The 141,021-nt window shown below is 45.7% G+C and overlaps 7 protein-coding genes across 20 annotated transcripts in view; 4 read left to right on the top strand and 3 right to left on the bottom strand.

The window, feature by feature from the left end:
* The window catches only part of SLC8A1 (solute carrier family 8 member A1), a 101,008-nt gene extending 91,565 nt beyond the window's left edge, over nt 1–9,443 (top strand). For all 7 annotated transcript variants that reach the window (XM_035322915.1, XM_035322909.1, XM_035322911.1 and 4 more), the window contains 4 exons: nt 375–505; nt 1,282–1,381; nt 4,468–4,743; nt 6,336–9,443. In XM_035322915.1, the coding sequence (XP_035178806.1) occupies nt 375–505; nt 1,282–1,381; nt 4,468–4,743; nt 6,336–6,712 (884 nt within the window). In that variant the 3' untranslated portion in view covers nt 6,713–9,443. The remainder of the gene's footprint in view (nt 1–374; nt 506–1,281; nt 1,382–4,467; nt 4,744–6,335) is intronic.
* Nucleotides 9,444–16,194: 6,751 nt separating this feature from the next.
* On the top strand, nt 16,195–19,304 carry GINS1 (GINS complex subunit 1). Its single transcript, XM_035322928.1, has 7 exons — nt 16,195–16,300; nt 16,393–16,457; nt 16,538–16,633; nt 16,943–17,033; nt 17,535–17,651; nt 18,561–18,635; nt 18,774–19,304. The coding sequence occupies exons 1-7, from the start codon at nt 16,226–16,228 to the stop codon at nt 18,840–18,842; spliced, it is 588 nt and encodes a 195-aa protein (XP_035178819.1). The 5' UTR covers nt 16,195–16,225; the 3' UTR covers nt 18,843–19,304.
* Nucleotides 18,466–33,824, bottom strand: NINL (ninein like). Of its 3 annotated transcripts, none has more exons than XM_035322925.1 (19): nt 33,686–33,824; nt 33,376–33,523; nt 32,056–32,284; nt 31,739–31,875; nt 31,521–31,658; nt 31,104–31,242; nt 30,312–30,422; nt 29,575–29,664; nt 29,075–29,083; nt 27,704–27,803; nt 26,978–27,045; nt 26,337–26,473; nt 24,015–24,084; nt 22,969–23,220; nt 22,387–22,599; nt 21,401–21,517; nt 21,062–21,302; nt 20,498–20,707; nt 18,466–18,614 (listed from the first exon to the last, which is right to left on the bottom strand). In XM_035322925.1, exons 4-17 carry the CDS (start codon nt 31,804–31,806, stop codon nt 21,114–21,116), a joined length of 1,701 nt encoding a protein of 566 aa, XP_035178816.1. In that variant the 5' UTR covers nt 31,807–31,875; nt 32,056–32,284; nt 33,376–33,523; nt 33,686–33,824; the 3' UTR covers nt 18,466–18,614; nt 20,498–20,707; nt 21,062–21,113. The 3 variants fall into 3 exon arrangements, with proteins under 3 accessions (XP_035178816.1, XP_035178814.1, XP_035178815.1); XM_035322923.1 differs by having other exon boundaries at nt 26,148–26,473; XM_035322924.1 differs by lacking the exon at nt 29,075–29,083 and having other exon boundaries at nt 26,148–26,473.
* Nucleotides 33,817–41,394, top strand: EIF4A3 (eukaryotic translation initiation factor 4A3). The gene is made up of 12 exons (XM_035322927.1): nt 33,817–34,111; nt 34,258–34,330; nt 35,191–35,257; nt 36,261–36,323; nt 36,790–36,922; nt 38,014–38,094; nt 38,497–38,638; nt 39,347–39,485; nt 40,016–40,131; nt 40,623–40,730; nt 40,817–40,944; nt 41,191–41,394. Exons 1-12 carry the CDS (start codon nt 33,832–33,834, stop codon nt 41,205–41,207), a joined length of 1,347 nt encoding a protein of 448 aa, XP_035178818.1. The 5' UTR covers nt 33,817–33,831; the 3' UTR covers nt 41,208–41,394.
* A 1,675-nt stretch (nt 41,395–43,069) lies between these two features.
* ATL2 (atlastin GTPase 2) lies at nt 43,070–85,296 on the bottom strand. 6 transcript variants are annotated; one of them, XM_035322917.1, is made up of 15 exons: nt 85,051–85,296; nt 84,128–84,267; nt 65,982–66,262; nt 60,859–60,993; nt 59,337–59,441; nt 58,183–58,233; nt 56,123–56,179; nt 55,032–55,124; nt 54,630–54,768; nt 53,750–53,877; nt 51,400–51,456; nt 50,083–50,154; nt 47,051–47,482; nt 45,666–45,680; nt 43,070–45,565 (listed from the first exon to the last, which is right to left on the bottom strand). In XM_035322917.1, exons 1-15 carry the CDS (start codon nt 85,158–85,160, stop codon nt 45,458–45,460), a joined length of 1,923 nt encoding a protein of 640 aa, XP_035178808.1. In that variant the 5' UTR covers nt 85,161–85,296; the 3' UTR covers nt 43,070–45,457. The 6 variants fall into 6 exon arrangements, with proteins under 6 accessions (XP_035178808.1, XP_035178812.1, XP_035178810.1 ...); XM_035322921.1 differs by having other exon boundaries at nt 43,070–45,051; nt 84,242–84,337; nt 85,051–85,069; XM_035322919.1 differs by lacking the exon at nt 85,051–85,296 and having other exon boundaries at nt 43,070–45,051; nt 84,128–84,454.
* Nucleotides 85,297–98,536: 13,240 nt separating this feature from the next.
* Nucleotides 98,537–128,330, bottom strand: HNRNPLL (heterogeneous nuclear ribonucleoprotein L like). Its single transcript, XM_035321268.1, has 13 exons — nt 127,987–128,330; nt 120,066–120,184; nt 118,619–118,856; nt 113,862–113,947; nt 111,402–111,498; nt 111,240–111,312; nt 107,228–107,299; nt 105,613–105,830; nt 105,326–105,447; nt 104,709–104,910; nt 103,758–103,815; nt 103,542–103,640; nt 98,537–101,938 (listed from the first exon to the last, which is right to left on the bottom strand). Exons 1-13 carry the CDS (start codon nt 128,185–128,187, stop codon nt 101,883–101,885), a joined length of 1,641 nt encoding a protein of 546 aa, XP_035177159.1. The 5' UTR covers nt 128,188–128,330; the 3' UTR covers nt 98,537–101,882.
* Nucleotides 128,331–140,184: 11,854 nt separating this feature from the next.
* GALM (galactose mutarotase) overlaps nt 140,185–141,021 on the top strand; it is an 8,448-nt gene continuing 7,611 nt past the window's right edge. The window contains exon 1 of the mRNA XM_035320448.1: nt 140,185–140,657. Coding sequence (XP_035176339.1) covers nt 140,201–140,657 — 457 coding nt within the window. The 5' untranslated portion in view covers nt 140,185–140,200. The remainder of the gene's footprint in view (nt 140,658–141,021) is intronic.

The raw sequence follows: 141,021 nt of genomic DNA on the forward strand, positions 1-141,021 counted from the left end.
CTGCTTGTTATGTGGATGGAAATGTCCTAACCACACCTGGATGCAGAACTGGAGGGCTGGGAATTGGAGCAGCCTTAGTGGTGATCTGTTCCCCCCAGCAAATGTGTGGGAGAGGCAGCAGATACCAGGGGATACTCCCCAGCCCTGAGGGTGAATTAGACTCTTCCTGAGGTTGGACAAGTTGCAAACCTCTTTTGCCAGCATTCCCCAGCAAAACCACCTTGTCTGTCGCTCCATGACCTCCTTCTTCTTCTCCTCTGCTCTGTCGCTCATGCTCCTGCCTGGAGGCTTCCTGACCTCCCCCTCCGATGGGAAGCCAACTCCAGAGAGTGACCGGCCGGACCTGGCTCACAGGTGGGCTCTTTGCTTTACAGAGGAGAACGAGGAGAAGCAGCCATTGACCAGCAAGGAGGAGGAAGAGAGACGAATTGCAGAGATGGGGCGCCCAGTCCTGGGGGAGCACACCAAGCTTGAAGTCATCATTGAGGAATCCTATGAGTTCAAGGTACCACCACATCCCCATCCTTCTACTCCTCTGGTTTTGCACAACATTGGCCAACACACACTAACGGCATCACAGCAAAGTGAGGCAGCTACTGGCATCACAAGGCCTCAGACCATTGCCTGTGGTTATTACACAAGCACATCAACCAGGTGAGCCTGAGAGCTCACTGGGCTCCAAAATGCTACACGATAATTTCACATATAATCTTGCTATCACAGCGATGCTTTATAGCCTATATAAAGGCAGTTCTGAGTGAGCCCTGACCCTTGGACTCCTATGGCAAAGCTCTTATACCCTAAATGCAAGAAATCATTGTGGCTTTGTGGTGAAGCCTGCCCAGGAGCATCCCCTGCCCGCTGCAGCCACAGTGCCTTCCCCACTAGCACTGAGCTTCAACGCCTGAGCAGTGCACAGAGGCAGAGCCTCGCTCAAGTCCCAATTATTTACAAAGCTTTGAAACAGCTCAGTAAAAATTCCTCCCAAGGCATTGTGAACAACAGGAGCTGTGGCACCTCGGTGCTATTTGCTGTTAAACCTCCACCGAGACCACTCAAACTCCCATCGTGAGCAGGTTTCAAAAGGCCTTTTTGAGTGGCAATGAGGGGAATTGGAAATACTTACATTTGCTTTCACTGCTGGGACACTTGACCTCAGCTTAGTATTTGCCACGCTTTTTCCATAAGCGTATGGCTGTAAGAACCAGTGCCAGTGGGTTTTAGCCCAGCACCTCCAGTCCAATTATCCCCTAATTCTCTCTTCTGCATCTCCATCTGCAGAACACAGTGGACAAGCTCATTAAGAAGACAAACCTGGCCCTGGTGGTTGGCACAAACAGCTGGAGGGAGCAGTTTATTGAGGCTATTACTGTCAGTGCGGGTGAGTTTAGACTGCTGCTCCAGGTGAATTACGATCAACCTTGCTTGTGTCTCGGCTTGGCCGTACCAGTAATACAGATCGTAGTGAGGTGGCAGGAGGCAAAACAGGTGGTGGAGTTATTTACAGCATCTGCATAAATAAGACAGCTGGTCAAATCTTTTCATGAGATCACCTTGTCTGATGTGTGGGAAACCTCCTGCAGTAAGTGTGTAGCACCCGGCAGAGAAACGCTCTGGGTGCTACCAGATGGCAGAGGGGAAAATTCATTTTAGTGGCAGAGATCTGGGGGGAAATCACAGTGTTTCAACTCAGAACAGCATGGAGGGTCCTGGTGGGAAGTGGCAGTGCTCGCCCTCTCTGGTGCTCCCTGCAGTGGGGACAGTGCTAGGGTGAGGGCGCCCAACCCTGAAGACAGTCACTGCGTCCCCCCTCTGACAGCCAAAATTTGCCCTTGACCCCTTGCATCAATGCAATGACGAAATGCTCCTGCTCCTCCAGCCCCTGTGGTTATGGTTCAGCAGTAGATTATGGCTCAGCTACCCAGCAGCAGCACATCCTATCCGTGTTCATATCAGATCATATTTGATCTTATCTCCCTTCCCCTGGAGAACTGCCTCTCCCTCACAAACACCTTCCTGTACTGCTCTCACAGGGACCAGTGCCACATTTACCAGTATGCGCAGTATAGGATGTATTAGCACTCCCACTTCTGTTGTAGGTAGAATAAGGTCTCTCACAGATGTGGTTTTAACAGCTGGAGATGTTATAACTCACTGGCTGAATGTTATAGCCTTACAGCTCAGCCTGGGCCCTTCATCTGCAAGCATTAGGGCAAAATAAACCATCCTAGATTAAATCACTGGAGAAGGCAATCAGAGCCCACCCAGCTAATTTTGTATCGAAATGCATGAGGGAACACTCACACTTCCTACCTCAAGCTCCTCTGTACATGGCAACCCCTACCCAGAACAAGTTAATTAAAAGTGATGGCTGTACCATTTACCCTTTGCATCTGAAAACGAGGACAGGACATCGCGCAGCAGCTATGCCCTCAAATTGCCATCCCTCTCTTTGTAGCATAGTTATTCTTAGAGCCTCCAGCCAAGAGCCTCCCATTATTTCGGATACAGCATGAACATATCAAGCAAGACAATCCTCGCTGCAGGTTTTATAGCTAATATGGCTAAAATAATCTATGCCAGAATCAATTATTTAATTGGATCCCATATTAAAGTAAAACTAATCACTGGTACTTGGATCTCATCTCTGTGAAGTATGTAAAAGACTGCAGTTACATGAAAGCCCCATCACCGCTACTCCTTAAATATACAACTACCATCAGTGCTAATAGGATGATTAACAGACATTTAATAGATGTGGCATAATTCGGTGGGCGTGAGCTGTCCCTTGCAGCTGGGGAAGATGAGTTTGTCTCTGAGCTCTGAACCTAAGTTTTTGCTAGGATTTAGCTCCTCAAGCAAAAACTTGCTGCAGTTTGTGAGCTTGTACCTGAATGGGTCACTGTCCAACTTTGCTCTGCATTTTAATTCACCTTAACAGTATCTGGCCAGCTCTTGGAAAGAGGGCCATTATTCCTGCTTATCGAAATGATAGACAGATGTGGATGAGCGTTATGACAGTGGCACTCATGTTCATTTTTCAGTCTGTTTTATCACCTCCATAAAGATCTAGATCCACAACAGTCCTGCTGCCAAGTAGCTTGGGAAGAGGATTAAAATACCTGCCTCAAAATTACAGTGTCAGCACAGTGGTTTCCTGCCAGTACCAGCCTTTGTGCAAAAAGCAAAAGTCCAGCCTAGGTTTCCCAGGCTGAAAAAAAAAATGTTCCTTATCTCCACCACAATGCACAGGAACAGGGCATTTATATCTGCCAAAATAATAACACCATGCTTCCGATTAGCTACTGGTTCTGCCATAATGAGTGCAATGCCTTAAAGCCAACCAACACATCATTTTCCATCAAGTTATTGTACAGACACCAAGTTTCCCACATGTTGGTCTTGATCTGCAAAGGCTCTTCAAAGGCAAACGATACGTGTGCAACACTGCACCCCAGCAGGGTGCTCAGTAGGACTTTCCCAAGGTTTATTCCCATAGATTTATTTAGCCAAATGTTGAAAACACACAAAGATGGAAATATCCACCACCCAGGGTAGGTGTCCCAAGGCCTCACCACCCTCCCAGAGGAGACATTTTCTCTGGCTCCATACCCTCTCCCTTGCAGCTGGATCTCTGCTGAAAGCCCCCAGGATGCCAGCAAAGTTTACATGCGCTGGAGCTGGACCAAACCTAGAGCAGGTTGGCTCCCTTTACAGGTTACCAACACCCTCGTGAAGGACTGAACTATTTGGGGGATCCCTGGGCTTTTTCCTTTCCTTCCTCCCACATGCTGTGTGCGCTCTCCTGGGGGGGGGCACAAAGTGCTGAAGCTTCAGTGCTCAGGGTTTGGCCAACTTCTTAGGACATATGCCATGTCTTGGTCCCCCATTTGGCTTTTCATAGCCACCTTTGCATCAAGGCAGAAAGCAGTTGTTATGAGCAGTAACAAAGCAAGCAGCACTCAAGAAGCTTTCCCCAGCAGCTCCATTGTCATGGCATGGAGCCCCCATTTAAACGTGGAGTTAATTGACACCTATGGATTGGTACACAGCATACAGCATGACCACTTGTTTGCCCTGAGGGAGACTTTATACGTTTTGTTATCCAATTAAACATCTGCGTGGTGGGGGAGGATGTGAAAAGGAAAGTACTGAGCAGGGGCCGAGACTCAGAAAGCATCTGGTGGTCAAACCCAGGCAGAGGTGCTGGCATGAGGCCCTGTGTTTTCTGACGTGCAGGTCTTTTTTCAAGACTGATGCCTCTGGAGGGTCTCTGTACAACAGAGAGGAGCCAGGAAAGGTCCTCGTGTCCCCTGTTCTTTTCCCAGAAAATGAGATATCTGGAAGTCAAGGTTTTCCAGGGCCCAAGCCATGAGAGGTGGTGTTTGGGGGCTGCAGTAAGCACAAAAGCTTTGCCAAATTTCCCTTGGAATGAGCAGCTAACCAGGCACTGGTGGTTTTCTCCAGGGGAAGACGATGACGACGATGAATGTGGGGAGGAGAAGCTGCCCTCCTGCTTTGACTACGTGATGCACTTTCTGACCGTCTTCTGGAAGGTCCTTTTTGCCTTCGTGCCCCCGACAGACTACTGGAATGGCTGGGCTTGCTTCGTTGTCTCCATCCTCATGATCGGCATCCTGACAGCTTTCATCGGCGACCTGGCGTCCCACTTTGGCTGCACCATTGGCTTGAAGGACTCGGTCACCGCCGTCGTGTTTGTCGCGCTGGGGACATCGGTGCCAGGTAAGGGCAATGGCAGTTTGTTGTAAAGGTCCATCTCTGCCCAGACTATGTTGTATCTATTTCTATGGACAGCCTCCATGGCATTTCCTCTCAGAGTAGGAAATGAGTCTTTGATTAAAATGCTACCTGTGTTGGCACTTTCTGAAAGTCTTCTCCTTGGATATTGTCTCCCAGGTGAGGCAGGTGCTTGTTCGTACTCAGGGTGCTCTACCCAGAACAGGCACCTCTGTATGAATTCAGATTCAGCTTTGGTTCAGGTGGATTGAGATGCTGTTGAGCCAGGGAAGCTGCTAGAAATGCCACTTGTGAAGCTACTAGAAGGCTGTGACCCCGCAGATACTTGGAGATGTGTCTATGAACAAACGGCCACTGAGCTTCAGAAGACAGCAGAGACTGCAGACTGACCAGGGAGAGAAAAAACATGAGTTTCCATTGCCACATACTACTGTGCTGACCAGGCACAGTCTAGATCCTGGAGACGGGCTGTAACCCAACCTGACCACCTCCTGCTTCAGTCACACGTTTTCTCACCAGTCCCAAAACTCCAGTGGTCAGCACTTGGATGCACAAAGACCTTGAAACTGGCCTAATGCTATCAGAGCCCCAAAAGGAAGCAACAGAACCAAAAGGGAGAACAGGTTCGGGCAAAAGAAGGAGCATTTTTTAGATTTCTGGCACTAGAACTTTTAGGTGCAAGTTTTGTAGCACTGTCTCATACCCTTGACAGCCAAAGTCTTCCCTTCTGTTTTTGTTGACAAAAGTTGACATGTCAGGAAACATTTAAGAGAAAAAGAGAAAATCTTTTGGGATATATTTGGCTACTCCTGTTTCAACTGGGAGACACTCACAGATGGTGTGGTGTTATCTGGGCATTATCTGAGCTGCTGGGCTTGGATGTAAAGCCAACATTTCCCTATGGCAGAGGACAGCATCGTGCTGGTCAGCTAGCCACAAGATCTGCAGCGTAAAAGGCCAGGCATGTTTTATCAGAGAGTTTTATCTTTTGTTGCTGGTCTTGAAGCTGATGAAGCACTTGGGCAAGTGTGCATGGACCTACCTGTTTTTTCTCCCCTGTTAAATGGGCGAAAGTTGTGCGCTTCTCTCCCAAATTGTCAGGGTCTTCAAAGGACACTGGACTTTACTGAGGCAAAAAGCACTGGTGAGAAATCATTAAAACAAACAGAAATTAAAATACAAAACTTGAACAGACCTGGTAGATGGAGACAGACCATTCCAGATCCCACAAAACTCTCCCAATCTTTTCACTTCTTGTACAAGTCAGCATATTAGTGGATGTGGGGAAGGGGCCAGTACACTGTACTACTGGGAAGAGCTGTCTCTGGCTTGAAGCACTGTAGGGAATCTGCAAGCCATACTGGGAAGCCCCATAATTCTGGACTTTGAGATTTCCCTCCTGGGCATTTCTGGACCTTGACTGTCCTTCCTCGGGAGCGCCTGTAGGCAGGGCCATATATTTACCCAATGTCTTCATTCCCCCAGTGATGCTTTTGACTTCTGTCCCCACGTTGCCCGCCACCATCCCTCCCTAGTTGCCTGTTTCCTGAGGGCTTCTCTCTGCCTTCCCCTTGCAGACACGTTTGCCAGCAAAGTAGCAGCGACACAGGACCAGTACGCGGACGCCTCCATTGGGAACGTCACTGGGAGCAATGCTGTGAACGTTTTCTTGGGCATCGGGGTGGCCTGGTCCATCGCGGCCATCTACCACGCGGCACACGGACAAGCCTTCGAAGTCTCGCCCGGCACCCTGGCCTTCTCTGTCACCCTCTTCACCATTTTTGCTTTTATCAGTGTGGGTGTGCTGCTCTATCGGCGGAGACCCGAAATTGGAGGTGAGCTGGGCGGGCCGCGGACTTCCAAGCTGCTCACATCCTCACTCTTTATCCTTCTGTGGCTGTTGTACATATTCTTCTCATCTCTGGAAGCCTACTGCCACATAAAGGGCTTCTAAAGGAACAATCAGAGATAGTAAATATATGTATATCTATATGTATCTATATAGAGCAATATATAGGTATAGATATAGATATAACGCTGTGTATAATGAACAGAGAAAGAATAAAAGAGATTTGCCATGTTCACACACCTGCTGACGGAAAGCGGCTTTGGAGCGTCCTTTGAACTAGGAGGGACCCCAAAGCCGGCCGGACCCCCTTCCCAGGGGTCCCCTCTTTGCAACTCTACCAGCGAGAGCAGCCGGCAGCGACCGAGCCCTGTCCCATCGCTCTCACCGCCCCCCAGGAGGATGGATGCGAAGGCGACCGGGGCGCGTTGGCACAGGGAAGCCCGGAGTGGCTGGTGAGAAACGGAGCCGGTGGGCAAGGGAAGGAGAGGCGAGCGAGGGTCCTGACCTCCGAGCATCCTCCATCCGCCTTCGCCACTTGGGAACGTCCCCTCTGGCCCTGTCAGAAAGAAACGAGAGACCAGACTGAAGGAAAAGGGGAAACTGGGAGCTTTCTAAGGATAGAACACAACCATTTTCGTCATTCGATTTTTTTTTTCATTTTGATGTGTGTATAATTAGCATTTCCCCTCCCTTCCCCCCCCATTTTCCCCTTTTCCCCCCACCCTCCGTGCTTTGGGGACGCGGCCTCGTGTCCGGTGTCCTACGCTGAGGTCCCACAGTGCCCGTCCTCTGCCCAGCCCATCTCCCCCGCCTCGTCCACCCCCCGGGCATGCTGTCGTGGTACTAGTAACATTTTGCATGAATGAAACGAACCCTACCTGTATATAGCATCCTATAGCGATAGTCCTTCCAGCCATGTGGGTTGAGCATTGCAGATACAAGTGTTTTCTTTTCACCTGGTTTTATTTATTTGAGGTAGTTTAGTTTCTCCCATAGTTCTTTTTGTTTTTGTTTTTTTGGTTGTTTGTTTCCTCTTCACGGGGAGGGGGGGGAAAGGAGGGAAAGCTTTCACCGTTCACTGCTCCGCGCAGGGGTCCCTGAGAAGCAATAACAGCCACACGGGTGTTTCTGTGTCCTCGGGGGCCAAGAGACAGCCCCTGTTTCTGAGTGCTAAGCCATCGGGATCAGTCCTCAGGGCTGCTCCTTCCCCACAGCCAGCTGGAGGCAGAACAATTCGGTGTGAGAGCTGAAGGGCCGTAACGAGGTCTCCCACACCTCTGAAGGCAGCCGTGACGCATTCCTGGAGGAAAAGGGACACGTTTGCCAGCAGCACTTAGCACTAGGCATTGCCTCTGGGACTGATCATTTAGCACGCAGCGAGGGTGAGCTCGGTGCTGAGCAGGGCACAGCCCTGGCACGGAGGTGAGGTGGGGACCGGTGGCCTTGGCCAGGGTGACAGAGAGGAGTCAGAGACAAAGGGGATGCATCCAGCAGGGCATCTCCCCTCCGAAACAGATGGAAAGGATGAGACGGGGCAGGTGTCGCTCAGCACCACCCCGTCTCTCCAAGATAAGGTTGTGCATGGTGTTGATGGGTGTCTCCTCACCCCACACCACCCACCTTGGTGGCCCAGCCAGGCAAACCCCCAGCCTGCACGTCACTGGCAAGCTCCTCCGACCTGGCTGAGAAGCACCTCTGTACCACAACCGGTTGGCTGGGGTATCTGTACTTATTTTGAACAAGCTGTGGAAACTTCAATTAACCTGTTGTAAGATTTTCTCCAAGAGTCTAAAGATATATTTTTTTTTCCTTGTCAAAGCTTTTTTTCTTTTCTTTTCTTTTTTGAAGGGTTCTTGGGGTTTTCTTTTCGGTTTCTCATTGTTTTGGGGGAGGAATTGAACACAAATGCAGGTTGTTCAGGTCTGCGATTACCTTTATGTACAATGATTTCATTTTTGTTTGTTTGGCTTCATTGATTTTTCTTTGTGTGTATTGCCCACCACTATAGGCAGTGAGTCCACTAATTGTGATGATCCTTATCAATGGTACACGATGCACAGACAAATAAAGTTTGTAATGATTCCTCATGGATCCAGTAGTGCTCCTGCATATTCTCTATGGAAATCCCCACCCGTCCCGCTCCTTGTCTCCCTTTACGATGCACCCATCTCTTATTTATTCATCGCTTTGCCTTCGTTGTGCTTCTGCTGCTGATGGGGGCGTCGGGACCTCCAGGCACACCTTCCTGCCCCACCTCACCACTTTCCTCTTGCTCCATTGCCGTCACGCCTCGGGCTCAGCGTGCTGGGGTGCAGCGGCGGCTCTCAGAGGGACGCAGGAAACCGCCCAAGGACAAAACTTGCAAGTGAAGCCCTTTTGGGGCCAGATGCTGCTCCTGTGCTGAGCGCCCCGTCAGTGCTGGTTTGCCCCAGACTCAGGGAGAGTCATGCAGCTGCCGGCAAGGAACTTAGCTGCCCTTTTTGCCCGTGCTCCCCAGCTACACAGAACTGCTCCTGCTCTTGATCCAGCCTCGTGGTTCGGCTGGCAGGGCCCCTCCGGGCAGCGCACACGTGCGGAGGGCTCCGCAGAGGGACGCTCAGAGCTGCAAAGGGCCCGGGTCCCCTCAGCACCTTTAAAATGTGTCCCTTTGGAGGGGACCAGGCTCAGGTCTGCAGCTCCTGGGGTTCCGGCAGGCTCAGGATGGGGCTGCACAGACAGTGAGGCCGGCATCAGCAGCAGCGCCTGGCTTTGGAGCTCCAAAGCAGGTCAATGATGTTCCCCCACAGCTTGAGGATTTAATGCAATTGTTGGGCTGCACAAGCCTGGTCTTTTCCCCCCCAAAAAATAAGCTGCTTTTTGCCATCCGTGCCACTGACCCTCTCCCTGCCAGCGTTCAGCATCCTGCAGGATGAGTGCAGCTCAGCCGCCAGCCTTTGTCAAGCCCCAGCCAAGCGCAGTCGGTCACGCCCGTGTGCTTCTCCCAGGCAGTGAATCATGAGAGCGAAGCAGTTCTCCTGATCCGGTAATTACATCTTCCGAAAGGTGATGCTGGTATTTCACTCTCATCATCCTTTTGCTTCTCTGGGATGAATCACAGCCAGCAAAGTTATTAACAAGTCAAACGGGATGCGTGTAGCGGCGTGGTTTAACAGGCAGTAAATAAGCGTTCTGCTCAGAGAGCTTTCCAGCGGGAGTGATGGAGCACTGCTTGCTTAGGACGAGGCCTAAATCACATGGTTAACACCAGCCTTGTTTGTGCAATTACTCTCTGCCAGCCCCGTGCTTTTGGCACCTGCAACGAGCTTATACAAGGAGTGACACCCGTTTGCCCGTAAACTGCACACCTCCTCGAGACGCACGGACTCTGGAGGTCTCCGGTGCCAGCATTTGTGGGTTTTTCTCCCTGTTTTCATCGCTTTCTTCAAGGACAAGAGGGCAGAGGCAGGCTTTGGACCCTTTCTGATAGCCACGTGCCTCAGATATGTCAGAAGTCTGGATGCGGTCTGTAAACTTGCCGTGCTATTTCTGCCGTGGGCGGGGAGGAGAGGAGCCGAGGCTGTGTGTTATTGTTAGGGTTATTTTTAAGTGTTCGGGTAAGAACTGCGCACAGCGGTGCTGGGGACCGTATCCATACCTAGGAAGAAATATATCGTATCCATACCCAGGGGAAACAGCCAGAAAGTGTCAGCATGCCAGGGGCAGAGAGAAGAGGGAAAACGTCATGCCAGAGGGTGTTACTCCAGGAGAAGCCTTTGCATTGTTTTTCCAAAGGCTTTGGCACCCGCACCATCTGGGGAAGCGTTTGCAGAGCACCAGGAACCCCTCCGGCCTCTCCCGATGACCGACTAAACACACACATGCACAGCTGCAGGAAAGCCTGTTTATCTTGTAAAAACTTGACTTGCGCAGGAAAGCATCCAGAGGCATCTGTATTCTTGCAAAATGCCCCGGGGGACAATAAATACAACCGGATTCCTCACCTTTTAAGGACTTGAGCCTCCCTCCTTCTGGAAGCCGAGGTGCCGAGAGCCTCTCGTCAGCCAGCGACAGCCCTCGTGCGGAGGGACGGGAAAGCTGCCAAGGCGGGCGCTGCCAGTGGGATGTCCAGCATCGAGGTGCATGGGGATGGAGGGAGAACCAGGGGGTCTCGCCCAGAACTGGAAACCCCATTTTAGGTGCTGCATCCCCGCCACGACTGCTGTGGCTATGGGTCTTGGTGCTTGGTGGTAGGAAGCAGCATCGTCACCGCACTCCCGGCATCTCGGACTCAAGGCCATGCAAGCAAAGGAACCTGCAAGTTTCCAGGTCAAGGAGGAGAGAGGGTGGGCATGCCGAGCCCTTCCTGCTCATTCTTATTGCCCTGCTGTCCCTTGTTCACAGAATATGGAAGATTAAACATTTCTGCTGAATTTCCACCATTATCAAGGCCTGCAGATGCTCTAGTTCCCCCAAACCCAAGCCTGGCTCTACAGTTCAGAGCAAACTGCTTTAACGGGGGGGTTCAAGGTCCCCCAGTAAAGTGGGCAGAGTTTAAGACCCTGCCCAGCTGTGTAGTGATGGCGTGAGGATGTTCAAAGGAGGGTACAGGCAGGAGACAATGCCCTTCTTGCTGTGAAGCCTTCAGATGCAAGGACTTGGGATGCTTAGCCACACTTAGAGCTCCTAAACCCTACCAAGGCATGGAGGACAACCACTGGGCACCTCTCCCTGCACCTCTTGACCTCTCTGTAAAGGCTGGATTTATTTCCCCTCTATTTCTAGTTCAGAGCTGGTGTCCCAGGCTGCTATTGGTCATATTCAGGGGTGATAATGAAAGCCTTTGGAAACTGGTGGCTGTGACTCCTAAGGATCCAGGGAGGTGCACGACTGGATCGCTCATTGCCTTCAGCTCTAGCCATGTGTGCTGGCTTGGTCTTGCTGAGCAATGAGAGCCGCAATTAGATGCCCCGTGGCTGGACTCCCCCCGAGCAGAAGGAAATGAACGGGCACCCGTTGTGCCTTTGTTTGTTGGCTCCGTGTGGCTCCCCTTGTCTGCCCAGCTCGTGAACAAATGTGCTTGTGCAGCGAGCCGGGCAGGAGCACTGCCCACCCTGCTTCCAGCAGCTCCAGAGAGCAAAAGGCTGTGATAACACTTTGACATGATAGCCACTGCGTTAGTGAGAAAGAAAACTCTCTGTATTTTTTCCCTGATGACAACTCTGCTTCTGACAAGGCTTCTTCAGCTCTTCTTTTTTTATTTATTTTATTTTTTTTCCACAATGCATTAAGCCCTCAGCTGTTAAGCAGGAGGCTCAGCTCTGCAGATAACTCAAGACTGCCCATCAAGGGCATGGCGCAGCAATCTGGCAAAACAGTTTTGTTTGTGGATGGATGGGAGAAGTCGCCGAATTCTCCTGTGTCCTAGCTCTAGCGTGCTGCTACGTGGTGGTGAAAGCCACAAAATGCTGGGTTTGGTAGGACACAGTCCTCTGCTTCCTGGGTCTTTGTGATGAAGAAATGTGGTATGAGGTGTGCTGTCAAGACCAGGACTTCCCAAAGACTGTTCGGCAGTGATGGGCACCTTCATACCTCCTATGGGTTACCTGGAGAGGCCCCTGGTGCACCTGGTGTTCACCAGGCCCAAATCTGCGCTTAGCCAAGCAAGAAGAGGGTACGGAGTTTTGCTGTCTCCAGACAGAGACACCTGCAGACAGAGCCAAGAGTGAGGCCTGGGCTCCCCGTGTGAGCATCAGCCCTGATTTCAGCTAGAGAGGCCTGGAGGGAATGATTGTAATATTCTGACAAAGTGGAAAAGGAGACGGGAACTAGGCAAAAAGCAGCTGTAGGAGGAATTTAGGAGTGATTTTCCCCTGTAATGGAGTGGCCTGGTTATCTCAATGCTCGAGCGACCACTCCAGCTCTCAAAAGCCATTCCGCACACTCAAAACACGGGGAAAGCAAAGCAACGTCTCCTCCTTCTGGAGCAGAAAACAGCCTCTTGCCACGAGCCTGCAGAGGACACAGAGGCGCAGCCCTCGAGGCCGAGGCCCAGCCAAGCCAGCAGCTTCTCCCTCCCGCTCTCCGTTCCACCAGCGAGGTGGGCTCGGGCCTCATGTCAGGGCAGGAGAAACAGCTCAGAGAGACGTTGTGGCCCTAAAAAGCCAGGGGAAGGGCTGACGCACCCTGCGAGGTGGGCGCTTTCCTGCTCTCCCGTGACAGCCGCCCGGCACCCCCGGAGCTCCCCGCTGTCCCTGGGGGCCGACGGCTCCCCCCAGGCTCGCGCTTCCAGCCTCCCTCCCCACCATCTCTCTTCCTCTTCCTTGTGAGCTCAACGGCACAATGCAGCTACACTCTTTGAAAAGCCATACTATTTGTTGGTACGACTCTTTTATGACTGTCGATTTATATATATTTGTTGATAAAAGAGGCCATCTTGGGAGACGCTCGTAGTCGACTGGGAAATAATCACCCGGTGCTGTATATTCTGTACATGCTGTATAAACAAAAAAAGCAAAGTATTTAAGCCTAAATGTTCGTGGAGAAGGGGTGGGGGGGAAGGTCGGGACCGGGCCACCCGGCATCCCAGGGGGTGAGCGGGGACGTGGGGACGGGGACCTGGCATCAAAACCGGGGCAGGGCCTGACTTGGGGCCTCCAGCACCGCTGCCAGCCCCGCTCACGACCGGTGCTCGGCCACCCGGAGGCGTGAGCTCCGAAAACCCGCTCCGTGCTGCCTTCGAGACCATCGGAGGCGGCCGTGGTAGCCCGAAAAGTCGTGCTAAGCTCATCTATTTTTATATATTCGTGGTGTTTTCCTATTGATAGAGAGTAGTGAACGAGTAACCCCGTAGCTGAAAGTGAAATGTTCCAAGTAACTATACGACTGCAGAAAATGTTTGTAATAATAATTTATTTGAAATATTCTGCCAAAGATAGCTCTCTAATGACCTGTACAATGTCGTTTCCCTCTTTTTGCTCTGAATGTCATTGTGAAAGCACCTTTCTCCCCGCTCTCTTTTGGAGATTTGCTTTTTTTTGTATGTTTAAGGACAACGAAATACGCCAATGATTTTTTTTTTTAAATTATTTTATGTTAACCGGAGCAGTAAATGGAGTAGCAGGGAGGCGTGGGATCACTTTTTAGCAGTCAGGTGATGAACGGGACCCAGTGGAGGAGAGCGAGGTCAGGGCCCCCCAAAAGCCATTCCCCGGGGATCCCGAAATCAGCCCCAAAATCCCAGGAGGGGATTCCCAGGGGAGCCCCAGCCACTGCAGGGTACGGGCAGGTGGTCTTTACCAGGGAGAAGCTGCCCAGATGGGTCTGTTCAGAAATTACATTTTTTTTATTATTATTTTTGTGTAGGGAAAAGTCTTATTTCCCTTCTTCATAGTTTCCTCTTGAAAGAACTTTTTAACACTGGGAAAAAAAAATAAAATAAAAAAGGCATTATCTTTAGTGATCCCTACACCTGTTGCACTGGAAATCCCTCATCAGCCATATCCTTTAGGCTCCACCACATCAGAGAGACTTTGGGCTCAGGTTTCTGTTGTTTGGTCATTTGGGTGTGGTTTTCTTTTTTTGTTGTTGTTTTATTTTATTATTTTTGCTTCTGAGCAGATCCATGGTTTCTTATATTTCTTGGTGGTAAAGAGCCAGAGGAATTGATTGGTAATAAGGAAACGGGATACAGGCTGTGGGCACCGGGAGGCAGGGATGTTGTGGGAGCTGAAGCGCAGGATAAAGCCCTGGGCACAGCCTGCAGCCCTGGGAGCAGTGAGATTTTGGCTCTTGTGTGCAAGGAGCTCCCCTGAAGCCAGGGTTATGCAGCCACGGTGCCGCGGAGACGGGCAAGCGAGGCAGGGATGGCAACCTTGAGAAGAATTGGGTTTCTTATCACTGTGCATTTTGTTAATTAGTGAATTCAAATAGTTTTATTTTTACCAAAAAAAAAAAGAAAAAAAAAAGAAAAAAAAAGAAAAAAAAAAGAAACCAGATAATCTTTATTCCAGTACAGACAACTGTTGACATATATATATTATTTGAATGGTTTATATCCTGTTGCTCTAACTGCATAAAATGGGAACCTGTTGCAAGGTGTGTCATTCCGATGTACAAAATAAATGACTTTTCCCTGCATGCTGCCTGGGTATGTTGTGATTTGACTTACAAGTTACATTTGAATTGCCTTATTCAAGAGGTTGTATGTTACCTAACTGGGGAATGACCTGGCACTGTTCATCACATTACGTGTGTACTTGATGCTGTGTTGTGTCGAATCCAGATGAGCTGTCTGTCATCCGTGTACTTCGTGGGAGACCTTTTATCTTGTTAAACTGTGCTATGTAAACCTCTCATTGCCTGAAATAGTCAGAGTTGTATAAATCAGTGTCCTCAGCTGTTTTCCTAATTTTATCACATTTCCTAACACAAAATATAGATGTTTGTAAATTCTTCATTCATTTTGTCTATTTTTATGTACAAGGCCTGTTTAATCTGGCAGAGCAGCGAGGCGAGGCAGAGCCTGATGCTTTCATTTGGGGCTCAGCTATGTTTCCACCCGCCGGCAAACCCCAGCAGCCGATTTGCAGCAACTGCAGCTGGAATTAGGGACAGACGCTTCCTGCCCTTAACACTTCCAGCTCAGATGGGCTGCCGGGTTTTTGTCTCCCTTTCCTGGGTGCTGGGGGCTAAAAGTTTCCCTGCCCCAACTGGAAAAGGGCCTCACATCATTTCTTCCCCCATACACCCTGCAGCTGGGGCAAGCTTCGGGTCTGGAGGATGCTGGAGATGGAGCAGGATGGGATGGGGTGGCATGGGGAGGAGGTCATCAGAGAGACAACCATGCATAGCATCCTGGAGAAGACCCCTGGAGTGATGGAAACGGGCATGCCTTTATTTAAAAAAAAAAAAAAAAAAAAAGTATATTTTTAATTGCATTGCTTCAAAATGTGATTTTAAAACACAATTTTTAAAATGTGGTTTTAAAAATGCAATTTTAAAAAACAATTTAAAATGCCATTTAAAAACGCAATTTAAGAAGTGCAATTTTAAAAACGGACTTTTAAAAAAAGCAATTAAAATCCAATTTTAATAAGCAATTAAAAATTCAATTTAAAAAGCGATTAAAAATGTAATTAAAAACAAAAAATGCGATTTAAAAATGCTATTAAAAACCAACAATGCAATTTTAAAGATGCAATTTAAAAAACTGAAAAGGTAACTTTTAAAATGCAATTTAAAAATACGACTTTAAAAAGCAGAAGAATGCGATTTTAAAAATGCAATTAGAAAAGAAAATGCAATTTAAAAACGCAGTTTAAAAACAAGAGAACGCAATTTTCAAAATGCAATTAAAATGCAATTTAAAAAAACTGCACTTGAAAAATGCAATTAAAATGGAATTTTAAAATGCAATTAAAAAAAACGATCAACACACACCACGATGCCATGTCCCCCCCCCCCCCCCCCCCCCGCTCGGGGTTAACGCGGGAACCCCCTGCGCGCTCTCAGGACGACCCAGGCGCGCGCGCGCGCCTGGGCGGTCCCCCTAGGAGGCGTGGCCCCTATGGCCCCGCCCCTTCTCCCGCCTCCCATTGGCTGCGGGGCGGCGCGGCTTTCCCGCGCGCGCGCCGCGGAAGCATGGCGGGGGAGCGGGCGGTGGGGCTGGTGCGGGAGCTGCAGCGCGCCGCGGGCGGGCACCTGCCGCCGTTCCGGGTGAGCGGGGACGGGGGGGGACCGGGAGGGGACCGAGGCCGGGACGGGCCCCTCCTGGGGCTTTTCCTCACCGCGTGCCTCCCGTGCCGCAGGCGGAGGAGCTGCGGCAGACGCTGGAGGAGATGCGGACGCTGTACGAGCGGAACCAGGCGGACGTGTGAGTGCCGCGGGGGGGTTCAGGGGGTCCCATCCTGTCCTGCCCCGTCCCGTCCAGGTGTAACGCGGCTCTACTCCCAGGTCCGAAGCGAAGTCGGGCCGGACCGACCTGATTTTCCTCATTCGGTTTCGCCACTGCTGCCTGCTGCGGAACCAGCGCTGCATCGTGGCCTACCTGTGAGTGCCCTGGGGGACACGGGGGGGGGGGGTGCTGGGGACCCCAAAAAGAGCGACCTGCTTGCGGTTCTTCAGTCCAGCCAACGGGGCCGCCTCTGTTTACTGCTGGCACCACCAAAAACCAAAAGGAAGACCGCTTGCTCCTGTGCTTTGTAATTAAGTAGTTTTAATTAACAAAGAGGCCCAAAATCCCAGCCTTTAAAGGGACTGGGGGGGGGGGGGGGGTTTACCACAGCCTTTGCCCTCTGCTCTGAAGGCAGACCGGGGTATCGCCAAGGTGCTGGTTGTGCCCCTTGTTTCTTGCCCCAGGTACGACCGGTTGCTGCGGATCCGAGCGCTCAGGTGGGAGTACGGCAGCATCCTGCCGAACGCCATCCAGTTCCACATGTCTGCTGAGGAAGTGAGTCTGCCTCGTCTTGCACTGTTCCCCTCCTTCCACTTATTCTACCCAGTGGATTATTTTAGTACTGTCAAAAATGGATGGCCTTCCCCCCTCCCTACTAAAACCATAAAACACTTCTTGTGTTTTTCTGTAAACGTCAATCTGTTTCTTCATGTTCTAAGGGTACAATCTTGAACGTGCAATGAGTGCAGGTAATGCCTGGCAACGTAAAGGATCGGGTGGCCTTCATTAGATCCCACTCACAGCCAGCAGAACTCTGGTCTCTACATGCTGTTCTCAAATTCTCTCTCTGGACTGAAGCACAGAGCTGCTAATGGTGTTCTCTGCATGTGTGCTAGCCTGAATCCAGATTGCTCTTTGTCCAGAACTTGCCTTCACCAGTGGCTGCCATGAAGAGAGGTCTGACAGCACAAACAAACTGCATCTCTCTCATCAGGCACCTGTCTTTCAGCATGAGCTGTGTGGCTTTGCCTGAGGGACTGCTGTTGGTGTCTGCAGGTGGAGTGGTTCAATCGGTACAAAAAGTCCCTGGCTACCTACATGAGGTCAGTAGGAGGAGAGGAGGGGCTGGACCTTACGCAGGACATAAAACCTCCTAAAAGCCTGTACATCGAAGTAAGTGGAAAGAGTGGCGATTTCTGTCTGTGAACAAACATTTTTTGCCCAGCTGTCTCTTCTTTTTCAGAGAATTTTACCTCCCTCCCCATTAGGAAGCTCTTTGAGTAAAGCCTTCCAGAGCACCAAAGCTTCCACAAGCTCTTATAGCTTTCCTGTTTAAACTCTCCCTGCCAGTGTTTTATTTCCTCTCCTACTGAGGGCTCAAATTATGTTGAAACACAAATTACCGGTCTGCAGGGAAGTGGTGTGGTAGTGGTGAGGGGTCTGAACCACAGTAAAAAGTTTTTAAGTATTTATTTTGCAGAAACTTAACTCTTCCTTTCAAAAAACTCTTTGATTAAAAAGCTTGTTCCCACGTTATGGGTTGTTAACGAGGTGATGTTTATTGTTATTTTAAATGGACTTTGGTAGATGAGACTATAAATAATCTTACACAGTTGATGCAACCATCCAAGAGCACGTGAAAAATTAGATCAGTCAGTAGCTGAAGTGCTCTGTTCTTTTACTGTCTTAGAAAGAACGTGTGGTGGCAATCAGCCTGCTCTTTAAGACTGTTTCAGTGTTAACAGACTGGCATTTCCTGCTGTGCGTGGGGGGAGGTTCTCCTGGAAATGCTGCTGCTGTTCTGCAGGGCTGGTCTTCCTCTAGTCAGTGGAGGGCCGTGTCTGCTCACTGGTGCTTCTTGCTCTGGGCAAAGGCAGGAAGAGAACATCAGGTAGAGCCCCCAGGCCACGGCATCAGTCTGGTTCTGCATTTCCAGGTTGGCTCTATATGAGGCTCCAGCAGATGGGCAGGAACGTGTCCATACTTGGACTTCTGGAGCATGGTTTTTAAGTCAGCAGTACTGTCTGGTATTTTCTAAGATAAGTCTTTTGATCCAGAGACTGCTGCCCTTCTCCTTCGCAGGTGCGGTGTTTAAGGGACTACGGAGAATTTGAGATCGAAGATGGAACCACGGTCCTGTTGAAGAAGAACAGCCAGGTACTTGTAACAAGAGCATGCAGTCCTAACCCCTTTCCTGTTCTTTTCCTTCCCTTTCACTCCCAGGACTGTGGTTCAGCCCTGCCTGATCTGGCACCCCTGGATTTCAGGGAAAAACTTGTCTGTGTTTCCGTGCAGCACTTTTTGCCCCGCTGGAAATGCGAGCAGTTAATCAGACAAGGAGTCTTGGAGCACATCCTGTCGTAAGTGTGCAGGACGGGAGGGACGGCCTTTGCCTGATGCCCTGTGCATAATGGGGAGCGAACCCTGGTGCGTGCAGGACTTCAGCCACCTCAGCACCTCTGCACGGAGCCCCCTGCAGCTCCGTGTAACAGCTGTTACTGCCTGACGTGAAGACCAACCCCAAGTTTATAAAGTGTGCAAGCCATATTGGCCATGGCTGCGTGACCAAAGGGTGCACGCTGGTAATGTAGCAAGCCTGGGAATCCTGCTGTTGTATCCAAGCCCCACAGCTACGTGCAGGTTCTGTGAATGCTGTTGGGCTTGGAGCAGCTTTGTTCACACCGTGCCTTCGGGAGAAAGAGACTGACCAGCTGGGCTGTGGAAGCTGGGAGAATACCACAGCTGCAAAATAAATAACTGCTTCAGCCTTCAGTTTTCATAGTTCAAGAGTCAATGCTCTGTTCATTAAACACTCTCTGACCTGGATCTCTGGTCCAACCCATCTCGTCCCTGCAGGGTGATGCTTCACTGGTTATTTAAGTGTCTCTGAACTCTTCCACGTGTCAGGTCAGGCTGAAAGAGCTTTCCAGGACTAGACACAGCTTTGTCTCCCAGAGGCCTATAAATGCACTTTCTGAAGGTGCTGAGTGAATGAGCACTGCTGACTGCCTCTTTCTCTACTGAGTCACCTTCCCCAGCACCCTGGTGTGGTAGGGCCTAGGGGCTGTTTGCAGGAGGGGTGGGCGAGGGAGCAGAAGGTTTTAAGGATTTTAAGCACAAAACAGTAAGATGGCAGAGCTGCTCTCCCTGTAGTTTTCATAGTGGAACTGCTCGGTTTTGAGTAGTGGCTGAGAAAATATTTCTAAAACATAAGCTCTGTGCAAGATCACAGGTTTCCCTAGCCTGCTGCCCCATCTCTGACAGAACCCAAAACCCAATCTAAAGGAAGAGTGCAGGTAGAGGATCAAGTGTTCAGGCCATTTTTGCACTGCTTTCCCAGCCTCAGCCAAGGAACGTCCCTGAGCTAACTCTGTCTTGTTCTGCTGCCCTGCATGGACTTACCTCCTTGCCAGTTTCCCTGGGAGCTCCTAGAATCACAGCTGCCCCCAAGGCAAAGCAAGATGAATCTCAGTTGTCCTCCACCACAGCAGAAAGAGCACCCCTAGACCAGAGGCCTCAGTCAGCCTCCAGACCTCTCCTGCCATTGTCCCTGTCCCATGGCAGGGGGCTGCCCTGCCCAACTGGGAATTACAGGCCATAGCTGAGTTTTAGCTCATGGCCAATTTATCCCCTTTTGGTCTTATGCCAACAACAACCTGGTATTTAAGCCTTCTTACTGGTAGTCACAGCCTCTGCCTTACTACCCTGATGCAGTCAGGCTTGTCTCTCTCCTGCAGTAGTCACCACAGCCCAGAGCCCCAGGACTCCTTTCACAGCAGCAAGGACTCCTTTCACAGCCCCCACCTAAACACCCTCGGCCCTGTGCAGAGCAAGGCAGGGATGTAATGGCAATGATGCCTCCTCCACGCAGAGGGTAACACCCCAGGCAGATCAATAAAGCTGGTACTTGCTCATGTGAGAGTTGGCTTTGTGGCCTTTTTGACAGTTTGTTTTGGCAAGAGCAGTACTCAGTGCTAGTGTGGGAAGACTAACGAAGCAAGATGCTGCACCACACTTACCCTGCCTTCTAGTCTCCTTTGCCAAAGCACGGTAAGGACGGCTTGCTGAAGCACAGTGCTGCACAGGGAACACCAGCACCACCCCCAGCCTTGGAGGCTCAGATCAAGAGGAGCCCCCCTGGCCTGCTCACCACAGAGGCAATGTTGGTTTGGATCCTAGGCTCAGGCTTTAGGAAGCTTCAGGCTCCGTCTCCTAGAGCCCAAGAGTAACTGTAGGGAATAAAAGAGTTCAGCATCAGTTATAAGAGGTTCCTGAAATTCAGAGCAGACTGGGGATGGCAGGAGCTGCTGCTAGTATTGCACACATTTTAGTGCCACGATGCAGCTTTCCTCCTCAGAGCGAGCCAGATGCAGGAACCTGCAGCTCTCCTGCCCTGGCTTTCCACCTGTAACAGGATAGCCCCAGCAGCAACCCTCTGCAAAGGAACAATCCAGCTACCACAGGACCAATTTCCTTGAAGGACTCTGGTCTCTCAATTTTCTACTTTCTACCCGGGAAAATTCTGGCAAGATCAGGGAGGACAAAGCTGATTTCCCAACCCCGCCAGATCTCTCCTTCCACACCTGCTAAGTCCCAGCCAGGTCCAGCAGCACGGCTGCCACAGCAGGCACCCCACTACACACTCAAAGATGCCGGTGTAATTTTTCCAATGAGCTGCTTCAGGGCCGAGGCCTGCTCCTCCAACACCTGGTTCTTCTCCTCGGTGCTTTTCTGCTTCAGCTCTGCCGCCTGCAGGGCCATTGCAAACCCCCTGTTCTCCTTACGAAGGTCTTCGATCAGCAGTTTGTTCCTGGAGAGCTGGGCCTGCAGCGAGGACAGGAAGGAAGGTTTAAGGCTCAGTGTGCCCTCAGAGGGCTCCCAGCCCAGCAGGGACACACAGCACCAGCCCTTCCTGCACCCACCTGTGCGTCCTTGAGGTGAGCTGCCCTGTCTGCCAGCATGGCCTCAGCGCTCCTCAGCTCACGCTCCAGCCCCTCCGCCTGCTCCATGGCTGCCTGCAGCAGACGCTCGTGTTCCTCCTGCAGCGGGCAACGAAGCCTAACGTCAAGCTGTCCCAGCACCCACCTGGCCCCCAGCATCCCCAGACCACACAGATCTTCACACTCTTCTCTTCTAGGTTGGAACTGGATGATCTTTAAGGTCCCTTCCAACCCAAGCCATTCTATGATTCTATGAAGTGTGAATGGGGGATCAGCAGGATGCAAGAGCAGTGGGGGAGTGCCTAGAGCTCACAACCTTCCCTAGGTCATCACCAACCTATTTTAAGACAAGACACAGCTTTCCCAGCAACGTTTTCTATTAAAAATAAAAAAAAATAAGCCAATGGTCTTCCTTCTCACAGCTGTGCCCAGAAAAACCCAAGGAGAGAGAAAATTAAATTTCCCTGGATGCAGTTTCTGTGTCCACAGGTTTTAATCCCTTAGGTTATGATTTGTTCCATCTGTGCCCAGGTCAGTTTGACTGAATCACAGTGTCCTGAAACAGAGGATGAACACGCAAAACCCCAACACCTTGTTGATGCAATGCCCTACAGATAAAGCCACCCCACTGTGCAATCTACATCTCTACGTAGAGGGCTCAAGTGCTCTTTCCCAGGCCTGAGCCAGCACAGTGTCTCCCTGGCTGGCTTCTGCCCCACTAAGGGGCAAGGTATCTGGCCTGGGGTAGGTGGATTGGAGTGGGGAAGGCTCCTCTTCAAGCACAGGCTGGTGACTGGGTTCATGAGGATTAAAAACTGCAGCTTGAATCTGAAGATCAAGCGCATTACCTATGGGGGATATTGATGTGCTGCATCTTCCACCCAAACCTCTGCTGACCCCAACGACCTTCCAGGCTGGCAGTGCTTCCTCTGGCACCCTTGACTGAGCTCCTGCAAGTCCCTGCTTACCTGTGTCCTGGCCAGCTGCCTGTGTGCCTGCTCAGCCTGCCGATGGAGGTTTTCCTGGAGCCGCTGAGCCCTGCACTGTTCCTCCCTCAAGCTGGCCTGCAGCTGCTCGAACTGTTTCTTTGGCACCATGTTGTTCATCTGGGCCTTGGCCTGCTGCAGCTGCAACGCATGCCGAGTCTGGGCCAGGCTCAGGCTCGCTTTGGCTTCTAAAAGCTGCAACACAGAAAGGCGGAGAGAGAGCTGGTTACAGCTTTGTGCCAGCAGTGGGGCAGCCCCAGGGTGTGCTGCAGGTGAGAAGAGAGGTCAGGCAGCACGCTCAGCCCCTACCCCAGCTGTCACCTCAGCACACCCACAGCAGAGCAGCAGGACCATGGCAGAGGTGCTTGCCAGGCAGCCTGCAAAGCCAGGGATGGAGACTGCTGGGAGTTGCAGGAGGGAGAGTCCTTTATCTACCCCAAAGAGGAAGAGGACAGTCCTTTCTACCTGGGGAAGGTGCCCAGCATGGCCCTGAGCAGGGCCACACCAACACCACAGGGCCCTCTCAGCAGCCTGCCACCCTGTCACTGACCGAGCAGCACCCACCTTCTCCTGCGAGGCCCTGAGCTGCTGCCGAAGCAGTTCCATCTCCGTCCAACACATGGCATGCTGCCCGTGGTGCTCTGGCCTCACGGCCATCTGTGCTCCTTGCAGCTGCTCAGCTTCCACCAGCCTCTGGCTCTGCAGCTGGGTGGTGGCAGGGCCGGCGCTGCGGCTGGCCTCTTGCTTGGGGAGCTCACGGCTCAGCTGACTCAGCTTGGTGTTCAGCTGAGAGGCCTCCCTTTTGCTCTTCTCACTCTGGAAAACATTCAGGAAAAGAAACGCACAGAGGTTTAGAGTGAGATGAGCGGTAACAGAGACTTCACCTGTCCCCACTGGGTCCTTAACCAAGAACACTGCTGACACTGCAGGACCTCGCGTACACCTAGGACGTGTGCCCTCATTTCCCAGCCTGACCAAATCCCAGCAGCCTTGTTGAGGAACAGCATGCATGGTTAAGAAAGCCCACGCAGCTGATAACCCTGGAGGAGGCTCCCGGGAAAAGCAGCAAGGGGGACTAGGGTCTGACCGTAGAGATGCATAACAGAAATATTAAGGTTGGTGTGAACGCAGCACGAATGGAAATGTAGGCAACAAGAACGCTGTCCCATGGTCTGACCAGGGTACAAAAGATATTTCCACAAAGCAGTCTGCGGTTCTGAGTCACAAGGAATCCCAGGAACGGAACGAACTTGACAGCAGACACCACGCATCCATGTTACACACACGCAATCCTGGTCAGGCCAGGATTGCACACACATGTTCAAGGGCTTGTGAGTACGTGGGTTTGAGACTGGGAGTGATCAAAGTTTCTGGGGGAATAAGTAAAAAAGACCTCTCTAGAGGCTTTGTAGTAAATATGACCTTTCTCTTCTGTGAAGGCCTTCACAGGCCTTTGCCACACATCTTTTCGCTAGTTGAGAAGCTGGTTCTAACAGCAGGTTTGGATGTTTGAAGCAAGCACTCCCATTCTCCTCCATAGGCAGATGCAGATTTTGTCCTCCTAAACCCTCCAGCCAAGAGTCTGTCAGTCGGTGTTAATGGCTTCTTACCAACTCCATCACCTCTGGTATTTCAGTCAGCTCTTGTACCTCCTCTCGGCCCAACTTGCTCACGTGTTTCCTGTCAGGATATGATCAGGATATGATCAGGATATGGATATGATCAGCTTCAAGTCAGACAGCAACAAACACGGCCCCCGTTTCTGGGAGCCACACATCCAGTCTTGGCCTTCAAAACCAAGCAAAACCAGGCCGAAACAGTCATGGTCCTAAACTGACTCTGGAGTGGATCAGGTGCCTCTGCCCCAACAGAGGTCTCAGCCTAGTTCAGGGAAAACAACTGCTTCCTAAGGCAGCAGCAGGCTACCGACCAAGAAGTTCATGTAACTGAGGATCCCACCCTCTCCTCCCTCACCATACCTCTGTCCCCAGTGCCTTCCCCAAACCCAGCTCTGAACCCCATCCTCTGCCCTGCCTGAGCCTTTGGCCAGGCCTGGCCCAGCACTGGCAGCTTTCACATGGAATAAAGTAGGTGAGAGTTCTGGCTTCTGGAAACGAGTAATCAAAAGGCAGGCTGAGGCAGCAGAAACCTAGTAAATGCACCTGAGTGGCAGTCCCTGTTACAAGCATTAGCTATCCACCCATTTGCCTTCCACTCCTATGGGTACCCCCAGTCTCCCCTGAGGCCACAAATGCTGGCACCTGCTGGAAGGCAGCTTGGCCCTGTGTTAAGCTGTACAGCCCTATCCAACAGCTGCTGCTAACCTCCAGGCCCCCACAGGACCCCAATTCCTCGAGGGAGAGCACAGAACAGCCTCTCTGCCCCAGCAGCACTGCAGGTTTTGGCACTGCGTGTGGGAGGCAGAGGAGCTGAGTGGGGAAGTTCTCACTCCCTTCTCCAAGCGAGAAGACGAGTGTGCTGCATGGCGTTTGCTCCCGCCCGATGCTTGGCAGGACGCTCCACACGGCAGCTGCTCTGTGAATCGGTTTCACATCAGGATTCACGTGCTGTTTTCCCTCTGGCACCTCCACCACCCACGTCCAGCTGCGCAAGGCAGAGGAGACGAGCACAGCCAGCCACAGCCACGTGAGCACATCCCAGCTCTCCGACCACACTCCTGCGGGTAGGAAAGGACACGTGGGGGACAGCAAGACAGAACAAAGCTGCTGTCAGAGCACCAGGACGGAACAGAGCTGCTGTTGGAGGCTCTTGGACCAACACATTGTTGAGCAGCCCTGTGTTACACATGGAATCTGCTTTTTGCAGCAGCAGCAGCACGAGGTTAGTTGTGCAAACTGCCTTAGCACTCAAACCTGCCACTCTCTTGAGCTTCGGGTTCATTTTCCAGCTAGTACATGACATTTTCAAGCTGTAGCAGCTCCAGCTTCAGCCTGTTCCTCTCCAGCTCCATTCTGACTGTCATATTTTCCCCTGTGCTGCTCTGTCTCCCAGAGTTTCTTCCTCTTTTTGCCCTCCAGATCACATCTATGTTCTGACACACTGCTGTGCCTGCTGGGTGAAGGCAAACCTAACTTTGTGCTCTCTGCTTCCTTCCCAAACACAGCCCCTTGTGTACCAAGCTTTTGCTTCTCCATGACAAATGCCTTCAGCTTTGGTTCCAGCTTCTGTTATTGGGGTTTGTCCTCTGCTCTGCCACAAAGCCTAGTTGAGTCACTTCCCTTCTCCTATACCTACCCCATATCTCAGCTCCTCTTGCCCTAAAACTGGGTTGGCAACCTAGCAAAATCCTCCTCTTGCATACTGCCGAAGCAGATTCCGGTCCTGACAAGAGGCCACGAAGTATACAAAGGGACAGTGAGGAAAATGGGGCAAGAGGAAAGGTCAGGGGCAGTCACGGGGTGTGCTGAGAAGCAAGAGGGGACAGGCATGAGCATTCCTGTCCAATTCCTCTGCAGTCTCCTCCACGAACCCATTCTGTCCCCTGGGGAGGCTGCAGAATCAGAACCAGAAGCACAGAAAGGAAGATGATTATCCACTCAGCAACTACCTTACTCTTGTGCAAGCCAATCTACTTTGGCCAAATAAAGAAAATTAAGCCATTTTTTGCTGCTTTTAAGACAGCAGATGGCAATGATTTAGGAAGTAGAGGCAAGTTTGCTAAAGAACAAAGAAAGAGAAAGATCATAAGAAAACACTGATGAAAAAAAAGAACAATACCAGACCTCAGGCCCTCTCTGTCCCTGCACTGCATCCTCAGTTCTTCTCCTTCCTGGTGCAGCTGCTGCCTTGGATGGTGTACATCTTTAGGGAGCTGTGTTCCTACCCTGGCCTGCTCCATCTCAAGCTCCTCCTCCAGCTCCAGGCTCTGCACACACTTTTGTGCTTTCAGACCATCAATTACAGCCTCGTACTTTGCAACCTTTTCTTCCAGGTCTCTTTTCTGGCCTTCCACCTTGCTCATCTCAGCCTTGAAGCTTTTTTTGCTGCCCTTCTTCTCTCTTTCAAAGTTTTTCCTCATTAATTCAATTTCCTTCTCATAGTAGTTTACCTGTTGGAGAGAGACAAAATCTGGGGTAATAGCATCATCCTCCTGAGAGTCCCCCCCCCCCATCCAATAGCTCTAACTCAGACAGATCTAGTGGTTCCTGGTCCCTGCTGAACTTCGCACGATAACCAGCCTCATACAGCAGCCTCTAACAAGCAGATATCAGCAGGTCCCAGCCTCCCCAGCAGCCAGCACTGCTCCCCTTTCTCCTTGTTTGCAGCACTGGGACCCTGGAGGGAAGGGAGAGGCGGGGGCATCATCATTTGCAACTCCTCCGTCCTTCCTCCACCCTGCAGAGCAGTTCTTTGCCCAAGAGGTGGCAGTGAGGAGCTGCTGCTTCCACAGCTCCCAGCTGGATGCAAGGTGACAGAGGAGACATCCACAGAGCCTTTGCCAGGGCTCGACATCCTCCTACCAGCTGAAATGGGCAGGGGAAGACAGGTGCCCCCCCTCCACTCATCGAGCAGTTGTGCTGAGAAGTCAGACGTCTGCTCCCAGAGCTCTCACCTTGGTTTCCAGCTGCACCTTCAGGTCCTGCAGCTGCTCTTGGAGCTGCTCCGCTGTGAGCGATGTCTCTGTGCACACAGAATTGGGGACCAGAGGGCCAGGAGAGAGGCACACTGGGAGAGAGAAGCCCTATGAGGACAGGATCCACTGCCCCTGGGCTTGAGACTTGGGATGGCCACAGACCCTGGGAAGTGCTGGGGTCTGGACCTCTGGCTCTAGTCCAACCTCCTGCTCAGAGAAGGACTATCACCAAAGCTAGATCAGGATGGCTGCAACTTCATCCAGACAAATCGCAACATCCCCAAATGACACAGGTCCCCCTTCAATGTGGCAACCAGTCCCAGTCCCACGAGGGCTGCATCACCCCTCTGCACAAGAAGCTTTTTCCTAATGCTCAACCTGAACCTCCCAACCCCCCGTTAATTTCCCCTTTACTATATTACCTCCTCACCATCCTCCACAGTGAAAATCTGCCTCTTCACACCCAGCTGCCTAGTCCACAAGGCACCATCACCAGCTCGCGTGTTGGGAGAGCCTCCTTCCCTCCACCCCTCTCCTTCTTCACCATCCATCGCTCCCTTCTTTCCTCCCACGGCTGCCCAGTGCCAAAGACAGGAGTAGCAGCAGCTCTGGCATAACCAACCACTCCACGCTCCCGTGAAAGTCCCGCCACCAGGAAACATCTCTTGTCAAGATGGAAAGGCAACAAACCCTCCTGCGTTTTACCTGCAGCGGGCAGCCCTCTCTCGGCCCTGCTGTCCTGCTGCAGCTGAAGACGCAGCGCTTCCAGCTCCCTCCGCAGCACGCCGTTCTGGTCCCACAGCACCTGAGGCAGAGACTGGTTATGGTACAACTGTGAAGCTTTCCAAGGCTGCGAGTGGCCAAAAGGCCACAGCTCCCAGCAGCTGGGAGCACTCAGGATCTCTCACAGCCTGAAGGGCAGAGCCACTTCCTTGTCACCATGGTCAGAGAATGAGGCAGGAGGATTTTCTTCCTCTCCAAATGGGCAGAGATGAGAGATTTTGGAAGAGCCAGAGAAGAAATGAAAGCCAACGCAGGGCCCACAAGGGAATGTTTCCTGGTTGCAGCAGGAACAAAATGAGGTGAGGGGGTGCTGATCTCATGAGAAGCACGGCATGGGGGAGGTCCCACCGCCTGCTTAGGGCAGAGAGTTCTCCAATTCCTGTGCTGGCCTATATCCAGTCTCAGTGCCAATACTGCCCCACAGCAATGAGTCCCAGAGCTGAACACCACGCTGTGCAATGAGCCACTTCCACGTGGATATCTGGAGCTGGGCACCTGCTTGAAGTAACAGCATGCGAGGGATCCTGCTTCCCTCTGCACCATCCACTTTGGGTGGGCGTCAAATTATATCCCATGTGCTGCCCCATCCAGAAAACTGATGGGCTGCAAGAGACTGAGGGACTTCCACGGATCCCGATTTAAAAATAAATAACCAAGTAGATCTAGATAAAAGCAGAGCCAGTTTGCTTAACCTCCATTCTAAACAAGAGCAGACAGAGGAGGAGGAGGAAGAAGGCTGCCAGCATTCACCAAAGGGAAAGGAGAGACCCAAGTGGGTGCTTTCACATGGGCAGATGAAGCCCAAAGGCTTCATCTCCATCCAGCAGCACCTGCATGAACCACCCTGGGGCAGCTCAGCTGCAGGAACAATTCCAGCACCAAGCATCTCCAACCCTCTAGTGCCACCTGGAGCACTGCTGCGTTTGATAGTGCTCCAGCGTGTCTGCCTTTAATTACAGCTCCAGGAGGGGCTGTCTGCTGAATCCATCACGGGGCTTTGCTGCAAATGCACAGGTCTCAGCCCCTGCTGCAGTGACTTGATAAGGCACCATCTCTGCTTGGTGGCGGTCCCCAGTCACACATAGCGCTTGGAAGCAAGGACAACGCAGTAAGAGCTGGACTCTGCACGCTCAGGAGCCAACGCAGAGAGCACCCAGCAACTCACAACATGCAGAAGGCTGTGCTCACATCCCAGAGTGCCAAAAGCTCTGGGCACAGCGCCATGCAGGAGGTGCAAGGAGCACAACACCGATGCCAGAACCACGCACACACCAGGTACCTGGACAGGCTCACCTTGACTCTCTAGCAGAGTCCAGCAGCAAGGAATTGTGCAGGGGTTGTGAAGTGGGGAGCAGAAAGAGGAAGGGGAAAAACAAAAAAAGAATTTAGCTGCCAGCATGCCTTCAGAGGAGCACAGCCTGCTCCCTGTATTCAAGAGGAAACGCCTTGCAGCAGAGCACAGAGTGGTCTGGAGCTACACAGTCCCCAGACAAAACAGCCCATGGCTATAGAAAAGTGGGAACTCACAGCCCATCCCCACTCCCCTCTCCCAGTGCCCCAGCAGGGAAACCAATCCACAGAGCATCACAAGCTGTGGGGCAAGGCATCAGCCTTCTTTACCAGGGGCACGGCTGTATCGTGCCTCCTGCCAAAAGGTGCTGAGCAAGGCGAGAGGGACACCCTGCCTCCACACTCTGATCAGAGCTGCCCCACTCCTCTGCCCCAGCCCCACAGACGTGCAGATGGCAGCTGTACTTCCACAGCAGCTCTGCCGGAGAGCTGCCCACTCGTACCTGGCACTGCCGTTCGTATTCCAGCACAATCTCCGCAAAGCGCTCGCTCTGGGTCAGGAGCTCTGGGCTGCGGGGCTCCACCTGCTCCAGCTACACAAGCACAAGGGAACACTTCTCATCAAGGAAAGTAGCATCTCTACAAATGGAGAGCCAAAAGCTCTACAAGAAATCATTGGAGTGACGGTGCTAAACCTTTAGATTCAGAAGGGTTCCTACTGAAACCCGTGGGATGGGTCAAATACAGAAGGAAGGGGAAAAAGCATCTTTCTTCATGTCAGAGATACCAAACTGCAGGCAGGCTGACTTCCCCAAACTGGCTCCTGAGAGCACAGACTCATTTTTTTCCCCAAATCCATTTCATCAGGTTCCTCACTGCAGTGGAACCTTTTACTACTAATTCTAACTAACAACTAACCCTTTACTTCAATACTTGTGAAAAACAAAGCTTTTATCTACTTCAAACCCAACTGTGAATTTCTCAATTGAAAAATTCAGCTTCGTCTCATTTTCTACACTTGCAAACTTTCTTCCTTCTTTTTCTTTTAGACCTTGTAAGGCGTACATTAAAAGCCAGTACTCTTTTCTTTCCAGGCTGTCATTAATGTGCAAAATGAATTCAAGGGGAGAGGGGAACCCACAACTGAGCTGTAGTATACAAAATTTCAAAGGAAAGGGTCAATCTTTTGACGAGTTCCTAAAAAGATCCTACTTAACCACAGTAGAGAAAGAAAGGCTACCTTGTCCTTCACAACGAGGTTGAGCTCTTTCTGCAGCTCCAGCACCAGCTTCTCAGAGGCCACCAGTTTCTCAGTCATCTCCGTGACCTTGTTTTGCAGCTGTGTGTTTTCCTGCAGACAGAAGGGAGAAGATTCTCTTGATGTTGTGGGTGCTCACATCACAGAATGGGTTTATCAGTCATGGGCCCGCAACATGGAGCTGTAAAACACTGACACATCAGCAGGCTGAACACAGCACAGCTCGCAGGAGACCCTGCTTTGGACAGCACGGTGCTGATACACGCCATGTGTGCTGGGGTTTGGCTCGTCTCTCCAAAGGACAGATGCGGGAGTAGGTTTTGCAGAATAATAGCTAGACGGCCCTGTAGGCTTGTCTCTGCCTTTGCTTCACAAACCTACGGCTTTCCTCGCAGCCAACAAGTGTCAAGTCTTGAGTTATCTCTGTCTGTATGAGTATGTTGAACTGCACTGGGAACATCCCAAGCACAGGGACACGTTTGTCTCTGTTCCTGTCATGGTCCCCAGCACAATTTTAGCCTTAGCCAGCAGCTGTTCAGGTGCTACTACGGGCCAAACCATTGCCAACAGAAAACATGAGGCTTCAATAATGTTACGGTAAGGGAACAAGCTCTGTATTTTAATTCAATGGGATGTATGTGCCTGATTATTTTTTCTCCACAAAACTCATGCCATTCCCACCAGAAGCACGACAAACTATCTGTCTTAATCTCCATCTCTACTTTGCCTCCTGCTCTAGAGTGAGGACATTTATTCCAGGGTAGTTTTACTTACCTTCATCATGAGGTTCAGTCTTCCATGCAGGCTGGCCTCTTTGCCCTGGAGGAACTGCGTATCAGCCTCCAGCTTTGCTTGATGGTTGACTGCCTGCTGCAAAAGCAGCTCCTTTGCCTCCATTTCAGTTTGAACATCCCTGGAACAGAAAAGCAACATGACAGAAGCACATTCACAGATTACCACGAGGTCCAGGCATCCCCACTCACCCCACAAAAAGCAGAAGACGAGAACATGTTTGGGGAGGGATGTTGGAACCATAAATGACACACACATAGCATAAGGGGTCTTCAGGGACTTATCTGCCGCTGATACAACAGCCAAGCAAGTGAAGTATTCAGAAAGGAAAACTGGGACAGGAGGAAGAGACTGTGGGCACCCACATCTTCCCTGCCCAAACAAAAGAGCCCCTCCTACTTGAGCTTGCTCTGGCTGTGCTCGAGGGCGACGTACTGCTCATCCAACTCCCTGCCAAGCTGCAGGCAGCGTCTCTCCGCTTTCTCCAAATCCAGCCTTGCCTTGTCCCTCTCCCTGCAGATCTGCTTCACCTGGATCCTGCAGGCACAGCGAGCGACGCATTCAGAGACACCCCACACACCTCACACAAGAGCCCTCCTCACAGCAGCCTTCCTTACCTGAGGCACTGGAGTTTGTATGCGTAGGAGGTGACGGCCGCATGCTGAAGCCCACTCCTGGGGACCATGAGTGCGCTGCCCAAGGCCGCAGGCCCCTCTGCCAGGCTCCCCTGCTCCTCTGGGCTGCTGCTTGGCCTCTGAAAGAAACATACAGACTGGAGTTGTTCTCCCCGCTTCCAACACTTTCACTATTACACCAGCTCATTGCCCTCCTGTCTAAGACATACGCCACACCATATCACAAACAAGTTTCAATCATATCCACTGCAGACTTTTCCCAGCCCTGGGGTGACCAAAGCCAGCCCCTCATCACAAACCTGCTTGCAAGCGCTTCTTCCACCCCAGATGGATGCTTGCTGGAAGGCCTGGTGGCCCACTTCACTTGCCACCACCAGAAAAGCCAGTGCCAGGGACCTTGAGGATCTCCTTGAAGTTCTTTCAGGGATAAGACAGAAATGACAAATTCAGGTTTGGTGAATCTAGTGCTGATGATGATGCTGGAGAGATGTGGGCTCACACAGCTTGGCAGGAAGGATGCTCACTCTCCTGTGATGCCAGGTAAAAAAGCAACACAGGAAAGTCAGTGGGACAAAAAAGGCAGAGAAAAACTGATGGCTTTCAATACTGAAGCTCCAGGGACCCCATCAATATTGGTGAAAGTTCTAAAAAAAAAAAAAAAAAAAAAAAAAGCTGCCAGGAGGGAGATGTTATGAGCCACCTCTAAGGCGGCAAGGAGCAAGTTGGAAGCATGCAATGGTCTTTTGAAAACTGTCAGACAGGGACTGCCAGACAACATTTTGTTTGGCCTAGAAGTTAAAACTGGGCTGAGGTCAGCTTGGCCCTCCCTGACTCAAGGGTGAGATTCAGCCACGTTGACTTGAAGAGCAGAACCTGATAGCCAGAAAGCCAAAACAGGGCTAGTAACATCTCCAAGAGCAACAATTTCATTCCAGCTTTGGAGACAGCCTTTCCTCTTCCACCTTAGCGCATTAAAGCAGCTACTTCAAAAGCATTTGCAACTGTACTGTCGAACCTTGGGATTAAAAGCACTAAGAAGAAAAAGTATATTACATCAAATAGGGAAAGTATGGATGAAAAATAACTCCATGTGCTACAAGGGTGACAACCTCAGTCACAAGTGGCACAGAGATGTCAGAGCTTCTGAAGCCAATGTTAGCACTGGGGTGACTTTTCAGTTCTGCTGGGATATGCATCCCTCTCCCCCCTGTGGAAACACCAGAGTTAAGAGCTCTGTTGTTCAGCATTACTGCCCCACTCCACCTGCGCAGGGTGTGCTCCTACCCAAGCAGCTCCAAGGGGGCCATTCAGTCACCACGCAGCGGGTGAAGTCCAGACCATCCCCCAGAAAACGACCAACTCATGGAAAACTCCCCAAATCTCCACCCTCAGCTAACATCTGTCAGATCACTCCCTTGTGAAACGAAACGTCTCGGCCTGAACTGCTCTCAGCAGGACCCGTTCTTTAGCGCTGTATTTTGTGGGGAAACAGAGAAACCCTTCTGGGTGCGATGGCTGGATCTGTGTCCGTGAGACGTTGTACGGATGCGAAACAGGAACGAAGCGCCCTGTGCAAGGAACTGGGCGCGACTTACAGATCCAGGGCTACGGGGAAGCACCTGGGGGGAGCTGCAGGTGAAGGCGACCGGTGGGATCCCTGACGGATGGAACCTTCCTGCCTTCCTTCAGCCCACAGAGCACCAACAGCCTCGATGCTGGCGTGTCATGGGGATGGGCCACCTGTGCTGCCTTGGAGCCTCCAATTTCCTAAAAAACGAGGGTGGGAGAAGAGGCACAGGAGGGTGAAGCACCCCCTTTAAACGCCAACACCCCCATTATTGTCCTTTTTTACACCACAAACAGAACACGATTTCAAAACCTCCCCTGACACGGCTTCCCCCCGCTCCCTCGCGCCCTACCACCGCTCACCAGACGGATCGGCGCCCAATCCTGGCGGAAAAAGGACAAAAAAAAGATGCGGGGGAGGGCAGAAAATGTCCGACGGGAGCGGAGACCGAGGAGCAGCATCCACCTCCCTGCCACACCACCACCCGCCCTCACTTCCCTCACCGCGCATGCGCGTTCCCCCCTCTGGCTCCCTCAACCCCGCCTCTGCGCATGCGCACTGCGCGCAGCGGCCTGGTCTCTCGTGTGAGGCGGCGGCGGCAGGAGAGGCCGCGGCCATGTCGGGCTCGGCGGGCTCCGGCGGCGGCAGCGGCTCGGCGAGGAAGCGGCTGATGAAGGAGGAGGACATGACCAAGGTGGAGTTCGAGACGAGCGAGGAGGTGGACGTGACGCCCACCTTCGACACCATGGGGCTGCGGGAGGACCTGCTGCGGGGCATCTACGCCTACGGTGAGGGGGGAGGGGAAGGGGGAAAGGGGAGGGGAAGGGGGAGAGGGGGGGGGGGGGGGGGGGGACGGGGCGGGGGGGGAACGTGGGGGTGTTTGTGTGCGTGTGGTGGGGCCGTGAGCACGCGCACTTAACGGCTGTTCCCGCAGGGTTTGAGAAGCCGTCGGCCATCCAGCAGCGAGCCATCAAGCAGATCATCAAGGGCCGGGACGTGATCGCACAGTACGGGGCTGTTCGTTGTCTGCAGGGCCGGAGGAGTGCCCGCCGAGGGGATGGATATGCAGGGGGAAAGCTGGTGGTTCTTTCTGGTGGCCAAAAAGGATGTGATTCCCGTTGGGAAAAAACGTTTCCGGGTCGCTAGTGGGAATTGGCAGCCTTCTGGGTTGTGTTGGCTTAACTGATCCCAGGGAAACCCCTTACAGCGGTCTTCCAGTACCTAAACGGGGCTATGGGAAAGTTGGGAGGGATGCTTTGTCAGGGAGTGGAGTGATAGGACAAGGGGAAATGGCTTTAAACTAAAAGAGGATAGGTTTAGATTGGATGTTAGGAAGAAATTCTTCACTGTGAGGGTGCTGAGGCACAGCAACACCTCACCAGAGCAGCTCTGGATGCCCCACCCCTGGAGGTGTTCGAGGCCAGCCTGGATGGAATTTTGGGCAACCTTGTTTGGTGGGAGGTGTCCCTGCCCATGGCAGGGGGGTTGGAACCAGATAATCTTCAATGTCCCGACCAACTCAAGCCACTGTTGGATTATTTGATCTAAAATTTCCTTTAAAAAAATAAAAATCTTCCAAGACAGATTGCAGAAAGCTGAAGTACTGATCTGGTAAAAGAGTAACCATGCCAGAGCCAGGGACCCTGCAACAGACAGTGCTTTGTCCCTGATACTACGGTCTTTAAAGCTGCGTGTCTGCAAACCACGCTGTGATCATAACAAAGCTTTGTGGGATAGGCCGTTGGCAATATTCACTTGTTTTCAACAAATGAATGGCAGTTGTTTACGCAGAGAACTGGAATATATTGAAAGTGCCTGTGTTGATGATCTAGAAATGGAGAGCGTTCACCAAATATCTGTTTCTCAGGTCACAGTCCGGAACAGGAAAAACAGCAACGTTCTCCATCTCCGTTCTGCAGTGCTTGGATATACAGGTAACTTCACAGCACGTGCTGAAAGTTTGTTAGTTGTTTTTTAATCAATAGATTCATCCATCGTCATAAAAGCCTCTTTGTTAGAGTGAACAAATGAAGCTTTACGTTGAGCTCTTAATTATGGGCAGTGAAACTGAGGCAAAATTCTGACTGAAGATTTCATCAGTTTAGCTGTTAAACCCACCTTGACAAAATACAGTCAGAAAAAAATCTTACAAAGTTGGTTTTAATAGCTGACCTCATTCATACAGTGTTATTTTTGTCATTAGAGGGCTAAGTTAATCTCTTAGCAGGCAGATTTGCCCTCAGCAGTCCTAACAGCATCATCGACCCATCTGAACACCTGCATACATTGCACAAAATCAGATGCAGCCTTGTGACTGACACGTTTACTTGTGCCCTACTCGGGGGTACCACGTCCATCTAATTGTTTTTGAAATATCCACTCGAGCGTGTAGATGAGTAAAATGATTTTCTGTGGGCTGTTACTCCTTTAAGTAAAGCCTTGATTGCCATCTACCTGTCACTGCCTGGGGTTGTGAAAATAAATGCTGCATGTTCTGAATGAAAAGGTCAGCTTTTTGCTTTGTTTCTGTAAAGTACTCACGGTAATTTTCAAATCCAATACTTCAAAACATTGTTTTTGTGCAATGCAAGGTTTTTATCTGAACTGGAAATAGGAAATTTTGGTCATCTAAATTTCTTTCTAGTCTTCTGTAAGACGAATACACACTTCTATAACTATTTTCAGAAATCAGGTAAAAAAGCAAGCTGTCAAATGAAGAACCACACAAAAACGGACTTGTCAAAAGCAACTTAATCTAAGAGGCTGTTACGGTGTGGGAGCAGCTTTCTAGCTGCACTGACGGTTGCAAACACTAGGCTGTAGCACAGAACGTTGCGATTAATCCTTCAAATGTGACGTTTCATAAGATCTGTTGAATGTTCTGCTTGGATGCTATCTGCCACGTGACTAACTGCCACCATTGCCTGTTCTTGTCAGGTTCGTGAGACCCAGGCCCTGATCTTAGCACCAACTCGGGAGCTGGCTGTACAGATTCAGAAGGTAGGAGCATCTGAACCACCATCTGTAAAGCACTTGCAAGGCCTGCTGCCGATTTCCCAGCTGTCTCCCAGCAGAGCTAGAAGTGCAGCTTCTGCTTTTTCTTTCTGGAAGTGTTTACGTGTTTTCCTGAAAGGAATAAGAAATTCTGACACAGGGCTATTTTTCCCACCTGCATTATATCCATTCTTGGTTCCATGGCCATGTTGTCTAAGGTTTTACACGTTCCTACCTGAATTTCTAAGGACAGTACTTTTTTAAAGCAGTTACAATCCCTGGAGACTGAATCCTCAGTGTTTGAAAGCCTGCCATTGAGGAGGCTTGGGTAACAACTAAAAAAAAGTCTATTTTTATTGAGCTTATATCTTCTTAAAAAAATACCGTATGGCCATGCAGACCTACAGCTCTTCACAGATAAGACATTTTGTGAGAGCTCGGTTGCTTAATCCGCTCTTTTGTGTCAAAACAGGGTCTTCTTGCTCTGGGAGACTACATGAACGTCCAGTGTCACGCCTGCATTGGAGGCACCAACGTGGGGGAAGACATTCGAAAGCTGGATTACGGGCAGCACGTTGTGGCTGGCACTCCAGGCCGGGTGTTCGGTAAGGAGCTCGGCGAGACTGCATCCCTCTGGGTTCAGACAATTGGAGCCATGGGAACATTGTGCAGATCTTGTGTGCTTAGATTTAAGATAGCATGAGGATCGCATTTATTGTGACACCATTAATTTCAAGCGTGCTGAATTACAACAAGGTGTGAATTTACTGGAGTAATATCTGAAATTCGATAAATCAGTGGGGAGAATATTGAGATTTTCTCTGTTTATATTTTGCATTTCATTGTTAAATTGGTTCTTTACTCCTCTTTTTCATGCTACCAAGTAATTTTTAACAAGGAAGATACTGCAGTCCCAGGAAATAGTTCAAAGTCTTAGAGGAGAGAGGAGCTGGGGCTGTTTGAATGTCAGAACTAGACCCATATTTTCTGTGTGCTGGCCACCTCTAGCTCTTCCTTAAAGCAGGTGTACACATGATTGTACTTTGTAGTTTCACAACATAAAGATTTTTATATTTACTGTTAATGGTGATTACCACAGGGATAGTGTTAGCCTTCAAGCTCCCATCTTCTGGATCTCTGAGAAACAGGCAACACTTTATGTGAATACCTGTCACTGGGAGAACAGAGCTAGTCTCCAGAAGTGCAAGGAAAAAAAGGCAAAAAACAATTTGGTGGCTGCCAAACTGTTGGCTTCAAACAGCAGACTTTAGAGCAGATACTTTTTTATGACAGTATTAAGGACTTACACGAAGCCATGCAACTTCTTCAAGCAGGAGGCAGATTTGCCCACTGTTGACGCAAAGTTCAGGTAGCACTTTGCATGTCTCACATCCAGCTGCAGTTGCTGTGGGAGAGTGGTTTGCCTGCGTGCAGTTACCAAATAGCTTCCCACAGGTCAGGTTCTGAGAGCTTCCCTACGATCCGTGCTCCTTTAACTGAGTGGCAGAGACATGCCCCTGGTTGCAGGGCGTACGGGGGCCCTTGGGTGCGCTTTTTTCCATCACCAAACACCAGCTTCTGTTGGCAGCAGGGGAAGTGCCTGTCCTTCCTCCAGCAAAAGGCACTGACAGGCTGGGAGCAGTGTAGGCTCGCTCGCTTTCACAGCCTTTTCGCATTACAAAGTGAAATCTTACAGATATGATTCGGCGTCGAAGTTTAAGGACTCGAGCCATCAAAATGCTGGTTTTGGATGAAGCAGACGAAATGCTCAATAAAGGTAAAGCACTTCTTTCTACTCAGCTCTCTGAGATTCCATTATGTCCCAGTTGTTAGTTCTGCTTCTTAAATGGTTTTGCCAAAGCTAGGCAAATAGTTATATTACAGGCTGTAACAAGCTAATTAATGTGCTTTGTCTAATTCAGTTGTCCTGTCCTTTTCAGTAGTTACAAACTCTTGAGTGCTGCTTTTTGTGCTGTACTGCGCAACGCAGCCATGTCTGGGTGGGTGTGGGGAGAACGGGAGAGGTGAGTGAGGGGTGATGCTGGCTGAGAGTTACCACTTCATTCGCTGTTCTCATAGCACAGGCCCAGTGCTGAATTCCAGCTCAAACTGGGAAAAAAGAGGATATTCAGGAGAAAGAGATGCTAAGTGGCCTGTGCTACTTGATTTGCTTTTGCAGGTTTTAAGGAACAGATTTATGATGTGTACAGATATTTGCCTCCAGCTACGCAGGTGGTTCTGATCAGTGCCACTTTGCCTCATGAAATTCTGGAGATGACCAACAAATTCATGACCGACCCCATTCGCATCTTGGTCAAACGGTGAGTTTTCTTGGAACGTGAGAAAGACAGCTGTTCCTTCTCACCAGTGCAGTTTGACTAGGTATTTGCAGACATCCTCATGTCCCACTTTCAAGCAGCAGCAGAAATATCTGACTTAATCTTCATCCAATTGTTTGGTCTGTGTGGAGGAGCCGGGGGGTAAGGTTGAGCAGCAGCCTGTTCTGGAAATCCACCTCTCAGGCCTCCTTGATTCCTGCGCTCCTCCAGAGGCATCTTCCATTAATTTGTTATTATATAGCATGGCTGGAAAGCCTAAAGCTGACTAATCCAGATGCCACAGACCTTTCGTTATGCACTGGAACTCACCAGGAATCAAGAGGAGTAAGTAGGCAGCCTGGCTGGGAGGGCCTCCCTCATCTGGTCTCTTCCATTAGCCCGGTTACCTTTCTTCAGTCTCTTTTGCTAAGATGTTTGAATGTAAAAACAATGACAACAGAAGTGTTTCCCTTGGAAGCTGTCTAAAGCAGAGACACTGCCCAAGTTCAAGTCTCTGTTGCACAGGTAATGTTTGAGGCCTTTCTTAGAGCAGACTTCTCTAGGGACTTTGTAGAATAGCGTGGACTTTGGTGCAACCCGCTACACGCAGAGCAGAGATCTGAGCTCTGCTGAACCACAGCCACCCCTTCTACCTGCATTGGCTGTATTCACCTACTTGTGGTGTGTTACAGCTCCTCTTCTTCCCTACAGTGATGAGTTGACCCTTGAAGGAATCAAGCAGTTTTTCGTGGCTGTGGAGAGGGAGGAATGGAAGTTTGACACCTTGTGCGATCTCTACGACACGCTCACCATCACCCAGGCTGTCATCTTCTGTAACACCAAGAGAAAGGTACAGTAGCCACCAGATGGACATGGTGCATATGTTATTTCACTCACAAAGAGAGTCTCTTCTGAGAGAAGGACTCCGAGGAGAACACTGGGACAAACCCAGCTACAAGGCCTAGTTGTTTCCCGTGTTGGGAATTGTTTGGTAAGATCAGAGGTTAAACATGTCTTTAGGATGTGCCTAACATAAACAGCAGGTTACAGGCAGACCTGATGTAGTTGGAGCTGCCTTTTTGGATTAGTAGAACTGATTGGGTAAAAGTACGCTTATTATAATTGTAATCCCTAAACCAAAACCACCCTTTTTGAATAAACGTTCTTAATTCCTTTCCTTTGGGAGTTCATGGAACCCTGTCATGCAGCTGATGCTCTGTAAGGACTATTTACTTCCTTTAGCTCCATAATGCTTGTTGAAGCGTCTCAATCGTTACCAACTTAAACACTTAACAGTGGTCAAACATTCTCCAAGCCCAGCTCATGTATTTGGCTGCCAGGAGCAAATAACTAAGCCAGGCTGCTTGGCTGTACCCACAGGTCGACTGGCTCACGGAGAAGATGAGAGAAGCCAACTTCACAGTTTCATCCATGCATGGGGACATGCCGCAGAAGGAGAGAGAGTCCATCATGAAAGAGTTCAGATCTGGTGCAAGGTAAATTCCTTAAACAGTATTTACATTGCCACTACCTCGGGTCAGGATTTCTTCTACTGTCTCATAGGCTTCTAAGACTAGTTCCTTTAAAACCTCTCTCTCTCTCTCAAGGCCTTGTTCCTGGTCTAGCTTAAAATCAGAAGAACTCTGATTCCCATCCATCTTCTTATGGTATCTCAGAGGTGGGAGATCATCACCCTCCAAGGAGGAATGCTCCTATTTGTAGGCATAGAATTTACCTCTTCAGCAAAAGAGAACAGGCTGGGAGTTGCTGCATTTAAAATAAATCAGGGAAGAAAGATAGGAAGCTGGCTCTGCACTATCTGTCTCTCCCCTGTAGGCTGGCAATTCTGCATGGGACAACAGGCTTGTGGACGGTGCCATTGTGCTGTGGGGAGGATAGGGGAGGCCCAATGCTGGAAAGACAACTCACCTCACACACACACCTTCAGAGGGGTGGAACAGCAGTAATTGTCCCCTTCTCTTTGCAGCCGAGTCCTTATCTCAACAGATGTTTGGGCTAGAGGCCTGGATGTGCCTCAGGTGTCCCTGATCATTAACTACGACTTGCCCAACAACAGAGAACTCTACATACACAGGTAAGCCTGGTGTTCACATCAGGGAATGCAGCTGGGCTACTCTTCCCCACAGTGGCTCCAGTCTCTCTTTCCTTCCACCTCCACAGAATTGGCCGCTCGGGCAGATACGGGCGAAAAGGTGTAGCTATCAACTTTGTGAAGAACGACGACATCCGCATCCTGCGGGACATCGAGCAGTACTACTCCACCCAGATCGACGAGATGCCCATGAACGGTGAGCGTGGGCCTGCCCCAGGGAGGCTGCTGCCACCCTTCTCTGCTGGGGAGCTGGTGTGCTGCAGCTGGAAGAAGGGACAGAGGCTTTGTTTTGCCATGTCCCTCATTCCCAACTACACCCCCTTGCCTCCCTCTAGAGAATCTGGGAAAAAATCTGGGAAAATCTGGGCACATTTTACTGCTGGGCTGTTGCTTTCAGCCCACTCGGTGCATACTTATATTTTCTTATTCTGTCTCTTTTCAGTTGCTGATCTTATCTGAAGGTCCACGTTCATCAGGGAGCGGTACTCAAACAGTTTGTTAGCCTTCATAATTATGTTTTAGACCCACCTCCTTTCCTCATACTGCTGGTCATGTGTTCCCAAGTTGGGTTGCAGTCAGGACCTTGTGTAAATAATGTCTTTACTCCCACCCATGTTTTTCAATAAAAAAAGGAAGTTTTACCATAGTCTGTGCCTGATTAGTTTAACTTAAGACAGTAACAGGCAGGAAGCTTTAAGATACTGCCACAATAAACGAGCACAAATCAAAAGAAGCACTGGACACCAAGAATATCTAGATTCATAAAATACAGGGCTTCTGTTCAACCTCTTACACTTGCTGTGCTAGCTGATAAGACTTTCTAGATTTTAACTTATTCTTGCCTCTCAGGGGATCAGCCTTACACAGGAAAAGCTTACAGCAAGCTACTTGTTCCTAAGCTGCTTTAAGAAAAAAGAGTTACAAGATAGAAGGTTCCTGTCATTTATGACCTGAGTTGTTGTTTTTTTAATACATTATTCTGGATGAGAATTTTCCCCTCACAAGGAACCTGGGGACTTTGGCAGAAGTCTGTAAAGTTGAGTTCCTGTTTAACTTTATGCCAGCTGGGAGAACACTTGTAACCACATGAGAATGCCCACTAACATTCATACTTTCCCTGAAGTAACAAAATATCTTGACACCTTTCCCACAACACCCACGCACTCACCAGCACTGTCCTTTAAGGCCCCATCATCTCCAGTAACCAGCCTTCAGGGTCTCTTCTGTCTCCAGTTGCTTCCCCCAGAGGGCAGCACCCACACTACAACTGTGTCTCAGTGGGCCCTGCACCTCCCAAGGACCTTCCAGTCCCTCTAAGAGGAGCTCTGCTCCCTGGTTGCCTAACAGAACTGTAAGTGCATCCAGCCTGGACTGCAGGCTGCTTCACTAGCTGGCTCCCAGGCCACTTACTTACCTACCTGCTGGCTGATCTGGACCCATATTCTACACTAAGGCACGCCCTGGCTTTACGGCTGCTGGCACTTGCTTGCCATTTACTCCCATCTCCCCACACAGCCCCCATGACCCGAGGTCCCACACCAGTTGGCACTCAGGTGTCTCCTCACCCAGGAAGCAGATTGGGGTAAGAAATAGAGGAGAGAACAGGTCAGAAGGCAGCAATCACATGCAGACCCAGGACAGACAAGCACACTCACCAGGAACCTGTTGACACACAACCAGTACCTTTTATGCCCTTGACCTTCTATTTCCCACACTTGTTCCTCCCCAAAATCGCTTTGATCTTTCTTCCTGGCTTTGGTTCCTCCCACGAACATCTCACAGCAAGTTCTGCAGTCTTCAGGTCCCCTTCCCCGCACCACTAAGCTCCCTCACTCTGAAGTGAGCCCCTACTGTTAACACCACGATAGGTTTCACATCTCTCTGGCCACAACAGCAGGAGAATCCTGTGCTGTGTATGCATGTGTGCAGACAAGTCCCCTAACATTAATAAGTAATATAATCCTTCAAAATGGGAACTTGGGGCAGCGGGGGAAGGATGACAATTCTCCCTACTGTTCTCTGTGCCCTCAAGCATTCGTTTCATAGCTTCCTGACACAGGGTTCAGAATTCTCCCCTACCCCACTCCCTTATACCATCAGTCCTCTGATGCTAACAGGGTAGAGCCTGGATCAAGTATTCCAGCCTCACCCCCTGGGCAGGGTTCTGCTCTCACCATCACCGCAGGGCACAGCACCACCTCACAGCTGACAAACTTCTTGCATTCTCCAGGAAGGTACAGGGCAAGCACGGCACTCCAAGGCACCTACACGACTCCTCGGTCTTTAGACTAACAAGGAAAAAGAGATTCAGCACCAAAGCATTAGATTGTTTAAATAACAGTATTTAATCTGTACAGTTTTAAAGATACCATAAAATGCAACATTCCTACCTCATCTTCAGCATCATTCACCTGGAGCTGAGCCCTAATCTCTGGAAAACAGGTAACAACCACCACTCCCTAGAAGCTCCTTAGGGTACAAAAGTCACAGTGCAATTGCTTTAGTTCTACACAGATGGTTTCCCCCCCGATGAGAAGGGAGCCTGATGAAGCTCAAACATTGATGGAAATTTTTACTACTTAGGAATGAAGAAAAAAATGAAATACAAGCTATTGCACACAGTCATTTCCAGCTGAAACTACAGCAGTTAACTCTTTAGCTGCCCTTGTACTCCACACATCTGAGAACACCTTAGTAGATGCTTAGTCAAGAGTGAAAACAGATCCTGTAACAAGATTTCAGAATGATACAATTGTCGGAGGGCAGAAGCTGACAGAACTCCACAAGTCAAGAAGCGTGCTTCAGAAGAGCAGAAAGTTTTCCTAAACGGGGGGGGATATGAGCTAGACAAATGTCATCTTTCAGAGACAAGCATGAGAGAAACATCAGCTTCAATAGAAAGCTATGAAGTACAATAGACAATTTGTTTACATAATTGTCAGGATAAGTATTTGACATAGTTTATGTAGTAGAATACATACTTAAACATCTTTTAAAAATAAGCACGAATTTAATTTCATATATACACAACTGATTTTAATCATGTACTGAAAATAAATTACAGGAAATAACTTTAAAATGCAACAGAGGACAAGAGTTTCACAACAAACATTCCCACTGATTTTCCCAAGGGGGTGAGAGATTGCAGTGCTCAAGGCAGGTAAATATCACAAATATATCAAAAAACTTCAAATTGTTGATGCATTCACACATTTACATGAGCCACAAACATTCCTTTACAGGGACTGCACTTAGCTACCACAGAACCAGGTTTTGCCATAAACTACAAAACTTTGATACAAAATCGTATTTATATATTTATATTTCATATACATGCCCTATCTGTGATTTCTTAAAAAATAAAAACTAAACACACTGTACAGACAATCCTAACTCATTGCTTGGTAGCTGTAGGCAACGTTTTTGGATGGAATTTCTCCCCCAGTAGAATTAATGGCAATATTATATACATGAAGGCTAAACTGCAGAAAAAGACAGCTCAGTTCTGATATGCACCTCCCTCAGGACCAGGTCTGCAAGTTCAAGGCAAGACACCGTATGCTCTGACCCACCGCCTCCCTTACCAGGTATTTCTGCCATCCGCGGTGTGAGGAACCAATACATGCATTTGTGTAACACTGGTACAAAAGGCAGTAAAGCAAGATACATACTGCAACGGAGTGGCTCTAACGGCTTCACCAACTCGATACACAGAAAAACTCCTGCCTTAGAGGTGGCAGGGGGATGTCGCAGAGCTAGGTACATCTGGTGACAGCACCCTTTAGGCGGGTCTGATTGCTACTTCCCTGAAATTACCTCCTGCAGAGGACAGGCTCCCCACTGTAAGCCAGAAACTGCATCAACTCAAACACCGGGGGAAAAACGCCTCCCCCACACACTCCCCAAAACGCACACATGCACAGTTCACCAGGACTATACTTAAAAACACGCACCCCTCCCTCCCACCCCAGCGGTCTCCATGGCACCAGTTTGTCTCAGAAGCAGAGCACTGACAAACTTACTCTCCCCAGGTGATGGCAGCAATCTGTGAAGCCAGTCACACTAAACTACTTCTACAGTTGATTGTAAACTTTGGTTTATTTTTTATTTTTTTTTATTGAGTTCTCATGGTACAGCAAGCATGTCTAAGATGAGAGGGCAGAGTTGAAGAGGAGATGAACTGTCAGTCTGTCTTTAGTCTGGCATGGTGAGACACCTGCTCGGTCAGGCCTGCTTTGATAGAGTTTTTAACAGACTGTCTCATATGATCCTCCACCAAATTATCACTCATGGGCTTCAACACCTGTGAAATGAGAAACGTGCAAAGAAACAAAAAAATGAGGTAACCAAGGAAAAGAAAATATAAACGCATACAAAAAGATGAGACTTGAAATAATGAAAAAAACTCAATGCTGAAGTCTGAAACAAACTGGCATGAACTGAAAGACGAGTTTTGCTGCTATAGTAATGAGGTTAAATCAGCCACATGCTATAAACACAAGTGATATCCCTCCTATACAGCAGTATTTCTCTGAATTCAAACCACTTTATAGTTCCTAGAAGATGGATGTGCAATTCCATACCCTATATGCAGCATCAGTCTGGTATGGTTACAGCATTTATGCAGACCGGCCCAGACGGTCCAGCTTATTGTCCTATATGTTTAAGTGTGAACACTTCAGATACAGAAAGAAAGTTAAAAATACTGGCTAGTTTTTCTTCTTGTTATTGTTGGATGAGAGTCGCTGTCGCGGCACTGATGTAAGAGCACGGCGAATCGTTCGGCATCTAAGGACTTCAAAGAGTTTGGAAAACACCTAAAACATGAATTGAGCTGTTAGGGAAACTGGCTCTTAGAAAGCAGCCTAAAAAGTCTATTAAGTTCAGAAAAAGGGGAGATCGCCAGTAGCTTCTTACCTTCCTGGGATTCCTCTGAAGCATGGAGGGAAAAGAAAGAAAAATCAATAGCAAGAACAACAATACAAGAGACTTGGACCAGAATCTGTAGCTGCTTTGCCCATTATCAGTGTTGTGCAACTGTAACAATACCATCAGCAAGCTCTTTTGGAAACCACCTTCCTCTGGCCCATAAGAAGCAAGCTCTTGATGCCATAAACCAAGTTCTCCTCCTTCTCAGGGAAGGCCAGAAATCAAATGAAACCCTACATGCTCCAGGTATCTTACGGCAGTAGTGCTATCCCAGTGAGCACTACGCATCCAGCTGACACCTTCCACTTTTCTTGCAGTGCTCTTCAACCCCGAGCTGCAAAGCGGGAAGCTACAGTGGTAAAGAAGAGCCTCAATTTTATCCACTAGTCAAGGGCTGCAACTCAAAATTTAGTACCTGACGCTCAATTTCTTATTATGAAATCCACTTTTTCTCTCCAGTTACTCTACGTGGCAATTCAGAACCTTACACAGCCATTCATAGACAGGTTTAGTGTACCACTGCCCACAATTCGCCTGGAACACCGTCACTTTTCAGATGTAGAAGAATGCAATAGTATAGAAATCTCCAGTTAGTTATTTGCTTATGCCTTGTAGAACCTATTTTAGTGAAAAAAATGAAAAGCTACTCAGAAGAGTTGGTCAGAAGTTCTCCGCACTGGCTGTACTAGGACAGCTACATCAACTGGATTCAGGCAAAATCTTTGTACAGAGGCCTTTGGTTCTCTCACACTCAAGTCTTCTTGTTCTTTCAGGGATTAGTCTGTCTGGCATGTATTTCTTGTAACAGCAGCTGCACCAACTGTGCTACCGGAAGGGTCACAGACTACACAAGTCTTCCTGGAGGAAGGAACCTGCTGTACATCCTCTTGTAGTAGTTACTGCACATTAGTCTGGTTACTCATCAGCCAGTTTTCCTTGAGGTCTAATTAGTCCTCCAGTGTCACACCATCAGGTGAGGTGAGGGAGGGCACTGTTTTTACCTTCCACATTTCTTGGAATATTTTACACACCACATCCATAGTGCAAGTTTGCCGCTTTAAACTTACCTTTAAAAGCGGAATTCTCTGCTCCAAAAAGCAGTAAGATTTTTAAAAAGTCCCTCCACTCTTACCATCCAAGCACCTAGTAAAGCCGTTATGTAACACATACATACATATTTAAATAACATTCCTGCTTTAACGTTCCTTGTGTGGGGCAACACTGCAGTGGTCATACTTCTGACCTGATTTTCCCTACAGCAGAACTAGTATTCTCCCTTCAGTCTAGACCAGCTTTTTTTACTCACAACACTGAGCAGAAACTATTCGATATGTTTGCTCAAGGAAACATTTGTCATGAAAACAAATACCAACCTGTTCCCATATAGCTTCAGCGATCTGATCAATGGCTGTTCCAACTTCTCTGAATTCCCCAGAGTACTTAACGTATGCCCAAGTACAAAAGGATATAAGAGCTATCCCCAGCACGAGATTACACAGGGTAGCTATGGAGTTCATACCAAGGAACCCAGTCAGTCCTGAGGTTATATACATGGCAAACATGACTGCAAATAGAGTGGCAGGGGTACGAGCAGCGTAAAAGATGTTTTTGCCATCGTTGTGCTTCACAAAGTTTGCATAGATCTCGTCAATCTCCGTCTCGAGTTGCTCCTGGTAGCGGCGACAGAACTCCTCCCCTCCCATCTTCTTCACCGAGCAGAACTGCCTGACAGCCGACTCTCTGTAATCCTGGTGCTTCCGCTCAAGGTCCGCTGGGGCAATGTAAGGCTTATCTCCTCCACAAATCTGTAGGAACAATCAGAGGTGGTGTCAGCGCATCCCAAATATCTTGCACTGTACTAAAAACAAACCTGCCCACCTCTCAAGCCAGCAGACTACCTCCTGCACCTTTCTTGGCTCTCTAAGGTCTGGAGTCCCATCCCAAGCGAAGCAGCCAAAGGTTCTGTTCATCATGGCCCAGCAAGAGCCTTATCTGTCTGCTCATATACAAAGCCATAGCATATGACAGAACTAATACTTTCAGTCCTTCCCTTTGGGCAAGCCCAGGAGAGGACATCAGCCACAACATATTTTTCCTGTTATGAAAAGGTGAAATAAGGAACGCCAGAAGGCAGACAAAGCTTGGCCTGAGGAAGGTTAGATAGCACTCTGAAGCCCTCCCCTCAGCTTTTCACACCACGTCACCCACCTCAGTGAGAGGTTCACTGCTCAACTTGGACACCAGTGAAGTAGATTTTGCACACTCAGCAACTTCCTGCTTATTGCTGCCACTCGCAGGTCCCAGGGAACTTACCAGGTGATATGAATAAACAAGAACTAGCTGCTGACATCTTTAGCCTGTTCTTCCCTAGACTGTCCTCTAGGCTTGATTCAGATCAACTTGTGAGAGAATGTTTCTGCTGAAGGGAAGAGACCATGGACTCAGATACCTGTGACGTGGACACCCACCGTCTTCCTCTCCCTAAATCAGCATGAGTATGAAAATGGTTAGACTCCAATGACGACTTCTCTGTAACACTGATGTCTGACCTCTTACGGACTATGCTTGGTGATTACCTAGGCCAAAGGTCCAAACTGCTCAGATCAGCTCCAACTCTGAGTCGGACTGTAAGGGTTTATGTCTAAAGACTGAAGATTCTTTCCATATGATGTCACATTACAGCCTTTTCTCTCCTGCCACAAGGCAGTGCTTGTCATCTTGTGTCTTGAGCACACCTTTAACCTCCTCCTGCTGCTTTCCCTTCAGCAGGGCACAGAACAGATCACTTTCTTAGAGTACAGCATACCCTTTCTATCTCACAAGATGCATGGCTTCACTAAGTAGCTTCTTCAAAGCAACAGGATCCTGACACCGTCACCCCATCTCCTGCCCCTTGATCAAGTTTAACAGGCACCTGCCTGATTTTTTTTTCCTTATTACAGTTCTCTGTACCTGGCAAAACTCCCCAGAAAACAGGTCTCTCCACCTCCAAAACTGTTTTTGCACATTGCCCAGAGTACTGAAACACTAGGAGCTCCTGATGTATCAAGGCCACCGCTTGCCATACAAATACTACCACTGTTCTCATGCTCTGTGCACCTGCACCTGTTGTTCCTTACATTTAAGGTCATCAGGGGAACAGTATTTTGTTTATGCACACTCAGCAGAAGAGGGCTTTTGTTCACGAGTAGAACTCGGTCAGTACAGTAAGAAATATCCATATATAATCCAGTCTTAAGTGCTGTTCCTAAAACAGAACTTTCAAAGTCGTGTCACATTGAGAACATTGAGACATCTGGATAAAAGTTGATTTAAGACATTTGTATTTTTATCTACACTACACTCTACAGTGACACAAAGATATACACAATACTGGGGAAAATTACTAGGGAAACGAAGTCTGTTTGAGAGTACATCTTTTTCTGTTTATTCCTCACCCCGAGTAAGAAGCCTTGTGAGTACAGTATCAACAGCCAGTAAAGAGTCAGCATAGGAAAAGATTTGGCTTTTTTTTTTTTTAATATAAGCAACCCATTAGTTATTTCAAGAGATTTTCCAAAAAATGGAAACAAAGGAAGGAATCCCTCTTCGCCAGCACTCTCAAGTCAGCCTGCTAACAACTGAAGCTGGCTAGCCTGCCACTAGCATTAGGTGCTAATCTAACTTCAAAACTGAAAGCCACTTCAGTGATTAAGACCAGAATTAGCCCAGTTAATGGGGAACTCTGCAGCATGTTATCACCCATGTGATCACACATTTAAAAACACTGGTCCTGTTGTAGAGTTTCTAAATAAGTATAGTCTTGTTAAGCTTTGCAAGACATGCAACTGTTTCCAGAATTTGCCATGATAAAACGTTGCTAACACCATGAAGTTGAAGTATGAAGTCCATCCAGACATTTAGCTTGATGGCAGTGACTTACACCACCCTAAGGGAAGAAGCAAGTAGGAAACTGCGTACTTTTTTTCCAGACAAGATAGGTTTTGGATTAAAGGTTTGTTTTTTTAAAAGGGGATGATCTTAATCCACACATTTGACAGCTAATGAATAACCGCTATTCAAAAGTGTGAAACCATCCTAGAACTCTACCCCTGGGTCCACACTGACCCACCACACATCTCACCTGTCTGCACATTTCACATTATAGGATTTTTAAGAGCAGCAGAAGGAATTAGCAGGTGGTATATTAAACTTCCATTCCCACACCTCCCCACCAATTCCCATCGCAAAGAATCCTGGATTTGCTGCATCAGACATCTAACTTCAGCGCAGGGCACAGAAAACACAAGTCCTGGACCCTAAGCTACTTTTCCCCGTCAATATGCTAACAGCCAACACCAAACATAACACTAGAACTGAAGGCCCGTATTCCCATGTAGACAGTTAGAAAGTTGTGTTATCATACCTGCTCCATGCCTTTACTGTACAAGTCTTTTGCTCCTGCCACAGCAGCAAGATTGTTCGCCTCAGCTGTTGCCTGGAAAACATTGAGCACCACGCATCACTGCGGCATCACCAGCAAGTTACAAACATGCAGTTACACTGCCCAACATACCCCACTACCACCACGGACTGCGATTGCCAAGAAAATGCCCCACATGAACAAGAGAAGGTTAATGATATATACTAAAACAGAGTGACTAGAAGAAAGGTTTTTTTCAGCTTTCTAGTACAGCTGCAGACAAAATCCCATGTGCTTGTGCAGGCTTGTCATCATGAGCAATCTCTTCTGAATGTTCTACTGTTAAAAAACAAGCAAGGATCTCTGAACTACTAAATGTTAATCCTGATACGTCACTACCTGTGAAGACAGAAGCAAGCCAATATTCCTGCATTATGTGCAGTTTTGGTGTCAAGATTTGTAAGGACTTGAGACTACTTTCAACCTGTGTTGTGTCAAGGACAGTTATTCTAGCTCATCCTGCAAGATGGCATCTGCTGTATCTCACAGCCACATCTATGGCATCTTAATTAGAAGAAATGATAGCAGCCTTTGTTTCACTGAAAAGTTTTCTCAACCATCCCTCCTGCCAACATCTAAAGAATTGGTTCATTGACTCTGTTCTGGGTGTTTATTTGTCCTTCTTATCTTAATGAAGTGACACAGGAATCTTAATTTTAAAAACTTTTGTAGATATGAAATGGTTAAAACTAGCCCTGGAGTCCACAGTTGGATGAAAACTCTTCAAACAATTTAAGGATTCAACACAGAGCTTTACATAATCAGTTTGTGTTCAGATCATTTTAAAGCTGATTTCTGGGTTGATCCAGAGAAGATGTAAAGAAGATACAGGCCTTAACTCTGCACAGTTATCCAACCTAACAACCCACATGTGATCAAGGAGCCCAACACTGAGACAGTGATATTAGCTGCATGACTTTAAGCTTTCTCCTTTCTGTTTGCTGCATCTGATACTAAAAGCCCTGTGAATAAAGTCTGAAAGATATGGACAAAAGAGCAAGTTAGAGGAAACATGCTTGAAATTGAAGCACTTAAGAATAAAGCAATCAGTTATACCCCCAGCTCCATTTGGTAGATGGGACTGAGGAAAGAAATGTGTGCCCAGGCTACACAGTTCAATGTGCTTTCAAAGCACACAGCTCCTTCAAGAGCTACAGCTTTGCGTGGGAGCTGCAGACTCCCAGCATTCATGACCTTCAACTCCACAGGACTTATGAAATACACATTTTCTATCAGGTTATTTGAAAGAAAAGAAAATACCTGCAGCATAGACTTCGGATGAGGTAGCTCCTCTCCTTGATAGATTTTAATGTAAGCCTAAATGGAATAAATAAAAAAGAGGTTTCTTTTTCCTAAGCATTTAGGATTGAGGTGAGGGAGAGAAAAGGGATAACACAGAGCTCGTAAGTCATTACTTTGTAATAATGGTAAGTATTCAGTGAAGCAAGTTTCTCCACACATAGAGGTCTGGCATTCACCCATTTCCCCCGTGCTTTAACTCCTTTACTTTCTCAAAGCCTAACATGAAGTCCCTATTAATCACCAGTTTTAGTAAACTGGAGCAATACTTTAACAAAGCATTTCAATTAACGTGCTTTTATCAGTATTAAAATAAGTAGTTCGTCCCTCTATCAAAGTGGTTCTTTTTCAACAGCTGCTGACAGGTTTTCTTTCTGTGCAAGCACCAATAAGCCACTGAGAGTGGTCTGTGCATGTTTTTACTTTTAGACTTTGTTCCACTTCAAAATACAAGTTCCCATGCCTTCCATAAATAAGGTCTGGGCACTTAAGGCTGGGACCTGTCAAAGTTGCGGAGTACCTTGAGGAGACACAGCCACTATCTCAAAAAGTGACTGGTTTGGCAACAGGCTTCTGCTCCCTCAAATGCATTAGGTCTTTGCTAGACAGGGAGCCCTCTTCCAAATCCATGAAGACAACTAACTTGCACAGACTTTCTAGCAAGAGGTCTGTCCAAACAGCCCCAAACCATAATTTATTTCCCCATGCCTTGTTCCCTTGGAATTCCCTTGGAATGCGTACAGTGCTGAACTGCCAAAATACCACTGGAAGCCAAGTAGGAAGGCTGTCCCTCTGTTCCCCAATCCTCGGGTGCTTGCTTTCACCGTGATTTCACAAGGCTGGAGAAGAACATCCTTCATATATCTCCTCCAGCCCACAAGATGGCCCATGCCATAGAGCACAGTTCTTGGGACAGATTAAACCAACAAAGCCATGCCATGAACAGCCCCATAGAGGCTGGCAGTTATTTTTCTCCATGCTGTTACTGCTCTCCCCCCAGCTTGTCTACAAGCCTCTGTCCTGAAGATTTTCTCCCTAAAGGAGAAGAGAACAAGGTCATCAGGGTCCCTACGTACCTTCTGCTCTAGGTGGTAGGACAACCTACAAAAACAGTTATACAGGACTTTGCTCCCAGGACACCCTCCTTGCCTCTGTAGCTATTTCCTCTGAGTATAAACCCTCCAGTTTCCAACTCAGGCTTCACGATCTCAGCTTTAGATCCACAGTCACAAGGGAGCAGTTCTCTTCAGTTATGCAACTACTGAGTTCCCACAGCACCCTGCTTAGCAGATCCCAGACTGGCTACTGCAACGTCAATCAGGCAGCTTTTCAATAGCTGAGACGTCACACTCAGTTTTAGGGTGCACTCCTTTCCAAACTGCTGTTGAACGTGCACTCCCTGCACCATATGGGATCGAGTCTTACTACAGAAGAAAATGGAACAAGAAGTGATATACAGCCATGTAAATACAGAGACTGAGCATATGAGCTCCAGACATGATTTTATCCCAGTCAGAGCAGCCACGACTTCCGCATCCCACATCACGTCTTTCATTTGCAAAATAAAGTAACCTTTTATAAGCGTTAGAGTTCTGGTCTCAGATTCACCCCTTGCATAACTACTTTCATAACATCAGCTCTGTCCTGCCTTCAACATGCATGCTCAAAAGTAGCAATGCAAAATTAATGCCTTGAGGAATGCTACTTTCTCATACAGAGCCAACTGTTTAAGCCATTCCAGTTCAAAAAAAAAAAAAGGCTACACATCAGACCAAATCCGGGTGATGTAGGGATTATGTTATCATGTTACTGCTGGTGTCACCATGATACCAAAACAGCTCAGGAGTTTAACAGCTGCAGGTATCTACAAATATTTTATAGCATAAAATGTTGTTACACATACAAGTGTAATGAAGATGCTTTTTAAACAAGTTAAAAAAATCTGGAGGGGAAGAAAAAAAATATCTGAAGTTTTTACTGCATACCTAGAAGCTTAAGAGCTGATTTACTATCTGTATACAAGAACCTCTTAAAAAAAAAGAAACCAGAATTTCAAAACAGTATAAAAGTCTCTATTAGAGCTTGAAGTATTTTTAGCTAATTTACAAATGAAAACAGAGCACTATTTTGCCAATGGTAGTCTGTTAAGAAGCTGTGTGCCAGTTCTGGAAACAGTAATGAAATGAACATAAGTGAGCTGATCAGTGAATGTCAGCCTAGATACTTTTATCGTCTCTGAAAGAACATGCCCTAAAATTAGAATACTTTCTTTTAAGCCATTAACAAAAATAATTAGCATAAGTTTGCTTACCTTGAAGTATTCTACAAGATCTCTACAGGTCACCTTGGATCCACTAATCTCTTTTTCTACCAAGTTTTCAGGGGCAAGCAGTAATGGTACCAAATTCCGCAGTTCTTTCTTAAAATCCTCATCTATATCTAGTAAAATTCAATCCATTTCAGAAAACAGTGGTCAGTATTCAGTCTTATGTTTCCCAAAGGAACACTGATAACCCATAACCCCTCAAAATACCATTGCAAGTCTTAACTGCATTTTAAAAATATTTAAAAGCTTAAATACATACTATAGCTTCAGTAGTACTCGAAGTGTGTTTTCCCTAGTACACCAACATCTTACACAAACCCACAGATCCGTCCCACAGAACTTGTCAGTGGGAGAACTACTAGTGCAAAAATCTTGTTTTCAGCCTTTGCCATTCTGATATATTCCCTCTGTTGGGGGAAAAGCAGTAATTGGAAGAATCCTAACTGCTTCTCAATTTGCAGTGGCAGAAGCCTACAGCTATTTTATAGTCATTCTAGTTTTTGACCTTTGCTTTTGAGAGTTCCTACTGAAAAGCCTTTCAATAACAAGAAAGTAAAGTCTACATTTTATGAACGCTCACCTCTGAAACCTTTATTTTTCTTTAGAATCCCTATTATATGACCTTTAGGGATGTCTCAAGTTAATCAAGATTACAATCAACATCCAGATAAAGATATCCATTCCATTTTACCTTTAAACCAAGAACATACAATACGCATTTCTAGATTCTATCATTTCACCTTTTAGCCCTACACTTTTCTCATCAAGCATTTCAATGGCCAACTATTTCAGTGCTTAACTTCCATGATAAAAAGAAAATGAATTCAGCGATCTGAATCAAGAAACACAATGGAAAGCTTCCTACCATTCAACCTCCCATCGAAATTTGGATTTGTTGCAACTTTAAGACCAGGGTGGGGCAACAGGAAACAGCCAAGGTTACTGAAACAGGAGTGAATATGCTTCCTTACATTCTGTAACTCTTCGTGTTGGTTTTGCTTTACCTGATAAAAAAAAAGGTGTAAAAGCAGCTAATACAGATTTGCAGTACCTCAAGTTTAAATACCAGCTTAAAAGCAGTACGGGCCCAACTGTGTTTAGACTTATTTCTGAACCTAAAGATGTTAAAAACGCAGAGTTGTAAAGCCAAGAACCCTGCATAAGTGGAACACCACAAATTTTAAGAGCTAGATCACTGTGCATCACTATCTTAACAATGAGGTGTCACTTAAGTTAGATCAGAGTAGGACTACTAGAAATAACGTACCTGCAATCTTTTCTCTAGGAACTTTTTTCCTCCTTCCAAACCATATGCATGTTCATACGGGTAACTCCAATCTCTAATTAAGAACATTAGTGTCTGTAAAAGGAAGAACGACAATGATGAATGGTTTTCTAGACCTTAGGAATGATGCACTATCATACATGGTTATTTGAAGTTTTAAAAGATTCTAAACTTGTCTATTCTAAATTAAGCGGCCTTGTAGTTTTATGGTGCAAGTGGCTGCTAATTTAAGAGAAGACATACACCTATATATGCACAACCACAACTCGCTCCTTATCTGAAAGGAAGTACTTCAGCATCTCAAAAAGAGAGCTTCCCTGTTCCATGGGTTTGCCTTTTACTACCCCAGAAGGATTACATGGTTGTTTCCTCCTGTCAGCTGAAGATAGAGAACAAACTTTGACATTAATCTTACGAGATGAGGTGGTCAATGAAGACAACATCTTGCCTGGGCCAATCACAAGAACATAAGGGACTCACATTTGCAGGCTGAATATTCTAGAGACACAAGAGTCTTAAAGACTCACTGCTGGTAGCATTATAGGTTAAGAAGGATCATCTGATAATTCAGGTTTGGAGAGGTCTCAGTCCTTGTCTCCGCTTAGTGGAAGAAGCCTCAAACACTCCTCTAGCCTAGGAAATAGTCAGGAGATGCTAGCAATTTTGGAAAATTTAAATACTGAAGCCATTAATGCTTCAAATAATGAAAATGCAATGTCCCTCAATTTCTTCAAGGTTGTATGACCTATATTCAGAACCATACAACAGCAAAGACCAACCACACCTCAAGAAGAAATGAGTAGGAAGGAAACATGAAATTTGTTTCTCCTTAAGGTCAGTGCATCCCTTGACACTTACTTTATGCTTAAACTCCAGGTACAAAGCTGTACTTGCCTAAAATATAATCATCTTCAGCATTCTTCCACTGTTTTTGCCAAGAAACATGGTGACAGGGAAGGAAAACCAGTCTTCTAAAGAATAGACTGACTTCAGCCCAAGTTCTCTTTGTAAATTATCCTGAGATAATTTTCTACATGTTCAATTGCTTAGAAAAATGTAACACGCATAGTTACCTGAAACGGCTTTTGGTATATTTCTTCCATAGCTAGTCTTCCATATTCTGTAAACAACTGAGAGAAAGAAGAGTGTAAGGGTGACAAACTGAAAACAGTTTTCTACTGTAACAATCCTTTGTGTCACTAGAAAACAATGCATTCAATTTTAAGTTGTATTATGGATCCAGAATGGTCAGTGCAGCTCAAGAACGAGTACACCAATCTTCAGTAAAATTCAGGGAGGAGACAATTTCCACTGGTTTCACATTGCCACTCCAAAACTGTCACTACACCTTGGCTCTAAGTGGGTGGCCTATGGGCTATTCTCAGAGGACAGCTGACTGTGCCTCTCAGCCAGGCAGTTTCCAACACTCGTCACCTAGGCTAAGGAGGTACGCCTGTCTAACACTTGCCCCCTTACTTCCCACAAAAAAAATATTCCCGGAAATCTCGAGGAACTTGGCTAGCATTTGAATGCCTAGTACCTCAGCTCTAGCCAAGTTCAGCAGCTTCCCAGATCTCTGCTTCAGCCTGTGACCTTAACCCATAATTGTTCTTTCTTTTCAGCATAGAAAAGCACTAGCTGTTTTTGCTTGCTTGCTTTCACCATCTTTAATGCTAAAAGCAGCATTCTTCCTCACTGGATTAAGTGGGCCAGCAAACCCATGAGAACAAAAAATCACATGCTGGCTGTTTCAGACAAGTTTAACACTGTCAGGTAAGGATACCTCACTAGCCCCTTTATAACCATGGAGTGAGACGAAGGAAGCCCTCTAGAACAAGGCAACTGTTCTTTTGCATTAAAGCTAATTCCTCAGACACCTCAGAAAAAAAGTCTGTGGCTGAAAGGACCATTTCCCCTGTGTCAGTCACAAAAGTATCTGAAAACTTACAAGACTAATTTGACACAAATGAACTTCCAAGCCCTTGTCACCCTGAGCATAAACAAGCTCTGAAGAGGTCAAGCACCCACAGGAGTGGCTTGTTTCTGAGATCCTAAATTACCACACCGCTCCACTCCTTCCTACACAAAAAAAAATGCAGCCAAAGAGTATTTTCGAATAACATCTCCTTCCCTCAGCCCATGATTCCTTGTCCCCATCTTCAATGGGCAGGGGACACAGGCATTTACTTATATTTATTGCCCTTCTCCTCCCTTTCTTCCCTGAAACCTCATCTCCTGTAAAAGAAAGGGAACACTATTCAGACTGCACTGAGACTGTCAAAGGACCAGAGTGATCAGCAAGCTCTAGCTTTCAAATAATTTACTAAACCTTTTTTTTTGGTGTTTGTTTTTCCTGTGGGTTTTGTTTGGTTTTGGTCCAGCAATACTGTTTCTGTTAACTGATACAGTAATTCTGTTAACTGAGAACAGCATCACAAGATTATGTTGAGTTTCTGTATTTCTACTTTCCATGTTGGCAGCCAGTCTTTTGCAGCACTGAACAAGACAGAAGTCCTTTTGATCAGAAGACATGTAAAACAGTTTTAAGCTGTGACGAGGTCATGGTCTGAGCACAGGCAGGTATTTGTTAATACACAAGCTAACCTTTGAAGCTACAGATTTTAACTTAAGGAGATAAGGCTCTTACACCATTCATATGAAGCCAGAATTCAGTGGCCTTTGATCACAATGTTCCATTAGAGGATGAAAACTCCACAGTAGTGAGAGGACAACTCTTACCTCCTTTTGTTTCTAGGCAAAAATGAGACTGTAGAGAAGTTTTTCAGATGAAAAACTATAGAAGGTTTCTGAGTGGAAGATATTCTTCTCCCTGCTTTTATGTAGAGACCAGACTTCATGTACAGGCCAAACTTTAGAAAGTTAGGATTTCACCAAACTAGGAGCTTATGCTATTTTACGTCTACACTGGCACAGAGGAAGCATCACAGCATTATGGAGTTGATGCAAATAACGTTTTAATAGGCAGAACCAGTTTTAGTATCACGTCAGCTTTCATGTTTTATATAAAGTAGGAAGCTGCTCTCAAATCACAATTACATTAGTAGTAAAATCAAGAATGATTTCCAGACAGTTAGTTCAGAAACAGCTTAATATAAATTCAGCATATTCTTACCTGCAAGTGTTGAAGGTCATCTTCCTGAATATTCTGGGACAAGTTGTATACCTGTAAGAAACAGTAAAGGAATTAAAATGTAACTTGAAACCATTACCTTCGTGCAGCCTTTGTTAGACATCTTGGGTATTTTCTACCACCTTCAGTAATATCTAACTACCTGAAAGCCAGCCTCTAGAACAGTATCAAAGAATGCATCTCAAAAAAGTCACTCCCTGTACCAAGCAGTAGGGACAAAAAATCACTGCCGACCACCCTAATCCTTCCCAGATCATCTTTCCAAGGAATCAAGCCATAAAGAAATCCACTAAGAATGCTGGATGCTTCAAATCATCACATGGGTGTGAGAGGGGAGGACTGAGAAGGGCATACCCATCTGTCATCCTCAAATCTAAATGCTCCAGGACTCAGTGATCTAGCAGTATCGCCTCTGACACAAAAACAGCTGAGCAGTTAGTTCACTAGTTTTTTGCTTCCAAATCTTCCTGGAGAAGGCGAGCTTTCACCAGGGTGCTCATCACAACTGCTTCAGTAAGTTCAGCCAATACTGAACAGCAGTCAATTCAAAGATGTATCAATAATCCACAACTTGTCCTAACCACAGGAACAATGGGGGCAGGGGGACAGGGACAAGGCAGAGGCAGTGTTCTACATACTAAAACATCAAAAGTTAAAAGGAGTACGTCTGAACAAGGTCACTTGACATCCCTTAAAAACCTGCTTACTTCTGGCACATTAAGACAAAAGCCTAAAAGTAGTTCTAGGCACAGCACAACAGAATTGTCAGAAATTTAACCGTAGCAGCAGATGTACATTTAACAGATCAGTGTAGTTTCACCCTGAGTTGTGTGATCTAAAGTCCTAAAGCTTCTGTACTACATTAGTATAGAAGCAGTTGCTACTTTCAAATTTTTGTTTGGAATTCCCCAGTTCAGTCAACAATTCAATGCAGCTTGGCCTTGAATGACCTTGATTCCAGAGAGAAACTTACCTGTGTAACACTGAAACTGGGACATAAAATACGAAATCTTCAGTAATAGCTGGAGGAAAATATGCAGGCGAACTTTCTAAGCATGGCTAGAGAGAGACTCTTTGCATACTTGGGCAAGAGGGTTCCTATAGCTGTCATTGTTTGTCAGCACAGGTATTCTCACCTGGACAGAACTCGTCATGGTGCTCAGAGCAAAAACCGTTGCACAGTCTTTGATAGTGGATTGGCTATCAAAGGCACCTTGGGTATCCATGAGTAGTACAGCAACCTAGAGATTTTTGAAGAGCAGCAATAGTTAACCAAATTGTTACACTTTCAAACTCCAGGTCATTGGGTTAAATTCTGCTTTAAGTAGAGCATCTCTCTGCTTCCATACCTATTTATTAAACCTCAGCCAGGTCCCTGCACACACATTTATGCACATCTACAGATTAGTAAGTTGCAATACAAAGCCATATCAGCCTTATGTCGTTGGCCTTGCTACACTAGTTACCCTCTCCCACAGGAATATGCATCCCTCAGCTCAATGAAGGCATGCAGCAGAGTAGAAGGTAGCTCTTACTGGAAGAACTTCAGTCTCAGCTCTAATAAGCTATACTGGATTGCTTTAAAATGTGTCTTAAATAATTATTTCCAAAAAAGCAACGACACTGACCATCTGCTAGAATGACACAGCAATGAAGTGCTCTTCATGATATAAATTTATCTGTCCAATTGACATCTTTGGAATCTAATACAATTCCCTTCTCTTTCAGTTAGGGATAACTGATAAGCATGAACAAATGAGTGATTTTATTTTCTCAAAAGCACAAACAGATCCTCACAACTTAACTGCTGGTTTTTAGCCAGAGAACTGTTTGGTTAGGTATAAAATTTGATAAAACCTTCTGCACATCTCTAAACCCCTAGCTGGTTAAGATCAGGTGTCCCATATTAACCACCAGATGTTCCCTTTTCACCTCAGCAATGCAAAGGCTATGAACATCAAATAATCAAGAGCTTACGGTTCAGGAGAACACAAATAGCTGAGAATACAGCACTGGTATTATAGAGCAAATGTTTACTGACAACATTAGAAGTTGTTACAGAATGAAAACAAACACCCAAAACCAAACTATGCAGTTATATTGACTTAGAGTTAAAAGGTGTAATAAGTTTTGATAAGCATAGCGTTTGTGCTATTTACCCCACTGTTAGACGTGCTTTTTCTTTTTGGGGACTACCTGTTAAACTACATAGAAGGACCAGCTTAAAGACACTAAAACTGTTTGTAATACTTACAGCCACGTGCTGCATTTCACTAGAACAAAATTACAAGCTAGAGCACATACTCAATCCCAAAACCAACAGTGTTTGTTAGAACTGTTCTTATCACAACATTTGTCTATACATGGTATTTATAGCCAACGCAGTTCTAAAACATCCACAGGAAAACCCACCCAAAAGCCTAGACAAAGTAGACTTTGCCAAAATAATCTCAGAATGGGACTATTGTTGGAGACTGAGTCTTTTAAATCAGGAGGAAGACTCACACCTGCACTGATATAAGGTTTCCAAACATATTACATAGCTACTGAACGCACAGGAAAGCATCTTTAAACTGCTTCCATTAAAACCATGGCATTAAAGCTATTCACCCAATGGTAAAAAATCACCACATACGCCTATTTAAATCAAGCACTTACCTTTGTTCCATTGGGTTTATCAATTACAAACACTTCGCTCCAAATCTGAATGCCAGTGGTTTCCCGTTCACATCCACCTCTCCATGTAAACCCAGTTAAAGGCTCAGTGTTTCCACCTATCCAGCAAGGAGAAGTCTACAAAACAAGAAGAAAAACTTACTAAATACCAAGGAGGAGATTTTCTATGCTATGTTTTCACAGACTTCCATGGCATTCCCTCATTTTCCTCCAAGCTAATTGACAACACTACATGAAGTATTAAAAGCACCATGCTGCTCTGCTGTATGTTGTTGATGAGCCACAGGGAAGTTTGGTGTTGGAGTCTACTGTATTTCAGTAGCTGCACAACTCTTTAGCCTCTGAAGAGCACATGTGAACAGCATTCATGTCTCAAGCACTCAGGGAAAACAGCTCAGTTTTGTCCATCGTTTCTACTCCATGTGACCCCTGCACTTCTCTTCAAAACAGTGTAAGGAGCATAATTTCACAGAATCAGAATTGTAGGGGTTGGAAGGGACCTCGAGAGATCATTGGGTCCAACCCTCCTGCCAAAGCCTCCTGCCTTCCCTAAAGCAAATTGCACAGGTAGGCGTCCAGGCAGGCCTTGAATATCTGCAGAGAAGGTGACTCCACAACCTCCCTGGGCAGCCTGTCCCAGTGCTTCATCACCCTCACCGTGAAGAAGTTTAAGTTTATTTATTTATATGAAGTTTATTTATTATTTAGTTGGTTTTGTAGTTAAAACTCCACAGGGAACAAAAAGCTAATATTGACTTAATCCCTTCCCTCTCACAAATGGGTCAACTGCTGAAACTAAGCAAGCATGTAAGCCCCCACACTAACAGAGACCAGCACAGGACTCACACTGCCAGCCTGCAGAAGCCAAAGAGAATAGGCAAGGACCAGACAATCCATAATCTGTACTTCAGTCACAGACAAAATACTTTTTCTAAGTGATTAGGATTCAAGGAAGAAGATCAAGTTGAGAGTTTGGTACACATTAGTCAGCACACCGTACACGTTACAAGTTTATGGGCAAGTCACCCACTTTGGGAAAGGCTGTCAGAGCCAAGTACAGCCTGCAGCTAACAGTTCCAGCCAGCAGTACTGGAACAAGGTCTTCAGTCCTCAAGGACAGGCAGTGGCTCACACAGAGCCACTTCAGTCCTCATGGAGGACTCACACAGAGGCTCACGCAGAAGATCCCAGACACTATATGAACAGATATAACCAAGAAATGCAGTTTATGTGCTGTGGAAGTAAGGAACATGAACAGGCACTCTGAGGAACTTTCACTGTGATGTGTCTATATACACACATACACTGAAATCCTAGAAGAGAGAAGTGGTAGATGGACAAAAGTAAAGAGGGGGCTTAGGGAAAAGCCTTTATTTTACAGGCTAGAGCACAGCACTCCAACACAGGAACAGAAACACTCTTAAAGAATTTGCCCCTGACCACCCACAGAAGATGATCAGCCAGGAAAGTGTGCTTTAAAAGAAGGTCAAAGAGGAGACTTCCCCATGCACTAGGCTGTAATATCTAACTTGCTAACTCAACATTGGAAGTTTTCAGAAGAGCTGAAAACAGACCTCTTCGTATCTTGGAGAGCAGTGTGTGGCACCCAGGGGCTGCAGAGAATAGAAATACTTACTGTGAATAAGTGAAACTGCTTATTTCCAAAATGGAAGGGGGGAGGAATGATAACTGCATCCACTCTTCATGCCCAGCATCACTACTTCCTGCAGAGCAAGCCTATGCTAAGGGGAGAAAGTCAATTAAGCAGTTCTGCATCAGCATTCTCCCAGACTAAGTGCACACCATTCTGCTTTGCTACTTGGATGAAACACAGCAGAGGTGAAAAATAAGATGAGCAAATACAAAATACAAAAGATGGGCATAGGCATCCAAGTGAAGAGAAGCACGGCTACCTACAGGTAGTTTTTCTGTTTTACGCACACCATTGAAAATAAGCACATCCTGAACAATGTTCCCTTGAAGCAGTTTCGTGGTTTTTTTTGGAGGGGGGGGGGGGGGGGGGGGTTGTTTGTTGTTGGTTTTGGTGTTTAGATCATCCAAAGAGATGTTTACTTATCCATTGACCACTGCAGAAATTGAAGCTCCAAGACTGCTTTGGGCTTCAGAACACTCCAAGATAGAGTTCTGCAATGATGAATCAGATCTCACAAGCATATGGTAGTGGACTGTTTTTCACTTTTTCAGAAGAAACTGTTAAAGTATTCAACAATATGATCCATTCTTAATTCATACAAGAGGAAGAATACTTTCGGAAGAATACTTTTTCCCAAATTTAGTCCAGAAATGTATTACTCTTACTTGAAGGAGCTCAGACCAAAACTAATTAAATCAAGTACCTCAATAATCACTGCAAATTATCACATTTATTTCCATGTGTGATGCATGTCACAGGAAACTTCGGTGTCTTAATAAGCACAAGTTCAGCTCAAGCTGCTTCATTCTGTGGATTACACAGTTAAGCCTGTCTCTGACTCTGAGCTTTGCATCACACTGAAGTATTCCTAGCCTGTTACACTCTTTCCTTCCCAGGGTACTCAGTGTTTTAAAATCCATCCATTAAGTTGGCTTAAAAGACATTCAAGAGATGGGAGACGTGAAACAGAAGGCTTTGTTCCTAAAGGAAATCAAGCTTTAAGTTGCACTCTAATTCTGTATCATAGCCCCTTTAAGTATTCCATATTAATAAAGTGACCAACGCAGCTTTATTTGCATAGTGCCATCAATATGCAGTGCATCTAGAAGGGTCACACCCCTGTAAGAAAAAGCTTTCAAATCTAAATTTACTAGTGTCTCCGCATCTAACTCTTAATAAGGTTCACAACACAGAGATCACAGGATCCTTGCAGCAGCTTCCTTGAACACGTAACTGTTGCTATTTTGTGGCAGATTATTCTGTCCCATTTCAAATAATGAATCTTAACACTAATTATCAGTGCTTGAAAACTGACCAGCTTCAGCCATTTCAAAATCCTGCTTTTGACTTCAACTGGCACAAGAACAGTAACTTTTCACGTGACCCCTAGTTTTTGAGGTTAAGACAAGAAAACAGGATTCTGACATATCCTGGCATGTTTTTCACCAAAGACTTTAACATCAACAGGACAAGATAGCCCAGAATTGCTTGATCAGTGTTATGATATGAACATAGATGTATTGGTATTTTATGTAAGGGCCAACATTTAGTACAGAATAAATACATACTTGAATTAAGCCTGAAGAAAAGAGATCAGACTTAAAAAATACAAAACCAATGCCTCCCCTCCTGTATTCAAACTTGCATAAACATAGAGGACACCATTCAACTTGAAAAAAAATCCGGCAGGGCTCAAAAGAAGTGTTGCACTCATCTTCTCTCATGCTTAACTCCTATCACTCAGTTTACAGTGGCTCTGATGTTTGTCACACTTTCCCCAAGCCAGTTCATGTCACTGAGCTGGCAGGAAAACAATTCAGCAAAGTACAGCGTCTCTGAGGCATCAGCAAGTACGATCAACTCAGCCAAGGGCCTGAAAGCACTGTAGCTTGAGAACACAAACGCCTGGCCACAAGCAGCAGATGGAGAGCAAGAAGCAGAAGTAGAGCCTTTTAGGCAAATGATGTTGTTACGCTAGATAGCCGAGCTTGTCTTCTTCCTCGGATAGTGAAACAAATAGTATTTTGAAGGACGTACAGAGAACTGCGAAATGTGACTGTACAGTGCAATGAACAGAGGCACAATATTAAACAAGGCTGAAAGTGTCCCAATCCGTTTTGCTCTCTGAACTTGTTTCATTTTGCAATCTGTAAGTCAGTGCTTGCTTAAAGACCAAGCCTATTTTTGGAAAGAACTAGCACTGCTCTACCTAGTACCCGTTTAGCTCAAATTGCTATACTTCTCAGAAGTTTTTGTTTGGTTTTGTTTTTGCTGTAATATAAACAGGACATTACAGAGGATTTATACACACAAAAGGTGATCCACTGAATAGCCATATCAATGAAATGTTTATTTCTCCCTAATCTCAAGAAGTTGGGAGCACCAGCTTGCTACTCTGTATTCCTCCTACCAACATCCTCAGTGTCTTTCTTACAGAGTTCTTGGCAAACCAGTGAGAAGAATTCAATAGCAAGCACTACTTGGAGTGAGAGAAAGGAAGTCTTCATCTGCCAACTACCAGCGGCTTCTTTACAATATTCCCATATTTCCTGTAACTGCAGGGTTCATCTTGATTTCTCCTCAAGCCAGCTAGCTCAAAAGCAAAATAGATGCAATCATGCTTAATTTCTGCTACCATGAATTCCAACTCCAAACAACCATGACCAAAGGAACAGAATTGATTCCTGTTAAGAGTTGCAAAAACAGTAAAATACTGAACTGTTAACATTCACTGTGCAGATTAAAAGAAACGCAGCACAACCCATGACAGGAAGATGCGTACAATCACAGGAAGTCCTATGCCATCTTCTCCATAACAGCCAATAATTCAAAGTATAGTAGAGAGAAAACTACAGCAGCCAAAAGCTACAGACTAAGCAGGAATTAAATTTCAGATGAGCCATTCATTAAACCATGACTTAAAAGGATCTAAGAAATTCTTGGACTATGTTCAGAGACACATTCCAAGCAGGAAATAGGAGACTTTCTCCTTTTGTCGTATTTCAGTATCTCAGTAAACAGAATTAGTCCTCCAGGAGCTACCTGACAAGATTCTTTTTACAGCAATCGGTAAGCTAACACTACAACTTGACTGCAGGATGCCAAGTCGAAGCAAGATCCTTCCAAGCCGCCACCTGGATAAGGCCTTACACAACCCTCAACTAAAAGGCTCTCCTTGAAAGCTGTCCTTATTCAAGTTCTTCTCAAATCCACTTATCAGGACACCAAAAATTTACTTTTTACTTCATAGCTGCAGCAAATGTATGTTATACAATTGTCACTTAAGTACATTTCTTCACAGAGTAGTAGTATGCTTAGAGAGAGGGAGAGGAAGCCAGCTGCTGTAAGAAAAAAAAGGAAATTGACCTGCTATTTGTGCTCAAGTCAACAAATACAAAGGTGAACAACTAAAACTATTTTGTTCCTGCAGGGAGAAGTTCAAGTTACTCACCCTGTTATACATGTATCTAAGCATGAAGTCCAGCAGAAAAGATTTTCCTTTGCGGAAAGCTCCAGCTACAGACACAACTACTATGTTAAGATCTTTGATGTGCTCCTGAAGCAAGATTTTTTCCAACGCTTCTTCATCTAATTCAAAGTTATGGTCATCTTCATGAGCAAGAACAATCTGGATGGGGCGTGGCTTCTCCAAATCCACCTCGTCATCCGAGTCTGGCAGGGCATCTGAGTCAGGTAGGGCATCCTCCTCTTCCTCCTCCTCATAATGCTTACCTGCAAATTGACAGGTTACAGTACATTAGTAAGTCAGAGATTAGGACACTAGACATTTTTGTGAAGTGAAAACTCAAGCTGGGCTTGATGACATTGTTAGGAATGCATGTGTGCAGACAAGATCAACAGCCCTGTCCATTTTCAAACCTGGCACATAGTCTACATTTCAGATTTCAGCATTCCCCAAGTTGTAACAAATCACAAAAGAAAACTGGTTTTACAGCATCAAAACCCATTTAAGGCTTCTTAAGCATAGCTTGCATTAAAAACCTACAGGCCTTTTCTCTCATCTGGGAAAAAATAGATGAAGTAGGTTTTTTGGCCTCTTTGGAGCCATGTATAGGAAGGTGGTCATCTATAATTGTGAAAAAAACAATGTTTTCTGTCAGCTTTGGTAGCCAGTATATACAAACAGGACCACTGATCTAATATATTACCCCAGCAATTACACCAGCAGAAGACTAAATTCTTTTCTAATTCCAACTCATTACACCTGTTTCAGTTCTCAAATACAACACCGTCTTCAGAGCGCCTGTTCACTGCATGAAGGGAAAAAAAAGCTTGTTTGCACATGTAAGGCCTAACATTTTGGGGATTAATAAAAAACAAGCACTGAAGCAGTTTCTGGCTTCATACTTTTTCTATGACACATTATTAAGCACGATCCAGTAAGAGTAAGTACCAACTGTTCCAAAAAAGAGTTGAGAATATTAGGAGCTCCTCTTTTAGTCCTTCAGGTCAACCCTTCAGGATCCATTCTTTCAGTAGCTGAAAGAACTACAACTCAGGTCAGATACCATTACTGATGAATGATAAACTCAAAACATTGCAGCCCTACAGACATATATCACAATAGTAACAGTATTTTAATCTGACTTCCGGAAATCAGGAATTACTAGGTTAGAGGCCTTTAAAAAGCACGACCACACAGAAGTGTAACCTAGTCTCTCCTCCTGTCCAAGTACCACAGTAACAAAGTTCATCCCTGACAAAAAAGAAACTCCACCACTGGCCTGATCCCAGTTTTCCTGCCGAGCTTCTGCAACAGTTTGTGTGTACAGAATTGCCTCAAAACTCAGATTTATAGTTTGCCATATTCTGTGAGAAGTCCACGTGCACAAACCTGACTGAGGCATCTTCCTAACAGTTACTCATCTGGGAACATCAGCCTGAGTTTCAGTCCATTGGACTGCTCGGCATGCCTACGTTTCCAAGCATTACTTCTGCCAAGAGAATGAAGCAGCCATCTCCAGTCACACAATGTACACAGGTACATTACACGGCTCCATTCTTCCTTCAGGAGCAGTCCAGGAGCAGCGTTCTCTTGCACTACGTGCCATGAGGTACCACAGAGCCCACCACGGTTGTATTCATCCATGGCACAGACCCTGCCATTGCCCACAGGACCTGCACCAAATCATTCCTGCCAGATTTTGCATCCCAGATCCCATTCTCAGCAAGACTTAGGAACAGTACTCTAACACACCCTGTTTTGTGGATGTAATGAGACATTTAAGTCACTATCAGGGACTTGAAAGATTGGTAACATGGTGACCCTGGAGTTTTTCCAGAAGCTGTCTCTTTAGACAGTTCTGATAGCATTTCACTTTCTTGCAAATCAGAGGGGACACTTCCAATCATCACGTTTGTGCTGCTTCAAAGGCCAGCGGCACTGAACCTTTTTTAAAAATATGTATGTATTGGTTTGAATACTTAAAGCTAGTGGAGAGCTTGGTTTGAACAAGAAGTAACTGGAGTGTAAACCTTAAGTAGCTAAAGCCACACTCTAGCATTATCCAAGTGGGTGTACAAAACGGGTCCTAGCATCACCCTCTCTCAGTCTGGTTGACGAAGCAGGCCAAAAAAATTACACCAGCATATCTGACAAACGGAAGGAGTAACTTTAAGAGCAGCTGTCAGCAGGACATCACGCTACACAAACCACACTGATAGAGTACGGGTTGCCATTTCAGAAGAAGAAAGACTTCACCTTCAGCTATCATTTTTGTATTCTCAGAAACTAAAGAAGTCCTCTTTTGAAAAGAAGTTTACAAAGCAGGATTTGCCCCAAATAGAAAGCATCCTTTGTGAGCCAGAAAACATAGGAGGCCCCAGTGAGGCACAAAGATTTTGACAGTGAAGAAAGCCTTTGGCATCACAGCTTAGAAACAAAGGGAATAATTCTATTAATAAAAACATTAAATAGCTCCAAGAAGAGACTTTTGAATTGTAGCAAAGTACACCCACCTCTGCTTCTATGTATTCCCCAGACAAGCTCAACTTGGTTACTTAAAACAGCCTTATATTCTTTTGTTTAAGTGTGTATTTCAGTGATAGCACTAAGGCATCAAGTTTGTAAGCTAAGGTAAACTGTAAAATAATTCAAAGCAACATCTGCAACATCTCTGAATTGCAGCCAGACATTAACCACCTTTTCCTACCTGGAAATCATCAGACCCTTAGCAGACCTCAAAGCATGAACTTCAGAAAGACCATTTTGCCAACACAGAAGCCTCTTCAAGTCAAGATATTTTCCAGACAAACAAGTAGTGTGATCATTTATCATTAGCTATTCCTAAATAAGCAGATTCTCCCTATCACAAGTTGATAGTACTATCAAGAGTTTACACACAATACATCCATTGAAAGTCCACATCTCGTTAACAGTCTTCTGCATCCCTGCAGCTTATATAACTCAGAAGGGACAAAAGATTTATCTCCAGTCCTGTTCAATCCCCTTTATATTTCACCCACCAGCAAAAATTTGAAAGTAAAGTCCAATACATCGAGTTGTGGGAAGAGGGGGTTGATTTGGGGTCTTTTTCGGTTTTGGTTGGTTGGTGGATTTGTGTTGTATTAGGCTGGCAAGTCCAAAACAAAAACATCTGACAGCTCCCAACCTGCCTACAGAAAGCACTATCGTAGACATGAATCAAGCACTTTGAGGTTGGAGAACCACAGCGTTGACAGCTATAAAGGAAACTCGATCCATCCAGAAGAGCTGGTTCCATAACTTCATCCTCGAGCAGCACAGAACACCCTTCCCTTCAAGAGATTTTGGAGGAGTTAGTAATTACCAGGACAGATATTACACGAAGTTAAGCATGTTAACTGTGAAATGAGCACTAATGCTTGTCCAGCAACACTGTCATTGTATGCTAACCTGTCACTGGCTCCAAGGCAGGCATCATAGCCTTTTTGGCTCTTCACACACCTTCTTGCAGCTTACCACGTTACTCTGGCTAGTTGCTGTGTCAGAGAGCACTGGAATATGCTGGAAGGCTTTCTAGAAGGCTTCAGTGTTCTGGGCAGAAGGATCACATTCTATTTCCAAGAACTACTTCCAGAGCAGTGTATCAAACAATGATCAGGACAAGCAGTCCCACTTCACCGTCTTTTTTGTTTGTTTTTGCAAAAGCTGCAGAAGCATTATAGCAAGCCTGGATATAGTTCATAAATAAAAACATGCTCACAGCACCATCAAGGATCTGATGAAATTCAGAACACTTTTATTGATCTATTCCTTACTGTTAGTTAGGGGTGTTTTTTTGTTGTTTTTCCTCCTTCCTCACCTGCCCCAGCAGTGATATTCCACTATTACAAATACAGAATTTAAGGGATTTGTCCCTTAGGACAAAGGGACAAAAAGGCCACATGCTGCTCTAGGTTATTCCAACAGTCCAGTCCCAGCAAATCAAGTGTAAGAAAAATGAGGACTACCCACAGAAGTGGCTTTCCAGCATCATCACCCCCTACACCGGAGTGTTTCCAGCCGACTGGACGGTAATTCGGATTTGCACAGCTCATGGCAGCCTCCCCATACAGGTCTCCATGACAACACATCCAGTAAAGCTCAAGAAGCAACCAGAGCAGCACAATTCTGGGTGGGATTTTTGTTTGCTTTGCTGTTGGCCTTTTTTGTTTTGGAAGACTTAACAGTTAGGGAAAGTCCAGTTCCGTTCCAGGACTGGGGTTACAGCCCCAGCACATCCACTCCTGAGGACTTGGTTGTTCCAGGAGTATGGCACAGAGCTGGTCCCCATGCTGTTGGAAATGCCCACGTGCACAGAAGACCGGACCTCATCCTTTCAGTATGCACAGAAAAGCTCTCATCTGTCAGAACATGTGGCTTTAGAGCTTGTAGAGCAGCGTAGCAGACCCAGAAAGCCATGGCTATGTTTTTACAAGCTGTACAGCTGCCCTTTGAGACTTGGACACTACTGAACAAATGCATGTCGGACCGCACTGACATACCCTGCTCTGGCCAAAGCTAATGCAGGAAGACTTGATTGGACTTATCCCGAAGCCTGCCACCCATTCAGTCCTCATGCTATAGCTGTTTGCTCATCACTCCTTACTCCGTTTTGGCCTCTTCCAGCCCAAATCCTTCAGTTTAACCACTAGAGCTACTGCACAATTTGTGTAATCACTTCCTGAGCCAGGCAAGCAGGCTGGGAGACACAGGAGAAGCAAAACCATACAGCAAGGCACAGAGGAAGACAGATGTGAGTGGAAGCAAATCCAGCCTCAGGATGAAAACACTGTCCAGCTTCCCCAAAAGCTCTGCACTCCATCAACAATTGCTACAGAAGGCCTGCTGCTGACACTCATCGGCTAAGTGTCCAGAACAAGCAGCATTTGTTGAAACGCTAAGCCAGATTTTGAGAACAGTAACTGCCTGTGTAAGTACAGAGAATATTTTATTTGAACAAAACCAACTAAATAACCCTCTTCTTAAAGTAAGAGGTAAAATGAACAAAAGCTAATTCCTGCTTCCCCTAAGGGCACAAGTAGCAGCTGATGGCCTATTCGCCCTGCAGTGTAAGAACATGGGAGTGAGAGCAGTCAGCTCAACTTGCATGCTATGAAATACAAGAGACAGAACCTACTTAAATGCAAGTTTCTCCCCCAGCTACATTCATTGAAACCAAAATACCGACATAGCTACCTTCCAAGTTTCAACCCAAATACAGCCTGAGCTGCTTAAACACCTTATTCGCGTTCCTTCATAAGAGGAAAGCCACACACTAATCACTAAACTGTTTTAAGGTACAGTGTGCGTTTCTGACCAACAAGCCTCAAATGTCAGCTAATAATTGCTTCTCTGGACACTGGGGTTGACCCAGACAACTGCACAAAGATACAGCACAACACTGAGGTAAATTTAAGCCACTAAAAAGCAAATGGGATTTAAGACTTGCATTATAAACAGTCAGCTAAAGAAGTCACTTTCATTTAGGGTAGATGGCTCATCAGCGTTCCTTCCATTTGCACTGTCACGAGGAGTTAAAAAAGACATGGGAAAGTCTTTCTAAGTCTTCAAGCTTGTAGTCTTAATAACCCTGCTTCTGCAGAAAGCTGCACTTTGCTAGATGTCCATTGGAAATCAGAAGCTCTGGCACTCCTTACTATGTCAGCACTCGGCATCCTTGAACTCTTTTCCCAACACTCTACAGAAACAACACATCTGTGTCCTTACAAAGTCACCTAAATCCCCCCAAACACACCCCACTCCACCCACAGTTCAGCCCAGGTCCCCCCACGCTTGACTGGGGAAGCAAGCTGATGCAGACAACACCAACTCTCACCTATCTGGCTTGAAATCCTGCTGTACCTCCACACCCCGAGGGAGTTCACAGCTTCAAGTAAAAGCTTAAAATAAGTTATTGTGTAGAAATCACTGCACCACATTTAAATATGACACTTTCTCTCGGAGCTTCACCTAGGAAATCTTCATTAGGCAGAAAGACAAATTGTTTAAGTGTTTCTCATTTCAATGTAGTGAACCAAGAGGAGTGTAGGCATGTGTGAATTCAACTCCAGAGCACAGGAAAAAAATAGGTTAACCTTCAAGCCTTATTTGGACAAGGTAAAAGATCTGGCACATCCGATGTAAAAAAAAAAAAAAAAACAGTAGGTTTAAGTCACCAAATTGTCCTCTCCTTTCTCCAGCAGTCCAGCTCCATGCAATTAACTCACAGCAAGACCCGCATGAAAGTTATGGGGCTGCTGCAGATCTTAATGCATCACTGCTTCCCTATTGCTGCCTAGCAAATACTGCCAAGTAGCTCATTTTAAGGCCAGAAATAATTAAATGTTTTGAATACTTCAGCTATAAATAGGACTGATGAGCTAAGTTCCAAAGACTTATTGGATATCCAAACAAGACTGGCAGAGGAGAAGGGGGGAGAAAGGCACATTTAACTCTCTGCTCCTTCAGGGCACTGGGATGTTAAGGGACAGATCTAGAACTGTTACATAAACTACTAGCAGAAGCAAAAACCTGAAGCTACAGTTCTGCCAGGAAAGGGGAAAAAAAGCTATTCTGATGACCTAGATACCTACGAAGCATCATAACTGATCAGACAATAGGTCTGTCTACTCCTGAAGTGCTTTAAATTGCTTTCTCTGAAGGGTCTGCATGCAGGAGCAGAGAGCTCTCCCACAGCTATGCAAAATACTACACTGGCATTTTGCATTCTCCATTTAAGGGGAGAGAAAAGCTGGAGGGAGGCTTCACTTTAATGAAGAGGTGCAGCAAAAAAATTAACCTTCAAATTCGCCTACTTTCAGTAAACGCACACAAGCGAGAGCACACCGATGAGCAGACGCTAAGACAGAAGCAGCGTAAACTCTGACCCAACCTCGGAAAGTAAGCAGCAAAAAGAATTTTTATATAAAAGGACTGCTTTCCCGAAAGCACATCATGAACTTAGAAGGATATTTCTCCATAGCTACAAGGAAAAACTTGGAGGGTTGGGATAGTGACAAAGCATGCTCCTCATCCTTCCACTCTGCTGAAAAACCACAGCTATTATTAGCATACTCACAGAAGAGCCTAACAGGATCCCTACCCACAATAAGGTTTACCAGTACTTTTCCAGCCCCCTCAAAGAATGCTTTAAAATACGAATACTAAGGTAGACGGAAGTACTAAAAGGCCTTTTCCTCTTCCTTTCTCCCCATGCCCCGAGTTCTTGAGGATAGGAAGCAGAACAGGCCAATCTGACAGTGCCCTAGATCGCCGCAGACTCTACAAATGCCAAGTGAAAGCTCTGTGAACACCGCAGGCTAACGAGATCCTTGCAGGCCATTACAGATGTAAAGCAGGTATACTTATTGCAGTTCAGAGTATGGTTTTATTTAAGGTCGTTGCTCACCCAAGAAAATCCAGTTGGTATCCTCTAATTGTTTTAGTCTGTAACTGCATTTTATATACTTTGTATGTATGCACTTCCCACATGTCAGCAAGTAATAACTCAGAGAATGACCAGCTATCCCAAACCACGGTTTTGAGTGAGAACAGGGAGATAGGAATAAGGTAAGAGATGCCAACTGCAATTACCCCACATTTGCTCTTCAGAGTAGTGGCCAGAATAGCTTCTGTCGCCCAGCCACATCTGTACTGTGGCCACAGGCTCAAACAAGCGCTGAGTTTTACCGTATAGGGAGACATGCTGGAGGGCAAGTTTTTGTATTCACTTCCAGGATAAACAAGCTGTCAGTCAGGAATATCAACAGGTTTAAGAAAAAGAGCAAGTCAGGAGGCTTTTTTTGGATCAGACCATGCTCTGATCTGAAGCCTCCAAGCAAAGCGATCTCCTAGCCTAGCCTTGAGCCTGCATCCATTTTCCTGCCTCCCCTGACATACCTGCAGCTTCGACAGCCTCCCATCCAGCTTTTCCAGCACCTAACTCAATAATTTTATTAGTTTTCTAGATTTAATTTCAGAGTTAAGAGCAGTACAGGGAGAGACTGTTTACATTAAGAAACTGCCTTCTCTAGACCACGTACCTAGTGGAGCTGATGCAGTAACTACCTTCAGACATCTTCATGGAGTATTTCAATCCCTCCCTCCTCTCCCTCTTCCAAGGAAAATGGTTAACCTGGCAATGTCACTAACACACACACACAATGTGTTTTCCTCGATCATGCTTCCCTTTCACGTGCACAGCACAGGAAAACACAGCACATACAAACAAAAACAGCGCCCAGAACACCAAGAAGCAAAACAGGAAGAAGCGAAACAGACCACACAAATCACATCTCAGGGATAACTGAAACAAAAACAAAGTCACGCCTTGGCAGGTTCCCTTTATCACAGCTGAAGGAAGACATTGTTTCCACAGGGCTACAACACAAGCAGTTTTCCCCGCAGTCCCTGCTGCTAACCACATGCAGAAAGAGCCCTGGGCTGCCTCAGTATCCTGCAACTGACCCACAACACTCGAGGCAACACCTAAGCAAGCCCACACCATTCACAACCCCACACCCGCTCTCCACCATTTCCACGTCTCTGCCAGGCAGAAGTCCCCTGCAAAGACAACAGCTCAAAGTGCATCTTTTCTACCAACAGGACAGTACCAGGAACTGCCTCCTCCCTCCCCTGTTGCCTCTCCAAGCCTGCTCCAGCAGCACAGCTGAGGTTTAAGCTCCCCCTCACACAAGGGCTCTCCCACTCCTTCCCATTTCCAGCCCCACGCAGTACCACGCTGCCTTTCCTGCTAATTTTGCAACGCATCCAGCACTGCTGAGAGTCAAGCTAATTAAAAAAAACACCAGTAGAAAAAGCAATCCAATGCAAATCGTTTTCTACAAGCTGTATCAGCTCTGTAAGGGTCCAACAAGCACCAGAGGTGAAGACAAAGTGGAGCTACGCAACTGCGTTATCTGACCCCCGGGGCATAGGGTAAATTCATCTGTACTGCTGAACAGCACAGGACTGCTGCCCTCTGCGTTGGCACCACTGTCCTTGGTCCAGGCACAAACTTATCTTGAACAAACAAACACAAGGTGATGTGGTGTGCACCCCGCAGCCTCTGAAACAGCTGTACCAGCACAAACGAGGGGGAGGCACAATGCTTGACTCAGCACCGGTGCCAAGAGAAACATTTGGTTTTGTAAACTACAAGCTGGAAAACTTCTCCAGACCCCCAGAACACACAAGTACAGTTAAGAAGTGTGTTCATGTGGAGACTGACTGAGCGATATGTGATAACTCTGCAAAGATGGGTAGACAACTGGGCTGTAACTGGATCAGACGGTGTGTTGCCAAGGATTTGTCTAGATGTGAAAGAGCTCAGATTTAGGTAGGGTTAGCCAGCACGCTTGTTAACCTTCACTTAACAAGGTCTTCTTCCTCTGCAAATGCAGGTTAACACCAGTTTTAGTTTTGTCAGGAAGGTAGGCAAGGATGGGTAACCGGTGGGAAGACCCTGAGCTTAGCGCAGGCCCTCCTGCACTAGAGGAGAGTTCCCTTGGACACTCCTCCTGAATATACCATGCCTAGTACGAGTTCTCTGCTGAGTCTTGGTTTCAAAACTCACAGCAGTTAATTTGTCACAAGGGCACTGTAAAACTCTCCCACTTCAGTAGCTCAGTTCCACGCTACAGGCACCTTTGCATCAGTCCAAAGGGCTCAACACTTACCTAATCATCTTTATCATCATTCACAGCCCTTGTTAATACAGCAGCCTCAAACAGCATTAATAAGAGTCTTCACTTTTTTTTTTTAACCAGCGCTTTCCTGGAACAGCAAATGCCATTGTTACCTGTAGGCTAACAGGGGCTGACCAGTCAAGCCTCATGGAGAGCATAGCACTGAGGAAAAGAGGGAATAATCCCAGGTGTAAAACAAGGAGCAAACAGAAGGGGAACAGGTTACTACTGATATTTACTTCAAGCTCTAAGTGCCAGTACATCCAGCTACTTTTCTGCAGGACAGCACATCATACACTTAATCTACAAGTGCTTGCAGTTGGGTACAGGAAGAAAATATGCAACAGTCTGAAGACTGTTTAATCCCCCTGCAGCCAACAGATGTGTCTTTGTAGACCCCATGCAGTGATCTCAGTCTGTGGATTCGAGAAGTCTTTCTTCCCAGTGTATTGAGGATAAATCCTGGGGATAAGTCCAAGTTTACAAGATGAACCCAAACAAAGATAGCAGTGTGTCGCTTAGTAAAGCTCACCAAAGCTTAATCTGGTCAGTTCTAGTGCACTACAGAAATGAGAAGTCAACAACGGGTTAGACCAAACAGCTTGGTTTGATATTTGATTAACGGAACGGTGATATGTCTGCAACTCAAAGTACTTACACCGAATGTTATTCTTAGTCTCGGTGTAGCACAAGCCAACTTCCAAGCTCTTTAAATGTAAGAGACTGCATTTTAAGGGTCTTCCAAATAAGCAGGACTCTTAGTAGCACCTGAAGGTTCCACAAGTAGTTATTCACATCTGCTATCCAAGTGTTCACAGTGAACAGTGTTTATTCTTCTACTGAAAAAAAATGAAGCTAAATAGCCGAAGTTGCTTCTTTTAATGTTCCTATCACCATTATTTTATTTTGAAAGATTCTTCCCCCCTTCTAAGTCTCAGAGCAGGATGCATGATAAATTTCCAACAGCCACGTATTTCTACAGTTCTATTAGATGTGGCAAGTACCCCAGTTCTGCGCCCCAACACCCGAAAGCATTACTTACTGCACTTTTCCAAACAATTTCTGTACTAAGAAGTCTGACACAGTAGCATTTAGAAACATTTCCTTTTAAGTATTTTGTGCTGCATTCCCGCCCTTATCCCCATGACAAGCTTAAGACTTCGTTGCTTGGAAGATGCATGATAACCGCCTCAAGGGCGGCTTTCAGCCCATGTTTAGAGTCACACTGCTGTCATTACCAAGAACAATCCCTTAGTATTAGTTTACAACTACAAGGCATTTAACAAAACATTCCTCTTAAAAGTAAGGTGACTTCTGAAATGATTTTTCTTGTATCAAGAACCTTTAACATTGTTTTCTACGCCAGTATTTTCACTGCTATTCTGTGTCTGTGCAACAGAAGTAAAAGAAGCCAAGCTGCTGCTTCCATGCCCAGCAGTTCAAGTGCTTTGAGTGAATGCTCCTCTCCTGAAATCACTACAGTAATGACTTCCATATTAGGCAGAGGATTTACACATGCTTTCATTTCTCCCTGTTATTTAAGATTCCCCACGTAGATCACAGCACACAGATCAAGGTAAACAAACAGCCAGAAGCCAAAGCCAGAAGACCCTTACGCCTACCTCAGGGGCTGAAAATGCAGAAAGGGTTGAGGAAGGGAGGGAAATAGGACAAAGCATACAAGTTTGCTGACAGTAGTATCGCAGGATCGGGCTTAAAGACATGGTTAAAATAACCACACTTACTCTTCCACTCAGCAGTACCATCCTGTTCGAGAAGATAAGAGGTGAGAACAACTTTTCCAAGCACGCCCAACGTATGAGAATTAGTCCTAACACGTCAGTACAAGCAGTTTATATTGTCTCCAACAGGCTTCTGTACAATTTTCAAAGCATGGAGGAAAAAGCCTTGCTGTCCTGGAATCGTTACACAACACATTGTTCAAGAGACACTTCAAATATTTTACCGATACCCATAAAAACTTAGAAATCGAACATGGCTATATTATGCCCTGACACTAAGTACAGACTGGAACATGATTCTCATCTCACTCAAGCAACAATTTGCATAAGACCAAACCAAATTCTGCTTTCCAGTATCAATCTACTGATAATTATACTCTAAACCCTATGCCTGTAATCTGTACAACATTTTATTAGTTCAAGTCTTCAACTTTGCCACCTTCCAGGTTTTAGCTTCTAATTCAGTCTAAGAGAAACCTGCCAAGGCTTAAGTAGCACAAAAAAACACCTTGCCATGCAAAAGTCACTGTCATGTGTGCCCAAAAATACAACCAATTAGTTCATTCTCTACACTGAAAATAAAGCTGAAAATACAGCCAGAACAAGAAAAAATTAGATGTGAACATCATGAGCAAGACGTCTCCACTCTTAGCAGAAGTATATCAGAAAATATACAGCATACAAGCTGTAAATCAGAGGCGCAGTGGCCGAGCTGTAAACTGAGTCAAAGGCACTCATGCAGTCTTACAGCCTTGACAGTTCTTATCCATTCCTGTAGGACAGAGAAGAGCAGGGTGAAAGACTTTTCAAAATTAGCCTTTCGAGAATCACTTCTGCATTTCATTTTCAAATGAACTTCTCTTTTGCATTATATTTGCTAAGAAAATAACGCATCATTATTTTAGCCTCTTAGCCCTGCTCATGCATTCACCAAGTCATCCTGTAACTCGGTTACCTGCATTCAGTCAGGGAATTTTTCTCAGACCACCCTGCTCTGCAGCTCAGTAATGCCATCTTTGGTGTCAACCATTCTGCTTTAAGTTCTTCCAGCCATTAACAGGAGCCAGCTAGTAACCACTATAAAATTAGCATAGCTATTTTTTCCCTGTTTACTTAATGGGAAAGGGAGAAAAGACTTATTTAGCTTCAGAGATCATACTAAGCACTAAGACCTACTACTCTCACACCAGAATGTGGAACAAACTAGTCTTGTTACCTTAAGGAGTAACAAGCCCATGCAGTAGCAGGGCTTTGCAGTAGCTGACTCCAGGCAAAGCAAATGGATAGCTTCAGGATATGCAAGCACATGAACAACCTGCTATGGCAATTCATTAAGTGAACTTACCAACCATGGTGCTATAATGGCATGCGTACGCTCCCTCCCAAAAGGAAAAGTAAGGGTAAGCTCCTTGCTTTGCTGCAGAGTGAGAACTCCGGTCAGACACCAGCAGGTCGTTACTTGCTCAGCATTGCTTTATGCTTTAGGTCACCTCACAGCAACTTGTTTGTACAGCTATGGAAGATAATGGGCGTGATAATGGGCGTAACCTTCCAAGTCAACCAAGAACTACCAGTGGGAGAAGGCAAACAGATCTTCAAATTCCCCAGATTTCATTTCAAGTTTCCTAAATGGACAGTAAAAAAACTTCACAAGTTTGAACACCTTCTGAGTTCCTCGGATTTTTATAGTGAATGTGTTTCAAAACACATCTTTAGTATAAACAAAATTTGCTTTACTGGAAACGAATACTACACAAAATATATTAGTATCTTTCTGATATAAACAGAAATTAGAAGCCAGGCAGGTTAGCCATCAATGCCCTGAGAAAATCAGTTCCTATTACATACTAATTTGTTGATAGTAATGACTCGATTATTGTCCTTACTCTAACAGACAGTACGCATTTCGTATCGATCACCTCTTCGCAGCTAACCAAAGTAGCAGACCTCAATCTTAGCGATGTTTTCACATGTATTTCAAACTTGCTCATGAAACATGTTTGTTCTGGTGTTTGTAACAAACCCCAACCCTCCAAATATATTCAGATGTAAATCAACTTTACAGCACTACAACGTCAAAGTCAGCTCTAGGATAAATTAATATTCTTAACGTCAAGAACAACCTTCAGCAAATAAGTAAAGCTGCTTTCATCTTTTCTCCTGGACAGCTCAACATTAAAAAGTTCAGGTTGTTAGAAGTGTTTTGAGAAATATACCCACACATTTTCCAGTAAGAATAAAGTCTTCAGAACCAATGCATGTAATTACTTCTGAAAGTTTCTAGTTGCTCATGAATGACAAACACAGCAAGCCTACACAGATAAAATATTTGTGTCTTGTTCACTTTCCATAGTTGAGATTAAAGACAAAACCTTGAAACACTAACAATTAGTGTAGAAAGTTTGAGATGTGAACACAGGATTTAGCAAAAAGTTGGAAAACAGCATTAAAGTGGCAAGCTGAAGATCCCATCGTGGGCACAGCACACAGCAAGAACAAGGAAACAAGTCAAATGTTAAAGTTGAAAACTTGCCATTAGAAGACTGCCATATGAGGACCTCAAAAATCATCTCCAGGACAGGGTTTGTTTATAACTACAGTGCAGTAACAAAAAACAACTTCAAACTTCACTGAAAGACAGATTTAAGCGAAACTTGGCAGCTTTCCTTATAAATGTCCTTGGAACAGCTAAAACTTTTTACAGGCTGTGCTGAGATGTGCCACATTCTACTAATGACAGGCACAAAGTTGAAACAAGTTACAGCGCTGAGGTAAAACTGGTGATCTAACTTGTGCTAAGAGACTAACACACCAAGACATGGTTCACTACCAAAGCAAGAACACAAAATCATTTACCTGCACTTCAGTCTGCTCATTACATCTGTTCTCAGTTGGGCAAACCTCAGAGTTGAAGGGGTTGTGACACTGCCATCAGGAGCTAAGCGCTTTGCTATTGCAGAGAAAATCCCCGTCCGTCCTTCTCTCCAGCACACCTGCATTTATCCACAGTCTAGCCAGCTGGAGGTAGTGCTCCTATTCTTATTAGGACACTGGGAGAGAACAGACACTTGTGTATCACCGTATCTTGCTCCAGTCGGTAGCACTTCATTAGTCTAGTCAGTAAGCGAACGTTAATCACAAATATTTAACTGAAACGCAGGGACCACAGTCACCACGCAGTACCTGAGAAGTATCAGCCCCCCTACGAGATCTGGCTCATGCACTCCGGCCCACCTGACACAAACAAGAGCAGCCTGGCCTCCTGAACAAGGAGAGGGCTCCACATTTAAAGGAATGCTTTCAGGGTTGCTCCAGCACAGAACACTTTTAATTGAACTGTTTTAGAAATGTCTTTAAGTTGCCAGCAAAGGAACAACATGAAAAGGGAAGAATCCAGCCTTCTACAACCCCTCTCCCTGCTTTCAAAAGATTTCCAGTTGACACACCAGAGAGCTGTGGCTATTATTTAAGGAGGGATTATAACATCATTAGTGACTTTACTGTATGCTGGAACAGAACAGCTGTTAAGCAACACTTGGTAATGGTACAAGAGAAGTTATAAGCCCCTCCTGTTACATTCCTTTTCTTGCAGCTATTCCAGTCTACCACACTCCTTTATTTCATTATACAGAAAGTTCTTCTGCAGGCAAGCACAGATCACCCATAGCTGTACAGGCAGACCCTGTCAATTACGCTGTTCCATGCCTAACATACTTAAGCAACTCAATAGTGACATGCTCTTGTTTCCATCACTAGTGATGACATGGCTACCTTAAAGGCCATTTATTACAGGTGTGCTGGTGCTTACTCTGACCCTGAGAAAGTTAATAATAATTTAACACTTTATCTAAGATTATTAAGCCACATACTGCTGAGAACATAGAACCAACAAAGAAAATTCAGCAGTACTAGCAGTGGAGGGAGGAAAAAGAAACCAATGCTCAAGCATTATATCCTCAATTTCAATCTCTGGACCGTTTTAAGTCATTAAAATTGTAGCGCTGCCAAACATACCCAGCCTTTCCCACATGCTCAGTAGTTTTTGCCTCTTCCTCCCCATAAGAAAGTCAGCAGAGTGGCTGCTCTGCACCTGCCAGTTTACAGCGCTGTTAGACTTCCCCGTTTCTAGCTGGCTCGCAGATGAAGCGATTCAAACCAACAACGCCACATGGCACCTGCTAGCTTTTGTTTAACCATTCTAACAAACTGAGAGTCGTACAGCGATGTGAGTTCAGCAGTAAAACCTGATGCAATTCAGATCGGCGTTTTGATCGGCAGCCTCTTTGCAAGTCCTGAGTCCCTCTTAAAATGGAAGTATGGTGGGTATAGTTGTAAAGACGAGGCTCTTAAGTTACGCTGGTAGGATATCCTGGAGGAATGAACTTGTACGAAGGTGCGCATTCAGTTATAAATCTGAAGTGTTTAAGCTACGCTGGTAGGATATCCCGGAGAAACGGACTTGCACAGAGGCACTGTGCAAACTCCAGCACGCCCGAGGCCGGCCGCCCAGGCGGAGAGCCGCCCCCCCGCCCCAGGACGCTGCATTCCCGGCACCAGCACCGTGCCAGCCCCGCGGGGAGCCTGCCCGCCGCCTCCTTCCCCGCACCGAGGGAGGCGGCCCGGCGGAAAGCAGCTCCCCGGGGCCTGCCCCGGCTCCCCCAGCGGCACGGAACGAGGTCACCGGCCGCCGGCAAGCGCCGAGAGGACCGGAGGAGCCCGGAGGACCGCGGCCGCCCCCGCCGCGCGGCGGAGCCCCCCTCCCGCCGCCGCCCCCGCCATTTTGAGGAGGGGGGGGAGAGGAGAAAACCCGGGGCCTCCCCCCGCCGACGGGACCGGGACGCGGCCCCGCGCCTCGCCCCGCCACCGGGAACCGTGAGGGCGGCCCGGTGCCGTTACCGGGCTCCTCTCAGCGCGGCGGGGCCGCCGCGGGGGGGGCGCGTTACCTGCCGGCTCGGGCCGTTGGCGGGCCGGACCCCTGCGCCGCGCCGCGTCCCTGGCCGCCATCTTGTGCGGGTTTAAAATTAACTCGCCGTGACGTCAGAGCTCCGCCGCCGAGACCTCGCGCGGCCGCCGGCGGCGCGCTCAAGGCGCGGGCACGTCGGGTCCTAGCGCCGCGCCGCCGGCTGGTGAGGGGGGGAGGCGCATGCGCGGTGCGCGCCGCCCGCTGCTGTGAGGGGGCAGCCATGAAGTACCCCCAGGTACTGTCCCCTCAGGCTGTGCCCCAGCAGCCTTTAAAACCCTACAGAAGGGCGTTGGGCCTGTTCTGTTAAAGACCAGAACAGTGGTCCTGGTCGGTCTGAGTGACCGCCACGCCACGGCTTCTTGGGCTGGTCCGCGTGAGGTGGGAGCAGCGTTGCAGAAAGCGGGCTCGCCGCAGCCACGTACCCGCTGCCTCTCTGTGAAGGCCCTGCGTTACACCACCTTCACCAGAGACAGCTTCCCAGTGACAGCAACCACAAGTTTTAATTAGTTCAGCCTAAATGAAGGTGGAAGGGAAAGTCAGATCAAAAGCCAACACACGGTTGTGGCCCCACAATTCTTCCTTCAAGTTCTCCCTTCAAATTCTTCACCTCTTTTGGTAGGGCATTGGGCCTTCATAACACTGGGATCCATCCCACTCAGTGACAGTCCCTGCCTAAAGGACCTTAACACCCAGAAGAGCCAGCATAACCACAGCAGATAACCGCAGGACAATACGGCAGCCAAACTAGTATCACACATTCAGTTACTCCACTTGTAATAGTTAAAATATGCAATACCATAAAACCATCGAGAAGAATTTTACTGCACTAGACTTAAGTCAGCATAAACAGCAGCAGAATGTAGAGAAGAGCAGAGAAAAGTGTTGCCATTGGCCTCTTGCAGTTTAATACCCCTGCTTATTTGTGGCAGCTCGCAATGGAAAGTGAGTGCGTCACTGCCCGTCCTTCTAGCCTCATCCCAAGTCAAAGGGAAAACTTTCCTTGACATCAGGAAGGACCTAGAACATGCTCTACTTTCCTGATTTGTGACATTTAGGAAAGGAGGGATTCAGGAATATTTCAGGCATATATAGGAGATCAGGCAATGGAAATACCTTGAGGTAAAAACACATTGAAAGCCAGAAACCCTAGTAACTATGATAGAGTAAAGATCCAGTAGGTCAGTATGAAAACTAAAGAGCTGGGAAGAAAACACTAAAGAAATTTCCCAGTTCTGTTGCTAGTAAACAACCTTATTTCTGATCAAGTCTGGAACACTTTACGCGGATAAGTGTTTGAAATACTGCGTGTACAGATGGATAGATTTCTACCCCATGCAGTAAGGATTTGCTGCTGCTGTAATGTGAGAACAGAAGTCAAGAACTTAGAGGTCAGAAGGCTCAAACTTAATTCTGTCCTGTTCACATGAAGAAAGGAGATGTTCTCTGAGCTGAGGATTTTGCCCCCAAAACGTTAACTCCTGGCTGCGAAGGTCCCCATCTCCACTACACTCCCAGCTGCTTGCCACTGTCCTCTGAGGCAGACTAGCAAAGAGTTGGTGTTAGAACTGCTTAAGCCAAGTATTGACTTGACACTAAAAAAATAGCGGATCAGACTCAGATTTTTCACACTTTTCTGTGTAAACCTGTCTCTAACCTTTGTGATGCCACTGGGTTTGTTTAAGGTGACCTTCAGGATGACAAATCAGCGAGCCCAACACTCACCTGAGTCACACTGAATACCACGCCGGGGCTGGGGAACGGAGCAGTCTCCCATCCTGAAGGGCTGCGGGTCCTGGGATGAGCTGGAGAGGCCTCTACCAGAGGTACTGCACTTACCAGTGCCTCTCCTCATCTGTTCAGGGCTGTAGAGTCCAAATAACAACAGGGTCAGTCTCAGTCTTCCCTCCAAGCTGTGCAAGGCTACAGGCAAAGCTGAGAACAGCCAGCAGTGAGATAAAGGTGGTTTTTCTGGCAAACCCCCCTGTCCTCAGCAGTAAGACATCTCTGGTGCTAGCTCTGGGAGCAGCTGGGGTGAGCTGCTGCCCGACCAGACACCGCCGAGGCAGCCACGTCACTCAGCCAAGCCTGAGATTTCCTAACAGCCTCTCATTGAGAAATCCACCCAGCTCTCAGGCTTGCTCACAGAGCCAAATGCATGCCCCTCAGAGCTAGAACAAACCCCAGGACTCTCATCTTGCTTTTGCCACTGAGAATCACCCAGGCTACAGAAGACTGTAGCAAACCTTGCTCCCTGCCCACATGCAGAAACACTCTGCGGGGTCCTGCCCGGGCTGGCTGGCATTTGCCTCACCACCTTTTTGAGGACCCCAACCCCACAAACAAGCTTGGTTTCCAGCGCTTTTTTCCCTCACTGATGTTCACCGCTCCCCACAAGCGCCTCTCTCAGATGTGTACATCACACAGGTGATCACAAACTTGTCGTGTCACCAGAGAGTGCTCAGCACAGCCCTGAGCTTGTAGCTACGTGCGCGTTTGCTGTGGTGTGTAGCAAGCACATGACTTAAGGTTTGCCCAGGCAAAGCCAAGGTAGGGCTCAGCACATATCCATACCGGGTTGGACACCTTCAGCTCTGCGTGAGCACAGAAATACAGGACACCACCCCTACCTGGGCAAAGCAGCTTACCTGCAGAGAGCTCTGAGGAAGCAAAGAGGCTGTTGGGAACAGAACGAGAGCTGGGAAGAGGAGGAAAAAAACAATTTACCAAATCTCCTGAACATGCAGCTGTCCTGCATGCTTAAAGGAGACGCCGTTTTAGCTGGCAGCAGCACATGTGCTCAAGAGACACAGAGCAGCCCCTCGCATACCACTCATTTATAGCAAGCTGAGTGGGAGACACATCCCATCTCCCCCGGTGATGACTCAAGAGCTGCTCCTCTGGGGAGGAAGGATGAAATAACGTTGAATTTTAGCTGTTGTTAGAGCAGCTCAGAGCGTGTTGCTAGGCACCAGCTGCAGGAATTGCTTGCAGGTGCTTTCGCACGAGGGGCTGGGCCAGTTTACTGCCCCCCCCCCCCCCCAACAGAACTGGGATTGCAGCCTGAGTGCCAAACACCTTAGAAGCGGGGCGTAATCCATTCTCAGCCTGAAAGAGTCATTGCACAATCTCTCCGGGATTAAAGGGGTTTAAATCAAGGGGCTGTGGCACAGCCAGGGGAAGGGCAGTGGGCAGGCTCCAGAGCTATGCTCTTCATCGTGGTAGTGCCTAGGGAGGCTCTCCTCCCTTCTCTGGGGTGGTGGCAATCCTGCAGGTGCAAATGGAGAGGAAGTCTTCTCCTCTGCCCTGCCTCGTCTTCCCTTATCAGGGTGATTGAAGTTTTCAGAGGATTGAATAACTCAGTGGTTTACTTCTGCTGCTGGAAATGAAGATCTCTACCCAGCTGAAGCTTTCACATGCAAACATTTACTCAAACTAACTCCTATCATTTGGCTCCGTATAAACACGGTGCAATCTGCATCTCACTGTTATGCAAGAGCATAATGAGATGTGGCCACCTCTAAAGCCTGGGCTCGATACTGACTCTTACAGAGGGTGCCACGCTGCTAACAGAGCGCTAACACACCTGCAGCCCCCCGGGCTGCCCGCTGCCAAGGGAGAGGTCTCTGCCCACAAGCAGCGCGCTGCCCCTGGCCGTGCCCAGAGGCTGTGTCTGCCTGCACATCTGTGACCTGCCTGTGTGCAGGTCAGTGACACCAGCCTGGGAGAGGGGAGCGTGCACGCACACATCAAATGCCAGCATGATGAAATGATTTTCCACAGAAGTTTTAAAGTTTTTTTGTTTGTTTGTTTGTTTTTTCCACCTGTCCTGGACCTTTCTATGTACCTGGGGGTTCGGGTCCCTTTGGTGGCCTTTCTGAATGGCTCCTTGGCCCAGCAAAGCCACCACAAAGACTTATCCACGTGCCCGGACTCTAGTTCCCAAACCTCTTGTCCTAGAAAAAGAGGAATTGCTCCAGCTGTCACTGCAATGTCCGTCAAACAGAAATAATCACTGAACCAGTAGGGCCTCCCCCCAGGGCACGGAGCTGTTCTGCTCTGCTGATACAAACAGCGAGGCACTTGGCTCAAGAAAAGGAGAGCCCAGTGGTGCCCACACGATGGGTGATACCACGCTTCAGTCCACGCTGCTGGTGCTTTTTCAGCATAAAAAGGTCACGTTACCAGAGCCAACTTGGGATGAAAGTATTCCACCATCACAGGAGCACCAGCATCAATTTAGAGTCTCGCTTGGAAAAAAGGCTGAGTAGACGTTTTATTATTTAATGTAGTGCAGTGAGACTGATTGCTTGGTGTGCTGCCCTTGGAGCTTACCTGATCTTTCACATCGCAAGCTAACTCCTCCTCTCCAGGGCCAAGCATCACCGGGTGGTACTGATTTGAGTAAAGCGGAGCAGCTTTACACCCGGGGAGGGCATTTTGCATTGAGCCCTGTGCAGGCAGACCTGGCTCCTGGTTGTTTGGAGGGCTGAATGTGATTGCCCCGGTGTACAAAGGGTGCTAATTATGCAGCAGAGTTTATTTGCATCCTTCACAGCTACGTGACTGGGGCTCTGCTGGGCGAGATTTACAGGTCCCACAAGGAGGCGGGTGGTTCATTCCCAGGGTTTCACATGGTTTCTTCCAGTGCAGGTCCAGACTAGCTGCAGGAGAGATGAGTTTTGCTTAAAAGAGGGATTCTGCTGTGAGTTCCCATGGCACAAAAAAAGCTGAGGTGCAGCTCACCACAGCCCACCCTGCCCCACTTGGCTTCCCCCCGAAGTGAGAGATTTGGGCTGTCGTGGGCTTCTTCACCAAGGACACGGGTAGCAAAGCCCAAGCCTCAAAAATGTGGTAGTCGTCAGCAGGAGCTGGTGTGAGACCCCGTGGTGGCAGCGCCTGGGTCTCTGGGGATCAGAGCTTCTTCCACCAGCACCGTGGGCTTAGGAGGGGAAAGGGCTGGCTCCCATGTTCTACTCTGAGCCAGGCTTGGGTCTGGGGCACAATCCTTAACACAGCGATGAAACTGCCTGGATTCAACCTCTGGCATCAAATCAAAGCTCAGGGCTGAGTCTAGACGTGAAGCACCAGACAGCTCTGCCATCTGCATTTCCACATTCAGGCCAACCTAGGCTGAGCCTAGGACACAAAGCAGAATGTGCTGCTTAAATCAGCATGGATTAACGTCTGCACTTAATTAGAATGAAGCTACTCTCAGTAAAAACTAGATTACTCTCTAGAAAAATGGTGCTTGGTCTTTCTCCAAGCCCCTTTCAATGTATCTGAGCAGGGGGCCTGCACCACAGCCATGGGAAACTGCCATGAAACAGGCAGTCGAGTTTTAGCAGTAGCCAGAGGATGGGGTGAAAGCAAGGTCCTGTTGCCTTTGGCTTTATGCCAGGCTGACGCAGAGGTTGTCCTGCCCCAAAACTCCTCTGTAACGCAGGAGAGAGTGGGGAGGGCAGAGCATGGGCAAGGCACAGTCACAGGGGCTGGTACCTGTGGGCCCCAGTCCTGCTCCCTGGCTTGCTCCAACACCAACAAAGTGCACATGTCCTTGCAGAAGAGCACTGTGCAAGTTTTTGTGTTTTTTTTTTTTTTTTTTGCTGTGGACTGCTCTTTGAGAGTGTGTCTGGGACCTCCAAGAAGACAACTTTTCCAGAAGTAAAATGGACTCAGGCACTGTCCTCGCTCTGTGCACCAGGTCAGCCACAAAAGGCCAGTGTGACAGCGGCTTTGAGGTAGTTTGACAAAAGAAGGCTCCGATGGCTTAGCACAGAAAAAAAAAAAAAAATAGTTTTGGAAATAATAGTCAGGGGGATGTCATCTACTTTAAGCAGATAAATAACGTCAGCTGGGGAGAAAGAGAATTACAGAGATAAAGCATTTTACTCCTTACCTGGTTCTCCCCACCTCGGGTAAATGCAGCCTGGCTGTAGTGGAGGGTTAGCTGCCCAAACTCACATTTGTTGGAGATCCCAGGATTAAGTTACAATCACTTGATCTCAGCTTAAACAGTGGATGAGCACCACAAAGGATAGCTTAAAACATTTGGAAAGGTGTTAAAAGAAAAGCAAGCAGGATTAAACAGCAAAATAGCTGTGTTAAGCCAGAACGCCTCCCTGGATCACACGAAAGCGGGCTCCGAAGAACCTGCCAGCAGAGACAGATGAGCACACGACGTGCCGCAGCTTTGCAGCACTTGGGCGGTGAGCAGCGCACCGTAAAGGAAAAGCAGGGCGGCCTGCTGTTGGGGCAGGTGAGCTGCGTGTGTGGCACGAGTGATCTGCCCCACGGCAGCCTCCAGGATGGAGCAGAAGGGACCGCAGGGAACCCGGCCTGTGACTCCTGTCTGCTTTGTGAGCGTCGTTCCTCCACCACCCCAACACTGTTCTGTGCCTGTCAGAGCAGGATTAGGGGGCACAACACAAGTGAGGGATAACTCGAGCTTCCTTCATGCCATCCAGTCATCCCCCACTGTCTCCATTTCCCATCTAACCTCTGAGCTCAAAACAAGAACTCACCCTGCCCTGCGCCACTTTGTTGCTCTCGTGTTGAGCTGCTCTCCCTCACCCTCAGGGGAGCACGGCCACCTGCCAAATACCCGTATTAGGAAGAAAATACCCAGCAAAAATAGGCTAACTAGCTGTGAATGCGTGCTAGAGGAAGGCAACCTTGAGGCAGCAAGGCACGGCCGCTCCCCAGCTTTGCTCTGGGAGCTTTCCCTGTGCCACCAGCCCGGCCTCTCCCTGGACCTGGCCTCCATTTCCTAGAACAAATCATCACAGCTCCCTCGAGACACCGCTTGTTTGCAGCCGACACGGATCATCCCTAGCCCTTTCTACAGGGTTCCCGGTGTCCTCCACGTGCCTTTTTCAGCTACTTTGTTCTGCAGCATCTTTGAAATCATTTGCACAGGGCTGCTACCCAGTCCCAGGTGGGGAGCAGCGCCCAAAATTGGTGACTCGAGAGTGTGATAGTGGCCCAGCCCCTGTGTGCTGGTAAGCACTGAGTGGGGAGGCTCATCCCCACCCAGAGAGGTTTGTGTCAGGTGGCTCCAGCCCCAGCTTTTGCTTCACCACAGCTTTACGAGATGCAGAGAGCAGCTCCCTGCTGCAAGCATCGCGATGCTGGGTTTGCAAATAGGTCGTGCCATTGTGAGCCTGGTGCGTCCCTCACCAAAACGCACTTGGCGATGGGGAACCCCAGGGCAGCAGCGAGGACGGGCCCGAGCATGGGATGCCCCAAAGCATATAACTGCTTTTCCTGCTTCTTGCCCGGGGTACGGCAGTCCTGCAAAGCACAGCCTGTTTTCCAGGCAGCTCCACCACCAGCTGCAGCCACCTGGCAGGCACAGCGGCCCCGGACGATTATTTAACAGCGGATTGTATAACAGACGTTACATTTCTGTCCCTGACCTCAGCCCTGGGACATCTCCCACCCGGAAAACTTCCAGTCTAATCTTTCAGACCTGGGGGGGAGCAGCCTTGGGCATCTGACACCATCCCTCAGATGATCGAGGGGGACCGGCTGGCTCTGGGCTGCCTGGCACACCCCAGATGCATGGCAGGGAGGAGAGGAGGGAACTTAACACCCCACCACAGGCCCAGGGGTGGAGACTGCTGGTTTAGACCCACCTCATCCTGCAATCAATGAAAACCAAGTTCTCCTAAAACCTTATTTGAACAGATGCAGCAAGGAGCTTGTTTCTGAGCTTGGCTTCAGCCTGTCCCAGCTCTTGGTGTCTGCGGGCAGCTCCCCGCAGGATGAGCGTGCAGCAGCCAGGCGGATGGAGAGAAGCCACCAGGGCCACCAGGCTGGTCAAGGCCAGGAGTCACCACCTGCAGGGAGCAGTGAAGATGTCTGGCTCGGTTAGTGGAAGGAGAGGGGCTCGGGAGGATTTAGCAAGAGTCCGTGGTTCTTTGGGAGGCAGGTACAAGGAGGATGGGGCCAATCTTCCCAAGAGGTCAAGACAGTATAACATGAGGTGACAGGCAGAGATTGCAGCCCGGCTGGTTCAGGCAGGGCATTAGGAAAACTTCCCCAGCAGGGTGACACAGCCCTGGGACATGTGCCCAGGGAGGAGGGGTCTCCATCCTTGACATTTTCAAGCCCTAGCTCCCCAAAGCCCCCACTGCTTTGCCCCAGCCCTGGCGATAGGCCTGCTCTAAGGGTGGGCTGGATGAGAGACGTCAACAGCCCCCTTCCCACCAGCACTGCTATCAGTATATGATAGAGCAGGTGGCAAATGTACACCAACTGAGGTGAAAACAGCCTCCTGCCTTCAGCCATACATGCTAACTTATATCAAACACTGTCCATACAACCTCCAAAGTCATACCTGCTCAGGGATGCAGCCCACAGAGGGGTTTGCAGCAGCCGGAGCTTGAGGTTGCAATTTACAGCAAAACAGACCCAGAAAAAAAAAAAAAAAAAAAAGGTTCAAAAGGCAAAGTCTGTTACATAAAATCCATGACTCTTTCCATAGCTGGGCAAGGGAGCCAGCTGCTGCAATGTAATTAAGTCCAGCCATTAATCAAGGGGCCTAAAAGGCACGATGCTGTCTGAGGAGCAGGGCACTGCACTACCGAGCCTGAGGTCTGCGCCTGTCAGCTCTAGGAGATGCCTTAGAGGTAGGCAGCACAAACCATCTGTGCTTTCAAAGAAGTGTGGTGGTTCTTTAACCCAGGAAACATTTTGGCTGTTCCAAAGCCAAACTGCCCTCTCCCCTTGGGTTAAGTCTCAGCTGGAGGAAGCAGCAGCGCCTTGCTAGGAGGGGTTTGATTGTGCAGAGCTGGTTTGTTTCATTTACAGGCTGCAGGGAACTGCTCTGGGGCTGGTCCTTGGATCTCGTGTACACACCTGGTGCTCTGCATGGCGAGAAGGTTCAGCAAGTCACAGCTGTCAGAGGGGTCCTGGCACGGGGAAGGTGCAGGACCCGTGCCTCACCCCAGCCAGCAGGACAAATGTCACCGTGTTCAGCGCCTGGCCTGACCCCCTGGAGACGGGCCTGCTGGCAGCTTCCCTTCCCCTTTCTGCTCACTCCTGCCCCCAGCAAGGCAGCTCCAAAGCACCAGGGCACCTTGCGCAAGAGGCAACGCAGAGCCTGGAAGCAGAGGACTGCACTAGAAATGCCAAACTGAGCTTCCCTCCCCCAGGAGTTACAAAATCCATGGCTAAGGTTAAGCACCGTGAAAGATCTCTGGACTGGGGCTGCCTCTTAAGGAGCACGTGCCCTGGCCTGCAAGGAAGGAGCACGGGCAAAAGGAAAACAGAATAAAACAACAAATAAAGCAAATCCAGAAGGAAAGGAGAGCAGGGGAGAGACCAGGCTGAAGGCAGGGAGGGTGATGGCACAACCGGACCAAGGTGCTCAAGTATTCACCGCGTTACATCGTTGCTGCATGACTAACACCATTCACCTTCTGAAACCTGTCTGAAGCCAGTTTCTGTTACCTTTAACGAGGACAGAAACCAAAAAGAAGGCAGACACCTTCCCAGAATAACCAACGTGGGTTATGCCACACCCAGTTGTTTTCTTTTGGCCATACGCTACCTGTCTCCAACGTTGCAGCTGGCCCTGGTCTTTGCCAGGAGCGAAGGCAGCACAAAGGAAACCACGGAAGGGGCCAGAGCTCGACAGCAAACAGCTGCTGAGACCAAGCCTTGGCCAGGCTCCTGCCGTGACCCAAGGCAGCCTCCAGCAGCATTCATATTCCTCCCTCACCAGCCTCTCCCTCCTACAGCCCGTCGAGATGATGCAGCCTAATGCCTCCTCGCTAAACCTCTTTGCATTTATTTAACAAATACTCTTCTGAGGTCCCACGCATCCGGTCACTGGATCTTTTTCCATTCTGTCCCCCCGTGGAAGCGAACCCACTTGTCTTGCATTTGTTCTTCCTAAGGCAGGCTGATGTTTAGCCACTTTCACTGAAGCATCAAGGGCGTTTGCACACGTCTGGAAGCGTATCAGCTCCCTCAAGGAGAAGGGATGAAACATCCTCCCTCGCCTGGTAGATTAAATTGCTTACACAAGTGGAATCAAATCCAGGTTTCTGGGTTATCTAGTGGAGCTCTTTTGCAATGCTGCTTTTTAGGAGAGGGGTTGCAGAGACGTCTTCGCTCATGCCCCGGAGCTGGCAAGGCTGCAGCAGAGATTCAGACGTAGAGTTTTCCAACACAGATGTTTCTGGATAACCCAGGGAGGATTCCCAGGGTGAGGATGGGTTTCTGCAGGAACAACTGCACACACCACCCTCTCCAAAGCACAGCCGTGATCAGCAATGCGTGGGCTTGCTGCCCTTGGCACACTCCTGCAGTCTCTCTCTTCGCTCACAGATGTCTCGGCAAACTGCCCTGCACGAGCCAGAGTGGCTGTCCTGGCAAATAACAGAGTCCTGACTCGAGCAGCTGGGAGTTCCTGCACACATCTAGCTTCGTACATCCCTGTGGTGATACAGCACAGGTACTACAGACGAGCATCCTGTGACCTCGAGCAGGCTACGAGCACAAAGCAAAGGCAGCGTAAAAGCTACCCACGACAGGGCTTGAGGAAGATGTTACCATCCCCAGCCCAGCCACCAGCCTTTGGCTGCAGACCCCTGCCCACAGCTGAAGTTCTGGGGAGAGGTGGATGCACGTTCCCTGGCACTGAACTTGGAGCAAAGGGACTTGAATTCCTTGCTGCCACCTGCTGTCCCCTGCCAGCAGGGCAGTGCCCTGCCCCACTGCCCTCCATGAGGCACCAGAGACCCCGAAGCCTGGCCTGTAGACCCAGAGACACAGGAACGGGACCTTTCCTTCCTAATCCTCCTGGTCACATGCTCCAGAAGTGCATTTGATGGAGTTGTCAGGTTTGAATCTTGTGTCAAGATTGGCACAAAGGTTGCCAGACCCAAAAGAGGTATTTAATTTGCAATTCCTCAGGCAAAGGAGCCTGAGAAGATGCCGTATGTGCATATGTAATTCAGAAGCAACTTCCAGTCATGTAGATGGCATGAGCTGGGCTGTGCCTAGCACATAGGGAAGCCAGAACTATATACTGAAAGCCATTTTCATATTTTATTAAATATGGTGTCATTTATTTGTAGGTAGAACTAGAGGTCCTGAAAAGAGCCAGGAAAGGGATGAGAGGCACAAGTCCATAATGAGAGGCCCGTAGAGAAGTAGCCACAAAAATGTCATTGTGGCAACAGCCCCCCCGTCCTTCACTGCCCTCCCTTACTCACTTTTACCAGGCTCCTGGCAGAAATCAGCAAGTCCTCACCCACACAGCCCATGCAGGGACAGGTTTAGGCTGCGCCTGCTCCCCACACCAGAACGACCAGTCAGTCCAGTAGCATTTCCTGAGGTGCCCTGGGCCTCCCTGACCCGAGATAATTGTACTGCCAGGAGGGCAAGCAGCCTGGCTGTGCCTGTGAGGACCAGCGCACTCATGAAGGTCCAGCAAGCTGCACAGGCATGCTGAAGGGGCGAGCTGCTTCTTCACTAGCAAACCAGGGAGAACTGGCAGGAAAACTAGAGGGACGCCAAAGACCTTGGGACTCCTGTTTTCAAGCCAGGTGAGCCCAAAGCTGGCTAAAAAACACAATGAAAGACATTCAATTTTACAGCAGTCAGTGCTCCAGCCACGCATCTGATCAAAACCCAACTGGCTTTGCTCCAAAATCTTCTTTCCAGCGCAACAGCACAGACGTGTGTGGCTGTTGTGCACTGACTGCTGGCACAACCAGGAGCCAGAGGCATGATGGCATTTCTCTTGGTCAGCTCCCTGCTAGCAGGGCAGATAAGAGCAGTGGTTCCCAGGCGAATGCAGTATCAGCCTCTTGGAAACCCACCATTTCCTTAGATCTCAGCAGCAAAACATGCTCTGCCCTTGGAAGGGACACAAAGCAAACACATTTGTTATCAGCTTGGTGTCGGCGTTGCACGGCCCCAGCTACAAAGCTGGCTCAGGGTTAGTGGTGGTGTTTTGCTAAATAGACTCCTCGCAGAGCTGCAAGGACAGGCGTGGACAAGTTCCTGCGCTACTGGTGAATCTAGGAGCTCTGGGCCGATTGTTGTTATGGCTTTGCTGCGCCCTTTTTGGCTCATGAGCTAACCATCTGGCTGGCAGGCCTCAGCCCAGCCCTGGCACATGACTCAAAGCAGGCATGGAAGAGGCTGACACTGTTGGGAACACTGATTTTCATGGTGCTTAATAGGAACCCAGCCGATACAGGGGTACAGGCAGCCATACTATGACTGAGGAAATGGGAAACATTAACACCTGAAGAGGGGAATAAGAGAAGTAGCCCAAGTGCTTGCAAAATGGCTTAGAAGCAGCTTTGCCTGGTTAGTGACTGTTTCCAAAGCAGTTTACAGAATAGACCCTCACGAATATTGGTCAGCTGTGAGCAGTGTCAGTAATACATCTCCTGCCAAGGCTGCTGTGATAGAGTGCTACAAGCAAGCAGCAACTGTCCCCTTGGAAGACAAAGCCTGACCCCACCCACATACCAGAGATGAAGTCATGCCATCAGGGTTCCTGCTCTCTGCTCAGTGTGAAAGGTTTATCCTTACCGGGATGCTCACCAGAAAGGTCCACAAGGGAGAGTTCCTGGAAAGCTCGGTCTGTTTTCAGCAGTGAGAAATGGAGGTTGTGCTGGCGGTCTCAGGACCAGTGCCACTGCTCACTCTCTGCCAGTCTAAAAAAATAAAGTTAGCTTTTACTGTCCCTGCATACCCGAATATGCCTGCTCTATTTCCTAAGAAGTTTCAGAATATGGAGAAAGCAAAGACAGATGAACAATCTTCGCTTGAAAGCTCGTTTTTGGTTTTGTTTGTTTGTTTGTTTGTTTTTGTAATGACATGGTCATCAAGGACACAGATGTTGGAGGTAAGAGCTGGGGCAGCTGAATGCAACACTCGAGCATAAATAGTGTGTTATGGCCTATGCTAGAAAAGCCATGGAGTCACACTTAACTGTGAACTTGGGGTCCGTATCCCGAAAGACACGGGGAAGTATTATCACCTCATTTGTCTTCATGGAGGGGAACTCATCCTTTCGAGTGTTAGGGTAGGTTTTCATTATTATTAGATACAAGCTTTGGCTGATAAAAGCAAGACTAGAGAGTATATTATTCTGAAATGCTTTGAAATAAATCAGTAGCACAGTCCTAACCTGAAATCCTGTCGTTAGTTCTTATTGCTTCATATTAAGAAAAAAAACACCACACACAAAAAGGAAGCGTTAGAGGCACAACAAAAGTCTTCAAAAAAGGCAGACAACTTTAGCAACAAAAAGATGAAAAAACAGCACAGAACTATTGGGCAAGATGAACATACTTAAGTATAACTAAAATATTCTGGTTTGAGCTATATCCTCAGAGCTCAATAATTGTTTTTTAACAATTTCTGCCTTAAACTAGTGAAGAGTTTCAGGTGACCATGTTTCAGACAGCAGCTACCCAGTAACTTCAAGACAGATTACCCAGGTCAGTGTCTGACCAGGCTGTTTCTCAGTCTTCTGAAGCCTCTGGTGAGGGCGCTTATCTGGAGCTCACTGATTTAATCTGATTTAGCAGTTCCAGTGCTGTGGTTAACGGAAGAGAAAATAGAAGCATAATCTATATTACATTCAAATCCCTGCCATCAGCACTGTAAAATTAAAAAGGCCAGAAGTTTACACTTAGATTATAGGGAAATATCAACTAACATGACTTGTACTTCCTAAAACATCCAAAGCCTGCTGTTTTAAAAGCCTATGGGAGAGAAAATGAGTCCCATAGAGAGGCATTTTAGTAAGCAAGCACCCCAACTAATAACTTCTAGGGGCTTAATTGATTGCTACCCACTTCAATTTGAATGGAGCACAAATATTTGCAACCTAATTTTCTTATTAGTTTAAAGAAGGATGAGCTCACTAATGGAGAGAGGAAACTGTGGCAGGAGTAAATAAACAGGTAACGGCTTACATGAAATTAAATAATTACATCTTATACTCTGCAGCAACTGCTAACCTCAGCCATCCCCCATGCTACAAACCCAGTGTAGTGTTATGTTCTGAATCCTGCTGTATGGCCCCTGCCAGGACCAATTTATACTCCTGGATGCTTTGGAAAAGAGGGTTAATTATCTTGCTTTTTTTAAATGTACCACATAGCTGCTGGCTCCCTGTCACATTTCTGCAGTACTCATTCCCTTGCGTGAAGGCCCATTCAGGCTGCAGCTGCTCTACAAACACCAGAGAAGGAAAAAGTCAAATAAATCATGCCAGAAATTAAGACCTCACATCAGCAGCTGCAACATTCAGAAGGAAGAGCAGAGAACCTATCTAAATTAATGCGTGGCTCTAGCCCAGGGAGCTGGCAGTGAAAGGCCAGCACAGGAAGGCTTGGCATAGGACAGACACCAAGGCTTTTTGAATGCAAGAAAAGGGACTGAAGTTATTTCCCTTAGAGGAACACAGCCAAAGCACTACTAATCTGGCTATGCTAGGTTCCTCCACATCCTGTGGGAATCACAGTCCATGGTGAAAGAAACCTTTCATTTTTAACGGGGAAAGAGCATTATGCATTAGGAGACTTACAAGCACACAGTATTTCTGTTTCATTAACTTGATTATACAACTGTCTAGGAATGGAAGCTCTTTACCTTTTACAAATCAGCTGCCGAACTTGGGTCCCACATCCCACTCCTGAGCAGCTATTTGTTTCAGCTTACCTTCATCTCAGACTTTGTCCCCTGCCAGCTTTAGCAAAGAACCTGAATGGCACGCCAGAAATAATACCTTGCCACGTGAACACATCTGATCAGCCCTCTCCACAAGTGCCAGTTTTAATGGTGCAACTGAGAACAAGGCATTATTTTACTAGCGACCTGGTATGTCTAGGGTGAAACAGGTGAGGTGAAAAAAAAAAAAAGAAAGCAAATCCCTTGGTTTACAGATGACGAATGACACCAAGAATTGACACCAAGAATTTCTCAGCTCAGGCTTCCTTTGTGAATATTAGCATTTTTCACAGTCCAGTTGACTTCCAGACAACTTATTATGGAAGCAGAGGTGGGCTGGGACGAGGGTAGATTAGTTTAAAACACGTGGTCTTAACAATTAAGAGGAAAAAAATGGCATAAACTAGAAGAAATGAAGGAAGTGCAAATAACCTCACTTCTAAGACAGGATGGCCCTTGGACACATCCAAGCACTTAATCTTGCTGCAGTTTAACATCCACCTCTCATCCTTGCCAGCACCCAAACCAGGACACAAATGCAGGTCCAGTGAACTGTGCTCACCCCTTGCTCCTTTGTGCCTCCTTTCCAGGGGTCTCACAGCAGCTCTTGTCCTTTGCTTAGACTGGATTGTCCACACACTCTTGAATTCCATGACAAACCAGGTGAGACAGTTTACTTCTAGCATGCTTTTATTCAGTGAGGCCTTTCTCAGTCTTGGAACAATGCAACCTACAACATAGAACAGTATTGGCAGCGAACCAACACACCTGAAGCACCCTGTGGAGCACCAGACTGCAGTGGTGATGTTATTTTTTTCCTTTCTTTGGGACTGTTAGTACCAGGGGATCTAAATCAAGATTTGTTTTAGTTTAAGGCTGACAGATTTTTGCATTTAGCCACATATACAGAGGGCAGTATCAGCTCCTCTGTGACAGCATGCCATGGTTTGGTCAGAGCATCAGCCACAACAGCTGCAATATGTAATTACTGCAAGGCAAATCTTACAGCAGGACACTCCTAACATACCTTTGAGATTCCAGATCTGTGAAGGTGGAAGCCTCCCAGCTTCAGCATAGCTGCATCTAGTTTAAGGTCAATAATCAGAAGAATTATATTTTCTGCATCAAGAACGCTTCACCGAAAGTGGAGCCCATAACCAGGTTTTATTTTCCCATGCCTTCTTGCACACTATTTCTAGACAAGGCCATGCCAATGCAAACAAGATTATTTTTAATACCACCTCTGTAATTGCCAAAAGGGAATAAACCAACAGATTGGGTAGACATAAAAAGCTGGAGTGTCCAAAAATACCCAAGTAGCTACCGATGTAAGAATACAAGGTATTTTCAAAAGAACACTCAAGAAAATCCAAAAGATATTTAAACACATCCCAGAAGCGGAAAAAGAAATGAGCAAGTGTGTTTGTGTTCTCAGACTCCAATGTATTATTTAAAAGAAGAGACTGAATGTCTCCTGCTAAGACATCATAATATTCAAACAAATTCAAGTTCTGTTCACAAGGAAACACACAGCAGGAAAAGGAGCAAGTTGCATTTAATTACAATAGAGGGTTTCAGCCAGTTACAAGCCAGCTTACCCCAAACATCCCCTGCTAAAAGACAGAATTAGCAACATCACATTAAGTTGTATCATTCCTTTCATGAAGTAAAACACCCGAACGTTTCCTGAATGGTTTCTTTGAAATCTTTTCTCATATCACCCTAGTGATACACTCCATCTTGCTGTGGTGGTATAGAAAGTCAAAAAGCAACTCTTCCCAATTCTTGCATGTAAGGGGAAATAAGTACAAAGAAAGATTAGAGTATCGTGAGAGAAGATTAACAGATCTCCACCTCAATGTATCATTTACTTCCAATGAAAGGTGATCAATTAGAAAAAATAACCTTTTTTTTTTTTTTTAAACAGTGGAACAGATGTGAATATATTACATCGTGAATGCAAGCTGCTTGCAAGCAAGAAATATGCATAGCAGTGTTCACTATTTTGCATATATGGCTTATGCAAAAGGGACAAAAAAAACTGCATTGAGAGACCTTAGTACTTTAATTTTAATCTAACAAATACAGTAAGTGGTAGGCTGCCAAATTACACACAAACGTCACTCCCCTTGGAGCAACTCTTTACCTGCCCACTGCTTTGGCTCTATTCTAAAGAGCAAGATTACAGGTGAACACAGACCTCAATTTCAGAAGGAGGAGACCAACCTCATTCCTCCCTGAGGACAGCTATCTATCCTTGTGGGCCCAGGAAATGACATTATTTTCTTTTTACAGCCAGAGACCAGCAAGGAATTTTTCATGTTCTCAACTTTTACGTGAAGAAGATGATTATTTTATGTAGGAAGAAGGTTAAACAATTTCTCAGTCTCTGCTCTTTTCTTCCCCGCATGGCACAGGCTACTCATTTTGCAAAACAGGGACTTCCAGCTGGTATCACACGTCCTCTCAGATACACCAAGAATGAGTCTGTTTTCAGTTTGATCTGAGCAGCCACAGGAAAGACGCTGTTCACCTGAGCATCTTAGGCACTGAATGCTGTGATCCACTGAGGATACAGAAACATTAAAGTGCTTTTTTTTATTTTTCTTTTTTAAACCTGAATGCTCTTAGGGTCACATCCTACATCCCAAACTGGACCAACAGATAACATACTATTTTTAATGCTTAACTTTAAACCACTTGACTTCTGAAACAACATTAATACAAATAGCAATGCAAGTTATGACAGAAGAAACGGGTTTCCACAGAACATTCAAGGTGATGGAAGAGAAATGAATGACTGGGAGAGACTTTTCACAATTAAACCACTAGGCAGCACAGAACACTAGTACCCAGCACTATTGGCAAGTAGCTGGCTATGGCACATGGCCTTCCAGGCTAGAGTTCTCTGGAAGCAGTTTCACTAAGGCTGAAAAGAGCACTAGCAGTGCCACTAGAATGCAAGTCTGTTTGCCATCTTCCAGACTAGTGTCCAGTATTATTCCAAACCTTATGCAGGAAGAGTTGCCAAAGAGTAGCAGTCCTTCAGTTCCCAGTTCAGGTGTATTAGAAGCCTGCTTTGAACTCCTGAAATACTCATTACCTGGAACATGAATAAAATGGAGGCAGACAGGATGAAAATGAATCATAGGTGATGGGAAAACCTGAAGAACAGCTGACATTTCCCTGGTATCATTACACGTATTTGCCTTGAAATTAAAAACAGGGAAAATCTAGTCTGTATTTAAAAACATGTGCAATGCCCACAGTCTGTAAACATACTGCAACATACTTTCTCAAGGACAAGCATACTGCACTAATATAATTTTGCATAAAGGATGGATACTGATAAAATCCATAAAGACAGAATGAAGGACTTGTGTGATAAAAGAAAACACCTGATCAGATTATTTTGATCACTAAGAGCGGAACTAAAAGAGGCACTAAACACTTTGCTGCAAATTCAGAAAGGGGAACAAGCACAAGGCCTGGGACAAGAGCTCCCAGGCTTCCTGCTTGGATTCCTATTTCTGGGGGCTGGGCCCAAACAAGATGCAACTTCAGTTCTAGAAGAGAGAACTGAGGTGCCGAAGTACTGGGACACAAATAAATCATCTTCCCCAAAGTGAAAGATTTCTTATCTCAATGGTTTCACATCACGTGATTAGGGTTATATTATCTGAACCCCACAGAGACAACCTCAGTTTAAGTGAGAGACAAGTTAAGTCTATTCACCCTATGAATCCATCCATCATCATAACAAAAGTGTAAGATAAATCAGACAAAAGCAAACATTGATAGAAGAATCCGGTGTAAATGAAATCAACAATCCAGGTATGGTGGGGCTTGCTTTTTGTTTTAACTTTTTCCACCACCTTGATCTCTATTGTGAATAATCTTCTGTTCTCATATATCCAACTTTTACCATTTAATAAGTCATAATAACTACTTAAAAAAATTCAAAAAGGATATGTTAAACACCAAGATTTAAATTTAAGTTATGGAAAATGAGGATGAACACACTGATACAAGCTTGCAATTTTAATTTTAAAAAGGCCCCTATGGTGGGACTAGCTATAGATGCCATCATGCTAATGCAAACTGAAAATAGTTTTTTTTAAAAAAACACTATAAATAAGTATGAATTCACACCATACACATGTACAATTAATAATTCTCTATATTAGCTTTGTCTGAACTATAAATCAAGTAAGTCTACACTACTAAAAATTCAGTATGTGCAACATTAACCTGATTAAAGCGCTTTATAAATACAAGCTTTTTAGAATTGCAACATACTTCACCACTTAACATACTGAAAAACAAGTTCTACGTTTAAAATTCTGATGTAACAGTTCTCTTTGCCAATTAAGACTACAAATGGAAAAATACTTGCTAATCTTTAACATCATCGAAAACGCAAATATATTTCAATTTTGGAAGAAAACAATGGACATTTTAAGGTCTGAATGGTACACCGCCTTGTTTACGCTACTGGTGTTTCTTTAGAGATCTGAAGATACTACACTAATGAAAGACAGACTTTGTAGTAAGCTTACAACATGTATTTCTTAGAGGCAAAAAGAAAAAAAATCTGTTTAGTATTTTATGAAGGAACATCCATTTATTATAAAACAAGATAAAAGATATTAGAATTAAGTCGAAACAAGGCAACATTAGAGCAACCACTTTAGAGCTTTGTGAACGAAGTGTAGTTTCAAACTTGCAAATCAAGGTGAATGCAGCTCTTAACATGCAGTCCTCTTCTCTATAAATGCGATGAAGTAGAGAAGCAAAGCTTCAAGGTATAAGGGTTAGAGCCATCTGTCAGGAAACAACATGGAACACGCTCAGTGAAGTGCCCTGTGTATGGCTCTCCCGCTGATCAAGGAAATCACCTTGCATAATCTGACACGTTTACCACTTCTGTGGACTTAATGCTTCCCCCCAAACCCTCAACAGCCAGCAGACACCAGATGACCTGTAAGCAGGTGTTCTTTATAGTTTACCAGCATTTTTTAGACATAAAAGCAAAGTGATGAGGCTGATCACAGGGAATGCAGACAGAATTCCAAATATCGTACTATACACAAGGCAGACTTTTCCATTATTGCTGTTTGCCTTCCCCTCTGAGCTATTTACAAGAGTAGTATTCAACAGACAATTTCAAAGGCAAATTGAATAAATATTTAACAAAGTCAGGATTTAGAATGTGGCATTTCCATAGAGAGAGAAGAACGGTAGGACACCCAGGACTTCCCAGAAAGCCAAGCATAAGATAATTTCCCTTTACTTGAAAAGGCTGCCAAGACCCAAAGCCAGCACACACTTGGTACTCTCAGGTCATGGAAGATGCATCACCCAACCTTATTACAATAAGTCTTAACAAATAGTCCTTATTTTAAAATACCGTCTTTTCCAGCAATAGCTGTATGTGATTACACATTAGGGTTTGCTTTTTTTATGTTGAAAGAGTAATTTCTTTTGTTGTCTAACATGACTCCAAGCTGAGAGATAAATGTGAAGTTGTGAACAGTATGTTATCAAGAGTATCTTAAGGAAAATTGCTGACCCCAAAATAACTTTATCCCGTTATTGAGGAGGTGCACAAAGGTTGGGGAGATAGGAAAGAGTTAAGCTAGTAAAACTTGCCAGGCAGAGACAAATTCTTAACAGCCTGGAGAAAGTACCTTAAAATAATGTTAGGCACCAAGCTGGATTCAAAGTTATGTTGGTGAACACCTGGAATAATTCCACTTACTCCGGTAAACTGTCTTAACTGTCCAATGCAGATCTGTCCCACTGTGCATTTAATTAGCAGGTGAACTCCCTCGCCATTCTTACTAGTTTGGCCTCCTTCTTATTTAGTTTGGCCTCCAAGTTTCCGATTTGAAAGAGAACCCATTACAGGAGCACTGAACTCACAGCACTAAGCTGTGCAACTTCCAAGAATCTTCTACCCAAAGGTATTGCAAATTTCTCTGCACTTATTGAGAAAGATACAAAAAAGCTTTGATAAGTCACTGTATGTTGGGTTTGATTCTGATGACAGTGGACTTTAAGCAGTAGTTTTTCTGCCTTCCTTTTTGTGGCACAAAATGTTTTTTTCCCCCCTCCAACTTTCTGTAACTTCAAAGTTGCAGAACATGCTTAGAGTTCTACAGGTTGACTCAAAAGCTAGGAAAAATTAGTGCCATTTAGACAGAACCTAAACTACAGAGGACTATATACATTGTACTAGATATGTTTGTATACCGTTATATATATATATATATATACATGTACACACACGCATAAAACATAAATATAATTTAAGTAACATCATTTCTAGCTGCAGACTGAGCTGCTGAAGCTTTACTTTATACAATGACAATATCAACATGAAAGAAAAAAAGTGATAGCAGTAAGATAGGTAAAACTGACTTACTTGGGACTCTTATCTGGTAGTGATTAAGTACAGTGAGAGCTTCAACTGCATCTGTCTTACATTCCCATTCCAACAGACCAGAGAGTGTTTTGGCAGAGGCTGTCAAAATAAGAAACAAAAGTGAGGAAGGAGGATCAATAACCTCTTCCTGACAGTGCATGCTCTCATAACAACTAGAACTCAAATAAGCCCTCGAATAGGTCCAAGTTTACTTACGTTTTGGGTCAAACACTTTGTATTTAATAAAGCTGAGAACTTCATGATCCTCACATAGCTGTCACAAAAATAAAATAAGATGTAAAACCCCAGCAAAAATGCACATAAACACATGAGCAAAAATCCTAAGTTCCTGGAAGATACACAGAAAGGGAAATACTGACTCTTTATGAGAACTTCCAAGACTTTATGGCAAATAAATATGCAACAATCTTGTTTAGATTGGTAACCCTTTAGAAAACCATTCTATAGTCTACAAAACAAGGTTTCTGTATCTGTGTTTTCCCAAACATTTTATAGGAATGTTTTTTAGAATAAAGGTATCACTACCACCTCAAGTATACATTTAAAAAACAAGTTGTTTTTGACATTTCCACTTTAATACAGTAGCTCAGAAGTTGTACATGCAAGCATATCTCTCGTGAACCAGAATTAAATTTCAAGATAAAGTTTGAGGCACAAAATAACAAAAATCACTGAACTAAAAAAGAATTACCACTGACTCCACTTCAGAGGCCCATTATTATGTATTTTAAGCATCCAGTGTTTATTTAGGATGCAACTGTGCAAACCATTCCATGTGCAAGCTTTTCTCCATTCCAAAACATCCTAGTAGTCATCAGAATAACCATCTCAGGGAGTCAGTAAACCTTTGTGGACTGCAGTCTTAATTTTCACTACATTTGGCTTTCTTTAACAAGTTCTTTTCTCGCCCTCCACAAAAAAAATTAGTTCCACGATCTCGTTTCTCACTTTAAAAAGAGAATAATGCCAGAATAGTAAAAATATAGTGACTTCTATAGAGAGAGGCTACAAAGCTATTTTAAGAACTAATTATCTCCCAGTTGCTCTCCCCAAACTATCCCAGTTATTTCATTTTAAAAGTAGCACACCATAAAGCTAGGATAAGGCCCCCAAGCACTACTTGTCACAGTCATTGCAACTGCCTACCTTCACAAACGTTTCTTCAGTTACGCACAGGGGAACATTATAATAATGCAGCACACAAGAGGGTGGTTGGATGATGTTTTTAGATGCTTGGCCAGCACTGGTGAAACGATTATTCTTACTCATTGCAAAATCTTTGTAACTACTCGTGCCATCCTCCAGTTCAAATATCTGGCTTGGAACTACTGAATGCTGCTTGGAAACACTGGGATTTAAGGATATATAGTAAAAGATTTTCAAACAATCAAGACTTGCATACTTCGCACACAGATTGATCTAGCCAGAAGAGAGCTGACATTTCTTTACAACAATTTGAAATAGAAGAACAAGACAAGTTGGATTTGATACTTTCCTCAATAACTGTAGAAAGGGTGGATAAGACACATTAGTCAATACAGCTTATTAACAACCAATCCATTAGCACCTAAATACCCCATTAGTATGAGTTTGCACTGAAATTGACAGCTGTCAAATTCACAAAAATATGCTGGAGTAAAAAAATAGTTGTAAATTGGAAATCATACCTCTAACAATGATAAAAGAACAACGGAATACCCTGTCTTTGCAACCTCATTACATCTGCCCACTCTCAGACCATTAATATTATAAAACATATTTACCAGACATTAAGTCTCTTTCCAAATAACTTGACATTGTTGAGATGTGTGACAGCTCTTTCTACAGCATACTCATCACCCATTTCAACCAGTGCTGTGCCTGGAATTGTCTTCATAAATTTCACCTAAGATAAATAAGGAAAAAAAAAAAGTGACATTGCAATGAACAGCCCCAGTTAAGAATTTTACACACTGTCAGGAAATATTTTTAGACCGTCCCAGCCAGGCTTTCTCCAAAACAACTAAATCTACTGCAGTAGCTTCAAAGCTTCCACCAAATTATGCCTTACCTTCTCAATGTTTCCATACAAGCAGAACAGGTTGAAGACCCTTGAACAGTTCATCTTTAGCTGATGCAATCCACTAACCATGACAACTGAACCAGAAGGATTTCCACCGTGCATGTATGAGGAGGATGCCTGGGGCAATGGATAAGCAACAAGTTCTGGAGTGTCTCGAGATCCCATTCGGTAGCGGCTTGGTAATGGCAACAAGGGACCATGTGACCCTAAGGAGATGAAACATCATGTTATCAGATGGTTTGAAACAAGTTTCACTACTTAATCATGCATTAAATCCCACGTACATAATGCATAATTAAAATGAGCAGGGGAAAAAAAAGTTTATCGTGGTTTCCACTTATGTTTTTTCCAATTTAAAATAAAAAATAAACCTCTTCTATCTCCCTTAATATTCTACATCTATTCTTGTATCACCAGATAACAAGGGAAGAGCTGTTTCACGGTATTGTTTTTATATAGAAATGGAAAAAAAAGATATTTCAGTAATTATTTAAATGATAGCTTGAATTACAGGATATATTCCTTCAAAATCATCAGTTTTACAGCCAGTACTAATACAAAATGAAGATGATTTAATTTCCACTACTGGTAAAGTGACAGGTATCGCTTTTTTCTTTTTAAATGAAGAGATGTTACTAGTATGCAATTTTTCTTGTTTACAAAAAACATCAGTTTTAGACACAGGAGAGGATCCCTGTTCTTCTGAGACAATAAATATTGTGAAATTCACATAAGCTGAGTATAAAAGGGACCTTTTGCCTTTTTTTTCCCCCCTCAGCAAAAAGCAGTAATGAGGAGAAGAAAGCAGGATAGGAGGAGAAAGCCACGTTACTTAAAATGGAAGCGTGCATCAGAAGAATGAAAAAAAGAAGGCCAGTGAACACAAGGCAGAACTCAAATTCTGGGGATTTGAGGAGCCTTTGGAAGCAGTAGATAGAAGGTCAACACACATGGTGAAATAATACATTTGAAAAGAAAGATGCAAGACAAATCACATTGTATCTCACAGTTAAGACAGAAAATAATTGGAATAGTCATATCTAAACCCAGACATTAGTTTCTCAACCCTCAGGTCTTGATCCAAATCATGAAAATAATGGCAGATCTTCACTTCAGATAGCACGGGTAATAACTGCATCCCTTTATAGAATTAATTCCAAAATATCATTCTTAAGTAGTCACATGGCTATACCTTTTCAGAACAAGTTACTTCTTTGCACGCAAAGATATCACAGAGCTCTTGGTTGCATGAAACCATTGATAAAGCTACGCTGCCATTTTCTAGAAGAAAACAGCTTTCCCAGTGGTGATATTATTTTCAATCCACTGCTAGAGTGATGGCAATTGAGATAAAACATTCTTCAAACAAATGTATTTGTAGAGCCGGATGCTCTCCATAGAAGGAAGAATTATGGCAACAAAGACTCTATAGATTTGAGTCCATCACTTGCATTTTTAGACCATGGACTGACAGCACCACATGTATAGAACAACAGGGAACTACTCACGCTGTAGAAGTCCACAGTTATGCACTGATTGAGTATTTGGGATTCCACATAACACGTACAGAAATCAAAACCACCTGTCATGCTACGTTACTTACCATAACCATCATGTCTAAATGACGATGGGTGCTCTCCCAAAATAGCTTGCCTCTGGCGGCCCTTCCCTCTGTCTAACATATGGGAAGGGAAAGGAAACAGTTTACTATGGACAAGTATGCACATGATGTCTCCAGTTTTAAGACACAAAGCTTCTAGTTAAGAAGCAAAAATGAAATTTGAGTCCTTGTTAATTTTAAGCAATTTCTCATTCATTATACATCTAAAACCACAAGGTATAGCCCTGGGACACCAAAATTAAAAGACTGTCATTTGCATAACAAATTCCACTTAAGCTGATTGGGGGCAGTGGCCAATGAGGAGATGCAGACATTTAAATACTAAGGAAATACCCAATAGTTTTCCTAAACAGGCATCACACATTAGTATAGATAACACCATACAGCAGGATTTACCTATGTGTCTCTTAAAACAAATTTGAAATGCAGTACTTTTGAAAGACAGTACCTGAATCATAATATTAGCTTCAACAGCAACACATTTTCAAAGTGGGCTTCTTTCAAGAAGTTTCAGCATAAGCCAACAACAACCTGTATTACATGGTTTCATAATCAGTAAACAGAGAGCATTACATACGTGTACATTTATATTTACAGAACACCTACTGACTTATGGGCGTGCTGAAAGGATTGTACATTATTGCATTATCAGCAGCACATAACAGGTCAACTGAAGAGAAACATTACTGAATAATGCGCTTAACCAATGGTCAATCCTTTAAGAAAACCCAGTTCTCTATGTCATAAAGTTAAGCAAGGGGTCTACATTACTGGAGGAAAGCAGTGCGTTGCAGTCAAAGCTGTATTTTCTAATCAGATACACACTCCACGGCAAAGAAAGACGTATTTCCAGACTTCTTTGTGGAAAGCATGGGGCAAGGTATTTTTCAGCTTCAGATAGTTCCCAGGAAATTTAAGGGTAACTGCTGAAAATGACAATCCCAGCCCAATGCAGCTAGAGCTACTTCCCTCTAAGAACAAAAAATATTCGTGATACACAACACAACAGTGGGAGATGAAAACACGCCCTTTCTGCTTAGGATTTCAAGAACAGGTTCCAAATCAGACATTTACTTTGGCAATAAAGATTGAAGAGAGAACAATGCTGACTGCCTTTGCCCATACAGAGCAAGGATTATTTTGGTCGTTATGCTTTTCCATTCCTTTTTCTGGTCATAGCTCTGTTGCTCTTAGCTCTGGAAAACAATTGGGCAGTCATATCAAATATTTTTAGCATTTAAAATGTATCTAGTAAACATCTTCCAGAAAATCAATTTCATCATTCCAGTCTGTGGAAGCTAAATCCTTTGAAAGTGTACACAGTAATAAGTGAAGGACTGTAGTTTCCAAATGAAAAATTCCAGCAGATCATAGTTTGACAAATATTTCCTCCTGGTGGTGGAGTAGTCTACTACCCATTCCTTTCCCCCGGCTTGTTCCTTCCTTGAACTAACTCTATCGTGCCAGTAGAAATATTTGTGCAAACAGGCAATGGAACATGAGAAATGATCTGTGTTAAAAATACAGATTCTTTTCATTCAAAATTTACATTTTTTGTTGTTGTTGTTTCTGTTTTTTAAATCAGGTCCTTGAGTTGCTGAGTATCCTGTTACTACCACCAAAAAAAAAAAAATGTTCCAAACTACAGTTCAAACTCCCTGGCTAAAAGCCAGTAGAATACTAAAGGACAGGTGGATTTTTTTTTTTTGGTCCAGTGTAATGCATTATGGGCTCAGAGCCCCAGGCACTTGTTAGGAAGCTTTCTTAAGCACAGCAATACTCAGGGGAAGTAAGTCATTTGTTACCATAGAGAAAATAGTTCTTTAAAAAAATCATTAACAAAGCACATTTCCTCTGTGTCTTTTTTTTTTTTTTTTTGTTGGGTTTGGGTTTTTTTGGGGGGTGTGGGGGGTGTGAGGGACAGGGGAAAGGCACAGGGGGCACAGAATGAAATTCTGAAAGGATGTATTAGCATGCCTGTCTTCAGAATGAAATTCCTCTGGACTAAAATCTTGTTTGGTGAAGTCGGACTGCTACAGCTTGGGTCAGATTAAGTTCAAAACCTAAACAACACTGCTGCAAGAGCAAGTTGAAGCACGCATACCAGAACTCTCTCAAAACAAGTCCTGGATTACTTCATGGATGTAATTGCTCTAGACACCTGCTTTCCTTTCAGTGTGTTCATTCAACAGTTTACATTCTCATTTTCCAGACAAATGGATGTGGGCCACAGTAAATGAAAAATCATGCTACGTAATACAAATATAATCATTTTTCATGTATGTGCAGTAGAGTGATATACACCAAACAGAGAATGGCATTCAGAGTAACAAAAAGAAGGAAAACAAAAGAGTAGAGTGAGAGTTCTTGAGAAAGAACAAGCTATTCCTATCAAGTTTTTCATTTTCCACTGTTGTTTTGTTTTGTTTTTGTTTTTTTTTGCTTGGGGAACACTTAGTTCATACAGCCATATTTGCAGACCAATTACATAATGCAATTACATGCACCATATTACAAGTCACCCTCCCAACATCGCAATGATCAGAAGTTATGAGGGTCATATTAATCCTTCAGATGTTCATATCCAATCCTTCATGATTTTTTCTTGTTCTTGAGTTTCTTCAAAGTTGCTTTTTGAACTCAGGAAATTGAGAAAAAAATTACACCCTCATACATATAGTCATCATCTACAAGCTGCAACCAATACTGTAGCTCCCTTGTTAACTTTTTACAAGAACTTCATTCTGAAAATTCAAGCCCTATGTTTTGAGTTGTACAACAGTTTTACAAGCCCAGTGTCTCAGCAGAATTACTTTGAAAGCGCATGTCACTTGAGACAGCCAAAGCCCAGGCTCTCATATAGCCTTTGATAAGTAGATACTCTATCTTGGACACGTTGTCTTCACTTTTCTAACTTCACATTGCACACATTATTGTACATAAGTTACTTGACACTGCACTCAAGAATTACAGATTATTTTTAAATAAACGCTTTACAGGAGTCAGGCTACACAGCAGTTTGTCTTTACATATATACTCATAATTCCCACTGACATGAGTCAAGCTTTGGTAGTTTTTACAGCTGAGTACTTCAGAGACAGTATGCCTGTATCAATTATGAATCTCCCTGTTTTAATACTTAAATATAACTGAGGGGACCTATCAGATATTGCACTGCTCAGTTCCAACTATCTACGGATCAGGACTAGATTTCCCTACTACTAGACAATATTTACACTATTAAGACTGAATGCAACTCTCATATACAGCAAGTAATAAGATTACAATGTCAATGACATCAACAAGAGAGGTTCTTAGTTTTGGAGGCTCTCAATTTTTCCGTTTTAATTTTAAGGGAAATAAGACCATCATACATACAAACTTGAACAGAGTGGGTACAGTCTATCATGTTATTCATCCCATACAAATCTGAAGTACTGAAAAGTGTCCTCCTTTTAAAACTTGTGGTGGTGGTGCATGCAGTATGCAGACAAGGTGAATTGCAAGTCTGAGGTTTTTCAGAGGGTTTGATTTTTTGTTTTGGTTTGGTTTTGCTGATGCCGATGTGGTGCATGATGAAGTGTAGAGTCAGCCTGCTGAAGTCCTCTATCCTTCTTAATGCCTCGTCCAACATAGGGGAAAAGAGTCCTTTCGCAGGAGAAGCAGTGTGCAAGTTTGTAGTTTGTAAGGAATAGTCTGTACCAGGTTTCCTCTCCTCCAAAGAGAGAGAGCTGCTTGGAGAAATGCAAGTCCTTGAGAACTGCGAAGGTGCTTGCAGGTGTGGGCTCCTTGTTGAACTAAGTGGCTCAAGCACACGGCAGTAGGGGGCACTAGGGCTCAGGGTTAATTTCCTGGGTTACAGGTTGGCTTGTGAACACAGCCTTCAGCAGCACTGGCTCGCTTTGAAATGACTATTGCGATACAGCCTGACCACGTATAAAGGATTGTCATTAGTATAGTCATACATCTACAGCGATAACGTATGAAAACCTACCTCGTCGGCCCAGATACGGTTTAGTGTAGTCCCAACTATCGTTGTCGTTTCTAATGACATTAAGTCGAGTTGGCTGTTCAAATAAAGTAAAAGTGAAAAAGGTTAAGTCCCGAGTATAAATATTTTGCTAGCAAAAGTAAGAGGAGAAGGTCCAAGCATTACCCTTGCATATTCAATTTTTAGTGTACAGCATCCTGCATAGATATCTGCTCCATTGAGTGCTGCCTTTGCCTTCTGGGCACAAAAAACTGATTCAAACATGCACATCATGTTAAGGATTTTTTTCCCAAGGTGTCTCATCCATGTCCCTTTCTTCTGAAATAGATTTATTTTTGTAGCTTGCATACAGTTCACTATGGCCATACAAGAACTCTAAATGGACTTCAGTACAAAGTTACTACCAAATATACATGGGTTCAACTTGTGTTAAGCATCTGCTTTTAATACGTAAGCAACATATGATGAGAACATTCCTAAATAGACACTTCACTGTGGATTATACAGATGTAAATTTTGTTGAAGCTCTCAGTTTGTTATTTTGAAAAGGATACTCTGGTGGATTTAGTCAGAGGAGATAGAAGCTACCAGCTAGAGAATATTTGAACCACAACCAAAAGGGAAAAATCAAGCTGCATCATTGGGAAAGAGATGGGAATTTGTGGGTGAGAAGGCGTGACTTAGGACAATGCATCCCTTCTCACAGCTAGCAGCAGCTAGAGACATGTGGGTAGGAGTCTAATGAAGTCAGCAGTTCCTTTACAGTGAAAAGAATTGAGTATGCCCTTTTTAGCTTGTTAGCAAAAGGAAACAATCACAGAACCAAAAGGGATGCTCTGAATGAACCAACAGCCATCTTGCATCAACAATACAATAAGCAGATTGCTTTAAATCCAAGGCTCAAGGCAGATGCGCTTGCCAGGCTCCAACAAGCAGGTTATTTCATATCCTCTGCATACCCCAAGATTAGTTCTGTTACTATCAGAAATATGCACGTGAGCCTTGCCTCATGGAAATCCATGATCTCATACGTATTCAGCAACATACTGTACCAGAAACCCTGGACCCTGCAGCAGACTATTTTCTGCCATCACTTGATATAGTTACTCAAAATCTCACAAGTATTCTGTTTCAATGCCATGTCCCTTTTGTTTTTACTATATTCATACAGCCCAACTTCTTTCACTGTGACCTAAGCTCACAATGGATTTTTTTTTTTTTTAACTGGCTTGAGTTTGCCAAAGGTTTGAGTGAGAACAGTTAAGCTTCTCAAGCCTCTAGGAAGTTGCTGGGTACTGACTAGAACTGTAGGACTACATCTGCAAAAGTGATGGATACTGCAATTAGCATTGAAATTTGAGTAAATTTTGGAAAATTTCAGGCAAGTCTTGATTTGAAGCCTCGCCCACTCAACTGTTTATCTATACTGCTACCTATACTTTGCTTACATTTGCAAATATATATATTTTTTTTTAATAATTGCTGGTCATTTTTTGCTTTTAATAAAAGGCATGTTGCAGAATTTAATTTAAAGGGCAGAAATATGGTAGTTTCAGAACATGTGAAGCATCCTCCCCACAACTTCCCTAATCTTTCACAGAATAATCCCCCAACTATACAACAAGCCACCTAACCCAAACAATGCTGCTTGCCACAAACTTACCACACTATCATAGGAAGTCAAACTACTGTCTGTTAAGATGCATGGTTTAAGTCTTCTACACAGATAAACAGTCTTCTACACAGAGGAACAGCAATTAATTTGCTTTTATTAAACTTGGGACAATTCTTTTTGCCTGACAAATCATCAATACAGCCACTAACTAGTTAAGTCATTCACATATTACAGAAATGACCACTAATAAATGATCACTAAAATGGGCACCAATAAAGCCTGCCACAAGGGTAGTACCTGAAATCACAGAACAATACCTGAGATTTCTGTACAATTTTCTCCAAATAGCAGCTACAGAAATGGACAGTAATCAGTCTCTAGGAATAAGTCTTAGAGTTTTATAAACTAAGGCTTAATCATATCAGACTTTGGACTCTGCAAACCACAGTAACACATTAACAAGTCTGAACATTCATTCAATGTACAGCTTAATTCTACAAATACAGTAAACAGTAGGATAACAGAGCAGGGAATTTTCTCAACACATGATAAACTGGTTAAGAAGGCCTAAGCTAGTCTCATGCTTCATTAAAGTCAAAACAGTAAGACCAGCAGTATATATTAGAACTATTTCAGAAGTTTGAAGAAGTCAAACTACACACCTGCAATCCCTTACCCATTTGTTGAGAATCCATACAGCTAGAAGACACAAAACTTTTCTGCCTGATGAGTTGTCAAATCCATGGCATATTTCATGTGAACAGTTATTAACCTTAAGGTCACCTATAAACATGGTTATCGAGACCATTGTTGACACATCATGTTCCTATAATGATTACATGTGTAAGTGACACTTGGTCTTATACACATGAGAAATTACAATGTCTTGGGTATAAATTAAAGATTTGTCTCCAAATTACATAATATTTTTCTGTGATTGTCATGTTAAAGCCCCATATGCAGTTGAGAACCTGCAAGAAAAAAAAAAAATCACACTCAAAAAAGGATATTCAACCATAGCTTGTATTCCATTCCTCTTGAATATCACAATGCGCTGAACTTTCCCAACAGGGTTGCACACAGTATACAAGACATCCTAAAAAAGAAGAAAAAACTGTTTCAATTAGAGCTAAATTTCAAACAATTTATGTTCACAAAACATTTTCTTGTATTAGTGTGTAAATGACAAAAAGACAAGGCTTGTTAACTTTTCATTTACAATTTTCCCTATACAATTTATACTTTTACAATTTACATTTTTATAGGAGGGTGTTGCACAGGCAGTCAAATATCAAAAACAGGAAAAAACATAAACAAGAAGTACAAACATTACTTTAACAAGTATCTTAAATTAAGAGTGCTAAAATGCAATAACTGCATCCATGTTCCAAGCTGGTGCTGCCTTTGAATCACGTACTGTAATAGTTTCACCAAAGCAAACACAGATAAGATGGCACTGTAGTTACAGCACAGTTAATTTCTTAAAACCCTCACAGCTGATGTTTTGGTTTTGTTACTGTTGGGTTTTAATTGTCCATCTTCAGAAAAGTAACCTAGGGAAGTTCACACTACAAGCTTAAGGAGCTCACCAAAATGAGAATTTCAATCCTATTCACCTACATTAAAAGACACTAAGTAGTTGCTGTGTTTCTCCACTTCAGGTGGAGAAAAGATCTGAGAGAAAGCACTAGATTCATACAAACTCATTGTCAGAGCAATGCTTTCACAAGCATTTCTCTATATTAAAAAGAGCCAATAAAATTTGAGTCCATTTTCAGTGCAGCAGGGAAAACAAAGACTAAGGACAAAAACTTGCTTTACTCCTAACACCTCATAAGCCTGTATTGATCTGATGCACAGTACCTCAAACAACTATCCATTACAAACAATTCAGACATAATGGTACCAGAAACTAGACAAGCATGAATTTGGCCAAGAAAAATACATCTTTTTAATAGAGTGATTATACACCCATACTCAGAAATCTGAAGAATAGGCCTTGAGAAGCTAAGAAGGTTGGAACCATGGTTTCTTGAAACAACAGACCTGTTAGATCACGTTTAAAGATCTGAGAGCACTAAAGGTTTACTAGACAGCCAGTTTTGTAGTTAACCCTAGCAGGTGAAGGCACTGACATCTCAGTGAAAGACTCTACCACAATCCGTTTGTCCTTTCCTTTCTGTATATCCAAATGAAATTCATTCCAAGAATGTAGTGCACATCCCCAGGTTTATTTGGGGAACAAGAGAAAAGGGAGTAGGTATAGCATTTATTATCTTCTGCAAAATAAGATAGCAATTGTGAAGCAAAGGGCAGGGGAGCATGCTGAGCTTCTTAAAATTAAACACACACGCATAGAAAAAACAACAGAAAAAAGGGTGTCTTATTGCTGGCTGCAGTTGCAGTGGTATAACTCCTGGCTCATATAAAGTACTGTAAGCCTTAATATATGTGTGTATTGTCACATTAAAAAATAAAATAAATCTGTCCATGCTCAGGGGCCTTGCACCAGACACTCTAGTGACTGTTTGACACAGCTAAATGAAGCAAGTAAAGGAGATTGTCAAGCTTAGGTTTTTAAGACAACAGACAGACTTTTTTAGAAGGGATTCTAAGAGCTCTAACCCATAAAAATAAAATTTAGGAAACTTTTTTTTTTATTTTGTTGGCACACTCAATAGCACAAACAGCTGCACTCCACCTCTTCTTGTCTGGGAGAAAAGAGCCCCAAAGACTTTCCAGCTCCAGAAGACACTAATTTTAGGGCATATGCCTTTCTTTCACAATTCGTTTTTCAAAAGATTCCTTCAGAGTTAATTAAAAAAAAAAAAAGTTCTTTCAAAATTTAAGCTCTACTCAAAACACCATTTGTGTGGTTGGTCAACAGGCACACAGACAGCTTAATTATTTTTTTAAATCTGTTAATTCAGATACTTCAGATTACCAAATCAACCACATAATTCACAAAATAGAGAAGTGTGAGATCATATTTCAAATAACGATTTAACACCCACATTACCTACGTACTAGAGTATCTTAATCTTAGAGCAACTTAATCTCAAAAGAAGTTGATAGTTAAATTTAAAATGTTCCAGCGACCAATGCATACTACACTTTCCTCATGCAGGTACATAAGTTCTTACTCACCCTCTAAACCTAAGAGAAGAGATGTAGAGCTGAACACACTCGTAAAGACTGCAAAGGCATAGGTCACTCTGAGGTCTGTTTGAACAGACAAATTTGCCTGTTCTTATCCACAAATCCTTGACAAAGGTCTGCCCACGTGGAAGTAAATTAGGAAACAGAACTTCAAAGACACATAAATGGCACCTCTTGGGCACAAACATTCTCAAAACACACCCTCCCCTCCATCCAAAAAGGGGTGAAAAGCAATTAGGAATTAAATACAGTTAACCTGCCTTTCTTTCCTTCCCCGCCACAACCTTCTAAAAATAAAAACAATAAAGTAAATCTGCTAGAAAAGAAGCAAGTCATAATTATAGTGGCTGGAATAAACAGCAGCAAAATTGGAGAACAATTTAGCTTCTTCCATGAGATGCCCTTGAGCAGACTAATTTATCTGCAAACAACGTATGTTGTTTTGAAAGCGAAGCTCTTAAGAACTATTGAGCAGTTTGTTGTCATTATTTAGACTTGCCACTTAAAACTGGTCACAATATTTCATCTGTATCTTCTCACTGTATCACAGAATCATATACAGTAATCTGTAGAAGAGTTCAAACTTAGGAGAGAAGAATGGAGAAGAAAAAGGTGGTGTTCGGCTTTTTTTCTCCTCCTCCCCAGTAACACAGACTTTGCCACTTTGCCTGAGGCATTCTGAAGTAAGTGGAGCACCTACCTCCAGCAGGGCTGGAGCAGCTCTCCTGAGAACACAGGCTGAGGGAACTGGGGTTATAAGAGCCATCCAGTACCTAAAGGGGGCCTACAGGAAAGTTGGGGAGGGACTCTTTGTCAGGGAGCACAGTGATAGGACAAGGGGGAATCATTTTAATCTAAAAGAGGGTAGGTTTAGATGAGACATTAGGAAGAAATTCTTTACTCAGAGGGTGGTGAGGCTCTGGCACAGGCTGTCCAGAGAAGCTGTGGATGCCCCATCCCTGGAGGTATTCAAGACCAGGCTAGATGGGGCTTTGACCAACCTGGTCTCATAGTAGGTTTCCCTGTCCATGGCAGAGGGGTAGGAACTGGATGGTCTTTAAGGTGCCTTCCAACTCAAACCACTCTGCAATTCTACAAAATTGCTCTTCCGAGTTGCTACGATTCAACTAGTCTGCGCTATCTTTGATGAGCTCTGGTGCTTGTAATTAATTTTGTAAATCTGTCTGCTTCTAGTGCTCACTGGTATACTCTGGACAGTCAGGAAGAAAAATTAAGTGGCTTTTTTGTTGTTTGTTTTTCTTTGTAAGGAGCTGCTGGGCTAGAGGCCTCATGCTCAGAATTTCCATGAAACTCCCCTAGCCAAGACCGATGTTTCTGCTTCCACAGTTTACTCAAGCACCTACATCGAGTTCAGCTGCTTTTACAATCCAAGTTTAAAATGCATGAATGAAACAGTTTCCAAAATCTGTTTTACAGTCACTTGCAAATAGTAATTCAATTTCCTCAATGGATTTGTTCACACAGCTCAAAGCAGGTATATTTTTAAACCCTCATGAAAATGCAACTCATACCTTGTCATGCCCTTCTATAAATAAAATTGATGGAAAAAAAAAATTCATCATATGCTAATGAATCGAAGGCCAAAAACGTATCTATATTCACAACAAAACAAAGCAAAAAGCATGATATGGAACTGATTGTTTGTAATTATATAATTGCAGGACGTTTACATCTGCTAATATAATAATGGCAAATAATGGCACATAAAGCAGAATTTAACACTAAGTTACATGGTTCCACACAACCCCAGCACTTGGATTGATCGCTACATCTATACATTTCTCTAAGAACAAGTAACTTATGCCTATATCACACATATATCACAGTGTAACAAGTCTGCTTTAGGCAGATTTTTTTTTTCCTTAAGTATTCCTATGCAATTCAACAGAGGTTATAAAATGCTATGAAAAAGATAAGCAGACAATCAATGCATGAGAAAATATTTATTAAATACTAGAAAAATGTAGCTGTATCACTAAAACCCTCCCAGTCTGCCATAAGCAGATGGCAATAAATTAGGATGCAACTATATATATAGCATGACTAGAAAAACTGAAAGGTAAAATGTTTCAGCCCAAAAAAAAGTGAGACAAATTCCACCAAACTGTAGTTGATCATCAACAGACCAAGGTTTCAATTTTCCACAAATAAATACCCAAGAATGAATACCTGCAGTAGTATAACCTTCCTTACTGGAAAAACGACTGGCTGTTTAAACATACCCGCCTCAGGGCCTAAAAGCTAAACAACGATCCTGATGTTATGGCAACACACTTGGAAATATTTCTGAAGTATGAAGCAACTTAAACATTTCAAAATCTTGACCATTGGAGTCTTAAAATGTATTGCAAAATATCTGTATGTACAAGAGGCTTGCCTGAATCATCTAAAAAAAAAAAAAAACTTCCCTCTCCCCTCCCCCCCCAGAATCTGCATGTTACTTATGTGAAGATGATGTAAACATTTGGTAGGCGACTGTAATTCCTGACCCAGTATGAAAGCGTAGAACTTTAACAGAATATAACGGAAATAATAATAGATTGTTGCTCAACAGCCTTTTATTATTAAAATGATAATAACAACATACCACTGTAATTGGGTAGAGAGGGTTCTGAATTGACAACAGGAGAACTTTATTTCCACCAGATGGGTCATCTGTGTTCCCTGGCCGAGTAATCCTCTTACTTGTCGAATAGTTGAAAAAGGCTTGCTGTCCAGCAATGTACACAGGTTCATCTGCTGCAAACGTTACGCATTTCTTGGCACTTTCTATGTTTTCAAACTCCACCAGAGCCTGGCGCTTAAATGGCATCATCATGACGTAACTGGTAAGAGAAACATCACTGTAAATTCTCTCATATGCTTACTCTGAAATCCAGTAACTGTCATAGGTCATTTTGTTTTTCTGAAGTCTAAACTAGGACATAAAAGGAAGCGAGGTCTCCCTTTCGCAAACCAAGTCACACAGTTCTATAGCACTCACATAAAACTAAGAAATGCATCCATTAGAAAAATAAGTAATGAGCAATTGCTTTCCTGAAAGCATGTAATACATACAAATGTTCAACCAATACGATGATTAAGTAATCATTTACTAGAACTACACTGTCTTTTTTTAATTTTGTTAAAGACATTTATAATGTAAAGGATCAAAGTAAACACAAATTACAAAAAACATTCAAACCTGGTACACAAAACTAAACATCTTTGTTACTACAAAATTAAAAATACTTTTTTTCTGACACAAAACTACCTTAGAAGAAACAAACAGAACCAAACAGTTAACCAAATTAATATACTGACAAACCCAAGAGACCTCAGCGCATTTAGTTTTTTGAAAAGCAAACTTCTCAGGCTAAAGCATACCTATCTGTATTCCTTAAAAAGCTCATGCTCTTTTTATTATTATTATTATTTAAGATATTGATAGAAGTATAATTCAGTTATTTAAATATTTAGGCAGCAAAAATACCGTTGTACTGTTTACAAAACCTTGTATAACTTCATTATGAGCATTTAATTTAAAAGAAATAGATGCTTCCAAAATGAAGCAGTCAGGATAAGCTGGCTCTACCAACTCATCTTTACTGTTTTGCTCACAGATGAAGAATGTTTAGGCTATATAACCTTTGAACACTGAAGGGACTATCATAAGCACAGCTCCCATACAAAGCCTGTGGAAAAAAAAAAAATCTGATCTGCTTTGTGGCACATCCTTATTCCTGGTATATTCATTTATGTCAAGACAGCCACTCTCGTGCTGTTCTGCAGTTCTGTTACAGTTCATACATCAGGCTAGGATCGGCTGTGCTCCTGAGGTCTGACAGCAGACGCTAGAACATGCATTGTATGTTTAACCAGACTTCTGTGTGGAAAAAGAGAATCTTTATACAGCTAAAAAAAATACTACATTTTACTACCAACTAAATTCTGGATTCAAAGTGGCCATCGTAAGATATTTAAAGAGGTCTACATGACTTCTAAGTCATTCTTTCAACTCGTTCAGGGACATGACTTTACACTGTTCAACCTACCATATGGTTCCAAACTTTTCAAGAGCTTCCACAAGATCAGCTTCCACAACGGATTCACACAGCCCTCGGACATGGACGACAGGAGAAACAGAGACTTTGTGATGACTTCCCCCTGCATCCTAGCAACAACAAAATGATGACATTTAAAATTCAATACTGAACACAGAACGTTGCTATCATTAACTAAAATTGTTTGGCAGACACAACTCCGGGTCCAGAAGCCGACATCTAAATGTATAATCCAAGAATACTTTAAACATTTCTACTTTTCTTTCCAAACAGACTGAAGTTTAGTTGCTGAAGTCTACTCAAAGTTCTTTGCAGATTTAATTAACAGGCAAGATTTTTCTAATGTGAAACAAATATACTAAAACTCAGTTGAATTGAAGGTCTTTCACCCCATTTCTTAGAAACAGAAAAAGATACTTGGACATGCACAAGAGAAAATATTTCTGACACACTTCCTGTTTGTTTATGCCAATGTTTGTTTGAGACAAGTCTTGTTTCCTGAGAGGGAAAAACCATAAAGCAAGGACAAATAAGGGCCAGTAGTAAACTGAATCAAAATTGATTATTTTCCTAATATATGCAGAGCTGCACCCCACAATGCAAGATAATGCCAACTCAGTCCTACACTTGAAATAGACCAGAAAAAAAAAAAAACAACTTCCAATTCCAAATGCTCTTCATACATGCTTTTAAGACTCTAAACTTCGGCACATATGGGCACTTTCCTTCTTTTCACCCCAAGTCTGATTATTATCAATACATGCAGCCGTTGCACATTAGCACACAGAATCCCCGCTACAAACATTTCTCAGAGCTAGTGCTAAAACAGCTTCAGATTCAGTTGTGTGTGACCAAATTTGGACTGCAATCAGCTCATCTTTTCACGGGAAGCCTGAAGGAGGGCGGAAATGCACCTTATTTATTCTAAGCCAAGGGAAAAAAAATGAATGGAATAATGTTAGCTAATAAAAGAAGGATTAGACATAATAAAGACCACATGAATTAGACTGTACTTAGCAACACTCAGATTTAACACAGGTAAAGGCAGCGTCAAGAACTTGTACTGATGAAATTTAGCAACAACATCAATGTGTTTGACCTAAGAAGCAAGTCTTGCTGATTTTTCACTATTTTTAGGAGGAAGTATAGCATCTTCTGGAACTAGAGAGATTCCCATCTGCAGCCCAAAGGAGTTTTCAGCTCCATTAATTAGGTAAGCACAATGATTGCCACTATTGCTACAGGCATTCCTCTCTTTCCTATCTTTTTGTACCAGAGAGTCAAGGAAACAACATGTCCCAGGTAACTACGAACTGAGCCTCGTGCATTTCACTCCTGTGTTCCACACACAGCTCTCCCAAAGCCATTATGTCCTTTGTGAGCCGTAAGCTAGGACTCAGGACTTAGTCAGAACAACCTGGTGCATGATTTTTAAGCTTAATTTACATTCTAGTCATCTGCGCTTTGAAAGCATTTCAAGTAGCAACACATTTCTTTGAATAAGAGCTGTGACAACTGTGGGAAAACACGACTGGTGGTATTTACCTAAGATACCACATATCCCGAATTAATCAGCTGAGGCCTATTACCAGAAACAGCGCTCAAGTTAGTCATAAAAACTTAATACTTTGAACTGCAGGTACTGAGATTATTGCAGAAAGAACAGTTATTTGTATTTTCAGCTTCTCTCCTCTTTACCCACACACACTTTTCTAAGCTGAAAGAAGCACCTACGGAAACCTTCAAGAGAAAACATTAATTACCAGTTTTTCCTGCAAAGTCTAGTACTCTAAGATGTTAAGATAGCAGGCAGCTTTGCTTTATTTAGAAGTTATTAAATCAATTATTCATTGCCCTGCATACTTATTACTGTATCAAGATCCTGGTTGACACTACACTTTTTTTTTTCCTCCCCCCTTTGCTTCTTCTTTCAATGTCTTCAAGAAACCCCACCTAAAAATATTTCTCTATCTGTTGGTAACTATAAGCACTGGTTTTCACACCAAAACAAAGACTAACTAAAGCAGCTACCTTACTTAATTAGCACCCCCATAAAGTCAAGCTTTTCAAAGAACGCTTCCTGATGGAAAGTTGTCTCCATCCTTCCCAGTTCAACTTCTGCTCTAGTTCATGTTTCTTTGTCATGCATTTTCCTTTGTGTTTGTATTTATTAGCAGCCATTTAGATTTGCCTACTCAAGATAAAAAGCTTTCCACTATTAGTAGAAATACTCACTTTTATACTCGTATCTCTGAATCCATTACACCTGAGTTATAAGCACATGCACAGGTACCCACTCTACTTCAACTGGAACTATTCTCAGAACCATCAGCAAATACAAATTCTGCTTCCTTTTATAGTTAAGACAGAAATTTGGCTTAGAAATCCAAGTGTTTTCTCCCGGAACACCATACACAGTGCATGCTTCAGTAGGATATTTAGCAAGAATAAGTCATAACACTGCTGCTATTGTAGTAACACACAGAAGCATGAGAAGCATGAAGTAAAAAAAACAACAGTGAAATCTCAGTAATTTGCCATGAAATTAAGAGCTTGTCTACATAACATTTCTCTATAAATGTCACTGTCTCATTTCAGAAATGCAGATAGAACTAGTAAAGGTACAATTGGCCAAAGCAGAAGGTTTCTGCTGTACTCAAGATAGCTCCTAACCAGAAGCAATAAACAGCAGCACGAGAACTGAGCACAAGTCATTCCTAAGCCAGGAAGCCACAACCTAACGCTCACAGAGCATATTGCTGAACGACACGAGCATGTGCCACAGGCATATGTTTGAGCACAAAAAAGTATTCACGAAGGGCAGACATACATATTACTGTCAAACAAGTTTTGTAGCTACAAAGCTGCAGTATCAAGCAAATCTAGAACACTCCTTGATTTCTAAAAAGGAGAAATCAAACCACGAGACCACATGAAAAAAGCAAGTATGTCTGTCAGCCTGAAGTGTATTCACAGCAATGGTCAGAAGGTATAAATAACACCCAGCTGACGGCCACCACTTCTTCCTGCAGATGAAAAATACAAGATTTTGACCAAGAACTCACAGCCACCGTATCTTGAGAACTGTGTGCTACAGTTGGCACAGAGATAAAGGTTACATCAGATTACAGATTAACCAACACCAGTAGTTCTGTGCTTACAAAGGGGGCTTTCAGCAACTCAATCTCCCATGATGGCACAGAAACCCCATGCTGAACTCCAACGTGACGCTTGCCCTGCACCAAAGCCAGGAGAACAGATTAGCTAATGTTACTGCTGCACTCGCTATATGTACATTGCCTAAGGGATCTTTTGAAAGCTCAGTAACAATTCTTGAAGAATCATTAGCTGGGCAGACAACACAGTTATTAAATAGAGGATGGAAACAGACTCCCTTTCTAAGTGCTCAAGACCAGTAAGATGACCAGAAAAAGCACGTCAGGAAAGAGGCCATCAGCTTAAAAACATGTAACATTGAAACTGAGCTTCCAGAGATGAGGCGTGAAGGAAAGTGCTGCCATAACTTCATCACACTCATGTGCTTGGTTACTTAACACACATATGAACGCAACGGAAACAGCTCCGAAGAAGAACCGTAGCATACTAACTTCCTTTCTTTACTCACCTACATATTTTTAGGCAACATTTTTAAAATATATCAGTGGTTTCTTGCTAACAAACTATTTGCTGTTCAGAAAAGGAAGACAAAAATAGAAGAAAATCATAAAGGGTTCCAGTTGTATGGGTCTCTCTTGCTCACCAATTCCAGATCAGAGAGCTTTTCACTGTTGGCACAGAAATCTGTTCTTCATCCCTTCCCCAGACACTTCAGTATTCAGTATATTCACCTGCCTTCACATTACTTTTTTGGACTTCTGCTCCTTGACTGTTTCTCTGCTTACCTTTTCCATCTCTTTCTCTTTACTGCAAAAGGATGACACTCTTCCTTCATACTCTCCTTCGCATCTAGGCACCTAAATACACCATTACTTTGTTTCCCACCATTCAGATTATCTTACGCACTCACAACTTCTTCCTCTCACTACATCCTTCTTAAGTGCTCTGAAATTGCTTTAGTAAATATGACAGAATTGGGGGCAGCCAAAAAATAGTTGTTTGCTTTGTATGCATGAGCCTAAAACGTCATTAATGCCTAGCTATGGATAGAGCTGCATCCAAATGCCTTCCAGGATGTTAGGAGTAGTTAGAATTGTTGTGCTATAAAGGCACAGTGAAGGTACACAACACATTCCCTAATTATTTCAGCTCTGCCCACTGAGGCTTGCCTGACAGAGGAAGAAAGGCGTCCATAAGCAGATACGCACTATTTCCTGCACTCTCTTCAACTACCAGTTGTACTACCTGAGGATGGCATTACTTAAAGTCATTCACATCATCATATCATCCCTGTTAATCACACCTCCCCAGCTTCAGCACTTCTGTCTCTTCCCTGCAGAGGTACCGGAGAAACCTCTCCCCACGCCACCTGGAATTCCTGTAGCTTTGCAGTGACAACCGTTCATGGTGAAATAAGGTGTCTCAGAAGAACCAAGCAAACCAGACAAAGTTAAGGTTCGTTGAAGGAAAAGAACATAGATGTTCTGTATATCCTGGTGGTTTTGTTTGTTTGTTTGCTTATTTGGATGGTTGGCTTTAGATTATTGGTTGGTTGGTAGGGTTTTTGGTGGGGAGAGGGGGAAAAGCAGAGGAGATAAAGTCGTTAAGTTTAGTCACAATCCATATACTAGAAGACTACCTGGCAGTCTTAGTTTTGTTTTAGATGTGGTGTTTAGGGACATTTAATTTCTCTTGTTTAATACATAGCTCTTTCTAGCACTCCCTACCATGGCATCCTTTCAGCGATTGCAATCACTACAGAGCACAATACCTGCACTCTGACCCCTTTTGCAAATTCTGAATCATTATTTTCCTCTCTGTTCAGCACAATCCAAATACGTCTTTTCTAAAAATAAAACAAAAGTCAAGCATCATCAGGCAATGATTACCAGTAATAAATACCCGAAGCGCTGGAAGAAAAAGAGCAACTAGCCTGAAGGCAATAGTCACGTTTTTGATGGAGGACAAAGGAAGGAGGATGATTTATACTTAGACGGCTCCATGACAGATTTCTGGGATGTATTTCGTTTAAGATATATGGATGCATGAACATGTTACCACAGAACAGGACAAGATCCGAACTCTTTGCCATCTAGCTACTGTTACTGCAATTGCCTGTGACACGCATGAAGCAATTTACTTTTGAGGTGAGCTGGTTTCCATTTACTGCAAAGCGAGCGAGAGCATTGCACATAGGAAGTTACAGCAAAGCAGCTGAAACGTTGCAAGTTCACGTCCCTATCTAACCTTGCAGTAACCTGTTCTTGTGTGTATAGATACCACATCCAACTTCCCCAAGTGTAAAAACAAGGATACTAAATCCTCCTTACTTCACAGAAATGTTTAAGAATAGGTATGTCAGAGACGGTGAGGCAGGTGGATACTACAGAAAAATTAGGTTATATAAATGCTACATTAATCAAGAAAAGACATTTAAGGGACAGAGAGTGGATGGAGCTGAAAGGCCCTCTAAGCACCTTCAAAAGCAGCTCTTCAGGGCACTCATTTGCAAAAATGCAGAACTTAGAGGCATGAAGGCCTTACGCAACCTGATGAAACAATAACAGAGAAACAGGGAAACGCCATGACAATAAATACAGCCCGCCAAACGGAACGCTAGAAAGGTTCTACCACAAAACAGCCTTTATTCTAGGAGATACACACTGAGGCAGACTTCTAACTGCTCTTTCTACCCGTCATCCATTTTCCCCCTACTCCCTCCTAGTTCCCCACTCCCCATAGTTATTCCTACCTTACCTTCACTTACTCTTTTTCTACTCTTCTGAGCAACCCAGCATACCTGCACTTCTTCCCCCTCTCAACGTACCACCATCTTATGTCTTAGCCCTGAACCAGAGAGAACTTTTACATGCTAAGAACATTTCCCTGGGTCAGAAACGAAGATGATATGCCTTAGGAAAAAAAAAAAAAAAAAAAAAAATCAATTTCCTGCATTTCTTTCAATCAGTGAAAAAGCTAAAATTCACGTGAATTAACTCAGATGAGTAGATACTGACGTTTTCCTCTCAAGCCCCAGACAAAACTACTAACAAAAGCACTCAGATGTTCATTTTGCACGTCTCCCCTTGATGTTACAGCTTGCTCCTAAGAACCTAGTTCGATCTCTATCATCAAGACAACTGGTGCCTCTCCAATACTGCAGCTGTCAATATGGCTTTGCCAGCAAACCATTACAGAGCATTAGGAGAACAAGAATCAGCAACTACACACTTCCTTCAGGCACGCTGCAACTGACACAACACGCTGCCTAAAAGTCCTCATGTTCTAGACTTCCTACATGCTTGTTTCTGTTTCTTTGCTCATGAGACTCAGCACTTGCTGTTCTTGAAATCCAAAATATAAAGTTAGACATACTCTGTACTCGTGTAACCTAAAGGGGCATGGCTGTGTGTCCTGTGCATTAACTGGGATAAACTGAGATATTAAGATCAATATGAAGACAATCAAAGCAAGACCCCAAAATGAAGGAAAAAAGAGTAGTAACTAGCTGATTTCATAAAATACTGAAGAAAAGAAGAAATGCAACAGCAGTGCCTTGATCCTACTTGAAACATTCTGTGATGTCCAGCTCTCCTAAACAACAAAACTTCAAGATAATTTAAGCAAGCATATGGGTTTAACTTTGAAGCAGCCTAGCAGCCTCTATGACAGGGCACTTTGCTAAGGCATCACTGCTACAGAGTTCTCTGTGATACAAAATCATAGGCTTTAAATTATTCTCTCAAATTGTGCAACTTTGCTGCAGCGTACCAGGGAACTCTTCTACTAACCCAGCAGAGAGATGATCAACAGCAAAGACACTGTCATTAATTTTGCTCAGCAAGTTCATTTTAACAAATCATGAAACACAAGTACTCTAAATTTCCAGGTCTGCCACTAAACCAGTGCTGCCTTCATCTTGCTTTTTCAAGTAGGAAACAGAAAGTGCCATCAAGAAGAAGAAATGCTTAGAAGCATCCGGACAATTAGCGAAGAAACCAAAGGGTAGGCACAAACGTGCTGTAAGCCCAAACTGGTGGACCAGGGACTACCCTGATACTTAGGTAAAAATTCACGAGGAATGTAGCAAAAAAGTACAGTGATGTAACATGTTCGTGGCCGGGGGTGGGGAGAAAGTAGAGGAACAAGCAGATTTAGAAAGGCGACAGTCACTTACGATCAGCCTCGCTGCCGTGTGCTGCCAGACAATAAGGTAAAACAGAAGGCTGAAAGCAACCCTCTGCCTCGCTTTCTTCCCCCGCCGTCCGTTTCTATAGTTACACCCAGCAACAGGGCGAGCACAAAACTTGCAATGGCAATATCCCAAAAGGCAACAACAACAAGCTGCCCACGGCACGGAGGCAAGCCTCGGACTGTTAAAAAAAATAAATTAAAAAAAAAAAAAGCCCAAATCGCGCCGGGTTGGCGGACTCCCAGCCAGCTCAGGGCCCTTCCTTTCCCTCGGGCTGTGCCTCGTGGGGGGAAAAGCGGAGCCGCACCGTTATAGCCCCCCAAAATCGGGGGGAAAAGCCAGCGGGCATCCAGCAGGGAGCCCCCCCAGGGGAAATGAGGGGAGAGAGGATTTTGGGAGGCGGGGTTATTAGGAACTGGGAGGTTGGAAAGGGGGGGGTATATTTTGGGGAGGGGACGTCAGGAGCTTGCCCCCCCCCCCCCCCGGGGGGGCGGGGGGCCGGCGGCGAGGAGCTACCCCCCCTCACAACGAGACCCCCCCACCGCCGCTCCTCAGAGGGACCCTCCCCCCCCGTTCTCCTGAGGGAAGCCCCCCCCTCCTCACCCCGCCCGAGAAGCCGCCCCCCCGCGGCGGGGGGGCCTTGTCCCGCCGGCTCTCGCCCTCCTCGGCTCCGCTGTACTCGATCTCGCCTTCCTCGGCGACGGCCGCGGCGGCGCTGGGCTTCAGCCGCTTGGCCTGGCTCTCGTAGGCGCCGTCCTCCTCCTCCTCCTCTTCGTACCGCTCCCCGGACGACGGGGACGACATGGCGGGGGGGGGACGAGGGCCGGTCGGCGGCGGAGGGCGCGCACACAGCGAGCGGGAGGAGCGGGGACGGGAGCGGCGCCTCACGGCGGCGGCGGCGCCCGCGAGAGATGCTCCGCGCTCCGTCCCCCCGCACACCCCCTCCCCGCCCCGGCAGCGGGTCACGCCCCCCCGCCGGCTACAGGCGCGGCGATTGGCTCCGAATCGGGGCGGGAGCCAGAGTACCGCTGTTATTGGCTAGCGGGAACGCCCATCTCCCTTCACCGACCCTGCGATTGGAGGGTGGTTACGCCCGTCAGCGCGCCGCGAGGTCCTCGGTACCGCCCTCCCCCCCTCCCGTCTCCTACGCTCTTTGATGTCTGAGGGCTCGGGAACGGGGGTGGGCGGAGGGAGCGCGAGGCGGCCCCTAACGGGCGGCCCCAACGGCTCCTCAGCGCCCGGCCCCTCGCGCGGCCGCCGCCTTTGTCTCCTTCCCGGCGGCTCCGAGCGATAAAGGGCACGCTGCGGGAGCTGGCGAGAGCCGCCCGGTGCCCTCGCTGAAGGGCAGGAGAGCCCGTGTCTCTGTCCCCAGCCCCGGGACGGCGGCGGCAAGGTCACTGAGAGACATGGACGGGAGCAGAGGCTGCTGCAGGTGGCTCCATGCCCGGCACCGAGCCTCCTCCTGAGGAAAGGGAGCTCGTGTGGCTGCCCCAGGGGGCTGGCGTGGCCCCGTGTTCACGGAATCACTGAATCCATCACAGAAAACCTTCAAGATCATCTTGTCCAACCACCAATGTCAATGTCACCCACTAAACCATGTCCCTCAGCACCACGTCCAGCCTTTCCTTGAACACCCCCAGGGACGGTGACTCCCCCACCTCCCTGGGCAACCCGTCCCAGTGCCTGGCTATTTCTGAGAATAAATGTCTCCTAATTTCTAACCTCAGTCTCCCCTGGCACAACTTGAGGCCATGCCCTCTAGTCCTATCGCTTGTGAGAAGAGGCTGACCCCCAGCCCCCCACACCTTCCTTTCAGGTGAAGAGCAACGCTGCGCTGAGCACCCACCCGCGGGCTCTGTGGGCATGGAGAGCTGCCTGCACGCTCGCTGTGACCCCCCCAGGGCTCCATCACTGGCACTACGCCTTGTAACAGGGCTGCTGACGGTGTCCTGCAGCCCACGCCTGTCTGTTGCAGTACCCATCTTCCTCCCCGAGGAAGGCTCTCGATGGCAGACGTGCCTCACGGTGCTTTCTGGCCGAAGCAGATCGCGCTGCTGCCAGGCCCAGGTGGACGTGGCTGAAAGTAGGTCAATGGAGAGCGGGCACAGGGTTGTGCGAGTAACGGGTTTCGCAGCTCAGCAGCCAAGTAAAAGCAAAGGAAGTGATTCAGAAGACGGCCAAAATAAATGTTATTCTTTTCTTCTTGTTTAGGTGAGGGGAAAAATAATAAAAAATAAATAAAAACACTTGTATCAAAACGTTGTTCAGTCTGAAACAGTGCTTGCAGGCTACAAAAGAAAGCAAATGGTTTGCTGTTTACACATTTTTTGTTACTCTGAAACCCCCTGGTAAAGGCATTCCTCCAAAAAGTGGGAGGCCCAGGCTCGGTTTCTCTTTCTGCCTGACCTGACTTGAATCTGCCTCTCTCAGGTAGCTCATTTCACCATGTCATCTGCAAACACATACATTTGATTTAACCTCCCTTGCAGTTTCTCCCATCTTCTTGTGTTTCTCTTTGGTCTTTGTTTCTTAACTCATGTTTTATTTTGGTATTTCTCATGCTTATTTTTAATTTTTAACAAATACCTGTTGCAACTTTGAGAGCATCCAGGCCACATATGAAGCAGTATGTATATATGTCCCAGGTTCAAGCAGTCAACGAGGAACATGGTGTCTGTGATGACATGAAACTTACTTTTCTTGGCACTTGACTTATTTCTAAATACACAACATATGTTACCCTACTGATATTTCTGCTTTGGACATAAGTGCCTACTTGCCATATGAAGTTTCTGGTAAATTAGTTTTATGTGCTAGAACTGTGGGATTCTAGCAGACATTTGCACTGTATCATTGCAAAAAATAACAGCCTGCGGAATTACAGAATGTACCAGAGGTATGGTCAGAAAATGGCATTGAAAGGCTGCAATAATTTACTGTACTAATTAAATTTTCTTTTCCCCCGTGTATTCGTAGCTACTTTCTGAAAATCAATAAGTGACTTACTGTTTGACCAAATTCGTATTTACTGAGTGTTCAAAGAAAAGCTTCAGCATGCTTCTGTGCAGCACATGGACCCCAACCCCGTTTGGTAGCAGACTGCTTCACTGACACAATGTGGTATTTAATCATTCCACGGTGGAGATGTTAAGATATTTTTCATATTTCAGTTGCAACGCTGTGGCTTCTGCACTAAGCTACTGTGAGCAGACTTGGACCAGTCCTTCCTTCTGTTTGTGCTTCACGCATACGAAAGGCAGGAGGGAATATGGAAATACATCCCAGTTATGTAAGTTTGAAACCAAGCATCTGACTCAGCAGTTGGATTTTGCTGTTATGTTGCTTGTCAGACCTGCTGCTTTTCTATGGAAGAGAGAGGAGATGAAAGCTGCCAAAATTGCCTGAAATAGTTCTTTCCATACAATTTTTATTACCCAGAGCTGATAAACAGAAGTCACAGTTTCGGTCCACTACCCTCCAATAAGAAAAGCAATTAGCATTATTTACTTACCACCATGCAGTCAAGTACAACCAAATAATTACATATAGGCCAAAACAATGACATGTAGAAAAATCCCCAGACCTTGTAGAAATTTAAACCACCCAATTACGAACATAGTTTGGAAACACATGTTAACAGTACAATTTTCTCTCCTCTTCTCTCCTCTTGCTGTCTTGCGTTTCTTACATCCTTTACTATAATTTACATTCCATTAAGCTATTAGCTCGTTGTGGTGAGGAATGTACTAACACGTTACATTTCCATACTTCATAGTACACCTGCCATGCTAACATATTACACTGCCAGTACTAAGATCTCTGTAGCTAGGTGCCACACAAATGCAAGTAACAGACAAAAAGGAAAATGGAAAAGGGGTTTTGTTTGCTTGGTCATAAGTGAAAAACAACTAGCATATGAGGGACGTTAACAAGAAGGTGATACCTAAACATGGTCCGGATATGACTTTCAAATGTGAGTTGAAATGAGCCCTTCAGCCATCACACACTACTGTGCTGAGTGGGTTAGGGGTGTTATGACACTGAGACCCAGTGTCATATCTTTTCGGTTGGGTCAGTCAGAGATGACATAAAAGTGTGTCAGACCAAAGGGAAGCTAGTATCCTGTCCTGGAGAGCTGCCAGCAGAGGGTGTGCATGGCAAAATGGAAAAAAAAAAGTGGATGTATGGAGTTAGTGTTCCCAGGTATGCTTTGTAGTTTCCACTAGTCAGAAGTGGATCTTCTGAGTCAGAAGCTGCTTCCTTATTTATTTTATTTTTATTTTTATTTTTTAGTAAATAGCCTTAAGTGTGCTTCCATCTACTCTTTTATTTTCCTTTTCCATTTATACTTTTTGCCTCCATGAAGATTCTCCTATAGTGATCATTTCTCTGATTTAAGAGGCACAGGTAGAAGCACCTCTGATATCCATGAAAGTATCCATTGGTGGTAAGGGAGGCTCTGCTGCTGAGGGTTTCATTCTTGCTCACCCAAAACTCAACTTTTCTGACCAAGTAATGCCTGAAGGATAGGGTCTTGGCTTGTAGTGGTGGGTGACAGCTCCTGGGAAGATCTGCACTGCTGGACTTCTTACATTCGAGGCTTAAGGCCTCCCTTCCAACAGCACTGTTTAGTGTGGCTTTCACACGTTAGTCATCTCAACTCATCCCCTTTGCCAAAAACTCCAGAGGCCGCTGAGGGCTGGTGGACTCACCCAGTAACACGTCCAAGATACGTACGTAGCACGCAGGTTGATTGTGAAGTCTGGCAAGCAGCAAAGTAAAGGGAAATTACATCAGTGTTCATTACCTACAGCTGTGGCACAAATCTGCAGGGAATTTTGCTCTTTTTTTTTTTTTTTTTTTTTGATTTAGTCTCAACAAACGTAAGAAATTGGTGCTCTGCCCACTCTGCCTCTGGAAGTTACCACTGCCTCAGCTGCAGAGGGGTGAGGAAAACACCATCAAGCCTGGACAAACAACTCGATTTTTTTTTTTTTTTTTCAGTGCTTATTTGAATTTGGATTTATCCCTGCTCTCCTCTAGGCTGGACAGCACTTGCAATCCTCTCTCTTTGCAGTCTGCTACCGGTTTATAGGTGCCGAATTCTGTGAATTCGTTGCAAGATTTGTGAAGTAAAAAAACAGAAGCACTAAGCATGCAATAGACTAGTTACTGTCGAGACAAACGCGTGCCTGCTCAGCATGTTTGATGCTGGAACACCTAAGTCTGTGTGCACTTGGGTCAATAAGCAGCTGTGGTGGTCTGGTGGATAGAGAAGTTTACTTCTATTTTTTTTGTTGTTGTTTGTTTGGAAAAGACATTTTAATTTTCCTTGCTTTCTCCTCAGACCAAAGCAGTACTTGGCAAGGTACATAGACCAGCCGCCCACAGCCAGCCGCTCTCTGTTTATTCCTCATTTTCTTACACCTGAGCTGACAATCTCAGAATTAATATTCAGACCTGAGTGCAAAAGAAAGTTGCATCACCCGTGTTATCAGGCCCTAGGCATTTCCCACAGTCCCTTGAAAAATATTAAGTGTACCTGTGGCCAAAAGCTGTCTACATGTCCGTCCTCTGCAGCAGGAGGCCCCGGCACCTCCTCACCTTGCACAGCAGCGACGCACTTCCCTGCAGTAACAAAAAACACTGAGATGAAAACAAATCTGTCTTTCACCAGCGGAAGAGGCAAGGAGCGCACTGCGAGCATGTGTGGGGCTCCTGGGCAAGTGGGAGGAAGGCAAAGGCCGAGCTCTTGCTTGCACCCCGTCCAGTACACCAGAAAGGCCAGGGACCCATGATGAAATTAAGTCCTTATCACAATAGGATAGGCACACAGGGGGAAATCAGCCTGCATTTGCCTCTTAGCATTTTGCATTGTAGATATTTTTGGCTTCACATACTTGGTTTTTTTCTTCGTAATCTTGGCACATGTGTTTTCCGCTGCTAAAGAGATAAACAGGTGACCTGGCTGATGGTCATTCTGTGGTATTTCTCAGACATAGCATGCGGTGGGGTTTCATCAGCAGACCAAAGCCCCTACGCTTGCCCACAGGCCCCTGCCCCCTGTGTTAACACAGCCACAACAAAAACAGAAGTCCCGGTGTCACAGCTCCCGCCTGGGTGCGTTTGTTTGCTTTTCACCTTTACTGTTTCTCTGGTTGCCTGTGTTCTGTCTTGGATGAACACTGTAACACATCTGTCTCGTCTGTACTTCCTCTCGCTGGTTACGATCACCTTTCTCTGCATAAATACTAGACACTGCAAGTTCTCCAACACACAGCAATGGCACTTTCACATCCTTCTCTGAGGCTGGTTTTCTGGTTTTGCTTCTGGGCAGTTGCATGAGATAACTGCAGCTCTGAAATCTCTTCCTTTTGCTGGCAGGTTGCTGGTCTGTCAGCATGTCCAGAAGAGACGGGCAAGAAGCGCCTTGTTTGTGTCTCAGAGCCTCCATCTCACACCTTCTCTTGGCAGCAGTGCCCAGGGGTAGCTAACATAAGCAGCAGAGCCATGGCTGCTGTACTGTCCTAGGAAACTTCCCTGCAGAGCTGCTTGCCCCAAATAATCCTGGAGGAGTTTCTCCTATGCTTTTCCCAGCTTTGGCTCTTGCTTACAAGCTGAATTGCCAGATGTGGGCACAGCTATCCAGGCACCAGGACTGTCCTTCCCCTCTTAAAGCAGCTGCTCTGTTTTTAAGGCAGAGATTATGGAAACACATTTCGGTCCTGAGCGAAGGCAGAAGGGGTCACCACACCAGATTTATGTTAGGCCATCAGTTCTGAAAATGAGCAGTGACCAGTTTGTGAAACAGGGTTTGTTTCCCAGAATCACTGTTCAGTAAGCTCCTCTGAAGAATACCTACCAGAAAGGATATGCATTTCTAAAATAGACATTTAATTGATGTTATGTGGTTTTCTTAGACACCCATGTCTTGCCCTTTGATGGTGAAAACTTAACTGGAGCATGAGACTCAGTCTCTAAGCGAGAGAATGTCTGTAAGACATGGTGCTTTCCCACAAATCAAATTTTATTTCTAATCTCAATCTCCTTTGTCTCTTTCCATCCAGGACTGAGCTGTGCCACTGGACTACTTTGCTTGCTGTGGCAGGAAAAATTGGTGATGGATTTTGAGCTGACTGCTAAGCGAGGAGGCCTGCGCAGTAAGACAGGGTACAGGGCAGAGATTTCCCTACCCGAGCACTGTGCCATTGTGCTGTGTGTGTGAGATTCATTTTACTGATGATCACTAAAATATTGTCCCCATCGCAAAGAATTTTCTTCTCACTAAAACCAAACAAGATACTTTGGATCATTTCACCTTGTTAGTTGCAACACCTTCACGTAAACCCTTTGTGATTTCCCTACAGTGTAACTGCCTCCACCTCCCCAGGCAGCACACCAGCATGCAAATTTTAGCTGCAAAAGAGGGGGCAAGTTCCCAAGCATTGCTTCTTTTGCTTTGATTTCACAGGGAAGAAAAAGGAAAATAATAATAACAAAAAATCCCACTTTCACTTTGCCCTAACTGACAGCACCTAAGCCCCTATCAATTAAATGGCATCTGGTGTGGGCAGCCGAAATGACAATGTCGCAGTGGGGGCGGAGGAATCGGGCTCAGTGAAGGCATCGTAGGTACCTGCATGCAGTCACTTCTCTCTTACACAACTGCACCACAGCTCGCCACGTGAGCTGCTCCTCCGGCGAGCGCAGGAATTGCTGTTTGCACAACCGAGGGCTGCGGTGCACTGCTGCTGAATCTGTAAGAGCTCCGGTGACTTGGCTAGGAAGTTACACTTGATGAAGCGTGTCCTTAGGGTGTCCTTGATGCACTCCCTGGGGTGACACACTTCATTGTTTCACACTCCGCTTCTTAGGAGCATTCATGCATCGTCCAGCTGAGCCGTGCAGGCGGCTACCTGCCACACAGCAACTTAGGGCGACTCATTTTAATGATATGTATGAGCAAACTTTCAAGGTTTTCTTCTTCTTTTTTTTTTTTTTTTTTCCTCTTGTGATGTCTGTGCTGAAGAAGACTTGCTGCTGAGGAGAAATCATAATTATCCCAGCAAGACTACTTACCTAGCACAAACTGATTCTCCAGGAGAGGAAAGCTTTTCACAGCCTCCCCCACATTTCTAAGGTAGCTGCATCAGTCTGGGATACATTTTTTTGTAATCCAAACTGGTGTTTTTAATATAATAAGGCTTACTGAAATACGTTTTCTGAGCTTTATATAAAGGCCGTGAGAGCCTCAGAGAAATAGAAACATTGCAAGTACAACACTGAACAAACACCTTAAAGGTTCGCACAGCTGAAGCCTGCACAATTGTGACTGCAGAGATTAAAAGTTTGCATCTCTAACAAAAAAGTGAAAAGAGCTGTAGTTCCTTGCAATGAAGCATTTCTAATACCTTTTTTTCCAGGGGGCTCCTGGCTGATGTCTATCATCCTGTCTTACCCTGGGACTTCGGTTTTCTTTAGGCATGACCCTTAGAGGCGATACACAACCCATCTTGGCTACATCCACACCGTGGGGAGCCTGGGACCACTGAAGCCAAATCCTCTCCACTTCCAACCCACCTGCTGCCAGCTGTGGGTGGGCACGATGTGCCTGCACTGGCTGGAGGGACGGGCAGGCAGGATGAGCCCCGTGCCAGCGAGCAGTGCCTTTGGGATGTAAGCATGAGTGTGGGGACGTGGCTCTGCTCACAAGAGCAGCCCTGTACTGCCCTTCACAGCAAGGCCGGCATCACCCTTGGCTTTCCGGAGCCAAAGGGTGGCTTCACAGCAGAAAAGCTCTGTAGACACAAAACCAGTGTGTGAGAGGAGTAAATCTATGTGTCTACATGTGTGAAACAAGATCTCACCTGCTGCCTGCAAGCGAAGACAGCCGCCTCACATCCGAAGGCCCAATTTTGTCCTGTGGTTTCCCCGAACACCCTCCCTCCCTGCATCTCTGTATGTTGCTGCTGCTCAGACAGGAACTGTTTGTGTTTGCTGCCTTTAGCAGAGTCTGCAGTTCTTTTATCTCCGATTGGCATCTCCCTGCCAGTTGCCGATGCAGCCGTGCACACATCTGAGAGTGAATTTTCTAGGACAGCACGGGGCTTGCACCGTGATGCAAAATCCTTTCCTTGTTTGTTTTCTCTCTCCTTTCATCCCAGGTCCTCCTGCCTCCTTCTCTGAGCCTTTCCTTTTTATGTTCTCATCCCCTGTTGCTGGTCTCTGCAAAAGCAAATAGGTACTCACTGCTGGTGCTGGGCCCTGTGGCCATGAACCCGAGCACCACACCCAGATTCTTGACATAGGAGCACAGCTGGTCTGATCTTTTCTCATGCCTCTCGCCCCCGCCTTTTCAGGCCAGGAGCCTCAAACTACCTACAGACCCTTTAACCTCTCCAGAGCTGCAGGTCCACAGAGCACCTACTTCTCCAACGCCTGCACCAGTGAAAAAAAAAACGTGAATAAAGCTGAGCTCGCCTCCTTGTCGCATTCCTGCTTGACTTGCTTAGGTGTTGTTGAAGTCCTGCGAGCCCCCCACGTGTTGCTTGGCAGTGCCCCCGGTGCTAAAAAGTGATCTCAGCACAACCAGTGCCAGCTTTCTCTAAGAGAAATGGAAACTGAATCCAAATCTTCTTCGCCCCCATCAGAAACCTCAGCTGCAAGACTGTCCTGCCGTTTCATATGCGGCTTTTATTTCTGAACCCTTCGCGCTGTGACACATCCTCTGCAAAGGTTAAACTCAGAAGTAGCTGCAGAGAAAGGAAGGTCTGCCTCTGAGCACACGAGAGCGCGGTCCCCAGCCCCCCAGAGCAAACTGGAAGCGTCCCTGGTTCCAGGCAGCCTACACAGCAGCAAGCTGCAGGAGCTGCGAGCTATTATTTTAGCTCCTGAGGAAAGTAATTACTATAGCAACCGGCACATCCGAGCGGCTCTTTGGCTGCTGCCGAGGCACAAACAACCCGTGCACAAAGGCACATCTGAAACGTGCTGGGCGAGGAGTGCTCTCGGGTGGCCGTGTTTTTCTGAAGAGCCTCCCAAAACACGTGTAGCTAGCTGGCTGCTGCGAAACGGCCGCCAGAACAAGGGTGAGCAATTGTGCCGTGATCCTAAAATAACCTAATCAATGGCTCAGTGTGTTTGTCCCTGGAGAGGCGAAGCACAAATCGGTGCAGGCTCCATTTTAAGGCTGTGTGCTGGGAAGCACCCAGCAGAGCTGAAGACGTGCTTGATAAACAGGCAATAAAATGGAGATGGGGGACGTCCCCACTGTTGTTCTGCCCACAGATGCAGGCTCCCTGTGTGCTCCAGTGGTGGCTCAGCCCTGCCAGCTTACGCAAAGTTGATCAGAGAAAAAGGATTTAATTACAGGTTTGCAATGCTGGGGGGTGTAACAAGTGATGTCTGCCTTCTCTGCTGTGTCTACACAGCCATCAGCCCCAACAGAGCTCGTCTCCAGCTGTGGTGCTGGGTGCATCGGTGAATGAGAAATATCAGCGAATAACCTGAATTGCCCTTGAGGATTTGGTTCATCATTGAGTCCTGAAGTCTTGCTCTGGGCCCTCCACAAGCTGAAAATCACAGGTGGGTTTAAACTAAAGACAAAAATAAGGAAGGAAGCGTGACAATGTAATTACAGAAGCATCTCAGGACCAACCCCAAAAAGACCTTGTGGCAGCGGGGTACTGCATGACAGTGGGTAAGAAGCAGCCACGACCCCCAAAGAGCTTTCCAGTGGGGGAGAAGGGAACGTGCAATAGATGGACGGCTGTGTCCCTGGCACGGGTTTGCTGTGCACAGGTTGATCTGGACAAGCACATGGCTGCGTGTTGTCAGTAATGGCATCACCAGTCCTCGTGTGGTTGGCTTGGGGTGGCTTGGCCACGCTTTCTCTGTTCTCTGTTTCAGGTTCCCTAGAGCTGTGCTGCCACAGCTTCTCCTTGAGAAAAGGTGTCCGCAAAACGAGAGCTCCCTGAGATCTCCACCGCTCTTGTTGCTTGGGAAAGAAATATAGAGAATAGTTTATTTATTGTTTCAAATCTAACCATGATCTATGTCTCTGTGATACAAAACAAGTGCAAAAGTTCAGGTCAGAAATCTTAAATCCTTTACCAAACTTAATTTTCCTACTGCCAAGGATGGAGCTTGTGAGTTGGGTTTGCAAATGCCCTTTTTTTTTTTTTTTTTGGTTGACTGTAGCTTTTTAAGCAAAGTCACTATTTTGGACTAAATATCCCAACCTCTGAAAAAGACCATGAAAATAAAGGATCCCTAAGAAAACAGCACAATCATGTAAAATGATGCCTCATTTCTGCCTTGCAAAGCTATAGCTGCCTTGCAGGCATCTGGAGCTTCTGAGCTGCTGATCCTGGGGAAATAAATTATCCTCTGTAATTTTTCTCATAACAAGTTTATTTTCTGAGAGTGCAGTAAATGGCTCCTTCTCAAAAAAAAAAAAAAAAAAGTGTGCCTTTTTGCTAGCTTTTTGGTAGAGGAAAGGCAGGACTGCTTGGTGACAGGCTGAATTCCCAGTTCTTTGCTCCTGAAATCTCTTGCCTGGGTTACAACAGCTGGAACATGTACATAACCTGCCCTTCTGCTACGCCTGCAGGGCTGCTTGCTGTGATGGAGCTGATAAAACATGGAATTACAGAATGACCTAGGTTGGAAAAGACCTTTGAGTTCACCGAGTCCAACCATTGACCTGACCTACCGGGTCCTATCACCAAACCATGCCCCTTAGTGCTGCATCCACACGTCTCTTAAATCCATCCATCACCTCACCACCAAATCCTTGATCCTCACCAACGTTTGGGTCTTCAGGCAAGAGCCTGAAGGCAGAAGTGTAGTGGTCATGATCACGGCCTGTGGGCAGGTAAAGCCCATAGGGCCCCGTAACACACATTTTCTCTCAGTGTTTTAGCAGACTTCTTCTGTCAGCATTTTTCCCCATTACAGCCAAGTCCTCTGCAGCTGCTCTGGCAAGAGGGAGGTAAACCTGAAGCCTTGGAGATGTGGAGCAACCTCTTGTGAGCACCCACCGGCTGTGGAAGTGCCCTGCTGCTCACCTGGGCGCGTTCAGGCCTGCTGCAGCACTTTTCTTCCTGCAAGAAAGAAGAGAAAAATGAAAGGAGCTTGCACTTGACCTTAACTGTTCAGCAATGAAACAATCTCTTTTTATAAAACAGGAGTGACAAAAAAAAAGCAGATCCAGTGTAGCTGCCTGCGTCCCCATCCACCAGAGGCAAACAGGACATGGGCAGGGGTCACCCATGAGCGATCCCACGGGTGACAAAGCCAGGCTCCTGGAAATGCCTTGCTCAAACCCTGAAGGCAAAATTGCTCCACCACCATTAATGTTTTGTACAAGACACATCCCTGCACAGGCTGGTTTCTCTTCTGGTTTATCCGCCAGCTTGAAAATCCGACGCAGGGCCCGTGAACAGATTTCCCTGTGGTATTGCTCTCGCACCTGCATGGTGTTAGATGTCACGGCCGTGAGGGTGCCGGAGGAAGCACCTGAACACAGCAGCCCCCCCTGTTTTTGCTGTGGACACGAAGGCAGCGCTGACAAAGTGCAGGTTGCACAACCTCCAGCCCCTGCAGGAGGCCTTGGTTCTGGGGCGGGTGGCGAGCCGGGCGCCGTCTTGCCTGGAGGCAAGCGCTGTGTTGGAAAGGAATATTCAGAGTCTGACGAGTTGGGTATTTTTCCGGGAGAAAAATCTGAAACTGGCTCCTCAGAAAAAGAAAAAAAAAAAAAAAAAAAGTGCACCGATTACATAAATATTCCTGGGGTTCTCCTGCAGGCTGAGGGAAAATGAGGAGGTGGTACTTTGAGGGGCAGTGTGTAATGGGGCCCAGGTCAGGGCCGGGTGCCCACAAAAACCCCTTTTTCCTCTCAGCACGCATCCAAGCCCGCCGGGCAGCCGGTGCACGGCTCGACTCCTCCCAGCTCCGCCACGCTGGAGGCAATCATGTGATTTTTAGGACTCTGCTCTCCAAAACCCTCTTTGCTCCCGGCCACCCTCGCTTCCTCCCTGGCTTCCTTCCTGGCGGTGGGGCTGGGATCTGGGGAGCGATGGCGGAGGTGAAGAGGGAGGTTTTTGGGCGCATGCCCCCGGAGGAAGGAGGAGGGGAGGTGGAGAAGTTCGTGCTGCAGTCGGACAGCGTCAGAGTGGAGATCCTGTCCCTGGGGTGCATTATCGCCGCGCTGGAGACGAAAGGCAGGGACGGGCAGTTTGCAGACATTGTCCTGGGCTTTGACACGCTGGAAGGTGGGTCTGAATCTGTTTCCTTCAAAAATAAAAAGGAAGTATGAAGGAAATCAGAGATTTTGTTCCTACTCCTTCTGAGGGTGCCCCCAAATCATGGGCTGAAGTAACACAAGTCCTGGGCTCAGCGGTGGATGAGGGGACACCGGTGGCCCCAGGTCGCAGCGTGCCCCTCTGACAGGCCTGGCTCCTTGGGCCTCACTGCAAATCTGTGAACAACACAAGTCCCCTCCCAGCTGTTTCAATCAAAGATTAGAGAATCACGGAATGCTCTCGTTTGGAAAAGACCATCAGTATCACCAAACCCAGCCATCCACCTGACTCCATCCTGAGACACCAGGGCTGCAGCCACCTGCTTAGTGCTGAG

The sequence above is a fragment of the Oxyura jamaicensis genome, chromosome 3 (genome assembly GCF_011077185.1).
Source record: "Oxyura jamaicensis isolate SHBP4307 breed ruddy duck chromosome 3, BPBGC_Ojam_1.0, whole genome shotgun sequence".
NCBI lineage: Eukaryota > Metazoa > Chordata > Aves > Anseriformes > Anatidae > Oxyura > Oxyura jamaicensis.

What these genes read in the sequence shown, in the direction of transcription:
- EIF4A3 (XM_035322927.1), top strand. Translation starts at nt 33,832, where the DNA reads ATGCGCGTTCCCCCCTCTGGCTCCCTCAACCCCGCCTCTGCGCATGCG. An exon ending in AGACGAAATGCTCAATAAAG is followed by an intron (nt 38,095 to 38,496) that starts GTAAAGCACTTC and finishes TTGCTTTTGCAG; the next exon opens with GTTTTAAGGAACAGATTTAT. An exon ending in TCTGTAACACCAAGAGAAAG is followed by an intron (nt 39,486 to 40,015) that starts GTACAGTAGCCA and finishes CTGTACCCACAG; the next exon opens with GTCGACTGGCTCACGGAGAA.
- GINS1 (XM_035322928.1), top strand. Translation starts at nt 16,226, where the DNA reads ATGGCGGGGGAGCGGGCGGTGGGGCTGGTGCGGGAGCTGCAGCGCGCC. An exon ending in GGCACCTGCCGCCGTTCCGG is followed by an intron (nt 16,301 to 16,392) that starts GTGAGCGGGGAC and finishes CCCGTGCCGCAG; the next exon opens with GCGGAGGAGCTGCGGCAGAC. An exon ending in GAGCGGAACCAGGCGGACGT is followed by an intron (nt 16,458 to 16,537) that starts GTGAGTGCCGCG and finishes CTCTACTCCCAG; the next exon opens with GTCCGAAGCGAAGTCGGGCC.
- HNRNPLL (XM_035321268.1), bottom strand. Translation starts at nt 128,187, where the DNA reads ATGTCGTCCCCGTCGTCCGGGGAGCGGTACGAAGAGGAGGAGGAGGAG. An exon ending in CTCTCTACCCAATTACAGTG is followed by an intron (nt 113,948 to 118,618) that starts GTATGTTGTTAT and finishes CTTCTTTTTTAG; the next exon opens with GATGTCTTGTATACTGTGTG. An exon ending in ATTTAGACATGATGGTTATG is followed by an intron (nt 105,831 to 107,227) that starts GTAAGTAACGTA and finishes TCATCTCCTTAG; the next exon opens with GGTCACATGGTCCCTTGTTG.
- NINL (XM_035322923.1), bottom strand. Translation starts at nt 31,806, where the DNA reads ATGGTCCCCAGGAGTGGGCTTCAGCATGCGGCCGTCACCTCCTACGCA. An exon ending in GAGAGGGCTGCCCGCTGCAG is followed by an intron (nt 27,046 to 27,703) that starts GTAAAACGCAGG and finishes CTGTGTGCACAG; the next exon opens with AGACATCGCTCACAGCGGAG. An exon ending in CTCACCTCAAGGACGCACAG is followed by an intron (nt 21,303 to 21,400) that starts GTGGGTGCAGGA and finishes TCCTCGCTGCAG; the next exon opens with GCCCAGCTCTCCAGGAACAA.
- ATL2 (XM_035322917.1), bottom strand. Translation starts at nt 85,160, where the DNA reads ATGCAGGACAGCTGCATGTTCAGGAGATTTGGTAAATTGTTTTTTTCC. An exon ending in ATAAACCCAATGGAACAAAG is followed by an intron (nt 59,442 to 60,858) that starts GTAAGTGCTTGA and finishes AAAAATCTCTAG; the next exon opens with GTTGCTGTACTACTCATGGA. An exon ending in TTTCGATGGGAGGTTGAATG is followed by an intron (nt 53,878 to 54,629) that starts GTAGGAAGCTTT and finishes GAATTTTACTAG; the next exon opens with ATATAGATGAGGATTTTAAG.